Raw genomic sequence first — 144179 nt, 5'->3', positions numbered from 1 at the left:
CCATTCTCTACGTCTCTGTCTTTATTCCTGTCCTGACCCTAGGTTCTTCAGAACCTTTTTTTTTAGATTCCCTATATATGTGTTAGCATACGGTATTTGTTTTTCTCTTTCTGACTTAGCCAATTTCCATTTTACTTACTCTTTCCCCCTTTGCAGGCAACTTTCTACCCTTCTCATTGTCAATCCTGTTCTCTGGAATGTTCTTCTTAAGTTTATTTATAATACAACAAGAATAATGAAGTTTACGTATTAGAACAGTTGTCAGAATGATGGCTAGCATTTTAAGGGAGGAGGAGAAAAATTTCTAGCATGCCTGAAAACCCAAAACATAGAATGTGGCCTAGTAGAGACTAGTCTGGAGAAATGTCATCCAGTTGTGTTAGTTTTAGGACAACACTGACACCATCAAGTTTTCTAAATTCACAGCAGAAATTAAGTCAATAGATGATAGATAGATAGATAGATAATAGACAGAAATCTTGTATAAGACAACAAATTTGATCACTATTTATGTTCTCAAATTTTCTGGCAGATTCTATTATCTTCCTAAAATGAAAGTGTGATTAAATAAACATAACAATTTTAGATGAGCTTTCAAAATAGCCTAATGGTTCTGGTTTATTTATACAGTTTCTGCCTGAGGATATAGGCAGATGCCTGAAGGACTCCATTGCATTCAGACATACTCATTTGTATCTTGTAAAATTCTCTTTTTACTTTGATATCACCTAATTCTGCATCTCTTTTGGCTCCATCAGTGGGTTTCTTAGCTATCCAAAAACATCTTCTTCTTTCCTGCTGCATCATGCACTACCAAAAGGAAAACCCTAAGTAAAGTTTTTTAGTCATTCTTTCAGCACACGTTTTATTTTGACGAGGATGAAGTTTCCCACTCAATGACTGCCTATAATCCTACTCTTGAAACTTACTGCTTTTATTATCAAGCCTTCCATCCCCAGGAAATGGGGGTGGCGGAGAGAAGCCAGTTGCTTCCACATTGCTCCCTGGCTTACTAGTATCTTTCATAGGGAAACCCATAATAAATCTGGATAATTTGAAAGGTGTTAAGAAAACCCAGCAGAGCTGACAACGTGAAGGAAGGTATCTACTCATTTGTTAGAGGCCGAAAAAAAGCAAGAGTCATGCCCTGAATTCTTCCTTTCCCTCCCTAAATCACCTAATCTTATCCAAAGTGTCCAAGTCAATGAATTAATGAAGCACTATCATAAATTCTTTCTGAAAGAGGTAAAATAGAAAAAAAAAAGAAGGGGAAGAAAGAAAGGGAAAGAAAGGAGGAATGAAAATTTTGATCCCCTCTGGCTCCCATTTGGCCAGGACTTAGTTCTAGGTCACCTTCTGGAAGTAACAAAGGGAGTACCTCCAGGCGGGGGAACTTGACCTTCATGAAAGAGCAATCGCTGGAGTAGGGAAAAGAGGAAGTTGCTGGATGAAAGAAATGGTAAAGTGTGGGCAGGCATTTAGGAAGCAGGCAGGCTTTGTGGTCCTTCCCAAGCCATTGCCTCAGGACACTACCAGCCTGACCACTGACTGGGCAGCTGCACCGTCACAAGACTCTGAACTCTTCCAAGATCACTATCTACTTCCTCAAAGCAAACTAAACAATTATGTGAGGTTTATAAGAAGACATAAGATATATTTCATATTCTCCAAGAGTGTAGAGGATAATTTTCCATGGTGGAAAACTCATACTTTGAAACCTACCTGATGTACCAAAAAAAAAAAAAAAAAAAAAAAAACCTTTTTCATCAAACGGCAGATTGAAAATCAATCTGTTACTCTATTGGCTATAGTGTTTTGTTTTCTCCCACTTTTCAAGAAATTAAACACCCAACTGATCCACAGGTAATGGTAAAATGAGCCCTCAATCTTCAGACCAATGTTTGGGAATTTGGCTTGTCCAAACTTTTATAAAAAGTAATGGAAGCAGAACCTCAAATCATACACAAGGCATTTGAGGTCCCCACCCCTGTCTTTAAATCAGCTCTAACTAGTGCTTAAGGAAGTATCTGAACAGCAGAAGTTTCAAAACAATGGGTCACTTAATTTCCAGTGTGTACGTTCTGTGATATGAAACCCTAACATTTAAAAAGTTACCATGTATTATAATATGCAACTCAACTTTTTTATGTTTAAAACATTCCCCACATTCCAGAGTGCTAATCTGAGGCCAAGTGCCTGGAAAATATGTCCTTTAACTCCTTCATTGACATAAGGCCATTTGCTATTTCTGTTGTACCTCAGTGCAATGTTTTGATCAGTACCTCGGAAGTTCTAGGATGTAAATAAGGTCTTTAAAAATTAAAGAAGTGGGATGAGGAAAGACAGGAGAGAATCAGGCAGATTTGAAATCCCTTTCCCAAGTGGACATGGCCCAGTCAGCTGCTGCTGGGCAAGGCTAACTAGAGAAGGGGAAGGGGGAAGTATTGAGAGGCAGATCCAATTCAGTGGAATTTCTGCAAAACCAGCAGAAAGACCCCTGAGAGCTGAAAAGTACAGCAGCAGGCAACAGGGTAAAGATGAAGCCATCAGGTTCTAGGGGGGATCATCACAGTGGAGGAGAACCATTTCAGTAATTCATTTGAAGTTACATGGTTAGATTTCCTGATTTTTCTTTTCAAAGCTTAATGACACTACCCTTCCTTTTTAACCAGCATTTTAAAACTACAACATAGCGGCCCACTGGGAAAAAAATGAGTACAGCCTTTTCCATTTTATGAAGCTCAAGAAGAGAGAAAAAGTAAAATACTCAGGGAAATTTGCTTTTAAAAGTCAATGCACTCATCTATAAGACTGCTCCCTAAGTTAATTTAAGCAACTTCTTATTTGAAAACTACATTATATTTTTGGAGGGATAGTACTGCCTTTTTTAGTCTTCTATTGAGAGAATTTAAGTGTGTAAACATAATTGCCCCTTTTCTTCTCTCATCCCAAAGTAGATGTTTCTTCATACAGTAAAGGAAATCACTAGATACTCAGAACAGTTTGAATAGCTCCTGCAGTCCCCCATATAAACTCCACAGTGTTGGCTTGTGCATCGTCAGCCTAGGGTAAATAATACTTAAATGAGTATCCACTTTGTCAGCCAAGAGGACTATTGCTCTACTAGAATCTCCTTCCGACTTGACTTAATTATGCTCTAAGGAGCTATCGGCAACGTTAAGTGTGCTGTAAAATTGGAATTGTATTGTAGTTTATGTTCATTAGTTTTCCTCTTTTGCTTTCTGCGAAGCTTTAGAAAGATTTCACACTCTTGTGCTTTAAAGAAATACTTCACTACAGCTTCTGGAATAGTCCTGAAGCCAGGAGTGTGTTGGGAATCCCCCTTCCCCAACAATGTCAATGTTCTAACTTGTTTCAAAAGAGCTCGTTAAATCACACTTTCTCTTTACATTAACATCTCCTGCTTTTAAGTCATCCTCATATATTTTACCCAGTAGACTGCTTTAACTGCCCAAGAACGTGATGTCCCCGGAGACAGGCTTTTGAAAAAACAGAAATTAGAAAATCCTGAGTGTATAAATCTTATCACTGGAAAAAAATATATCATGGATTGATGGAGCTGAGGTGACTTTTCTAAGGCAAAGACAGGTTAGAAAGCCCAAAGGAGAATGAGTGTTTATTCATAAATCCAAATGAAATTAATTGAAACAATTTAGTGGCCATTTAAAAACAATGGCATCCATCAGAAGAGTTACAATTGTCTTTCACAGTGGATTCATTAGCCTGCACTAAATTTTGATTACTCTTCTTCAGGGACCAGCTTTAGTCAATTAAGAAAGATTTATGATTCTGGGTCCAAGATGGGGGAAAGTTCATCCATCCACATAGCAACATATCCATCTAACTTTGGACTGAAGTTTTTTACAAAAACTCCATAATCTGATTGGTTGACATCAAGAGGTGAAAGAGATTCAGGAGCTTGATACAATCAACATAAAAGTTCTATTTGATTCTTAAAACCAGGAGTACATTCCTTGAAGTCAGGTCTGCGGAACCACAACCCTTCCGCTCACTCCACACACTTGGGTTTCCCTCTGTGGGTCTGGTACTGCTCTATCAATCTCTCATTTGTTTGATATCAGAGAGTAGTGACAGACCATTCTGAGGTTTAAATTAATCGTGTGCTTTTTAGTTAATGCCTGAGTGCTTGAGATTACAACATGTTCTATATATCCTGCATCTTAAAACTGCCTTTTAAAATGAAATATGGAAGGAAAACATTAAAAATTTTAACCAAAAAAAGTTTTGAAGAAAAAAATTGCTCTGAAAGAAAATGAACTAAATGAATGAACTAAAAAAAAAAAAAAAAAAAAAAAATCAGCAAAACAGCCCTATGACTCTTGACACCTCGTTTTTTTAATTAAAAAAATTTTTTCTTTGCTTAGGTCAGTCTCCCAAGGCAATAGAAATAAAAGCAAAAATAAGCAAATGGGACCTAATCAGACTTATAAGCTTTTGCACAGCAAAGGAAACCATAAAAAAAGAAAAAATATATATTCTTGGGAGAAATATTTACCTTCTCTCCTTTTGTAATTCTTCTCTGTCAACCATTTATCCTTTGCTTAATTCTTCCTTCACATCCACCTCTTGCTCTGTTTCTGTCACCTAGAACAAGCCTTTGTCAAATCAAGCTTGGGCCCCTATAGTGACCCCGTGACTGGTTGTCATCTGCCTACTCTCTCTCTGTCTTCCTATCATCTTGCACATCAGTTCTAAAGAGACCCTATTCTATTCTCTATTCTAGAAAATACCCCATTCAGTGATATACTACTTTATTCAAGAACTCCAGCATTCCCCTTGCACACAGCCATTATTGTCAACCTTGTTCCCAAGAGTGTCACGGATGAGTCTTCCGGGCCACGGCAGAGAGCGCAGCAGAGTAGATGGGACCCAGGTACCTGTCCACTTCAACCAGATCATGTGCACTTGGTCTGTTAGTCAGTGTCCCTGCTTAGTAGATAGGCACTTTCACTTTTATCTGTTTCATATATGGGCAAAATGCCATTTGAAAGAGCATTCCACAACCTTTAAAATGTTTCCAAATCATTTATCTACAATCAGAATAAAGAGTAAATAAATAATAAGTATAATGTTCAAGGTGTCCGTGGTCTGATCTTATGTTACCGATAGAGGCAGCTGAAGTGTGGTAGTTGAGTTCAGTCCCAGGTGAGATTACTTGTGCTCAATTCCAGGGCCCATCCTTGCTAATACTGTGGTCTTAACCTGTTACCTATCCTATCTGGGCCTTTAAAATGCTGACAGGTACCTAACTAATAAGCTTGTCATAAGGATTAAATAAAATTATATAAGCCAAGCACTTAGAACAGTGGCAGACACAAAATCAAGGATCAATGGTAGCCATCAGGATTTCCTTTCAAGACTTCGATCCCATTAATCCCTCATGGGAACTCTCTGTTAGAAATGAACAGCTCTATAACCATTCCACAGACACTGCCTGGGCTTTATACCTCACCTCTCCCAAGCCCATATCCCCAAACTGGAAACGCCACCACTTCTGGAGCCTGTGCTTTACAAGCAAGAGTGGGGAGGAAGGGCAGAGGTTATTGAGGAAACACTCATCAGAGCTCCTTATAAGTACAGTCTTATCTTTGAACGTCCTGCTCTCTCCCAGTCACTGTTCACTGAAGTGTAATATTGAGAAATTAGTGCTTTGCTGCAACAGCGGGATGGGGAGAAAACAAAACTGCAAGATACTCATTTTTACCGATAGAATCCCAGTTGCTTAAGAAACCCTGAGCATGTATTGACAGACAACATCCCGAAGTTAAGTGCTTACAAGTCATTCTGATCTGGAATATAATTTAGATTTTAAAATGAATGCTCCTTTGGCCTGTTTAAACACTATATATCCCCTGGTCCCTTTCACAGAAGGGGAGTCAAGTTTCATCTTCTGAGCCAGCTTTCTTCTCCTGCTTCATTCTACTCTGTGTTGGTTTCCTTCATAAGGTAATGTGTTTTCATATTTTTATATGCTTCCCAGAGCATTTTGAGAAGGAAGGTATCCTATGATCAAAAAAAAAAAAAAAGTAATATTCCAACAAAGACATTCTGCTTGTAATTATACCCATGCAGCTTTCCTTACCCTGTGCAAGAGCATTCTGAATTTTGATCACTAGGAGAGGCATGATGAAGCACATGACATTTGGGGAATTTCCTTATCACTGGGGTTGCATTACGAATGATTCTGGGTGGGGGGAATCTTAATCTTGTCAAGTCACTAGTTCCACACTCAATGCATTTCTGTTTCGATATGTTGATCAGTTTTACGAAAGTCTCAATCCTACTTGCCATGCCAGCTTTCTTATTAGATTTTCAATTTTTGTACCATTTGTGGTTAATCAGATAATTATAACCCTAGATTTAATATTTTTGTAGTTTTCCATTCTTTAGTAACCATAGACATGCCCTATGATGTGTCTGCCAATTCCAAATTTCAGTGCTTAGAGGGAAGGGAGGGATCTTTTGCTTTGGGCCTTGAGCTGTAACAAGAGCACCATGACTTTCCTACAAATACACATCTGGCTTTTTGCCTTTGTTGTCCAGGACAAATCAGTTCCAGGCGACTATCCATCTCCTTGAAATCTTTGGCTGCATACAGAACACCAACTGGGTTGGAGTCTACTTAGCCCATTCTACTCTCTGGCAAAGGATCAGACTAGAACACATTGCTGTATTTGTCTTTACCTCTTTCTTGTGCCTTCATACAACTGAAGGGAGAAAAAGGGTTATGGAACTGGCTGATCACCTGCAACTGTGTACCAGACACTGTGCTACATGCTGGGAAGGCAAAAGCACAAGTGTCTTTTTCCTCAAGAAATCACCATTTACTGAGGGAGACGCCCTCATAAACAAACATAAACTCACCATCCTTGGTCACTAATTGAAGCAGAACAAACTAGAGGAGACATTTACTATGTGGTCAGATATCTTATCAGAAGGAGTTAGAGTACCCCCAAGACCCACAGGAAAGGTCTCCAGACACAGTGTATATTTGATTTCATGGATCCAGGGGAAAAAATAACTCAGCATTCATAATTTACCAGATTATCTGAGCCAGTCTTAGAGATAATTCCAAGCCTATTTTTGAGGATAGAGTCTGAGATGTCCCATCCTTAGAAAACCAAGTCATAAGAAATGTTCCTTGACACCAAGGGGTTACATTCCAAAAGAAAGCACTCTGAGTTCCATTTCGTGAAATGTGACATACGTACTACTGTCATAAAAATCATGTCACAGCTGGTGATAACAGGCCACAACTGAGGAAGACTTACAACATGCATTTAACTTTCCTAAGAGGCATCCAAGATGCTTCATAGATAGGTGATAGATGATAGATAAATAGATAGATGATAGATAGATAGATAGATAGATAGATGATAGATAAACAGTTAAACCTGCCCTTCACCTTCATGAACACTTTCCAATTAGTTGTTGTCTCTTCACACACGGGGTTAGACATAAATAAAGTCAAGAATATTTTAAACTTCAACTGAGAAATTTGTCTACTCCATCTGAATTCTTTAAACTGTCTCCTGATGATAATGAGTTTGTTTGAGGCTGAACAACATCGATCACTAATGGGTATTCCCAAGAGAGGGGAGAACTCCTTAGGGAGCATCCCAAACCCACTCACAGCTCTGATTGCCCATTTTGCACTGGACTCTGTGGATTTGCTTAAAGATGTGTAAAATTTCATATACTTTGACAGTCCCTGAGGGCTCTTGTGTGTGTTGTTTATTCCACTCTGTATGTGACAGAACATTCACTCACAATTTTCTTCCTGGACAGCTTTAGAGGCTTGGAGAAACTGTAAATATTTAGTTCTTAAAGTCAAAACTATCCACTTTTGTTCAAAATACCTCTGTTTGGAAAAGTTTCAAACATCTGTTTAGAAAATCTTATAGCCAGTTTCTAACCTAAAGAAAAACTATAAAGAAAAACATAAAGTGATATCACCTATAAGGGGATAAGACTTGGAAGATATGGGATAGGTACATAGTCTGGAACCCAGATGTATCAATTAAAACGTTTTGAGCTACAAAAAAAGAAACTCAGCTCAAAATGGCTTAATCAGTTAGGTATACTTATTTTCTCCAAATTAAGAAGTTTAGAGGCAAAGAGACTTCAAGATTAATTAATGCAGCAGCTTAACAACAGCTGCCAGAACTCAAGTTCTTTCCGCCATCTTCAAGGGATTGTTTTCTTCAGTCTTACGTCTTCATGGTTGCAAGCTGGCTGCAGCTGCTCCAGGCTTCATAGCCCACTCGTCAATCTTAGGAAGGGAAGACAGAGTGCATCTCTTTCTTATCCAGTTTTCAGAGCAAAGTACACTTTTCCAGATGCCGTCATGTAGAATTATCTTTATGTCTTATTCACAAGAATTCTGCCACAAGACCATTCCTAAATCAATTAAAAGAAATATAATGGATTTACCAGTCTTGGTTAGATTAATTGCTATTTAACTGCCTGAGACTGGGACTGTGCTTGAAGTTCTTGGCTGCCCAACACCTGAACAAAATTGGAGGGAAAGTGGAAATGGCTCTTGGGTAAACAACCAAGTGTTGATCACACCAGAGCATACAAGTACTTTGACTTTCCTTTTGATAGAGTCTCTCTAATGGGGGCTTGATTGGTCAGGAAAGAAGACACTATCAGACCGTAGTTAAGACTATGGCTCTGCCTAGGTTCATTATGCCAAGGTTCAAATCCCGGCTCTGCTCTTTTCTAGCTGCATAACTTTAAACAAGTTACTTAACATTTCTGTGCCTAAATTTCCTCATGTGTATAAGTCAGAACAAATACTACCTACCCCATAAGGTAGCTCTGTGGATTAAATTAAATAACGTTTATACAATGTTTAGCACACTATCTAGCACCTGGTATCAATAAAGATTAGTAACTGTTATTAACATAATCTAACTCCAGAATTTAGATCTCAATGCCTGAAAGGGTTTAAGAATCCTCTTTTTCATACTGCATTTTTTAAAAACTGCATTTATAAAAAACCTCAAAAGTGCAAGGCCACCAAAAATCTCTGGAGGTGGGGAAGGGAAGAGGGCAAAGTTTAATTGTATCAATAAAAGCACACCAGTGTCTAAGCAACCACTCAACTCTTGAGTTCATGTTTGACCCTTGGGCACATAAGCATTTCATTTATTTCAGGAGATGAAAGAAAAGCATATTTAGCAATTCTAAAATATTATGTATGAATTCAAGAACAATTTAGCTATATCTTCAGAAAACATAAGGGAAGATCACATGTTTAAAATCACATGCACTGAGTTCATGGTCCATCTTTCCACCATACTGTTTCCCTGGCTGTAATTCCTCTTCTTTATTCACTGGGTGACTGCACCATACAAAAATGCTTAAAACCAAAATCCTTGTGTCTCCCCCTCTTTCCTTCTCACAAACACATTTGCCAAGAGACTTAAACAAGTGAGCAGGAATTTATAAACTAAGCTTAAAAATCAGTTACAACCTAAGTAAGACATCTGGGTACCCAGACATTGTCTTCAAATCCCAGCTTTGTTAATTCTCAAAAGGAAGTTTCCCCTGAGATACACTGAGGTGGCTTTTGACCATCATCTTCCCAATCTTTGCCATACACTAAATGTAATTATTTATTATGAAGCATGTCTAGTTTACTTGGCTAGATGTTTTTATTCTGATCTTAAATGGATTTGACACCCTTGGAAAGAGAGCTAAAATGATCAGCCAATCAAGACAAAAAGATGAACAGCTTAAATAAGGACTGTTCACTGGTTGCTCTTTGTTCTAAGATTAGTCCTCTGTCGCCTCTGTGCTGTGTGACCAACACAAATTAGAATTTAAAATGACACTTGTACATTTTATTTGTTCCTATATTTGAAATCTGCTTTGAGAAACTTTCAGTCCAACACTAAGCTATTAGAACTTCAGTGTGTTTCTGGTTTGAATATGACAAATGAAATAGCAAATCTCCCCTCATAGTTTTATAAATCCCTGATGCAATTTTTGAAGCTTGAAAAACTGATTTTGCAGTTTTTCATAAGCTCCTTATGAGACTTATTCTACAACTTTCCTTAGTACCAAAAAAGGCTCTTAAGCCAGATGGATAGAAAGAAAATCTAGAAAGAAAGCATACGAAATCTAAAACAAAAGTACAAATCTCCAAATCATATAATACAACATCCAGTTTTCTTTTGAGTTGTGATTTTGCCATATGGAGATAATAAGGGGAAAATTCCAAATACAATCTCCATGGATTCTTTGTCTCTGGGGGCCTAAGATGTTAGTACATCCTTTCAAAAAGAAAAACTCAAAGGGTAACTAACATCATACATAAAGTTAGTTGTTAAACTCAGAAGAAGACAATACACTATTTTGTATATAAGCAGATGCTTAAGAAACCTTAGTTGTTCCATGTAGAGGTAGTGTTCACCCAACACACAGAATTGGGCAAAAATTCAGGGCAATCTGCAAAAAAACAAATCAAGCAATACCAGTTAGGGCAAGAATTAAACATGACACCATCTAGGCCTGTTCTTGTTTAGGAATGTCAAAAGAAAAGATCTATAATAATTTTTTGGCTTTTCTTTAAAAGAAACTTTTTCTTCTTTGTTCTGCAAGAAAAAAAAAACAATAATTAGCAAACCACAGATGAGAGTGACTTCTCTCATTTAACACAAGATATGCCACACAAGACCACAATAGCATGCCCAACTTTTCCCCTTGCTTTTTTTAAACTCCCAATTTCAAGGAAACTGCAGTAGGTAGTCACTTGAAGTGCCTTAGGAAACTAACTAAATGGGATGAAATAAGACTTTGAGGGATATTATCAAGTTACCCCATCCAGAGAGAGACAACAAATACTTACAGAGCAGCAATTCTGTGCAAGACTCCTGGCTATGCTCAAGAGAATGAAAAGTATATGAGCTAAGTGCTTGCTCCTGTGGGAATTTACAAACAAGTAGAGGAAATACTACTACAAATAAAAATAAACCGTGGGCATAAATACTGTCCAAAGTTGTACAGAAGTGCAAAGTTTCAGCAAGGTTTATTTATTTATTTATTTATTTTAAATGAAAACAGTTAATTTCTATTTGGTTTTAACTCACCACTCTCCCAAACATTGACAGCAGACGTGAAGGTAAATGCTTCCCGGGAGATGGTTGAGGGCCTGAAGACCTGGAAAATCCCAGCACTAACAGGAGCCCCTGGAAAAGTGTGGAAGACTTCCCCTTCTGTGTTGGACTCCCCACAGAATACAAGCTCCCTGAAGATAGAGAGCATGTCTGCAGTAGTCATGACTCTTTCCCTAGAGCCTAGTCAAATGCCTAGAACCTAGCAAATGCTCAAGTAAAATTGTTATCATTATTGTTAAGCCATTTTTTGGAGGTGTTTGGGAAAACCACACAGGGAGAGATAGGGTGTTCAAGTTCACTGCTGTACTTTCAATGGTCTAGCCCAGGTTGTGGAGGAGGAGGGACAGACAGGGCTCTGAAGAGCTGAGGCTGGTAGAGGATCATGTCGTACTTGGATCTGGAGGCGCACTGAAACCAAGCGGGTAGACAGAGGTGCGATTGGGATATAGGATCCTAATGGGTTACCTAAATAAAGTAGATCACAGGAGTCAGGATGTGGATAAGGCAGGGAAGCATGAGGAGGAAAGAGTGCAGGGAAACAAGAGGAGACCTGGGAAAATGTCTGCGATGGGGCCACGGCTGTTTGTGTGATGTGTGGGTGTATCACTGTTGTGAGAGAGCTAGGGACCGTAAGGATACTGACAGTTATTTTATAACTCATCTCACATCAGACCTAGATGCATTCCATAAGAATCAAAGGGCTCCAAAAGCATCACCTGAAAAATGTTAAGAAAAATGAAAGTGTGTAGTAAGGTGACTGATTACAATATAAATACACAAAAATCAATAGCATTCATTGGAATAAGCAATTAAAAAGTGTGTTTTAAAAGATCCAATAGCAACAAAAATTATAAAACTAACAAAAATGTTCAATATCTATTTGAAGGTAACTTTATTAAGAGAAAAGACCAGAATAAATGGAGAGAAAGAGTATATTCCTGGTTAAGAAAACTTGTATTTTTAAATTATCAATTACTTCATGGTAGCCTATAATTTTAATATAGTTTTAATCTGTAACCAACCAAATATTTTTCATACCTGACAAACTCTAACATTCATCTGGAAAACAAAATGTAAAAAAGAGCCAAGAGGGCTTCCCTGGTGGCGCAGTAGTTGAGAGTCCGCCTGCCGATGCAGGGGACGTGGGTTCATGCCCCGGACAGGGAGGATCCCACATGCCGCGAAGCGGCTGGGCCCGTGAGCCATGGACGCTGAGTCTGTGCGTCCAGAGCCTGTGCTCCGCAATGGGAGAGGCCACAACAGGGAGAGGCCCGTGTACCGCAAAAAAAAAAAAAAAAAAAAAAAAAAAGAGCCAAGAAATAATTTTAAAAAGAACAGAGTGGGAAATGTAACATACTTTAAAATCAATTAAAATACTTTGCTATTGGTACAATAATAAATAAATGAATAAACAAAATACAGAGTGCAGAAGTTGACCAATTATATATAGAAATTTAACAAATGAAAAATGTGGCATATTAACTCAACAAGGGAATGATGAATTATTCAAAAAATGGTCTTAAAAAAACAGACTGTATATTTAGGAAAAATAGGGAAAAAAAAATATGGTAAGAAAAATTCTTACCATATGTGGAAGTAATATCTAAACAAAAATTTAATATAAAATACTGTTTTAAAAGAATATTTTCAAAATATTATAGTGAAGAAGACCTTCCCAAGCAAAACACAACACCCTAAAATCAGATAGGAAAAGAGTAAGAGATTTGAGTACCTAAATATATACTTCCACACAATTAAAGAAACCATAAAGTTAGAAGGTGAACCACAGACTGTAATGCAATATATACAACACAAGCAACTATAAGAAAAGTATTCAGGAAATAATTTCTGAAAATCAATATGAAAAGTTAAGCAACCAGGAAGAAAAAAATAAACTAAGTGTGTGAAAAAGCAATTCACAGCAGAAATATAAATGCCTAGTAAATATTTGGAAAGCTGATAAATGTCACCAATGATCAGGAAAATTAAATGAAAGTAACAAAAAATAATTTTTCACCCATTTGACTAGCAGAAATTTGATTATTAATAGCCAGTTTTGGTCAGTGTATTGGTATAGGAAAGACTCATACCATTGGTAGAATTTTAAATTAGATCCCTCTTTAAGGATGGTAACTTAGCAGTTTGTATTAAAGTTTAAATGTGAACACCTTAGACCCTTAAGTTCTACTTCTCAGAATCTGTCCTGAAGAAGTATTGAATCTCTATAGGGAAAGCTTTTGCTCTATTATTTGAAATAATAAATTTTGTGAGACTAAGTTATCGGACAAGACTTTGAATTATGACTGGGTTGGATTTATGGAAAGATGAAAATAATCTTCAGCTAGCTGTTTCATACGAAATTTCCAAGAGAAAATTTGACTGTATAAATGTTTGCCTTTCCCGCCGACTTGGGAAGCTACCCAATTCCCACAGAATGCACAATTCCAGCTATATCAAAGGTTAAAATTTAAATACAAGCAAGGATCAAAGTAGAGAATTAACTTGAGTTAAGTAATTCAGGAGTGGTAGCCCTCAGGGAGACAAAGGCTATATTGGAACAGAGTCCCAGCCACCCATGTAATAGAACAAATTGAGAGAGATGAGACCGACGGATGCAGGTGGCGACGGCAGTCAGAGGAAATCTATTCAGGGAGTTTAGCACAGTAGTGAGAATTTGTCATCAAGTTAGGTGGCTGCTGGTAGATGGCCAACTGGTGTGTCCCAAGGACAGGTACATGGTGATGGGGAGTTCAGACCTAGAAAATATGCAGGGATTACAGCAAGCAGCTGACCTCAGGGAGCTGTGATATTAAGAGGGCCCAGGCACAGGACTGACACTCAGGGCTAGGGACCCAACAAGACAGTCACAGTCTGGGCAGGACAAAGTCATCAACAGAGCACCCAGTCAGGGGCGTGGCTATAAGACAGAGATTTCCAACCAAGGGCAATTTTCCCCACTGGGAACACTTAGCAGTGCCTGGAGACACTTTGGTTGTCATGCTAGAGGAGTGCACCAGTGGCATCTAATGGGTAGAGCCCAGGGAAGCCGCCACACACCCTACAGTCTACAGAACAGCCCCAAATACCAAAGAATTCTCTGCCCAAAATAATGCTACCACTGAGAAAGCCCAGTATAGGGAATAAGATAAAGACAGTTATAAGAACTATGACACAGAATCAAGGGCTAGGAGTTAATCACACGAACAAAGCAAAGCTGTGGAACTGAAACAGGACTAATACAGAAAAGCTGAGTTGGAACCAAGTCACCTGACTATCAAACTAGGTTCTTTATTTTCCTCCTAATTAGGGACCAGATAGGTCTTAGGTTCTTAAGTGAAAAGCAATGTAGGAGTTGATCCTTATTCCACCACTTACTAGCTGAGAGACCTTGGACAATTTATTTAATCTTTCACACCTCAATTTCCTTTTCTATAAAATAGGGTTAATTATAGCATCTGCACTCAGAATTACTACAAAACAAAAATAGGATTATACATGATAAGTACTCCTAACACTTTGGCCAGTTCATATTACATGGTTGATAATTAATAGTTGTAGATGGGGGCCAAATAGCTGAACTTGGGAGGAATATTTTTTAAAAAGGAGAAAATAGAAAAAGAAGTGAAGCAGGGCATTAATAGCCCAATCCACCCCAAAATTATTTGGCAGAGGGTTTTCAGGGAAAAAAAAATCAGGAATTAGATTTACTTAAAGCCAGAGTTTTTTCATGGGTTAGTGAAAATCAAAAAATGTGAACACCAGAAAGAACATTCTTTGATATATTTGTTTAAAGTGTTTCAATCTTTAGACTCCTATGAGAAGGCTAAACTCCCTCTTTCCTAATGTGGCTAATTGCAGTATTCTGTTGTCAGCCCTGTATTCTGAAACATTCTGGGCCTGATATTTTTCCTTTACTAAATCAAAGATATTCTGGAATATATTCAATCTCCCTTCTCCTCAAGAAATTAAAATACAATGCTGAATATGTGCTTGAGCATCTACCACAGATGAATTAAGGACTGTGGACCAAAAAGACCCTGCTCGTCCTATTGTAACACATGATTAATTTTCTGGAATTTACATAATGAGAAACAAAAAAGAAAACAAAATGAGAGGAAGAGAAAAGTCATTGTATTGTATATTTGTTCCTAAAAGTAGCTTGGCTGGGCCTTCCAACCCTCTGCTAAATCCTCAGACAGATCAAAAAAAACCACCACCATGTGCAGAAACCTCAGCATCCTAAAGATGCTAACAGATAAAAAGTCACATCAAGGTCTGGCACCTCCGATCCCATCTAGGGTAGGAGACTGAGCAGGATTCTTTTCTACAAAATGTTTTGCTTCTGAAGCTTCCCTTCAGCATGGACCCTAAAGATGACATTTAGAAATGCTCCCAAGTGGTGTCTCCTGAGTTAGAGAAAAGATGGAAACCTTTATATATTTGAGTTGATGTGGGTATTTGGGAAAATGTACCAGTTCACCCAACTGGCATTTATATGTATTCTTAAGCATGATGATTTAAAATTCAGGGAATCAAGGCCGTATCCGAGCATCATGGTCACCTTATGAGCTCAAATGCTTTAGGTGTCCAGTCTGCCTTCCTTGGAATGTTAAGGGTGAGAGAAAGGTAACAAACTCCTTGGCCTACTAATTGTTTTCCAGGAAAAGAGGAAATTAGCATAATGTTAGATGACATCTTTGATAATAACATTTAGCTTTTGTAGTTTTACCACCCGTTTTCATATATATTATCTCAAATGAGCTCAATGTTCCCACTTAACAACCTTCAGAAAACTAAGGCTCAGAGACTTTAAGCAACTCACCCAAGGTCACACAGCTAGAAAGTAGTGAAGAGGAGACTCAACCCCAGATCCAAATGATTTCACATCTCATTCTTGTAATTCCATACATCATGCTACTTCCCAGCATCTTCTCCTCCAGTCAAGAAATTAAGAGGGAGAGGGGAAAGAGGCCTGTCTTCCCTGAGAGGCTGCCCTCCCCCCTTTCTACTGTACCTACAGGAAGAGGACATTTCCCAGCTCCCCACATTGCACCATCACCATGGAAGGACTTTATGATGGAATCCAGGCATCTCTTTCCTAAATATTCTCCCCACTCTCATTCACACAGGGGATGTTGCTTTCTGAGGGTTATCTTATCCGTGAAATTATTTATATCACTGTACCATACCTAGTTAATAATGTTGTACCCCAAAATGAAATGACTTAGGTTTCCTTATTATTATTAGTCTTCATCTCTACACTTAGATCAAATTTGAGGAAAGAAAACTTTGAATTGTGTCCATGTAGTTATTTTATTTTGAAAAATAACTCTTTAATATTGTGTATATATATTGTATACATATATAAAGAATTCAACTTTTGGGAGAAAAGTCTGTGTGGGCACGTGCAAGCTTGTGTGTGTGAGTGTGTGTGTGTGTGTGCTTGTTTACAGAGAGAGTGTCAATTCAAGCTACTTTCACAATAAGAAAAGATTTCAGGGCCTCCCTGGTGGCGCAGTGGTTGAGAGTCCGCCTGCCGATGCAGGGGATACGGGTTCGTGCCCCGGTCTGGGAGGATCCCATATGCCGCGGAGCGGCTGGGCCCGTGAGCCATGGCTGCTGAGCCTGCGCATCCGGAGCCTGTGCTCCGCAACGGGAGAGGCCACAACAGTGAGAGGCCCGCGTACCACAAAAAAAAAAAAAAAAAAAAAAAAAGAAAAGATTTCAGAATATGAATATAAATTCCAAAGTTCAAAGTGAAACATCACTTGTTGTTAATGAGAGTAGTAATGACAAACTTTTGACATGCCAAATATCACAGATAATTGTTTAAGAATTTACCATTACAGTGTTTATTTACTTAGAATAATTTCTCTTTATGGAAGTTATATTTAAATCTTCAAGGAATCTAAGTTTCCTTTGCTGCTAAATTGTGAAATAAATATGTGTGATTATAGGCAATAGTAGAGCTGCAGATTATAATTGTTATGGGTAATGACAGATTCATAATCTATGACATAATAATTTTTGTAACTTATATAGTAACACTCATCTTCAAAGCATTAGCTGATTAATGCTTTAAAATATCCTCACAAATCATATGAACAAGTAGAGCCCTCATGCCTTATTAACACTTTATATACTTTCCATTAGTTGCTTAATTTCTATTTAAATAACTTGAAAAACAACTGAGAAATCATCTAACATGAAAATACAATCTGAAGATTATTTTTTTAGGCTTTGGGAAGGCAACTTCTTTGTTAGTTGTTCTTTGTTTCAATTGCCTCTATTATTTGGAGAGTATTCTATCCAGACCCATCCTTCACTCTCCTCGTTGTCTGGGCTTACATTATGTAAAGACAGAGTTATTAGCCTTCAACAGCAAAAGTGAGAGGTGAATCGCCTTAGCTACACAGGACACAAGCTACTGATCCAACTACTTTAAAACCTACATCCCCACAAAATGTGCCACGTGGGTTAAAAGGAATAAGGAATCTTCGTATCATATCTTGGTAAATTCAAAATGCCTCTGCCATTTCTCCCTTTCTTCTCTATTTGTATGAATATAACAGTAATTATTTATTAAGCACTAATTATCTACCAGAAAATGTCTTAAGGGCTCTATGTACATTAGCTCACTTCATAATTATAAAAACCCTATGATGTGGCTATTATCAGTATCTTTATTATTTCTACAGTATCATCATCATCAGTACATACATACATGTACATGTATGCAAATAAATAACTAAGGTATTGAGTCTCAGGGAAGTTCAATAATCTGCAAAAGAAGAGACAAGAGCCAAGAGAGAAAGTAGACCCACCTGATCACAAAGCCCATTATCCTAACTGGTGTACCAGTGGTTCTCAAACTTCTGCAGGCATTAGAATCACTGATAAAAATGCAGATTCCTGGGCCTCACTCCACAGTTTCTGATTCAGTTGGTCTCAGGGAGGAGGTCCCAAGAATTTGCAGTTTTAATGAGTTCCCAGGTGACAATGACCACATTATAGTCCACTAACTGATGCTAAAATACTGATACTTCCTCCCATAGATGGCCCTGTCAAATAAATAATTTGAGAAAGAAATGTTTAGTGGTGTTGGCTAATGTTCTGAGGTGAAAGAAAAAAAAAACAGGTGCTGGTACTCAAATAGACATGTTTTATCACAAAAAATATACCAGTCCTAGATAAGTTTTTTTTTTCAGAGAGCTCCTGTGCTCATTTATCAAATCCATAGGGCAGAGACTCCCCCAAATCATGTCATTGTTATTCTTTCTCAGAGAAGTCTTTAACCACTTCTTTACTCCCCTGAGGACAAGAGCATCACCTATGTCTTCCATTTTCTGAATCCCACTTTGGACCTCCACAGTCAGGCCTGACGCTGATGTTGCACAGCTTGTGCACAAAACTAGCAACAGCAAGGATGCTGCCGCCCTCTCCCAAACTTGCGGGTGCTTTTCCCTGTCACTTAACATGAGTTTTCTCTCCATCCCATAGGTTCAAGAACTGAGCTGATGATTTATTGCTATGGTAAATTTGCTTATGCGAAAATCTACGCCAAGTCTAAGCTTGGAACAAGATTTTATTTGCCAAGTAGTAAACCCTGTAAAATCAGGGTTTAAAATGGAAAATGTTATTCAGACTAATTATGGGTCATGCAATTGGGAATTGCTATAGCACGCTTTTCTTAAACATTATCCCAAATGAGGCCATCAGAAGAACATATGTGCTGCAGACCCCGCCCAAGTTCTTGGTCAGTAAGTGGAACAAGCCTGCAATGGCAAAGGGGAGTGACTGTCACCACCATCCCCGGGGGGTTCCTCATTAGACAGCCATACAGTGAGCCTTCTCACACTGCAGACAAAGGACAGGGGATAACAGGCTTTACTTTTAAAGTGCGGGAGCAAAGAGAGGGAGAATGGGACAAAACAGAAGAAATGATGCCAAGTCGGGAAAAAGAATGTCTGGTAGGAAATCTTATCAAAACGTTGTGAATGAATAAAAATAAACTTGCTATGAATTAAAGAGCTGAAAAGATTTAATTTCTGGGATGCAAACAAATTAAATGTATGAAAACTGTTTACTATAAATGGTTATAATTGGTATAATTGTAATGATGGGCTTTTTTTTTTTTTCGCAGTACACGGGCCTCTCACTGTTGTGGCCTCTCCCGCTGCGGAGCACAGGCTCCAGATGTGCAGGCTCATGGGCCCAGCCGCTCCGCGGCATGTGGGATCCTCCTGGACCAGGGCACAAACCCGTGTCCCCTGCATCGGCAGGCAGACTCTCAACCACTGCGCCACCGGGGAAGCCCTGATGGGCTTTTTTGTTCAACTTTATTTCAGTTGAAATAATAGCTTCACGAACAAATCCAAAAGTCCAAGAGTGATTACTTTACACTCCAAGAGGTGAAATGAGTTCTAAGTTTGAAATGTTCTTTCCTGTGCTCAAAATGTATGGATGGGGTCCTTGCTGATAATTCTTGGTATTCATAACAAATCAGTCTACATTTCCCAAGTAAACTTATTTCCATTCTATGCTATTATTAAAAGGCTGCATTGAACATGGGGAGAGAAAAAGAAGTTTTGTTTAAAAATGTTCACGGAGAGGATCAAGATGGCAGGGTAGGAGAATGCATCTCACCCCACAAATACATCAAAAATACATCTACATGTGGAACTGGAAACTGTCAGAAAGGTCCTGTACTACCAAGGCTGTAAGATCCACAGAGAATTAGGTAGGAAGGGAGGAAAAGCAGTCAGGTCAGGACCTGTGCCCCTGGGAAGGGACCTAGACTGGGGAGTGAGCAGTAAAGCCACAGATTGGGCACCCCACTCTTGGGGTCCTACACAGGAGAGATGAGCCCCCTTGGCTGGTTGGAGGACCCCTGGAACTAACAGGAGGGCTGTGGGAAGCCTGGACCCCACTCATGGGAAGCACACGTGCTGGCTTGCCCCTGAGGTGGAGATTGGAGGACTGTCCCAGTGGCTGACAGGTTTCCCATGACTGCCTTGGCCGGTGCCCCAGCCTGAGCCTAGCAAACACTCCAGACCCGCTTACTCCACATCACAGGATGACGTTGGATCTAGGGCTGCCATGGCCAGGGAGAAAGCTCAGCTGCAGAAGGCGAAAGTGGCTCGATCCTAGGGCAGCATCTGGGTGGGGTGACTGCAGCCATTGTTGATGCTTTCTCAAGCAGCGCATCAGAAGCAGCCCAGGACTCTGGTGCTGGCCACTCCATCCAGCTCACACCCTGATATATGCTGAGAGTCCACATGGGGCAAACTGGCCCTGCAGTGTGGCTCCAAACAGGGCAGAGGTGGCAGAGGCTGGGGGCAGTGATAGGTTGTGAGGGACAAAAGGGACTTAAACCCACTGTGTCTGAGCAGAGTGATGGAAACAATTGCTGGCGCCTGCACAGCCAGCGCATAGGAAACATCTTGGGCCACTGTCTGAGGCCAACATGAGCAAAGGGGCACCCCTTGCTTCTGCACTATCCCCCTCTGGGGCAAGGGTCCTGGTGCTGGGAGAGAGGAAAGCACACAGTTAAAGGGAACAGAGCTAGCATGGGCTCAATGCTCAGAGCTTCTGCTCCAGCAACTTGGGATGAGAACCCACCCACAATTGGGTGGTGACAGCCACTGAGCAGGGGGAAAAGCCCACCTCACACGCAGCTCCAGCTCTACCCATTCTACCTCCACCCCCACCTCCTACCAAAGTGACAGCTGCCAGCACACTCTGAGGAAAGATGTAACTTGTATCCACGTCAAATCCAGCTCTCCCTCCAAAGGCATTGGAAACAAACAGTCTGTATAGGAACACTCCCACATAAGGACACCCCTTCAAGACCACAAACAGGTAACTGTTTCAAACCTAAACTCCTAGAGGTAGAGAAAGTTAAGCAAAATGAAAAGGCACAGGAACTGGTCTCAACTGAAAGAGCAAGAAAAAACCTTTGAAAAAATAATGAAACAGAAATAAACAATTTGCCAGATAAAGAATTCAAAGCTTTAGGAATAAGATTGCTAGCTGAATTAGAGAAAAGAATAGATGAACTCAGTGAGCATTTCAGCAAGACATATCATAATTAAAATGACAAAAGTTAAAGATAGTTCTAAAGGCAGCTAGAGGAAAAACAAAGAGTCATATACAAGGGAATCCTCATAAGGCTATCAGCTGAATTCTCTGCAGAAACTTTGCAGGCCAGAAGGGAGTGACATGATATATTCAAAGTGCTGAAAAGGAAAAACCTGCAACAAGGATACTCAGCCCAACAAGATTATCATTTAGAATAGGAGAGATAAAGAACTTCTGAGACAAGCAAAAATTAAAAGAATTCAGCAATACCAAACCTACTCTAAAAGAAAGGTTAAAGGATCTTCCCTAAGTGTAAAAGGTAAGGGAAAATCCACTAGGAAAGGCAAATATATAATAAGGCCTGAGGATCAACCACTTAAATAAGCTAGTATAAAGAGTAAAAGACAAAAAATTATAATAGCATCTATGAAGAGTTAAGGAAAAAACATGAAGATGTAAAATATGACATCAAAAACATAAAATGCAGGGAAGGGGAGGAAAAATAGTAGACCTTTTAGAAGGCATTTAAACTTAAAACACTACCAGTTTAAAACAAGTAGATATGGTCAACATATATGAACCACATGGTAACCATAATTCAAAATCCTATAACAAATACACAAAAATTAAAAAGAAAAGAACTCAAACATACTACTAAAGAAAATCATCAAACCACAAGGGAAGAAACAAAAAGAAGAAATGAGTAAAGAATTATGAAAACAAGCAGAAAAAAATTAATAAAATATGTGTATATATCAATAAATACAAATAATAAAATAAGTACACACATATCAATAATCACTTTAAATGGACCCCCAAAATAATAAATAAATAAATAAAGGCAATGGACTAATTGCTCCAATCAAAAGACATAGGGTGGCTGACTGGATTAAAAAAAAAAAAAGACCTATTGATATGCTGCCTGCAAGAGGCTCACTTCAGAACTAAAGACACACACAATCTGAAAGTGAGGGTATGGAAAAAGGTATCTCATGCAAATGGAAACAACAAGAAGATGGGTAGGAATACTCATATCAGGCAAAATAGACTTCAAATAAAGGCTATAACAAAAGACAAAGAAGGTCATTATAAAGGGATCACAGGAGCACCTGAATATATAAAGCAAATATTAACAGACAGAGAGAAATTGACAGTAATACAATAATAGTAGGAGACTTGAACACCCCACTGACATCAATGGACAGATCATCCATGCAGAAAATTAATAAAGCAACAGTGGTTTTAAATGACATCATAGACCAATTGGACAACATCTACAGGACATTCCATCCAAAAACAGCAGAACACACATTCTTTTCAAGTGCACGTGGAATATTCTCCAGGATAGATCACATGCTATGCACAAAACAAGTCCCAATAAATTTAGGAGGATAGAAATTATACCAAGCAGTTTTTCCAACCACCATGGTATGAAACTAGAAATCAATTACAGAAAGACAAAAGGGAAAAGTACAAACACATGAAGACTAAACAACATGCTATTAAAAAAAAATCAATGAGTCAATGAAAAATATCAAAGAGCAAGTCAGAGAAAAAACTCAAAACAAATAAAAATCAAAACACAACTTTCCATAATCTATGGGGTGCAGTGAAACAGTTCTAAAAGGGAAGTTTATAGCAATATAGGCCTTCCTCAAGAAACAAGAAAAATCTCAAATAAATAATCTAATCTAACATTTAAAAGAATTAGAAAAATAAGAACAAGCAAAGCCCAAAGTCAGCAGGAGGAAGGAAGTAATAAATATCACAGAGGAAATAAATAAAATAGAGACCAAAAAAACAATAGTGAAGATCAATGAAACCAAGAGCTGCTTTTTTGAAAAGATAAATAAAACTGATAAACCTTTAGCCAGGCTCACCAAGAAGAAAAGTGAGAGGACCCAAGTAAACAAAATAAGAAATAAAAGAGGAGAAATAACAACTGATACCAGAGAGACACAAAAAATCATAAGAGAACTCTATGAACAATTATATGTTCATATAATTTGTTAAAAGTGAACAACCTAGAAGAAACGGACAAATTTTTACAAACTTACAACCTGCCAAGACTGAATCAAGGAAAAACACTTTGAACAGACTGATCACTAGTAGTGAAATTGAATTTGTAATTTAGAAAGCTCCCAGCAAACAAAAGTCCAGAGCTGGATGACTTCAAAGGAAAATTCTACCAAACATACAAAGCAAAGCTAAAACCGCTCCTTCCCAAACTATTGCAAAAAATTGAAGATGAGGGAACACTCCCAAATTCATGCTACAAGGCCATAATTACCCTGATACCAAAACCAGACACTACAAAAAAATATATATATATAACAGGAAAATATCTTTGATGAATAAAGCTACAAAAACCTTCAACAAAATATTAGCAAACTGAACCCAACAATATATTAAAAGGATCATACCAATGTGATCAAGTCTGATTTATTTCAGGTATGCCAGGATGGTTTAATACTTATAAATCAATCAACGTGACACACTACATTAACAAAAGGAAGGATAAAAATCACATGATTATCTCAATAGACACAGATAAAGCATCTGACAAAATTCAAAATCCATTCATAATAAAAACTCTAATCAAAGTGGGTATACACGGAACATATCTCAATATAATAAAGGCCATTTACGACAACACAGCTAACACCATACTCAGTGGTGTAAAGCTGAAGGTCCCTTTCTAAATTCAGAAACAAAACAAGGATGCTCACTCTCACCACTTCTATTTAACACTGTGTTGTAAGGCCTAGCCACAGCAATCAGACAAGAAAAGGAAATAAAATCATCCATATTGAAAGGGAAGAAGTAAAACTATCACTATTTGCACACGACATTATACCATGTATAGAAAACCCTAAAGTCTCCACTGAAAAACAGTTAGAACTAATAAATGAATTCAACAAAGTTGCAGGACACAAAATTAATATACATAAGTCTGTTGTTTGTCTGTACTCTACTAATGAACTATCAGAAAGACAAAGCAAAAAAATCTCATTTAAAATAGCATCAAAAAGAATAAAATACCTAGGAATAAAGTTAACCAAGGAGGTAAAAATCCTATACTCTGAAAACTATGAAACATTGATGAAGGAAATTGAAGATGATACAAAAAATGGAAAGATATCCCATGCTCTTGATTTGGAAGAATTAATATTGCTAAAATGCCCTTACTACCCAAGGCAATCTATAAGTTTAATGCAATCCCTATCAAAATACCATGACATTTTTCACTGAATTAGAACAAATAATCCTAAAATTTGTATGAAACCACAAAAGACCCCAAACTGCCAAAACAATCTTTAGAAGAAAAGAACAAAGTTGGAGGTATCATGGTCCTTGACTTCAGACTATATTACAAAACTACAGTAATCAAAACAGTATGGTATGTACTGACACAAAAACAGACACATAGATCAATGGAACAGAAGCAAACCCACACACTTATGGTCAATTAATCTATGACAAAGGGAGTGAGAATATACAATGAAGAAAAGACAGTCTCTTAAATAAATGGTGCTGGGAAAACTGGACAGCCACATGTAAAACAATTATATCATTGCAACATTTCTTCACACTACATACAAAAAATAAACTCAAAATGGTTTAAAGACCTAAATGTAAGACCTGAAACCATAAAACTCCTAGAAGAGAACATATGCAGAACATTATTTGACATAAATTGTAGTAATATTCTCTTGATTCTGTCTCCTAAGTCAAAAGAAATAAAAGCAAAAATAAACAAATGGGACCTAATTAAACTTAAAAGGTTTTGCACAGCAAAGGAAACCATCAACAAAATGAAAAGACAACCTACTGAATGACAGAAAATATTTACAAGTGATGCAAGCAACAATGGCTTAATATCCAAAATATATAAACAGCTCATATAACTCAAAACTAAAATAACAAGCAACCTGATTTTTAAATGGTCAGAAGACCTGAATAGACATTCTTCCAAAGAAGATATACAGATAGCTAACAGTGACATGAAAAAATGCTCAACATCACTAACTATTAGAGAAATGTAAATCAAAACAACAGTAAGATAAACCATCATACCTGTAAGAATGGCTACCAACAAAAAGTCTACAAAAAACAAATGTTGGTGAGGATGTGGAGTGTACCCTTGTACACTGTTGGTGGGAATGTAAATTGGTGCAGTTACCATGGAAAACAGTATGGAAGGGCCTCAAAAAACTAAAACTAGAACTACCACATGATCAAGCAATTCCACTCCTGGGTATATATCTGGGAAAAAAATGGAAAACACTAATTCAAAAAGGTATATACAGCCCAATATTCATAGCAGCACTATATGCAATAGCCAAGATATGGAAGCAAACCAAGTGTCCATCAAGAGAAGAAGTGATAGGGCTTCTGGTTCCAACTCAAGGCCTTTCCAGATGGTGTGTGGAGCAGTGAGATTACTTTGTGCCAGGTCACTTTAAGCTACTTGGAACAAAAACGTTAGTCAAGACTCAGTGGCTGACGCCCTCTTGCAAGAGCACCGGAATCACAACTAACTGCTGAACAATCATCGAAAGGAAGACACTGGAACTCACCAGTAAAGATACCCCACATCCAAAGACAAAGGAGAAGTTGCAATGAGATGGTAGGAGGGGTGCAATCACAATAAAAGCAAATCCCATAACCTCTGGGTGGGTGACTCACAAACTGGAGAACACTTATACCACAAAAGTACACCCACTGGAGTGAAGGTTCTGAGCCCTGCATCAGGCTGCCCAACCTGGGGGTCCAGCAGTGGGAGGAGGAATTCCCAGACAATCAGACTTTGAAGGCTAGCAGGATTTGATTGCAGGTCTTCGACAAGACTGGGGGAAACAGAGACTCCACTCTTGGAGGGCACACATAAAGTAGTGTGAGCATCAGGACCCAGGGGAAGGAGAAGTGATCCCATAGGATACTGAACCAGACCTACCTGCTAGTGTTGGAGGGTCTCCTGCAGAGGCAGGGGGGTGGCTGTGGCTCACTGTGAGGACAAGGACACTGGCAGCAGAAGTTCTGGGAAGTATTCCTTGGCGTGAGCCCTCCCAGAGTCCGCCATTAGCCCCATCAAGGAGCCAGGGTAGGCTCGAGGGTTGGATCGCCTCAGGCCAAACAACCAACAGGGAGGGGACCCAGCCCCACCCATCACCAGAAAAGTGGATTAAAGTTTTACTGAGTTCTGCCCACCAGAGGAACAGTCAGCTCTACTGACCACCAGTCACTCCTATCAGGAAACTTGCACAAGTCTCTTAGATACCCTAATCCACCAGAGGGCAGACAACAGAAGCAAGAAGAACTACAATTGTGCAGCCTGTAGAAAAAAAACCACATTCACAGAAGGATAGACAAGATGAAAAGGCAGAGGGCTATGTACCAGATGAAGAAACAAGACAAAACCCCAGAAAAACAACTACATGAAGTGGAGATAGGCAACCTTCCAGAAAAAGAATTCAGAATAATGATAGTGAAGATAATCCAGGACCATGGAAAAACTATGGAGGCAAAGATCAAGAAAATGCAACAAATGTTTAACAAAGACCTAGAAGAATTAAAGAACAAACACACAGAGATGAACAATACAATAACTAAAATGAAAACTACACTAGAAGGAATCAATAGCAGAATAACTGAGGCAGAAGAATGGATAAGTGACCTGGAAGACACAATGGTGGAATTGACTGCTGTGGAACAGAATAAAGAAAAAAGAATGAAAAGAAATGAAGACAGCCTACGAGACCTCTGGGGCAACATTAAACGCACCAACATTCGCATTATAGGGTTCCCAGAAGGAGAAGAGAGAGAGAAGGGACCCAAGAAAATATTTGAAGAGATTATAGTTGAAAATTTTCCTAACATGGGAAAGGCAATAGCAGCCCAAGTCCAGGAAGCACAGACAGTCCCATACAGGATAAACCCAAGGAGAAACACAATGAGACACATAGTAATGAAACTGACAAAAATTAAACACACAAAAAAATTATTGAAAGCAGCAAGGGAAAAATGACAAATAACATACAAGGGAAGTCCCATAAGGTTAATAGCTGATTTCTCAGCAGAAACTCTACAAGCCAGAAGGGAGTGGCATGACATATTTAAAGTGATTAAAGGGAAGAACCTACAACCAAGATTACTCTACCTGGCAAGGATCTCATTCAGATTCAATGGAGAAATCGAAAGCTTTACAGACAAGCAAAAGCTTAGAGAATTCAGTACCACCAAACCAGCTCTACAACAAACACTGAAAGGAACTGCTCTAAGTGGGAAACACAAGAGAAGAAAAGGACCTACAAAAACAAACCCAAAACAATTAAGAAAATGGTAATAGGAGCATACATATCAATAATTACCTTAAATGTGAATGGATTAAATGTTCCACCCAAAAGACACAGGTGCACTGAATGGATACAAAAACAAGACCCATATATATGCTGTCTACAAGAGACCCACTTCAGACCTAGGGACACATACAGACTGAAAGTGAGGGGATGGAAGAAGATATTACAAGCAAATGGAAATCAAAAGAGAGCTGGAGTAGCAATACTCATATCAGATAAAATAGATATTAAAATAAAGAATATTACAAGAGACAAGGAAGGACACTTCATAATGATCAAGGGATCAATTCAAGAAGAAGATATAACAATTATAAATATATATGCATCCAACATAGGTGCACCTCAATACATAAGGCAACTGCTAACAGCTATAAAAGTGGAAATTGACAATAACACAATAATAGTGGGGGACTTTAACACCTCACTTACACCAATGGACAGATCATCCAAACAGAAAATTAATAAGGAAACACAAGCTTTAAATGACACAATAGACCAGATAGATATAATTGATATTTATAGGACATTGAATCCAAAAACAGCAGATTACACTTTCTTCTCAAGTGCTCATGGAACATTCTCCAGAGCTGATCACACCTTGGGTCACAAATCAAGCATCAGTAAGTTTAAGAAAATTGAAATCATATCCAGCATCTTTTCTGACCACAATGCTATGAGATTAGAAATCAATTACTGGAAAAAAACTTAAAAAACACAAACACATGGAGGCTAAACAATACATTACTAAATAACCAAGAGATTACTGAGGAAATCAAAGAGGAAATCAAAAAATACCTAGAGACAAATGACAATGAAAACACGATGATGCAAAACCTATGGGATGCAGCAAAAGCAGTTCTAAGAGGGAAGTTTATAGCTATACAAGCCTACCTCAAGAAACAACAAAAATCTCAAATAAACAATCTAACTTTACACCTGAAAGAACTAGGAAAAGAACAATCAAAACCCATAGTTAGTACAAGGAAAGAAATCATAAATATCATAGCAGAAATAAATGAAATAGAAACAAATAAAACAATAGCAAAGATCAATAAAACTAAAAGCCGCTTCTTTGAGAAGATAAACAAAATTGATAAACCATTAGCCAGACTCATCAAGAAAAAGAGGGAGAGGACTCAAATCAATAAAATTTGAAATGAAAAAGGAGAAGTTACAACAGACACCACAGAAATACAAAGCGTCCTAAGGGACTACTACAAGAAGCTCTATGCCAATAAAATGGACAACCTGGAAGAAATGGACAAATTCTTAGAAAGGTAAAACCTTCCAAGACTGAACCAGGAAGAAATAGAAAATATGAACACACCAATCACAAGTAATGAAATTGAAACTGTGTTTAAAAATCTTCCAACAAATAAAAGTGCAGGACCAGATGGCTTCACAGGTGAATTCGATCAAACACTTATAGAAGAGCTGACACCCATCCTTCTCAAACTCTTCCAAAAAATTGTGGAGGAAGGAACATACAAAAACTCATTCTATGAGACAACCATCACCCTGATACCAAAACCAAACAAGATACTACAAAAAAGGAAAATTACAGACCAATATCACTGATAAATATAGATGCAAAAATCCTCAACAAAATACTACAAATAGAATCCAACAACTCATTAAAAGGATCATACACCATAATCAAGTGGGATTTATCCCAGGGATGCAAGGATTCTTCAATATATGCAAATCAATCAATGTGATACACCATATTAACATATTGAAGAATAAAAACCATATGATCATCTCAATAGAAAAAACTTTTGACAAAATTCAACACCCATTTATGATAAAAACTCTCCAGAAAGTGGGCATAGAGGGAACCTACCTCAACATAATAAAGGCCATATATGACAAACCCACAGCAAACATCATTCTCAATGTTGAAAAACTGAAAGGATTTTGTCTAATATCAGGAAGAAGACAAGGATGTCCACTCTCCCCACTACTATTCAATATAGTTTTGGAAGTCCTAGCCACGGCAATCAGAGAAGAAAAAGAAATAAAAGGAATACAAATTGGAAAAGAAGAAGTAAAACTGTCACTGTTTGAAGATGACATGCTACTATACATAGAGAATCCTAAAGTTGCCACCAGAAAACTACTAGAGCTAATCAATGAATTTGGTAAAGTTGCAGGATACAAAATTAATGCACAGAAATCTCTTGCGTTCCTATACACTAATGATGAAAATCTGAAAGTGAAATTAAGGAAAAACTCCAATTTACTATTGCAAAAAAAAGAATAAAACACCTAGGAATTAACCTACCATGGGATACAAAGGACCTGTATGCAGAAAACTATAAGACACTGATGAAAGAAATTAAAGGTGGTACCAACAGATGGAGAGATATACCATGTTCTTGGATTGGAAGAATCAGTATTGTGAAAATGACTATACTACCGAAAACAATCTACAGACTCAATGCAATCCTTATCAAATTACCAATGGTATTTTTTATGGAACTAGAAGAAAAAATCTTAAAATTTGTATGTAGACACAAAAGACCCTGAATAGCCAAAGCAATACTGAGGGATAAAACCGAGCTGGAGGAATCAGGCTCCCTGACTTCAGACTATACTACAAAGCTACAGTAATCAAGACAATATGGTACTGGCACAAAAACAGAAATATAGATCAATGGAACAGGATAGAGAGCCCAGAGATAAACCCATACACCTATGGTCAACTAATCTATGACAAAGGAGGCAAGGATATACAATGGAGAAAAATCAGTGTCTTCAATAAGTGGTGCTGGGAAAACTGGACAGCTACATGTGAAAGAATGAAATTAGAACACTCCCTAACACCATACACAAAAATAAACTCAAAATGGATCAGAGACCTAAATGTAAGACAGGACACTATAGAACTCATAGAGGAAAACATAGGAAGAACACCCTTTGACATACATCACAGCAAGATCTTTCTTTATCCACCTCCTAGAGTAATGGAAATAAAAACAAAAATAAGCAAATGGAACCTAATGAAAGTTAAAAGTTTTTGCACAGCAAAGGATACTGCAAACGAGAGGAGAAGACAACCCTCAGAATGGGAGAAAATATTTGCAAATGAATCAACAGACAAAAGATTAATCTCCAAAATATATAAACAGCTCATGCAGCTCAACATTAAAAAAACAAACAACCCAATCCAAAAATGGGCGGAAGACCTAAATAGACATTTCTCCAAAGAAGACATACAGATGGCCAAGAAGCACATGAAAAGCTGCTCAACATCACTAATTATTAGAGAAATGCAAATCAAAACTACAATGTGGTATCACCTCACACCAATTAGAATGGGCATCATCAGAAATTCTACAAACAACAAATGCTGGAGAGGGTGTGGAGAAAAGGGAACCCTCTTGCACTGTTGGTGGGAATGTAAACTGATACAGCCACTATGGAGAACAGTATGGAGGTTCCTTAAAAAACTAAAAATAGGGCTTCCCTGGTGGCGCAGTGGTTGCGAGTCCGCCTGCCGATGCAGGGGACGCGGGTTCGTGCCCCGGTCTGGGAAGATCCCACATGCCGCGGAGCGGCTGGGCCCGTGAGCCATGGCCGCTGAGCCTGCGCGTCCGGAGCCTGTGCTCCGCAATGGGAGAGGCCACAACAGTGAGAGGCCCCCGTAATGCAAAAAAAAAAAAAAAAACTAAAAATAAAATTACCATATGATCCAGCAATCCCACTACTGACCATATACCAAGGGAAAGCTATAATTCAAAAAGACACATGCACCCCAATGTTCATTGCAGCACTGTTTACAATAGCCAGGACATAGAAGCAATCTAAATGCCCATCGACAGATGAATGGATAAAGAAGTTGTGGTACGTATATACAGTGGAATATTACTCAGCCATAAAAAGGAACGAAATTGGGTCATTTGTTGAGACGTGGATGGATCTAGAGACTGTCATACAGAGTGAAGTAAGTCAGAAAGAGAAAAAAATTATTGTATATTAAAGCATATATGTGGAACCTAGAAAAATGGTGCAGATGAACCAGTTTGCAGGGCAGACATTGAGACGCAGATGTGGAGAACAAACGTATGGACACCGAGGGAGGAAAGTGGTGGGCAGGGGTGTGTTGTGATGAATTGGGAGATTGGGATTGACATATATACACCAATATTTATCAAATGGATGACCTATAAGAACCTGCTGTATAAAAAAAAAGAGAGAAGAATTGATAAAGAAGATGTGGTATGTATGTATGTGTGTGTGTGTGTGTGTGTGTGTATATATATATATATATATATATACACACACACACATACACATACACACAGTGGAATATCACTCAGCCTTAAAAAAAATGAAATTCTGCCATTTGCAGCAAAGTACATGGAGCTAAAGAGTATTATACCTAATGGAATAAGTCATATGGAGAAAGACAAATACTATATGATATCACTTATTTGTGGAATCTAAAAAATAAAACAAACCAATGTATACAGCAAAACAGAAACAGACTCACGGTAATAGAAAACAAACTAGTGGTTACCAGTGGCAGAGAGAAGGGAGGAGAGGCAAGATAAGAGTGTCAGATTAGGAAATACAAGCTTCTGTGTATAAAATAGATAAGCAACAGTATATATTGTAGCATACAGGGAATTATAGCCATTATTTTGTAATAACTTAATGGAGTATAATCTAAAAATACTAAATCACTATGCTGTACACCTGAAATTAATATAATATTGTAAATCAACGATACTTCAATTAAAAAAAGAAAAATGAATTAAAAAAATTTTAAATAGCTTTAAGGACAAAGGCAATAACATGATGTACAAAGTAAACTGTATAGAAATAAAGTTTTAAGGCATTTTACTCAACAAGCATATATTATCCAACTTTCTTTCTATATCCGTTTTTCAGAAAAAAAATTAATATGGACTTCAATTTTCTTATTCTCATTGCACACCTTAAAAACATAAAAAAATACATACCAAAAATGAAATTAATGTGTACTTGGGAAAAAATGAAGTTATAGTTATCACAACATCTATCTCAGAATATAGTAATATATGCTTAAAAGGAAATCAGAACAGTATCCAGAAAGCATGATCTAGCACCAACATATTCAAGGTTCAAACAAGAACTCAAAATGGAATTGGTAAGACATTTAGCATTTAGCTAGAGTGTTGGTTCCAAACCTCCTCAGGAGCTTCCCGGGTGATATCTGAAACTGGCTGCCACACATGGAGAACAAGGAGAGACCGAAGAAAGAGGCAGACCAAGTTTAATAAGCCAGGGAACTTACATCCAAGGTTTGTCATGAGTGGTCACAAGATAGTGGATCTCCTCACCTGCATACCAGAATCTTAAAAACTTATGTAGAGGCCTTAACTGGATTCAGTCACATATACAGTCTGATGGTCTTAACACCACATCACTCTCTCAAGGTTACATCCTTGAAATAGCTGCTAACATGGTATTAGTAGGTGAAACATTCCATGGACAGGGGAGGAAATAAGAAGGCTCTGATTGCCTGGGTCCAGCTCCAGGGTCAACTGGCAGTCATGTCTTCTCAATGACCTCCTCCAATACTCTACCCTTCATGACCATCTCTTACAATCTTATAAGTCCTCTTCTTCCATAATGTGTCTGAGCAATCAGCAAAGGGTTTTATTAGCAGGGAGGTGGCTCCTTTGGTGATTATCTGGCTGCATTGGAAGCAGATGCCACAGCAACAGAATAAGCACATGCAAGAGAAAACACAGATTAAGATAATGACTCTCAATATATGTAACAATTTTTTCTACTGAGAGCCCCATGATCCAAACCATCAATTTACTAACTCTCCTAAGCTGGGGGTTGCATTACTCATGGTTTTCACTTATGTCCTTATGTGATTTAATACAGATGACACATTAACAGACTCATCAGATATGAACATACAACATTCTGTTTAGATAATGGCACAGGTGCCTCCTCTCAAGGTAGTCATAGTGTCCAAGGCCATCCTATTCTGGAAGACAACTTTTCTCGCTAGAGACATTTCAGTTTTCAGTAAGGACAGGTTTTGCTAGCTATCATTTGTTTGCTGGGTGAATTTGGTAAGGGCTTCTATGCATCCTATAATGTCCCCTGGCCAGTGGAGGGAACAAAGGTGGCAGCCAAATGATTGTACCCATGGAAAATAATGTGCCCAGCTAGCCTTGAGGAGAGGGAAGTTGGCAGCTTTAGGAACTTGACCTTATTGTGCATACCACTTATGTTAGCCAGGGGAGGAAGCATTGTCAGGCATGAGAAAATGGACTAGGGAAGAATATGCCAGACCAGAGTCCCTACCTCCTCCCCCCCTTCAATGGTGCATGTTCCATTCCAGGCATAGTATGTTTCAACAGTTCCATCTTGCAGCAGGACAACAGGATCCTAGTGGAAACTACACCCCTACCCATGCAAAGTGAGTCACCCATCCCAGTGGAAATCGTAACACAAATCCCAGTGGATAACACCTTTCCCAGGTGTGACGGAGCTTGGTGTTCTCAGCAGCATAACATGTTGATCCACCATGCAAGTGGGGGCAATGACTGCCAACCCCCGTGGCTTCCACACCTTTGTATTAAGAGTCAGATGGCTTTTGGCACTTCATCTGTTTCACTGTCTATCACCACAACACCCTCCTCTTTTTTCTTCTCACTTTCCCAGGGATTCCACCTCTTAGTGTCCTAATCAAACTTTGTCACAAGCTCCCAGATCTTAATCCATAGCAATTTGCACCCTCCTAGCTTTGTAAAATGGCACACTAAGTTCTCCAACTTATTGTCACGCTCTCCCACCTTGTCACCAGCTCCAAAGATAGCAGAGTAGCTAACACCCACGTGTCCCTCTCTAACTTCAGCTCTGCTTCCAACTTTCCAGTTGGGGCTTCAATCTCTACTTGGGCATCAGTGGCCACTGACCTGCCCAGAGTAGATGCCAGCCCACCACAGCAGGCATTCATTTCCCTTCTTTGCCACAGTGCCCTCTGCGCAGTTTCTCAGATAAATTCATTAAACCAGCCAGTGTTTTCAGGGTGTCCCTGTATCCACATAGCAGTCCATAAACATCTAACATGTGGGCCACCCCTCCCTACACAGAGATTGGCAGCCAACTTGGGATTTCCTAGTGAATGCCTCTTTCCCAAGACCCATTTCTTCTGTCTCCTGGCTGGCTCACCAATTGTTGGTTCAAAACCTCGAGAGCTCACAGGGTGAAATCTGCAACAGGTCCTTGTACATGGAGGGCAAAGAGAAACCAAAGAAAGAGGCAAACCACTCCAGATTGGTAGGTGGCAGGTTTAATAAGCAAGAGAAATTACATATGAGTCTTGTCTTGGACAATCATAAGATGTGTAGATCTCTGCATCCACCCACCAGAATCTTAAAAGTTTATGTAGAAAGTGGCCTTAACTGGGCTCAGTCACCTATTCAGTCCAGATGTAATAAGAATTCTCATCAATCTTATACCTGAGGTCACTAGGTATGCCACAAGTCTATTCTTTTTTTTTCTTTTCAACAAATATGTGTGATCCCTACTAGGCACTGTACACCATGCAAGATGAATAAGACATGATGCTTGCTCTTCAGTCTAGTAAAGGGATAGAGTGACACACACAAGTAGAAGAAATGAAGTGATATAGTTACTATTATAGACATTTGTGCAGTGAAAATGTAAAGGAGGGTATAGTTAGTTCTTCCAGTTGCTGGATGAGGAAGGTGAGGGAATGTGAGGGAATGTTCAGCTTTACAAAGAAGGTAATCATTGAGCTTAGCAAAGAAAGATGTTCCCAGTTAAGCAGGGGTGTTCTCCAGATAAGGAGGGAGAGGAGGGTTGATGTGGAGCCTAAACAAAGGCAGAAAGCATGAAACAGTATGATTTATTCAAGTAATTATGAATAGTTCAATGCAACTACTTCATGGTATACAAGAAGGAACATAGCAAGAGATGAGACTGCAAAGGTAAACGTGGGCCAGATTATAGTCTATGATAAGGATTTGGGTCTTATCTTAAGAGCACTTGTGGTCATTGAAAGGCTTTATCAAGGCAGAGACATGACCAGATCTGGGTTTTAGAAAAATTCTTCTAGCAGCTTGTTGAGAATGGGTTGGAGGGACCAAACCTAGAGGCAAGGAGGCCAGAGGAGGATTGGAACAATCCACGTTGGAGATAATAAGGGCCAACCCAGGGCAGTAGCTCGAGAATGGGAGCTGGAGGAAGGTAGGAGCAATCGACTTTAGTGCTTGATTGGCTGAAGGAGTGAGGGATAAGGAAAGGCAGGAGTCATCCATGTCTCTCAAATTCCTGGGATGATAGTAGTTCTGTTTTCTAAGATGGATAATTCATCCATAAGTTTTAGAGTAAAATACAATGGATTTAGTTTTGGCCATTCTGAGTTTGAGGAATCTGTGGAGGATACAAGTGACTATGGGGGATGAGGGTGTTGGTCAAGGGCAGGGCCACCAACATGGTAAGAAGCTGAACTGGGCATCAGCACCTCCAGGCCTCACACTACATCAAATGTCAGGTGCAATCATTTCACAACTAAGATGTCAGAACACAGATGGTCAGTCCACCCCTGTTAACACCAAAGCTGCCCCTGTGTTAATATTTAAAGAAGAGGGTTAGCAAAGTTCTTTGAAACTAAAGAGTAAGGTGGTCTTGCTTAAGTGTGGGAGAAGCAGAATGGAAAATATGGCAGAAAAATTCCAAGAACAGACCTGTACTCCCATATTCCTCCTTGCCTGATGTAGCCACTTATTTCAAGTCACTTGAAGGCCAAGGTCATCTTATAGTCACGAGACTAGACCATGCTCTGGACCCTGGTTAAGCCAGACTTTGCCTCAGTATTTGCTTCACACTCTGATACTCTGATCAATGGAGATTTGACTTACCCTTTGTCATCTCTTTCTATTTTAGACCTGGTACCTGGCTTCTCATATGGGCGCATCTCTAGCCCTCTGGATAAACCATCTGAATTCCCTACCCCATGCTCTAGCTGGGAAACCTGACTTTGTTCAATCAGTCATATGCCTAGTAAGCCCCTTTATCTCGCACCACCCACAAACTTAACATAACCAGCACATTTTATGCATATTAAATAGGCATGACAAAAGACAGTTCTCAGTCCATTTGTAAGCGGACACAGGATACACAGACAAGTGAAGCCGTACTGACCACATATATACATTAAATGTGTAACATAAAAATTACTAAAGAGACCACCTATATCCAGAGACCACCTTCTAAAATAGCTAAGGACTCTGAGCATGTAGCTTATTTCCCATCAAAATAATGTGTTTTGAACCTACCTTAAGAGACCACCTGCCTAACATGAACATAGGCCCTTTTCAAAAGAATTTTTTTTTTGAGAAAAAGAGTTAAACAAAATGCATTGCCTAGCCAGCTCCAGCTTCACATATGCCTCTCTGCATAAGCCATGCTTTTCTTAAAACCACCCCACATGAGGTTTTAAGCTTCCCTGCTGAGTTTTCAGACCCTAATGCCAAGCAATGGCCCTACTTAATGGTTAATACGATGAATAAACTGGTTGCAGATTTCCTGGGGTCGATTATGGGGACCCCACTCCACACAAGATCACCCAGAAAATCCTTGGGATAATTTGGGGGATTTTCGGGGCCATCTACATTGACTCTAACATAATAATTGGTTACGAAGCCCTGAAGAATCATTCCATGTGTGTTAGAAGCATAAACTACAGGGAGTATTGTTAAATGGATGACCACCTGCCAGAAAGACCACTTAATTTTAGAACCCAGGGTGGTCTCCATATGCAGATTTCATAGTTTTATATTATAAGCAATAAAAGGTTAAATACATTGTACCAGGTGGTAAGTGAAGAGTGAGCATGTTGGGTATAAGTAAAGTCGGGAAGAAAATTACCACCTTTCAACAAATCATTTAGGAAAGAGATTTCAAGCAATGCACAGCAGCAAATGAGAGCAGTAAATAAGGCTGTCTCCCATCAGAAATCACAGTTGCTGTAGAGGGGCTGAAGTAGGGGGAAAAGGAGGTACAAGTACTAGACCAATAAACATGGCAGGCCTGCGGTATTCAAGGGCTATTGATTGAAAAGCTCAGCTCCACTCAATAAAGATCTCCACCCAGTAACCCTTTTGACAATTCTCTTTGAGGCACTAGTGGCCAATGGATTGCTGCAGAAATACATAGGTAAATGCTTAACAGGCTGTAACCTTCAAAGACAAAGATAAATATAACCACATATACACAAACATAAACTATAATAAGTAAAGTTAAATTAATAACAGACAAATAGGGAGGGGGGTAACTGCTGGTGATCCTCTTGAATTTGAAACGCACACACCTATTTGAAAAAATGAGTAACCTCACCATGTCCTTACCAAGGCTTGTTTTCCTAGTTTCTTTCTCCAGTTATCACAGCTTACATAAAATCTCCACCAAAGGAATTAAGGAAGCCATTCCTGCAAGGCTGCCAACATAAAAAAAGCAGAATTTTCCACTACAGGTTGCTGGACGGTTGATTTATCCTTGCTCCTTTATGCTTACTGCACGCGGGCTCTGTAATGAGCGTATGGTAAAAGAACGTTTCATCAGGGCTGGGATGTCATACTGACTTGGTCCAACACATTAGGTTTTATAGCTGATTCTTTACTCATTGTTAACAAACACCATGAAATCCAGGAACCCTGCTTTTAAACAGCTGTGAGAATTCACCGACTTCTAATATCTCATCCTGAAAGAGGAGAATAGTTGATGGGATCCAATCTGAGCACTTTCTGAAAACTTAATTTTGAAGTTATGGGCCCTAATAAAGATATATTAGCACCTAGTTGATACACTCTCCAAATTTTACTTTCAACAGTTGAAATCATGCATCTTACTTTCAGCCTGGGACCAGGTGGCTTCTGTTGGTACACTGATGTTTTAAAAGAGTTTTAAAACATACCATAGCTTTTTTTGTTTGATTTGGGATGCTGTTTGTTCAGCATTAATTGGCTAATAAAGCTTAACCTTTTGAATTCACCTTTTAAAAAGAGCCCTATTTTCTGAAAGAAATGATGAGCCACTGCTAAATGCTTACAGCACAGTGTTCCACAGACACAAGGCATTCTAACTTTTGTTCTCTCCAAAAACATTCATATAAAAAACAAACAATGAAAAAAAAACAGTCATCACACACACACACACACACCCCCCAAAAACCTGAATTGCCTGTATTAGCAGTTCCTGCTTCTGAAGCATCACACAGTTCTTTCATACAACATCCTAACAGAGGTTTGGCCTTTTAGAAATCCCTGTACATTTTTAATCAAATTTCAGAGTCTATAAAAGTTTAGTCTAATTTAATGTTCTCATATCAGGGATACAAATAACCAAGATCTAGCTAGATTAAAGAACTTGTCTAAAATCAAACTAATACTGTTAAGTAACTAATACTTGCTGTGTTTACTGTGTGTCAGGTGCTATGCTAACTATTTTGCATGGATTATGTCATGTGTACCTCAAAACAACCCTGCGGAAAAGTGTAATTATCATTTAGTATGAATTTTCCATCACTGCATAACAAATCATCACAAGCTTAGCACAAAGTTTACACGGGTCAGGGATCTGGTACATTTTGGCTGAATTCTCTGCTCAAGATTCCACAAGGCTGAAAGCAAAGTATCAGCTGGCTGCGTTCTCATCTAGAGGCTCCAACAGGGAAAAAAATCTTCCAAGCTTGTGTTATTAAAGCCCTGTTTTCTTGCTAGCTGTTTCCACCTTAGGTAGAAATGGAATTTTTGAAAGTCTGGATTTTGTTTTCATTCTTTAGAAATTCAAGGAATTATAGCTCCCACAAACTCTAAGTTAAAGCATTTACCTTTGAATTTGTACATGTGGGTCTGTTTATTAAACATTCACTCTTTATGTGTAAGTTATTTCTATTTCCTACTTGTGCTGCTATTGTTCAGATGCATATACTTTTATACTGTAATAGAAAGTTATCTGCCTCATGATTTAGTAAGCAACCAATTTCATATTTTTCTGAAGAACTAGATAGGCTAGACCCCCAAGAGCTTATGGATGTACAGAACATACATTTAGTAAACAGAAGAATAAAGTTGTAAAATCATTACGTGAATTAATATAATGCATACTTTTAAATATGTAAGGACAAGGATAAAAGCATTTTAAGGATGAAAGGCAAAGAAAGTACCCAAAAGGGTTAGGATATATTCTATTTTCCTTATTCTGGAACACACTTGCCTACTCCTTACCCCCTGACTCCAACCCCTGCAATCAAATTCTATTCATCTTTCAGGTTCCAGTATTACCCCTTCCATGGAGACATCCCTTAGCCTGACTCTAGGTTAAATGCTCCTTCTAAGTAACTGTACTTGTCCTATCATAACACCTATTATACTGTGTCATAATTACCTATTGCCAAATATATTTTTCAAATTTTCCAAATATATAGGCTACAAAAAGTCCTTCTTGAAGCAGGGGGGAGCAGGTGGTCTATCTCTATCTTATTCTCCATTATATCCTCAGAACTTAGTACCATGTCTGGCATCTAGTAGACACAAATTAAATGTGTGTTAAATAATTGAATTAAGTTGAGCCTGGTACCCAAAAGGATCTCATAACCTGACAGAGCTAAAAGAAATAGTTCTCTGATCAATCCAGAAACCCCCTAAGGGTAAAGATGGAGTTCCAGAAATAGGCATTGGCAGTGTTCTATTTAATGAACACATTCAATTCAAATCCTTTTGACCAACATTCACTGAGCACCCTCCACCTAATGGCAGGGCAATGGCCCTCAGCAGATGTGGTCTGGGACCTGTGGTGCTGCTGGTGAGAACACACCTCCACCTGGCCATCCCAGATCCTTGTGCCCCCTTGAGATTCTCTCCCCCAGAAGAGAAGAGTCAGCCAGTGGGCTCACATTTTCTCAATGAATGACTATAACAGTAGTCTGATTGCTTACCTATGTCTAAATGATTTTAAAACTAACCCTATCATGCCTCACAACTCGGTCACCAACAGAATTCCCCATCTCCAAGGTCATCTATTATCACTCATCATTGCCTACTGCTACCCAATTCCACTGCAGCTTTCTACTTCCAAAGTCATATCCTTCATTTTCAATTCTCAAACTATTGAAACTCCTCTGAGATCACAACTTCAATCACCCCACTCACAACTATCTCCTAGCCTCTCATCTCACTTGTGCTATTATTCCCATTCCAGTAATCCTTAAAACATATAGAGATCTCTAATCCATTACTGCATGGTTCCTGTGCATCACCTCTCTTACCTTCCCAGCTGTGGTTTGAGATCTAAAATTAAGATTCAACATGGTGTTGCTTTAACATCTGGGGACAATCAGGAGAACCTCAAATGGCCTAACCACAAGTTCCCATCTCCACTCTACAGCCACAGATAAGGTCCTCTAGCCAAGTAGCCCTCCTGATCATAGGAACAAGGCACAGTTCCTGTTTATCCCTGAGAAGCAGTTTTTACTTCCGTACAAGCCTGCAAAAGTATTTTAAAAAGCTAACAACATCCTCCAGCAGGAACTAAGGAGCACCTTACCCCCTTGATACTACTACAAAGTCTGCTTCCATCAACCACCGGCTGTGTACTCTGTTTTCAAGTACAACCCTTGTGTGACCCTGCACAGCATCAGGTGTCATCTTCCTTCTCCTGGCTATCAGTATATGTGACTAATAAACTGCTGTCAATCTCATCTGTTCACCGTTCAGTGTTGAGTGTCATGTGTCCAGCCATCCTCATCACCCCAGGGCAGGAATCCCTCCCTCACCAATGAGGTGAAGAGGAGACAATCAAAACACCAGTCCTCATAACCTATCCTAGATTCCATGATTCATCATTGCAGTCATCACTTAACAAACACTTTACCACCTTGCCCCTCGTTTCCATCATCCTACCTTTGCAGAAAGCACAATTTGTTAAACTTAGCTATCTATTCCACAAATGCAACAAGAAATCTTTACTGGAGAAAGTCATGACTATGAATTGTTTTAATTTATTTTATTGAAGTGTAGTTGATTTACAATGTTGTGTTAGTTTCTACTGTACAGCAAAGTGATTCAGTTATACACATATATACACTCTTTTTCATATTCTTTTTCATTATGGTTTATCACAGGATATTGACTATAGTTCCCTGTGCTATAAAGTAGGACCTTGTTGCTTATCCATTCTATATATAATAGTTTGCATTTGTTAATCCCAAACTCATAATCCATCCCTCCCCCTCCCTCTTCCCCCTTGGCAAACACAAGTCTGTTCTCTAGGTCTGTGATGACTACGAATTGTAAATGAGTACTCGACACTACCTGCAATCCCTTCATATTCACTTAGTAATTTCTCACTCTCTGAGATTAGTATTTCACACTCATATCCTACAGTCCCTAGCCTCCCCACCCCATTGCCCCATCTCACTACACTCCAGTCATACTAAACTTGTTTCTGTTTCTTGAACTTACTGAAAATGTTTCACCTCTGTGTCTTTGACTTGCTGTTCTTTACGCAGAATGCTCTTGCTCAAAATATTTCCATGACTACTGGCCATAATAGTTTGTCTCAAATGTTATCTCCTCCAGAAGAAGACCTACCCTAACCACACAAGCCATAAGAGTCCCCTACATACCAGCTCACTCTACCACATTATCTTGTTCTATTGTTTTTAGAGCACTATCTGAAATTATTTTTATTTATTTAATTTTTTTATACTGTGTCTCTATCCCACCAAAATAAAAGCTTCTTAAGAGTCAGACAGTTTTCAACATTCCATCGCAAGAGGCTAAAACAATTCCAAGTACGTAATAGGTGCTCAATAAGCATTTGTTGAGTTAATGCTAGGAATTAATTTCCACACTGAAAAAAAGGAATAGGAATTCTAAGTATTTCCCATCACATCATGGCAATACCAGCTCATTATTTTCAATTTTTTTTTTCAGTACGCGGGCCTCTCACTGTTGTGGCCTCTCCCGTTGCGGAGCACAGGCTCTGGACGCGCAGGCTCAGCGGCCATGGCTCACAGGCCCAGACGCTCCGAGGCATGTGGAATCCTCCCGGACCGGGACACGAACCCGTGTCCCCTGCATCGGCAGGCGGCCTCTCAACCACTGTGCCACCAGGGAAGACCCATTTTTAATTTTTAATGTAGACATTCGCTCACAATTTTTTATCATTTACACACGAATAGAACTTCGTTTAACCAAACTATCAGCCTAAACTGCTAATCATTTATGTTTCTTTTACAGACACAAATCCTCCAGAGCCATTATATACATTATCGATGGTGAAAACCTAGTCAAGAATTTGAATCTAGACCTTAATCAATATCAATAAATCCATGTATGTCTTATACCTTCAATCATGTTTATTATACTGATTTGGCTTAGTGATGACTGACATATGTGCAGTAAGAGGAAGTAATTAAAGTTTTCTAATATAAATTAGTTTCCTTTAAGATTTTGGTCTCAAATATTACCTGGAACCAGTATTCTCAGCTCCTTAGATTCCTTATATTACTATGATGTAACATATATACTCCATTATATTTCACTCAAATTCATGACATGTGATTAAATGTAAAGAAGACTTTGTGGCAGGAAGCAGTATTTCAAACCTATTTAATTCCATGACTATTGCATGGTACCAGGCACTGGGCCAGGTGTTACAGGAGATTCAAAGAAGAGTAAAGTGCAGCACCTGCTCTCAACACACAGCCCTCAGAAGACCCCGTTTGAGAGATAAAGGACAACATTGAATGAAGTATTTCTTTGGGGTGATTGGATCAACTAAAAACATCAACAGTTTGATTTAAAAGCTATGAATCTGATGACAGAAACTTGTAACAGCCAAAGGTTAAGTGTGGCTTGACACCCATAATTTACCAACTGAAATTATCTTGTCTTTTTATATTTTCTTTTAAAGAACTTCAAGGGAGTAATAGTTGGCTTGGGTTTAAACTCTGGCTAACTCTGAAAATTGTTCTACAGTATTTATAAATTGTTCTAATGCTATTTTTCCACCTTATGTTCTCCTAGACAGATGACAATATAAATATAATCAAGTAAAATCGATTTATTCAATAAGATTTGGTCCATATTTTAATGAATCCAATAATTCAAGTTACCTCTCGAAGCCAGTTACCAGCAGAGCATAGTGGACAGGTTTGTGTCATGTCAAATTCCTCCCAAAGCTCAGAAGCTATTAGTAGCTAAAAGCATTGTGTAAACATTCTTTAAATATTTTGTTAATATTGTTTGGGAATAATGTGTGAACAGAGAACAGTTTTTTAGAGAGCTAGTTCAGGGAACCTACAACAAGGAGAAATCCAATGTTTTGATTTTGTGGTAGAATATCCTGCATAAATTTAGATACTTGGGTCAGGAATGATTTATCCTATACATCAGCTAGGTCATTGGTCCATGGATTTTGCAAGTCAGTTTGTATTGAACATATGGTCCTGCTTATAAAAAGTGTGGAGAATAGTGGGACCCACTGGCCCACCAACAAGGCAGATTTTAATCTTAAGATGCTTCAGAGAATTAAGATAGAGGGTATGTGTTACTTAGCACAACCTAGGTGTTTATTTAAAGCTAGATGTATTTCTCATTACTTTTCCTTAATGGGAGTAGAAAAACAAAAGGAACTAAGGAGCAGTGGGACAGATCTTTTTCAAAGAGAGAGGAGTTTGCCTATGTTGCCCACATATATAAATCTCTACAGCTGTGGTCTTGGAGGAAGTATCCAAAAAAGTTAACAAATAAATTTCAACTCTGATTTTAAAACATTGGCAGGGGCTACACCAAACAGTGTGCTGAGAAACACATGTGCCATATATTTGCCATTGCAGAACCAGGCATCAGGCATTCCTAAACCCATACAATCCCTGAAACAAGTCAACATTTAATCATGGAAACCACCGTGGCCCCACCAGTCAGGAAGAAACTTCTGGGCCCCAAAGTCTCACTCTTAGTCTTCTCTCCTCTTCTTTCTGCCTATATATTCCCTGTTTATCTTCTAAGGCCCAGATTCTAACTTCCTCAAAAGCCTTCTTCACAATTCCAGCCCTCACACATCATTCTCTCTTCAGAACCTTTATTACATATACAATGCATGTCACGCAAGTTTGCACATTATTAGATACTGTATACATTTCTAGCCAAAGGGTAACTTAGTAAAATGACAAGGGTTTGTATTTCTTTCATTGCACATTACAAAGCCCAGTACCCTGTTGGTCATATAATATGTGCCTTGTAAATGCATGATCTTGTATTGAAACGAAGGTTGTGAATGCCGAGCTGTTGTCAAGCTGCTCTCAGAATTATCCAGATCCAGTTTATCTTAAATGGTCATTCATAAAGGAACCTATGGACAAGTTGCAATAAAAAGAATAACATGGCCTCCCTTCTCAAAGGAGTTGATTTGGTGAAAGAATGATAAAGTAAAGCAATCTCACTTTTAAGTTAGAACCATATTTTCCAAACGACATGAAAGACTTGGGTTGCAGGCTCTTGCTTTCTCTCCTGATACCTCTGGTCTTACAGAGACCCCCCCATAGCCTGCTGATCACATTCTTTGTGACAAGGTTCAGTCCTGAATATCCCCAGCTGTTACTGATGGATATAAACAAGACTTGCCCTAAGGCTCGTGAAATCCAGGTGTTAGGGCTAAGGTTTATCTCCTCAAGTGGGAAGAGGCAAGACTTTCTCAAGACTGGAATTCTATGCACAGCTTGGGGAATACGGTCTATCCCATAGGGCTGCTTTTAGATTCTTAACCATGGTAGTGGAGTTGGGCCTGTTATACCATTGGGTAGGCACTCAATAAATGGAGAAATTGTTGCTGTTGTAATCATCTTGATTTATTTACCACCCTTAGCACTGACATCTTATTAATCCAATTTGTTCAGTTAGTTCTTATCACTTTTTATTACAGAGTTTTTTCTTCTCAGTGCCATTCTCCAACCCTTCTCCAGGTGATTTGGTGTCCATCGTATCAGTCATCCAAGGCTGAGATCATGGAACACAATTACCATGACTGACCTTTTCCCAATAAACCAGTTCACATCTAACAGAGGCCACTCTTAGATAATGTGAAATTTTCACATCCTTATTTTTCCTTCTTTCTGGCAAGCTGCTTTTGTGTCTCTTTGTACCATTTAAAAACCACATCACATCACTTTGAAAAAATAACTAAAAATCAAAGCAATGTTTATGAGCTGTTTGTTGCAATTCTGTGTAAGATCAGATAGAATGAAGGAGATATTAAAATTAATGGATGAAATGAAGAAATGAGGCTTGGAAAGTATCTGTTGATACCAATTATCTATACAATCATCCCTCAGATCCATGGGGTATTGGTTCCAGGACCCCAATGAATACCAAAAATCTGTGGATGTATAGCTCCCTAATATAAAATGGCATAGGATTTGCATATAACCTACACACATCCTCCCATACACTGTAAATCATCTTTAGATTTCTTACATCACCTAATACATTGTAAGTGCTATGTAAATACTTTTAAATACAACATAAATTATATGTAAATCATTGTAAATACAATGTATATGCTATATAATAGTTGCCTGGGCCCAGCATATTCAAGTTTTGCTTTTTGGAACTTCCTTTAAAAATTTTTTCCCAGGTATTTTCAATCCATGGTTGGTTAACTCTGAGGATGTCGAACCGAAGGATACAGAGGGCCGACTATATTCTTTCGTGCTCTCCTCCCCACTAATTTTCCTTTTCCCTTCACCATGAACCACTGAGAAATGAAATATGCAAATTCAGTGTTTTTCGTGTGAAAAAGAAGAGTTGTACTAAGGAGTTACATTATGACAAGCAGGGGAAATGTCCTGAAGGCATTATTTTCTCATTCTAGAATATCCTCATTTCTTATCCAGATATTCTGTCAAGAAAGACAATTTTTTCCTTGTGTCTGACTTCTGTCTCAATCCGTGTGCCACTTAAGGATGAAGGGACATTTACTCAAGGCCCAGTTTATGTCCAGTTTTAATAGTAACTTCTTCTGATACAAAATAAAGAACAGAATTTCAACTTAAAAAAAATAAAAATAAAAATGTTCTATCTTGGAATTAAGTCAAACTGAATTTTAAGTCTCACAGTTTGTTCCACTTCCTAAGATTTGTGTAGTCTGTATAATCCTCACAAAATTTCCCAGATTGTCTATTTTATCTCTTCTCACTCCTTTTATTTACCTAATAATCTAAGGAACACGATATTCTGAACTGCCTTTAAATATAAGATATCCTTCTGAAAAGGTTTTTTATTGTATTGAATTTGGCCTTCTCCAGAGAATCAAACAAATTAACAAACACTGTTGGTAAGCTGGACTTTACTAAACTTCATTTATGCTTGCTTCATGATTTCTCCTTAGGTTTTCTCCCCATTCAATTGCCTTCAAGAATTTGTGAGCTCCTACTCTGCCTCAGCACATGTAAACATAATTTCTAACCATCAGAGCAGATAGTCTGGTTGGAATTTATTTAGTTTCTTTCATGTGCAGAGCACTATATTAAGGTGTGTTCACATAGTAACAGTCCATAACAGTCCATAACAGAATCCAAGGGCTTAAGAGAAATGACTTTGGATTCAGTCCCGTTTATGTTCAATGACAGTCATCAGCCACTTGGTCTGCCAGGCCCACTATCCTCTTCTAATTTTCTAATTTAACTGATTCCATCCATGTCCCATGAAAAGCATAACCTTACTTTACAGTGTGACCCTACTTGCCCCCAACAAGAGCTGCTTAGGTCCATTGTGCATACTTGACCCTTCTCTCTCAATCTCTTTCTCTCTCTCTCTCTCTCTCTCTCTCTGACACACACACACACACACCACACACTTTTGAACTAAGAGATAAAGAGACCATAGCCAAGTTGTAGTGGGCACTGGACACGTGAGGTCACTTACAGACAAGGCAAAGCAAAGCATGAGGAGGAGGTGAAGAGAGAACGAGCTCTGCGGTAGATTGCACAAATGGTCAAGATCCTTCCCATCCCTCTAGGAAAGCACCTTTGCAATGTGATTTTGCAGCTCCTCACATCAAGGTGAAGTTTATATCTTCATACTTTCAATCTAGACTTGGTCATTCAGCTTGCTTTGGCCATGTAACACAAGCGGAAGCTTAAAAATTGCTTCTGCATTAGAGTTTGCCCTCTCTCTTACTGGTCTTTGGAATCCTGAGACTACCATGTGAAGAAGCCTGGGCTAACCTACTGGAGGATGTGAGACCAGAGAGAGCAGTAATGTGTAGCCAGCGGAAACACCCCCTTCCCACCATATAACCAGTCTGCCGATCAACAGGTATGTGAATGAGACCAGCCCAGGCCATCGAGCCCAGCTGAGCCACCAGCTGTTTACAGAATCAGCAGAGCCAGTCCAAACCTAAAAATACTCCCAGCTGGCCCACAAAATCAGGAGAAATAATAAGTGTTTGTTGTTTTAAGCCATTTAGTTTGGAGGTTTTGTTTGTTTGTTTTGCTAAGATTATGTGAAATGGACACTTTGATCACCTCAGCATTTTTTCCATCCAGGAATGACACTACTGCTGTGTGGTGGGCCTATCAATCACATGACTCCTACTTTCCCACCTCAGAGGTGCACATGTGACATAGGCTGGACTAACAAAGAACGCTAAGCCCCTAGAAACAGCAGTGGGCTGGAACCCTGGTAAGGACAATGAGAATCCTTTTTCTGACATTGGTCTGGACACTAACCAAAAAAGGCTCTCTCTCTTTCTGTGGTTCTTTCCTTCTGAGCACCTGAAGCCATATTTATTACCAACAAATAAGAGCCTGCTAAGAATGAAAACAACATAGAGAAAGCAAAACCAAGAGATGGGGGAAAAAAGAGATTCACTTTTCATAATATCATGTGAACCCCTGGATCTAACGACACTGTAAGTTCTCGGACCTCACAATTCCTCTTGTTTAAGCTGTTTTAAATTGGGTTTCCAACTCTCACAACTGAGAGTCCTAATGCACTACATCTTCTCAATCTGTTTAAAGTGCACAACATATGTGATCTCTACTCCCTCCATCTGACGGAGGGGAAAGATGTGGCTTCTTGTGTTTCTCTCTCAAATGACCAAGGCATCAAAGACAACATCATGATGGCACTCAGATAACCATGGAAAGAGGTACTTCATGGGTCTGAAAGATGATAACAATACATGTTATCTCCGAAGAACAGCAATAAGAAAAGAAATATATTGTGATGATTATAAAAGCAGTTATTACATTCTCTGACTCTGCTGACATCTGTCATACTTTCAAAGACAATTTCCAATGTGCTGTCCTTTATACTTCATAAACAATAATCTTCATGAGGTAGAAACTGATTTTCTTCTCTTTCTTACCTCAAAATACGCATTTTCTGTGAAAGATGGCGAGTGAACATTTGTTGCTGTGGCTGTTTCACATTCATTTCATTTCCTTTCGTTACTGAATATTCTTTCCCTCTGAGGAGTTACCTCTGGATACAGTCTGAGGAGCCGGCAAAGGACCCAAGCTAAGCCAGTCATATACTCCTCCTGGGAATTTGAATTGCTGAACAAAAAGATTAAAAAATGTTTGTTTCTTTATTGTGGCAACCTCATCTTGACAAAACCTTCAGGTAGTTTCTACCACTTCACCCCAGAATTGTTCCTCTGGTTCTTTGAGTCACCTAATATCCTCCTAATAAATTCATCTTATTATGAAAGGTCACCAGTTAGCTTCTATTGCTTGCACTAAAGAATGTTGTAGCAGAGCATGCAAACTCTCCATCTGTGTTCTTCTTCCAGAGTACAAAGTTGCTTCTGAGAGATGCTGTCAGCTGGGACTCCATTTCCCAGTGCCCTGCCACTCTTGTGTGTTCTCATAACTAGCTCTCATTTATAGAATATGAATGGCAGCGATCTGTGTCATCTTTAGAACCAAGCGGTTAAGAAGTAGGTGTGCCTTCTCCACCCTCTCTTTTTCCCTGTGTGGGTAAAGTAGGTGTTGACACTGAGGGCCACCTTGGGTACCACATGTTGAAATGGCAGTGTCTCCATCAGCTTGGATCCCTGAATAACTGTGTGGACCAGAGTGTCACCTCCTCCTCTCCTTCCTATGACTCTTACCTCTGAGAAGGTACCTCCTTACCTTCTTGGGCTTTCTGAGAAACTTCCATTGTGTTAAGCCACGAAAATTTCAAATTTTATCTATTGTAGCAGCTGGCAGTACCTTAACTAATACAAGCCCCAGCCAGTACCAATGAAAATGTGAAAGTATTTTTATTAGCATTTTGAAGACGCTGAAACAACTGGGGAAAGCCTGTTTGGCAGGGACGGGAGTCATCTGACACTTCTCACAATGATCCAGCTGTCAGGAAGCCAGACACTGACCCTCTCCCTCTCTCTGCCCCACTCTGTTCTCTCCTTACCAACAGAAAATGACATTTTCTCTCCTCAGTGACAAGCTGTTCAAGGTGAATTAAGTTCTGAGGTCAGTGCTGCCTTATTAATGATATCATGGAGAAATCTTAACACTTCTGCCTTCTGATTACTTTTAGAGCCTGCAAAGGGACTTTGAGCCCGAAAGATGTAGGTTAAGCAGACCCAAACAAAGAAGCAAAAAAATATATATCCTCTAAGAGAAAGAGCCTGGGGAGCTCCGATATCTATTAGTGTGTATGCTTGCACAAGACTAAGAACTTCGGGATATATTTTTCAGAAGTTCGAAATTTTCCACACCTGACTACATTAACTATATTAAGTGAAATGTTTGTCCTCATTTGGGGGGGGGGGTGGCTTATTGTTCTTTCAATAAAATAAATTACCTTATAGTAATTTGTAGCCTTGAGTTGTGTGCATGTACAGAATCCAAATGAGTAAGAAATGTTTATCTAAAGACCTTTTGAGTGTTGTCAGAGCACCTGGTCCATAACCCTCCCTCAGCCTGATCCTTGGACTCTGGCCTCACTGCTTGGCATTCTTTGGAGGTTGTCTGTTTTGAGGGGTTTTGGGTTTTTTTTTTTTTTGAGGCCCAGAAAATGTCTCTATTTATATGATTATGTGTGATAGTTATTGATACACCAAGGCTTGCTCACAGAACATATAGAACACACTCTTTTTCTTAGTTATAGAAAAATAAAACAAAAATACAAAAGCATTTTTAACCTGACCACAGTTGAGAGCGCTTCAGACACAGCTCCTAAAGAACACATTCCTTAAGCAGTCTGAACTAATTTAAGGCCACTCTTCTCATGTTTAGAAGCATAGAAATCAACTACATAAAAAGAAAAAGCAACCAGTAACTGTTAGCTTCGTTCACTAAAGAAATTGTCATTTTTCTTAACCTTTATGATTCATGTTCTTATGAAAATATAGGAGCAGTGCATACAAGTCAATATTGAGGATAATGTGTGATACTGGGATAAATTAGTTCTTTTTTTCAATAATTTTTTATTGAAGTATAGTTAATTTACAATGTTGTGTTAGTTTCATGTGTACAGCAAAGTGATTCAGTTTTATTTTTATATATATATGAATATATATATTCTTTTTCAGGTTCTTTTCCATTATAGGTTATTACAAGATGCTGAATATAGTTCCCAGTGCTATACAGTAGGTCTTTCTTGTTAATCTATTTTATATATAATAGTTTGTATATGTTAATTCCAACCTCCTAATTTTTCCCTCCCCCTCAACCTTTCCCCTTGCAACCATAAGTTTGTTTTCTAAGTCTGTGAGTCTGTTTCTGTTTTGTAAATAAGTTCAGTTATATGATTTTTTTAGATTCCACATATAAGTGATATCATATGATATTTGTCTTTGTCTTATTTACTTCACTTAGTATGATAATCTCTAGGTCCATCCATGTTGCAGCAAATGGCATTATTTCCTGCTTTTTATGGCTGAATAATATTCCATTGTATATATGTACTACATCTTCTCTATCCATTCATCTGTCGATGGACATTTAGTTTGCTTCAATGTCTTGGCTATTGCAAATACTGCTGCTATGAACGTAGCATGCTTGTATCTTTTCAAATTAGAGTTTTCTCTGGATATATGCCCAGGAGTGGAACTGTGGGATCATATGGTACCTCTGTTTTTAGCTTTGTAAGGAACCTCCATACTGTTCTCCATTGTGGTTGTACCAATTTACATTCCCACCAACAGTGTGTGGGGGGGTTCCCTTTTCTTCACACACTCTCCAGCATTTATTATTTGTAGACTTTTTAATGATGGCCATTCTGACTCATGTGAGGTGATACCTCATTGTAGTTTTGATTTGCATTTCTCTAATAATTAGCAATGTTGATCATCTTTTTATGTACCTGTTGGCCATCTGTATGTCTTCTTTGAAGAAATGTCTATTTAGGTCTTCTGCCCATTTTTGGATTAGGTTGTTTGTTTTTTTGATATTAAGCTATACGAGCTGTCTTTCTTTTTTGGAAATTAATCTCTTGTCAGTAGCATCATTTGCAAATATTTTCTCCCAATCCATAGGTTGTTTCTTTGTTTTATTTATGATTTCCTTTGCTGCACAAAAGCTTTTAAGTTTAATTAGGTCTCATTTGTTTATTTTTGTTTTTATTTCCATGACTCTAGGAGACAGAGGTTGTCTGTTTGAGGGAAGGCAGTGGGATCTGTGTTAGCACAATCCCATTTGCCATGTGTAAATCCAAAACCTCCCTGTGACCACATTCCATAGCTGAAAAATGGAGCTGAGATACTTTCCCAGCCTCCCCCAACAGAGATGAAGAAAGAATATACTGAAATGCAGAAGTGAAAGCTCATACTGCCCCAGAAGTCAGGGCTGTGCAGGGCTCAGAGTCAGGGTGCTCCAATTCCCCTCACTTTGTGTGGCCCTGTAGTCATTGCCCTAAAGCTCCTGTCTTCTTACCAACTTTTAGCTGAGGAGGGAGTCAAAAAGTAAGTCTACATCTCTCAGTTTTCTAAACTGTAAAACAAGGAAAATAATACACCCTGGCTGTTTTGTTGTGCTCACTGTATCCAAGGTATTTAGTGCCAAGAAATCTATATAGTGGACCCTCAGTATTGGAGCAATTGCAAATATTATGCTTTGCCTGAGACCAAGCAACTTATTCATGAAGTCTTAATACAGAGAATGTCCATATTTCTGACAAGGTTCTTCACTGTCTTGAGCACTCCAGTTTCATCTATCAACCTTCATACCTCAAGGTTTTGTGAGGTTCTCTTAGAACTCAGTTGAGGAGATTACAAACACAACCCCATTATCTTCTCTCCAGAGAGTACCCTGAAATGTATGAAAAGTACTCTCTTGTAAGTCCAAATTAACCAATTCAATCACCCTTGGATTGCTAGAATGACCACTTCATGATCGCAGTTGTTCTCTCTCGAGTGTGGTTTACTTTAAAAAGGTTTTTTTTGCAAATATCTTTCTCTTTAGAGTTTAGTAGTCTACAGTAGTTTTGTTGTTGTTGGGGTTTTTGTGCACTGATTTTTCCTGTGTTTTCTGTAATTAGACCTGAACTATTTACCTCATTTTATATTCCAATACCAGGGATTTGCAAGTTTCTGGTTTGTCATATATATATACTTTCATTTCTATCAGTATGAAAAATGGTATTTGCAAAATTCTTTCTTGTGAGGTTGGTATTTAGAAATTTAGAGTTAAGACATTTTGGGAAAAGATTGTTAACAACATAAAAATGTAAAGTGACTTACATTAACTATGTGTGATTATGTGTTTGATTTTGTATAGATCTTAAGATACCCGGTTCTTAAAAGAGCTTAAGAAATATTATCTGATGATAACTTTGATGATTTTGAGGCAAATTATACATTCTAAGAACAAGATATAAATTCTTGTCCTCTGGATGCCATAATGTCTCCTTTTAAGCTACCTTGTCAAGACCCATTTATAACCTTCTTAGTGGGTTCATAACTCTTTGTTCTTACTTAGAGATTTCCTACCCATTAGAGACCATAAATTAAAGCACACCAAGATAACCATTTGAGGAACACAGTTGCATTACGAAAGTTTCTTGGATAATACCCAATATCCCTGTTTCCAGTTTTTATAAAGAGTTCTTTTCTTTCTCCAAAACCTCAAAGCCCCAGTTCACCTAATTGGTCAATGCCCCGTACATTTTCCATTTCTAATACAAATCTCCTTTGAAGTGATAAGATTAAAAGTCACATATACATTTTCCCCTTCAATCTAAAGAGTTACAGTTCTGTATGAAGTTTAATATTATATAAGGTTTTAACACAAATCGTCACCAAGCTGTAAAATCAATACCTTGAAAGGGCCAAGGTTTAACCTTAAAGAATTTACTTTGAGTTTAAGTTACAAAGCTCAGAAGGAAACTACTTTGAAAGACTGCTACAATGTATATACCATGTTTAGTCTGATCTTTGTGTCTTATCTCTATCAGTAGTGGGTGGAAAAGTGCTTACAGGAAGGAAAGAAGGAAGGAAGGAAGGAAGGAAGGGAGGGAAGGAGGAAGGGAGGGAAGAAGGAAGAAAAGGGAAGGGGGGAGAAGAGAAAGAAGGAAGAGAAAGAAAGGGAAAAGGGAAGGATGGGCAAGAAGGAAGAGTGAGAGGTAGGGAGAAGAAGGGAGGGAGGAAGATTATTGTCCAGGTTGTCAGAAAGTTGACTTGTTTCAACTTTCCTTAGGCGAGGAGGCAAGCTCCTTGACCCTTCCCTTCATTTTCTAATGCTTCTCAGCACATTGGAACCCATGGAGTAGTATTTCTACAGGAGAAATGTCCCAGCAGTGAAGCAGTCACTTCTGAATCTCCACATTTTGGAGAAGAAAAGAATGAACTCTTTTGTTCTATACGGAAAAAAATACACGATTTGGGCATCCACGAGTCTAGTCTTGCCTCCATGTATATGGAATATGATTCTCCCAGCCCAGAATGGAGATTTTGCCTGCTCTGATTCAACAATGTAAAATGTATGAAACTTGCTATATTATACTCTGGAGTTGAATGGTCAATGTTCCACGTATTGTCAGCCCTCTGTATCTGCGAGTTTTGATCCAAGGTTGGTTGAATCCACAGACGCAGGACCCACGGACACGCACGACCTACTGTACTTCGCCGTTCTATGTAAGGCTTGAGCATTCGCGGTTTGGGGTAGTCCCTGGGGCTCTGGAACCAATCCCCCGTGTATACAGAGAGAGGATTGTACACAATCCAGCTTTAAGTTACACTCACACAGTAGAATTTAGTTAAAATCTTCATTTGTCTGGGCTGCGATAGTATAATAAGCTCAATTTCCATAAACTATACAAGAAAATTCTATTACATGTAGATATCATGGTCGTTCTATTACATGTAGATACCATGTATGTGGTTAGGTTGAATTTTACACCTTCGAACTTGTAACACAGCCCTTGTAGTTTGGACTGGAGCACCTTTGTTCCAACGCATAAACATAGCGAGGACATGTACATTTCTTCACGGCAAAGACTATTTGCTACGCCACTGAGTTCTTCACGTCTCCGGACAAAGGGGAAATGGGAGCCCTGCAAATGGGCTAATATTGGTTATCAGGGTGTGTAGGAAAGGATTTGCTGAGAGGTCACTGACTTTTCCGTTCCTATTTGCCAGACTGACTAAAACAATGAATTCCTCTCCTTCAAACGCATTCCTCCAGTTGCCTGGACTTTGAAAAGTCACTGGATATTAATATGTTTGGCTCTATTTTTCTGGCAGAATAGACTCTCTGAGCTCAACTCTGGAAGAAACCTTTTTTCTTGCATTCTGGCAGTCTGCAAATAGGTTAAATTAACTCATACATTTTTTAAAAGTCAGTGTTCAACTGATATACTGAGATTCTGATTTTCAGAGCCACTGTGGAACATATACTGACTTCTGAATTCAAAAATAGGTAATTTTGTTTTACATTTTAAGAAAATTCTTTTAAAATACAGTTCAAGCATAACTTCAGCTATGCTGCTTTAGCTTTCAGCCATATTACCTTAATGAGAAATAAAATTTAAGAGCCTCAGAGAATTAATTTTTAATGGGAAGAAAAAGAGTACAGTAAGCAGAATATACATAGATTCTGTAAATATCAATCACTGCAAATACTACAAGAAGAAGTATTTTTTAATCACTAAAATAATGTAATCATGCAACATCTTCAAAATTATTAACTTTTTCTTTTTCCCATCTATAACCCAACATCACATCTACTCCTTTCCTCCCAGTGTATATTTTCTATTTGTTCTCTGAGTTATGGATGCCAATCTCTTCCAAAGAGAAGCAACTACATCTTCAACCTGGTTGAGTATTAACAGAGCCTTGCATCCAAGCTTGCAGAGAATGTAGGAAGTGTGAGCCACATCAGGTTAGATCACTATGGGCACCACTGGGGCTGGAATAGAAAATTCATTGATAAAATAAGGTCAGGAACACAATTAATTACTCTCCCATGGGCCTTTCAGTAAAAAACACAGTAGACCTTGGGCCAAAGAGGCCAGATGCTTATTACCACTCTTCATTGAGAAAAAAAAAAAAAAAAAAAAGAGCACATGGGGTGAGGGAGGGGGGCAGGGAAAGAGCAACCCTAGGAAACAGAGATTCAAGACTCATTCTGCCCTTTTTGCCCACATTCTGAAAGTTATCTTTCCATTCTAGGGTGTGGTCTTTTTGTCCTAGATCAGTTGTGCAATTTCACGACCTGGCTTGAAACTTTTTCCCCACCCTCAACACCTAGCCCCATTCACCTAGGTTCTCCTTTGCCTTCCTTAAGTTTCAGTCTTGATGTCTCTTTCTCTAAAAAGCTTTCCTGTTTTTCCAAAACTAGACTAGGTATCCCACTGAGTGCTCCCAAGGCCCTTATCCGTGTCTTTCAATTGCCTGCCTGGAGTATCCTTGAGGACTGAGATACGGGCTGGTATGGGGAGGGGAGATCAGAGGAAGAGTGCTTGATACACAATCACTAAGTGAAAGAATAAACCACAATTTCACCTTCCCTTTTTCTTCCACTCTTCTCTCATCATCCATTCCTTGTCTTTCCCAACTACCTTCATGACTGCAAAGATAAGAGAATTGTAGAGAAAAAATACTAAACTTGGTTTCAGTATCCCCAGAAGTCTTAACTCTAGTATTATACTATTTGTGCTACCTTGGACTCAGTTTCCCCTTCAGCATCTTTCAGATTTCTTGTGCAGGTAAAAACATAATATACTAGAAAACAGCCTGTATACTTTAAAGTGTCATTCAAATGTAAAGTACTGTTAGAAGTATCATTTTCCCATAACCACCAGGAAAATGTAACACCTGCTTTGGTTAGATGAAAGTTATCACTGAAATCTTCTATAGCTGTGACTTATATCCTACTGAATGCATTGGTCAAGAACATAGGAATAGATGGAAGAGAACATGAGTTGGTGCCACACATATCTGGATACCTGACTTTCAATTCAAGAGCCAAGGACGTGGCTCACCTTGGGCCAAGGCCAGGTTCCTCGGTCCCATACCCAAAGCCCTCTGGACTCTAAACTCACCTGTTAGTCAGTCTTATCCCTTTATTGCTCTCTGCATAAACACCTTTCCTTCTCTGGTCCATGCATATCCTTCCCGTGTCCCTCTCCATGGACTGCCCTTCCCTTTATCTAATGTTATTCATCCAAGTACACATTTGAAGCTTCTCCCACTGAGTTACACATGAAGTCCATTCACTGTGGAGAGTATATTCATATATTCATTCGTTCATTCATTTTGTAAGCATTTACTGGCCTCCTACTATGTGCAAAGCCCATTGGACATTGTGGAAGAAACCAAAATGAATGAGACCTGCTCCTTACTCAAAGGAGCTTACATTCAAGGAAGGAAGACACAGACTAAACAAGACTAATAACAAGGAATTATTATTTGATGTTGGGGAAGGCAGGGGGAAAAAGGAGAAAAGTACTCTAAAGAGGTTCAATTAGTGCTCTATAGCAGCATGAGAGGAGTAAATAGTGATAGTTTCTAAGCAGGGCAACTAGGGAAGGCTTCACAGAGCAGGTTAATGTAAGCTAGGCCTTGAAGAAGAGAAACAAAGAGAGATTGTTATTCTAGGCAACGGGAAATTATCAGTAAAGGAATAGGACCCACTTGGAGAACTACAAGTGCTTTAGCATAGGGTGCGTGAGGGGATGCAGTAGGACTTTAACCTGGAAAAGTTAAATTGAAGTCAAACAGAAATTTCTTGTGGTTGTGAGATATACACAATTGTTTTAGACAAGGTAAACATAGCTCTAAAGTAAACTGAAAGGATAGTAAATGAACATTCATCCATCCAATACGTATAGATGGGACAACTTTAGTTGGGACTGTGCCAGAGGCTGAAAACAGAGCAGGAAGCCTGAGAGAGGCTCTACCCTTAAGGAGATTAGCAGCGTGGTGAAGAGACTGGCTGATAAACAGGCAATTACAATCCAGTGAAGCAGTGGAAATACAGAATGCTAGTTCAGGGGAGGTTGGTGGGGGAGAGTGTATTGTTCAGATGTTATATTCCATGAGAGAAAAGCTGGTGTTTCTTGTTCATCCCTTTGTTGCTAGTGATTTAAACAGGACCTGGTTCACAGTAGATATCTGATAAATATGTTGATTGAATAAACTAATTAATTAATTAATATAAAATGGAGTTCCACCTAATCTCAAGTAATGAGAATGAATAGGGACAGCCTGCTGTGGTATTGCAAAAAGGTAACCTATCTAAAACTTTCAGAAATACAGACAAGGGTGACTTTTTCATCCCAAATTCTTTAACTTTCTATTTACGCATGCAAATTTACTCTTGTAATTTTCTAAACTTCCATTGCTGCTAGTGGGTCTAATTCAGTGGGTCTAATTCCCTGTGCTTTTCTTCCATAAGACACAGGTCCTTACACTGACTTAATACAAACCCGGTGTTCAATAAAAATGTATTAGGTGAATGGGTAGGTGGGTGGATGGATGGATGGGTGAATGGATAGATGAAGGACTGAGTGAGTCATTCATCTACAAGAAGCCTAGATATATTGAATTACCTCTACATAATTTTACCTCACTATATGTATTTTTCTGGTCCACTGAGGTGACTGGGGGAAATGTCAACAAAATTTAAACACCATTTTAAACAAAGACGTACAAATGTTAATGATATAGAATTATTGCTCTCATTAAAAGAGCCAAAATGCAAATTCCACAATTAAAATACAACCCTATGTATCATATGATAGTTCCATAAAGGGAGAGTATTAAATAATTCAAGCACCATTAGGAAAGAATATTCCACTAAAAATTAACTATTAAAATTATGTGAGGGAGTTTTTTCTCTTAAACATATGCTTCCTTGCTAAAAACATCCGCATATTCTCAAAGATATTAGTCTTATCCTTATGGTTCAACATTCCAAATGCAAACCTTAGCTGTTATCAGTACAAAGCGTCTGCTTTCCACATATGCCAGTTTTTTCAAAATTTCTTCAGATATCATGTTTTAATTATATCTAAACTTGTTAAATGTTCATGACTTAGAAAGACCAGCAGTCAATGAATTTGCATGACATTCAATTAGACCTCTAAAAAATCTTAGATCTCAATATTAACTATTAATAATAATATATATCATGTAGTGACATCTTTTACTCTAAGCTAACCACACAAAAGATATTATTTCTAACATTCACAATTTTCAATGCAGTCACAGTTTTCACCAAAAATAATTCCTCAGACTTTCCAAGCTAACCTTGGCTTATACATACCAATAATCATGGTGTAAACTGGTAAACCTCTCCAGTGGGCACTATAGAACTGTTTCAAAAGTCTCCAAATCTGCATTCCCTTTATTTTTTTTATTAATTTTTATTGGAGTATAGTTGCTTTACAATGTTGTGTTAGTTTCTGCTGTGCAGGAAAGTGAATCAGTTACACGTGTACATATATCCATTCTTTTTCAGATTTCTACTCACTGAATAGAGTTCCCTGTGCTATACAGTAGGTTCTCATTAGTTATCTATTTTATACATAGTAATGTATGTATGTCAATCCCAATATCCCAATTCATCCCACTCCTCCCTCCCCCCTTGGTAACCATAAGTTTGTTCTCTATATCTGTGACTCTATTTCTGCTTTGCATATAAGTTCATCTGTGCCATTTTTCTAGATTCTACATATATGCGTTAATATATATTTGTCTTTCTCTTTCTGACTTACTTCACTCTCTATGACAATCTCTAGGTCCATCCACGTCTCTGCAAATGGCACTATTTCATTCCTTTTTATGACTGAGTAATATTCCATTGAATATATGTACCACATCTTCTTTATCCATTCCTCTGTCAATGGACATTTAGGTTGGTTCCATGACCTGGCTATTGTAAATAGTGCTGCAATGAATATTGGGATGCATGCATCCTTTCAAATTTGGCTTTCTCCAGATATATGCCTAGGAGTGGAATTGCTGGGTCATATGGTAGCTCTATTTTTAGTTTTTTAAGGACCCTCCATGCTGTTCTCCATAGTGGCTGTACCAATTTATATTTTTAACAACAGTGTAGGAGAGTTCCCTTTTCTCCACAACCTCTCTAGCATTTGTTTGTAGATTTTTTGATGATGATCATTCTGACCAGTATGAGGTGATACCTCATTGTAGTTTTGATTTGCATTTCTCTAACAATTAGTGATGTTGAGCATCTTTTCATGTGTTTGTTGGCCATCTGTATGTCTTCTTTGGAGAAATGTCTTTTTAGGTCTTCCACCCATTTTTTGACTGGGTTGTTTGTTTTTTTTGACATAGAGCTGCATGAGCTGTTTGTATATTTTGGAAATTAGTTTCTTGTCAGTTGCTTTGTTTGCAAATATTTTCTACCATTCTGAGGGTTGCCTCTGCATTCCCTTTAATCCAGAAATTATAAAAATAAGAACTCAACCTAAGAAAATAATTAGAAGCTTCAAAGTTTTCCGAAAAGGGAAAGTTATCCAACAGTTTTTATAGAAGCAAAATATCAAAAACAATCTTAAATGTCCAACTACAGCCATGGAAAATTATATAATATAAAAACACTTATGGATATTAACATCATAATCATGGTTTATAATGAAATGGAAGAAGTTTGTTATAAAATAGTATGTAAAATTATCTAAATGTGTGCTTGTTTGTGTGTGGACACACAGTTATGGAGGACCTGCAAGGACAAACCCCAAGGTATTAACAGTGGCTATTCTAGGTGATAAGACTGTAACTCTTATTTCCTTCTTTTCACTTATCTGTGCTTTCTATTTTATTTTTTCACAATGAACATTGCTTTTACAACTTTTTTTAAGAGTTATTTTAATAGCTTTAAAAATTATAGTTTTAGCTTTTAGGAAATTTGCTCACAATCTCCAAAAGAGTAGCCTACAGTTTAGGTCTGCTGCCAGAGGTGGTGGGATGCTTTAGCCATTTTGTCTTAATAAAGAGGTCCTGAGTCTCCAACTTAACATTTTATATCCTTGCAAGTTAGTTCATAATGTGTACTATTTTAAAAAGCTCAAAATTTCATATCTTGAAGAATTACAGTATGCCCCTCTCATTCTTTTCATTTTCTCTTGGTCCCCTCCATCTTGCATTTGTAGTTGATTTGATGAGAGTTGGCTTAACTGAACTCTGAAGTCTACCAATGCTCCAAAGTCTCACATACACACACACACACACGCACACAAATTTGCTCAATACATTGTTTAATAAAATCATTTCTTACTAAAAGTTTTGACTCAATTTACAATGTCTAACAATTGGTTTCTAAGATGACATTTTGCCACCTAAAACAATAAAAATTCTAAGACTTAAGTTGTATTTTTCTTATTCATCTGTAATTGTTGTCTCCCATTAAAAAGAAATAGACGCTTCTCCAACAAACCTACATTAAGTCCATTTTTTAGAAGAAAAGTTCTCAAGTAACAAAAACTTCCATAGACATCCATTCCATCATATTTTTTAGTTTAATGGGTCGTGTTTTCCAGAAAATGAAGATTATTGGAAGAAATCTAAGAAAGACTGGGGAAGGGTCACCATACATCATGCACTTTCAAATAGAGTTCCACTTTCAAATATTTTGATTTTCAGCCTTTTAGTTTGGAAAAAGTTATTTTCTGAAGACTACAACTAAGATCCCAAACAGCAGCCAATGAGAGGCATTGTTGATCTGTTTGCAGGAAGGACAATCAACCTCACTATTAAAATCTCAATTTTTTTTTAGTCAGAACTTTTGCTTAAGGCTAGAATGAAAATTATAGCCACACACAGTTTTAATCTATAAAAATACTGAAATAACAGAATTGAGAGGAAAATGTCAATAGGAGTGTACAGGAATTTTGTATCACAGAGTCGCCTTCTAGCAGTGTCAATGTGGGCTTGGTACTTACTCCTGAAAATTCTCAGCATCCTCATTGGTAAAAAGGACCCCACAAGGTCATGGTGGGGATCAAATGGGATGATCCATGTGAAACTCTTCATGGAATAGCTGACACATAGCAAGCTCTCCATAAACACAGGTCATCATCTTTTCTGAGGCATCACCCTCTGTTCTATAGACTGGGTATTGGGAATATGTACTGGATGTAGATCATAAGACACCAAAAAGATGGCAACTCCTATGAATTTCATAATGATTTTCAGTGGTAAATGAAGTGCTGTTCTGTCCTCTGTATACCACAGTCTGACCTTGAAATTGTTTTCCAGACTCCGATGAAAGTCACGGGAGCTCAGGTCTGCAATCAGAAAAGGAATGTGGCTCTTAAAAGCTTTCACAGACCACAGATATGGGGTAGCTAACTTATCAAGAGGAAATGGGCTCTGGTTTTCTTTGCAGAACTCAGATCCAGGAGCTGCAACCTTGAGTCACCAGCTTGCTATCTGACCCCAGGCCGGCCACTTAACCTCTCCCTGACCCCATTTCCTTACTTAAAATCAACTCTCTGCTCATGTTCCATTCAAGGAATTATCTCTACCCACAAAAATGGGTAGTTACCAAGGAGTCCCATAGATTTTGAAAATTAATTATTCAGTGTGTTGGGTTTACAAAATAGAACTGTGAAAGGTTCAGAGATGAATAAGTTCCAGCTCTGCTTTTTGGTATTGTGGTATTATTTTAAGAGCTCTCTTCCTGGAATAAAATCACCAACCCAGACAATAAGCTTTGTCTGACACTGACCCTTGTTGATGATGAAGCTTTCTTGTGCTGGTATTTCTGGGAGTGACAGAAAGGAAGAGAACAGGAGTCCCTTTGTCAGAATGTAGTCAAGAAGGAAATAAATTGTAGTTATTTAAAGAGAGTTTAGGACAAGCCAGGCAGTGTCATTTGTTAGAGAACCAAACTAGGAGCTTGGACTATTGGGTTTCACATTCAACCACCGTCTCCCCACTTGACCTAGGACAACTTACACAGCTATGGGTAGCCAGAGGAGCATTCTCTGAAATAATAAGCTGTCCTGACTACCCACTTCCACAAAATAAATGTACATCCACACCCCTGAATACTCACTCAGACAATGTCTCACCCTCCCAGGATGTATGGTGAACAGCTTGAATGCAGAGTTATAGTGTGTTTGTTTTCTGTCCCCATTCACACAATGGCTAACTCCATCAATGTTGTTGACAAAAAGGGTGATAAGGGGAATTAAGTGTCTAAAGTGTCAAATCTAAAAGTAACTGAAGTTTACCCTATCTGTCAGAGTTTTTTAAACATCAACCATCTTCAGTAAAAAAAACTTTATGAAATATTCCACACCTTTTCCTGCCTTCTTGCTGTATTGACGTCAGCCACATCACCATTAACTGGTTTCCTGGCTTATAATAATTTTCTGTTTCCTCACTTGCTACCAGAAGCAGTCCTTCCTCCTTCTAATTTGGTCCTTTTAAGCTACTGAGAAATCAAATTAACAAGGTGTATCAGTTAAAGTTAGGTTCAGCTGTGAGTAACAGAAACCCAACAGCAGTAGCTTAAATGCAAAGGTGTATTCACTTGTATAAAGGTAGTGTAGAGGTAAGCAATCCACGTAGGAGGACTCCACATGCTATTAGAGGCCTCTGTCTTTTCTCTGCCCTTTGTGACTTGTCATACTCTAAAAAGGCTCTGGGGGCTTCCCGGGGCTTCCCTGGTGGCGCAGTGGTTGAGAGTCCGCCTGCCTATGCAGGGGACACGGGTTCGTGCCCCGGTCTGGGAAGATCCCACGTGCCGCGGAGCAGCTGGGCCCGTGAGCCATGGCCGCTGAGCCTGAGCGTCCGGAGCCTGTGCTTTGCAACGGGAGAGGCCACAACAGTGAGAGGCCCGCGTACCGCAAAAAAAAATAAAATAAAAAAATAAGGCTCTGGAGTTCTAACCATTACAGTCCCACTCCAAGCAGCAGAGAGAAGGAACGGGGATAGGACTTTCTTCTTACTGTCCTAAAAGTTCTAACAACATTTCTGTTACAGTTTGTGGACCAAAACAGCCATTTAACTATACGTAACTAAAATAGAGGCATGATTTTCCTACCAGCATATTACATATATACACAAAGTCTCTGAAGGTTCCGTTTATTTAATTATTTCCTTGTTCTTAAGATGTAGAGATTGCTGGAAATCTGACCTTCTGATAAGCCACAATTACCCTGAATTCTCAGGAATGGAGCTTTAAAAGTAAAGTGTTGGGCTTCCCTGGTGGCGCAGTGGTTGCGAGTCCGCCTGCCGAGGCAGGGGACACGGGTTCGTGCCCTGGTCCGGGAAGATCCCACATGCCGCGGAGCGGCTGGGCCCGTGAGCCATGGCCACTGGGCCTGCGCGTCCGGAGGCTGTGCTCTGCAACGGGAGAGGCCACAACAGTGAGAGGCCCGCGTACCGCAAAAAAAAAAAAAAAAAAAAAAAAAAAAAGTAAAGTGTTATCACTGTGTGTGGTACTGGGTGAAATCTGGAAGGCAGACAAGATCTCATCCTCTCTGTAAATTCTAAGGCCATCTCTTACAACCTCTTTAAACCCATGCCTTCTTTTAAAAACATAAAATTACCCACCTTCCTTTATTGTTACTTGAAAAACATTAAATTAAGTATTAAGATTTGAAATAACTCAGGTCATGATAATTTTAGAATATACTTCAAAATATACAAATACACATACCAGCGGAGGTCCTAAATTCACACCTGCCGCTCTACCACCACCTGCTCTGAGAAGCACTATTCAAAGGCAGAGTCAGGCAAATGATAGACACAAGATGTTGGTAGATGAATTTACAAGAGGCTTGGGAAGACTGAGAAGATAAATGGGCTCATGTCTCTGGGCCCAAATCTGGTTATTTGGCCTGCTGGTTTAACTGGCCACCAAATTGGAAAGGTAATCTAGAGATCTGGTCCAAATTGGCTATCGAGCTTATTGATTCAATCTGACTAAAGCAGACATTAAGGCTAACGAACCCACATTAAATAGATAATGCATTGAAACCAAAGGCAAGGAGATGTCATATTTAATAGAAAAGAGAGTTGTGGAAAAGCATATTTAGAGCTTCCAATCACATGTGGATGATTCCTTGCATTTGAGGGACCCAGCAACGTTGTTGAATGAATGAGTGGACTTGATACACTGGTAAGCAGAGAACAGGAGATGATGAGAATGAGATGATCAGATGAAAGGAACTTCAACTATTTTGTGGTTTACAACCTGTAGACAGAAAATCCCAGAGAGAGCATAGTAACTATTGCAAATGTCTTCAACTCCTTATGTGTAATAAGCACTTTGCTATAAACTGAACAAAGAAAAATACAATCACTGTCATAATGGGGTGATAGGGAGTACCAGAATATACCCAAGAGTCCACAAACTACCACAAGGAAATCTCACAAAAGAAACTTCTCAATCTCCCAGGCAAATGCTCAAAATCTAGTAGGGAGAGAACAGCTTCAGGTTTCTAGCTCTTTGGAACATTTCCCAGGTGAAATGCTTTCCAAAGGTTTCCACCAAAGTAGCCCTTGAAGACAGAAAAGGTAGATTGTCAAAGCCTGGAAGGTTCCCTAGCACATCTCAAGGCAGTGCCCAGCCTCAAGCCTGGAATTTCTTTGAAGTTTTCACTTAAATATGCATACAAATTGTATTCTATCCAATACATACCATTTGTTTTCATTTTCTAATTTTCACTGACATTAAAGCGTGATTGCCATATATCCTCCATGACTCCTCGCATCCTGAGAGTACAAATGGCCCATTTTAAAAACTGAAAATCCAACCTGCAAATAACCCAGATGGTTACTGTGCTTAACATTGCTTGAATATTTTTATGTTCCATTTAGATAATTGTTAATGGGGTTTAAAAACTCTCAGCACTTGGAATATTTCTAAATTATATTCTGCCATCACATGTAGCCAGGCATCCCCTTACTTCAGGAGCTTAGGGTACAAATAGGGACTGACTAGGTATTGTAAGCTCTCAGATGATAGTTATCATCCACTTAAGGGTAATGAAAAAAAGGGATTTTATGGAATAGCATCCCTGAATAATCACTAACATACAACCAGAACTAAGTTTTTTGAACAGAAACAATGTACAAACTCCTTTCAAAGGAAAATTACCCTATAATTTTAAGTGCAGACCCATGCATTTTGACTTATATGGAATCTATCAGAATGCTACTAAATGTTAATAATAAAAGCATATCAATAAAACTAAAAGCTGGTTCTTTGAGAAGATAAACAAAATTGATAAACTATTAGCCAGACTCATCAAGAAAAAAAGGGAGAAGACTCAAATCAATAGAATTAGAAATGAAAAAGGAGAAGTAACAACTGACACTGCAGAAAAACAAAAGATCATGAGAGATTACTACAAGCAACTCTATGCCAATAAAATGGACAACCTGGAAGAAATGGACAAATTCTTAGAAATGCACAACCTGCCAAGACTGACTCAGGAAGAAATAGAAAATATGAACAGACCAATCCCAAGCACTGAAATTGAAACTGTGATTAAAAATCTTCCAACAAACAAAAGCCCAGGACCAGATGGCTTCACAGGGGAATTCTATCAAACATTTAGAGAAGAGCTAACACCTATCCTTTTCAAACTCTTCCAAAATATAGCAGAGGGAGGAACACTCCCAAACTCATTCTACGAGACCACCATCACCCTGATACCAAAACCACACAAGGACATCACAAAGAAAGAAAACTACAGGCCAATAACACTGATGAACATACATGCAAAAATCCTCAACAAAATGCTAGCAAACAGAATCCATTGGCACATTAAAAGGATCATACACCATGATCAAGTAGGGTTTATTCCAGGAATGCAAGAATTCTTCAATATATGCAAATCAATCAATGTGATACACCATATTAACCAACTGAAGGAGAAAAACCATATGATCATCTCAGTAGATGCAGAAAAAGCTTTCGACAAAATTCAACACCCATTTATAAGAACCCTGCAGAAAGTAGGCATAGAGGGAACTTTCCTCAACATAATAAAGGCCATATATGACAAACCCACAGCCAGCATCGTCCTCAATGGTGAAAAACTAAAACCATTTCCACTGAGATCAGGAACAAGAAAAGGTTGCCCACTCTCACCACTCTTGTTCAACATAGGTTTGGAAGTTTTAGCCACAGCAATCAGAGAAGAAAAGGAAATAAAAGGAATCCAAATTGGAAAAGAAGAAGTAAAGCTGTCACTGTTTGCTGATGACATGATACTATACATAGAGAATCCTAAAGATGCTACCAGAAAACTACTAGAGCTAATCAATGAATTTGGTAAAGTAGCAGGATACAAAATTAATGCACAGAAATCTCTGGCATTCCTGTACACTAATAATGAAAAATCTGAAAGTGAAATCAAGAAAACACTCCCATTTACCATTGCAACAAAAAGAATAAAATATCTAGGAATAAACCTACCTAAGGAGACAAAAGACCTGTATGCAGAAAATTATAAGACACTGATGAAAGAAATTAAAGATGATAAAAATAGATGGAGAGATGTACCATGTTCTTGGATTGGAAGAATCAACATTGTGAAAATGACTCTACTACCCAAAGCAATCTACAGATTCAATGCAATCCCTATCAAACTACCACTGGCAGTTTTCACAGAACTAGAACAAAAAATTTCACAATTTGTATGGAAACACAAAAGACCCCGAATAGCCAAAACAATCTTGAGAATGAAAAACGGAGCTGGAGGAATCAGGCTCCCTGACCTCATACTATACTACAAAGCTACAGTAATCAAGACAGTATGGTACTGGCACAAAAACAGAAAGATAGATCAATGGAACAATATAGAAAGCCCAGAGATAATCCCACGCACATATGGTCACCTTATCTTTGATAAAGGAGGCAGGAATGTACAGTGGAGAAAGGACAGCCTCTTCAATAAGTGGTGCTGGGAAAACTGGACAGGTACATGTAAAAGTATGAGATTAGAACACTCCCTAACACCATACACAGAAATAAGCTCAAAATGGATTAAAGACCTAAATGTAAAGCCAGAAACTATCAAACTCTTAGAGGAAAACATAGGCAGAACACTCTATGACATATATCACAGCAAGATCCTTTTAGACCCACCTCCTAGAGAAATGGAAATAAAAACAAAAATAAACAAATGGGACCTAATGAAACTGAAAAGCTTTTGCAAAGCAAAGGAAACCATAAACAAGACCAAAAGACAATCCTCAGAATGGGAGAAAATATTTGCAAATGAAGCAACTGACAAAGGATTAATGTCCAAAATTTACAAGCAGCTCATGCAGCTCAATAACAAATACACAAACAACCCGAGCCAAAAATGGGCAGAAGACATAAACAAACTTTTCTCCAAAGAAGATATACAGGGCTTCCCTAGTGGCGCAGTGGTTGAGAGTCCACCTGCCGATGCAGGGGACATGGGTTCATGCCCTGGTCCAGGAAGATCCCACATGCTGCGGAGCAGCTGGGCCTGTGAGCCATGGCCGCTGAGCCTGCGCGTCCGGACCCTGTGCTCCGCAATGGGAGAGGCCACAACAGTGAGAGGCCCACGTACCGCAAAAAAAAAAAAAAAAAAAAAAAAGATATACAGATTGCCAACAAACACATGAAAGAATACTCAACATCATTAATCATTAGAGAAATGCAACTCAAAACTACAATGAGATAAAATCTCACACTGGTCAGTCAGAGTAGCCATCATCAAAAAATATAGAAACAGGGCTTCACTGGTGGCGCAGTGGTTGAGAGTCCGCCTGCTGATGCAGGGGACATGGGTTCATGCCCCAGTCCAGGAAGATCCCACATGCCGCGAAGGGGCTGGGCCCGTGAGCCACGTTCGCTGAGCCTGCGCGTCCGGAGCCTGTGTTCCACAGTGGGAGAGGCCACAACAGTGAGAGGCCCGTGTACCACACACACACATACTATATATATATATATATATATAAATATATATAAAAACAATAAATGCTGGAGAGGGTGTGGAGAAAAGGGAACCCTCTTGCACTGCCGGTGGGAATGTGAATTGGTATAGCCACTATGGAGAATAGTATGAAGGTTCCTTAAAAAACTACAAATAGAACTACCATATGACCCAGCAATACCACTACTGGGCATATACCCTGAGAAAACCATAATTCAAAAAGAGTCATGTATCAAAATGTTCATTGCAGCTCTATTTACAATAGCCAGGACATGGAAGCAACCTAAGTGTCCATTGACAGATGAATGGATAAAGAAGATGTGGCACATAAATACAATGGAATATTACTCAGCCATAAAAAGAAACAAAACTGAGTTATTTGTAGTGAGGTGGATGGACCTAGAGTCTGTCATACAGAGTGAAGTAAGTCAGAAAGAGAAAGACAAATACCATATACTAACACATATATATGGAATCTAAGAAAAGAAAAATGTCATGAAGAACCTAGCGGCAAGATGGGAATAAAGACACAGACCTACTAGAGAATGGACTTGAGGATATGGGGAGGGGGATGGGTAATCTGTGACAAAGTAAGAGAGTGGCATGGACATATATACACTACCAAGTGTAAAATAGATAGCTAGTGGGAAGCAGCCGCATAGCACAGGGAGATCAGCTCAGTGCTTTGTGACCACCTAGAGGGGTCGGATAGGGAGGGTGGGAGGGAGGGTGACACAATAGGGAAGAGATATGGGAACATATGTATGTGTATAGCTGATTCACTTTGTTATAGAGCAGATACCAGCACACCATTGTAAAGCAATTATATTCCAATAAAGATGTAAAAATAAATAAATAAATAAATAAAAGCATAAACCTTGGTATTAACTATTTCTGCTTATGTCCTTATACAACTACAAAATTAAATATTTTATATATTAAGTGAAAACAAGACCAACAAATTATGATTAACAGCTTTAATTTTATATAACAAATGATGTAAATAAAATAAATCTTTCAATGTGAATACAATTCTGTTTATTATAACTGATATTTTTTGAATCACGGTATTTACACTTGAGCACAAAGATTGCAGAATATCACTGTTACAAATTCCTCATCCAGATAACCAAGAATACTCTTTAAAAATTTTTAGTTCACATCAAAGTGAATTTAAAATTTTTTAATTATCATAAAACATACCTAGACTTCTAAGATGTTCATAGACTACTACCTCCCCACCACAGGTTTAGATGCTTTGATCCAGTAAGAGGAATAAAGAAATATAAATATGATGAGAGTGTTACCAGGCTTTTACCCCAGAATCAGACCTCTGTCCCTCCCTCAAATGGAAATCAACTGCTTTTATGAGTTTCAGCCTCAACCACAAAAGGAGGAAACTGCAGAGAGGAAAACAAGAACTACTTAGAACCAGCCAGGCCCAAGATGGGGGAAGACCTGATTTCCAGTAGACCTTGAGCCACTTTATATACTCATTTTAGTACATTAGCATGCTAAATGACACACCCACCAGCATCATGACAATTGACAACTGCCATGACAACAATAGGAAGAGCCCATACAAGGACTGAAAAGGAGTGTTGCGTCAGTTCCTAGTCCAAACCACAGCCCTGTTCTCATATAAGTCATGAACATTCCTCTCTCTCTTTACTCAGTTCCCTCCCTTTTATCTCGACCCTCCTATATATATGGTGTTTCAGCCCAAATGGGGCTGAGAAGTTGATTTGCAAACTAAATTACAGCTTCTCCATTCTCTGGCCATTGAATAAAGCTTGTGCTATTTCAGTCTCAACATCAGTTTCACTACTGGCTGTGCAAATCCAAGTGGGAAAAGAACCTCCCCAGCTGAGACAAGGGGTCTTAGCCCTGCCTAGGACCTCAGGGCAGGTCCAGGTGATCAATTCAGTAACAAGAATTCTTATCATGATGTATTGTTCTATTTACCTGTCTCCAGCACTAAGGAGAATGTTCCATAAGAAATTCAGTCTGGTCAATCATTGTATTCCTAGGTTCTAGTGTAGTGTCCGGCACATAGAAGGCCCTAAAAATATATTTGGTGAATGAATGAATGAATTTCATAGAATTCTATGAAAGGGTTTCAATCTAGGTGCTGATCAACAGAGTAAGGAAAAGCTACCCTAAAAGTCAAGAGAAGATGTGCAATGATTAAAACCTTGGATATCATCAAGAAAGACTTAATCTCCCATCTAGAAGGATGACCTGTCACTAGATGATCACAGCAGTAGTTGGGATGTAGGAAAGGTCTGGGAAATGACTGGAGTTTATTGTGTTGCCAGAAGTTTTGGAGGAAATTGTGGTCCTGAAATCTGAGGCTATCAGTCACTTGGATTGGCTTATATTTTACCTTCTTAAAAGGCTCTTTCTGGAACTCAAGGGGATACATAGTTATGTTTGCTAAATAGTTTTCAAACTATATGAATACTAAACTTAAAAGGGAGATGGAACTAGTCATTTAAATCTATCTTAAATATTAACAGTAATATAATTTTGAAATATGTTGATCACATAGGATTTTTATATTAATTTCATTTTCCTACCAATTGAAGAGAAGCTGGAAAAGGCATTAATTAACCAGGAAAGCCAAATGTCTTTTCTTTTCTTTTTGGCCAAAATTCCTTGAACATAAAAATAATCTTATATTTTACTAGGCGAAAATTATACACATAGACTTCCGGGGAAGATGGCGGAAGAGTAAGACGCGGAGATCACTTTCCTCCCCACAGATACACCAGAAATACAGCTACACGTGGAACAACTCCTACAGAACACCTACTGAACGCTGGCAGAAGACCTCAGACCTCCCAAAAGGCAAGAAACTCCTCACGTACCAGGGTAGGGCAAAGCGGAGAGATTCCCGCACAGAGGATCGGTGCCGACCGGCACTCACCAGCCCGAGAGGCTTGTCTGCTCGCCCACCGGAGCGGGCGGCACTGGAAGCTGAGGCTCGGGCTTCGGTCAGAGAGCAGGGAGAGGACTGGGGCTGGCGGCGAGAACTCAGCCTGAAGGGGGCTGATGCGCCACGGCTGGCCGGGAGGGAGTCCGGGAAAACTCTGGAGCTGCCGAAGAGGCAAGAGACTTTTTCTTCCCTCTTGGTTTCCTGCTGCGCGAGGAGAGGGGATTAAGAGCGCTGCTTAAAGGAGCTCCACAGACGGGCGCGAGCCACGGCTGAAAGCGCGGAGCCAAGAGACGGGCATGGGACGCTGGGGCTGCTGCTGCCGCCGCCAAGAGGCCTATGTGCGAGCACAGGTCACTGTCCACGGCACCCTTCCGGGAGCCTGTGCAGTCCGCCACTGCCGGGGTCCCGGGATCCAGAGATGGCTTCCCTGGGAGAACGCACGGCGCGCCTCAGGCTGGTGCAACGTCACGCTGGCCACTGCCGCTGCAGGCTCGTCCCGCACTCCGTGCCCCTCCCTCCCCCCCGGACTGACTGAGCCAGAGTCCCCGAAGTGGCTGCTCCTTTAAACCTGTCCTGTCTGAGCGAAGAACAGACGCCCTCCGGCGACCTACACGCAGAGGCGGGGCCAAATCCAAAGCTGAGACACAGGAGCTGTGAGAACAAAGAAGAGAAAGGGAAATCGCTCCCAGCAGCCTCAGAAGCAGCGGATTAAAGCTCCACAATCAACTTGATGTACCCTGCATCTGTGGAATACATGAATAGACAACAAATCATCCCAAATTGAGGAGCCAGGAGTCAGTGCTGTGCCTCTGAGGTGGGAGAGCCAACTTCAGGACACTGGTCCACAAGAGACCTCCCAGCTCCACATAATATCGAACGGCGAAAATCTTCCAGAGATCTCCATCTCAACACCAGCACCCAGCTTCACTCAACGACCAGCAAGCTACAGTGCTGGACACCCTATGCCAAACAACTAGCAAGACAGGAACACAACCCCACCCATTAGCAGAGAGGCTGCCTAAAAAGATAAAAAGTCCACAGACACCCCAAAACACACCACCAGATGTGGACCTGCCCACCAGAAAGACAAGATCCAGCCTCATCCACCAGAACACAGGCACTAGTCCCTACCACCAGGAAGCCTACACAACCCACTAAACCAACCTTAGCCACTGGGGACAGACACCAAAAACAACAGGAACTACGAACCTGCAGCCTGCAAAAAGGAGACCCCAAACACAGTAACATAAGCAAAATGAGAAGACAGAAAAACACACAGCAGGAGAAGGAGCAAGATAAAAACCCACCAGACCTAAGAAATGAAGAGGTAATAGGCAGTCTATCTGAAAAAGAATTCAGAATAATGATAGTAAAGATGATCCAAGATTCTATTTCCAAGATACAAAATCTTGGAAATAGAATAGACAAAATGCAAGAAACACTTAACAGGGACCTAGAAGAACTAAAGATGAATCAAGCATCGATTAAAAACACAATAAATGAAATGAAAAATACTCTAGATGGGATCAATAGCAGAATAACTGAGGCAGAAGAATGGATAAGTGAGGTGGAAGTTAAATAGTGGAAATAACTGATGCAGAGCAAAATAAAGAAAAAAGAATGAAAAGAACAGAGGACAGTCTCAGAGACCTCCGGGACAACATTAAATGCACCAACATTCGAATTATAGGGGTTCCAGAAGAAGAAGGGAAAAAGAAAGGGACTGAGAAAATATTTGAAGAGATTATAGTTGAAAACTTCCCTAATATGGGAAAGGAAATAGTTAATCAAGTCCAGGAGGCACAGAGAGTCCCATACAGAATAAATCCAAGGAGAAATACGCCAAGACACATATTAATCAAACTGTCAAAAATTAAACACAAAGAAATCATATTAAAAGCAGCAAGGCAAAAACAACAAATAACACACAACGGAATCCCCATCAGGATAACAGCTGATCTCTCAGCAGAAACTCTACAAGCCAGAAGGGAGTGGCAGGACATAATTAAATTGATGAAGGAGAAAAATCTGCAACCAAGATTACTCTACACAGCAAGGATCTCATTCAGATTTGATGGAGAAATTAAAACGTTTACAGACAAGCAAAAGCTGAGAGAGTTCAGCACCACCAAACCAGCTTTACAACAAATGCTAAAGGAACTTCTCTATGCAAAAAACACAACAGAAGGAAAAGACCTACAATAACGAACCCAAAACAATTAAGAAAATGGGAATAGTAACATACATATCGATAATTACCTTAAATGTAAATGGACTAAATGTTCCTACCAAACGACACAGATTGGCTGAATGGATACAAAAACAAGACCCATATATATGCTGTCTACAAGAGAGCCACTTCAGACCTAGAGACACATACAGACTGAAAGTAAGGGGATGGAAAAAGATATTCCATGCAAATGGAAACCAAAAGAAAGCTGGAGTAGCAATTCTCATATCAGACAAAATAGACTTTAAAATAAAGACTAATAGAAGAGACAAAGAAGGACACTACATAATGATCAAGGGATCACTCCAAGAAGAAGATATAACAATTGTAAATATTTATGCACCCAACATAGGAGCACCTCAATACATAAGGCAAATACTAACAGCCATAAAAGGAGAAATCGACAGTAACACAATCATAGTAGGGGATTTTAACACCCCACTTTCACCAATGGACAGATCATCCAAAATGAAAATAAATAAGGAAACACAAGCTTTAAATGATACACTAAACAAGATGGACTTAATTGATATTTATAGGACATTCCATCCAAAAACAACAGAATACACATTTTTCTCAAGTGCTCATGGAACATTCTCCAGGATAGATCATATCTTGGGTCACAAATCAAGCCTTGGTAAATTTAAGAAAATTGAAATTGTATCAAGTATCTTTTCCGACCACAATGCTATGAGACTAGATATCAATTACAGGAAAAGAGCTGTAAAAAATACAAACACATGGAGGCTAAACAATACATTACTTAATAACAAAGTGATCACTTAAGAAATCAAAAAGGAAATTAAAAAATACCTAGAAACAAATGACAATGGAGACACGACGACCCAAAACCTATGGGATGCAGCAAAAGCAGTTCTAAGAGGGATGTTTATAGCAATACAATCCTACCTTAAGAAACAGGAAACATCTCGAATAAACAACCTAACCTTACACCTAAACCAATTAGAGAAAGAAGAACAAAAACATCCCAAAGTTAGCAGAAGGAAATAAATCATAAACATCAGATCAGAAATAAATGAAAAAGAAATGAAGGAAATGATAGCAAAGATCAATAAAATTAAAAGCTGGTTCTTTGAGAAGATAAACAAAATTGATAAACTATTAGCCAGACTCATCAAGAAAAAAAGGGAGAAGACTCAAATCAATAGAATTAGAAATGAAAAAGGAGAAGTAACAACTGACACTGCAGAAAAACAAAAGATCTTGAGAGATTACTACAAACAACTCTATGCCAATAAAATGGACAACCTGGAAGAAATGGACAAGTTCTTAGAAATGCACAACCTGCCAAGACTGAATCAGGAAGAAATAGAAAATATGAACAGACCAATCCCAAGCACTGAAATTGAAACTGTGATAAAAAATCTTCCAACAAACAAAAGCCCAGGACCAGATGGCTTCACAGGCAAATTCCATGAAGCATTTAGAGAAGACTTAACACCTATCCTTCTCAAACTCTTCCAAAATATAGCAGAGGGAGGAACACTCCCAAACTCATTCTACGAGGCCACCATCACCTTGATACCAAAACCAGACAAGGATGTCACAAAGAAAGAAAACTACAGGCCAATATCACTGATGAACAGAGATGCAAAAATCCTCAACAAAATACTAGTAAACAGAATCCAGCAGCACATTAAAAGGATCATACACCATGATCAAGTGGGGTTTATTCCAGGAATGCAAGGATTCTTCAACATACGAAAATCAATCAACGTGATACACCATATTAACAAATGGAAGGAGAAAAACCATATGATCATCTCAATAGATGCAGAGAAAGCTTTCGACAAAATTCAACACCCATTTATGATAAAAACCCTGCAGAAAGTAGGCATAGAGGGAACGTTCCTCAACATAATAAAGGCCATATATGACAAACCCACAGCCAGCATCATTTTCAGTTGTGAAAACTGAAACCATTTCCACTAAGATCAGGATCAATACAAGGTTGCCCACTCTCACCACTCTTATTCAACATAGTTTTGGAAGTTTTAGCCACAGCAATCAGAGAAGAAAAGGAAATAAAAGGAATCCAAATTGGAAAAGAAGAAGTAAAGCTGTCACTGTTTGCTGATGACATGATACTATACATAGAGAATCCTAAAGATGCTACCAGAAAACTACTAGAGCTAATCAATGAATTAGGTAAAGTAGCAGGATACAAAATTAATGCACAGAAATCTCTGGCATTCCTATATACTAATGATGAAAAATGTGAAAGTGAAATCAAGGAAACACTCCCATTTACCATTGCAACAAAAAGAATAAAATATCTAGGAATAAACCTACCTAAGGAGACAAAAGACCTGTATGCAGAAAACTATAAGACACTGATGAAAGAAATTAAAGATGATACAAATAGATGGAGAGATGTACCATGTTCTTGGATTGGCAGAATCAACATTGTGAAAATGACTCTACTACCCAAAGCAATCTACAGATTCAATGCAATCCCTATCAAGCTACCACTGGCATTTTTCACAGAACTAGAACAAAAAATTTCACAATTTGTATGGAAACACAAAAGACCCCGAATAGTCAAAGCAATCTTGAGAACGAAAAATGGAGCTGGAGGAATCAGGCTCTCTGACTTCAGACTATACTACAAAGCTACAGTAATCAAGACAGTATGGTACTGGCACAAAAACAGAAAGATAGATCAATGGAACAGGATAGAAAGACCAGAGATAAACCCACGCACATATGGTCACCTTATCTTTGATAAAGGAGGCAGGAATGTACAGTGGAGAAAGGACAGTCTCTTCAATAAGTGGTGCTGGGAAAACTGGACAGGAACATGTAAAAGTATGAGATTAGATCACTCCCTAACACCATACACAAAAATAAGTTCAAAATGGATTAAAGACCTAAATGTAAGGCCAGACACTATCAACCTCTTAGAGGAAAACATAGGCAGAACACTCTATGACATATATCACAGCAAGATCCTTTTAGACCCACCTCCTAGAGAAATGGAAATAAAAACAAAAATAAACAAATGGGACCTAATGAAACTGAAAAGCTTTTGCAAAGCAAAGGAAACCATAAACAAGACCAAAAGACAATCCTCAGAATGGGAGAAAATATTTGCAAATGAAGCAACTGACAAAGGATTAATGTCCAAAATTTACAAGCAGCTCATGCAGCTCAATAACAAAAAAACAAACAACCCAATCCAAAAATGGGCAGAAGACCTAAATAGACATTTCTCCACAAAAGATATACAGACTGCCAACAAACACATGAAAGGATGCTCAACATCTTTACTCATTAGAGAAATGCAAATCAAAACTACAATGAGATATCATCTCACACCAGTCAGAATGGCCATCATCAAAAAATCTAGAAACAATAAATGCTGGAGAAGTTGTGGAAAAAAGGGAACACTCTTGCACTGCTGGTGGGAATGTGAATTGGTACAGCCACTATGGAGAATGGTATGGAGTTTCCTTAAAAAACTACAAATAGAACTACCATAGGACCCAGCAATCCCACTACTGGGCATATACCCTGAGAAAACCAGAATTCAAAAAGAGTCATGTACCAAAATGTTCATAGCAGCCCTATTTACAATAGCTAGGAGATGGAAACAACCTAAGTCTCCATCATCGGATGAATGGATAAAGAAGATGTGGCACATATATACAATGGAATATTACTCAGCGATGAAAAGAAACGAAATTGAGCTATTTGTAATGAGGTGGATGGACCTAGAGTCTGTCATACAGAGTGAAGTAAGTCAGAAAGAGAAAGACAAATACTGTATGCTGACACATATATATGGAATTTAAGGGAAAAAAATGTCATGAAGAACATAAGGGTAAGACAGGAATAAAGACACAGACCTACTAGAGAATGGACTTGAGGATATGGGGAGGGGGCAGGGGAAGCTGTGACAAAGCGAAAGAGAGGCATGGACATATATACACTACCAAACCTAAGGTAGATAGCTAGTGGGAAGCAACCGCATAGCACAGGGAGATCAGCTCGGTGCTTTGTGACCGCCTGGAGGGGTGGGATAGGGAGGGTGGGAGGGAGACGCAAAAGGGAGGGGATATGGGAACATATGTATATGTATAACTGATTAAATTTGTTATAAAGCAGTAAAATAAATAAATAAATAAATAAATAGAATGGATAAACATTCAAAAAAAAAAAAAGAATTATGGATGGAGAACTGGGGTCACCTTGAAATGCTTCTCATTGACTCAGATGCCCTATCACCCTTGCACATATGTCTTTAGTCATTTCAGAAGGCTCTTATTTCAATTTTAATCACAGAATTTATTGTATTAATTCAGCTAATACTTTGTCAGTAGTAATAAGCAAGTATATTATTCAGCTTCAGGGGCATCAGTCCCTAAGTAATGACTACCCTGTTATTTATTTATTCTGTTTATTTGTTTATTTATTTATTTATCTTAAAAAAATTATAAACATAAGTAAGTGAAATGAAAAACCGATCTTCTTTTTTTTTTTTCCCCATTGCACGGGCCTCTCACTGCTGTGGCCTCTCCCGTTGCGGGGCACAGGCTCCGGACACGCAGGCTCAGTGGCCATGGCTCACGGGCACAGCTGCTCCGTGGCACGTGTGATCCTCCCGGACCGGGGCACGAACCCACTTCCCCTGCACTGGCAGGCGGACTCTCAACCACTGCGCCACCAGGGAAGCCCGATAATTTTTTTGTACATGAAAAAATCAGAATTCAGTGTGTATTTTGCAGTCTTTTCTCCATCTCTGAAGAAGATAAATAGTAATATATTCTCTATTCTCTAAGGTCTAACAACTGACAACCTTACTTGTTTTATCCGACCTAAGGAACAGGTATGACAAGAGAAACAGATCATATGGTCTGGTAAGAATGGAAGAAATTATATAAAAATAACTTCTTTCTCTGTGTAATTTAAGACACAAAGGAGAATTTGTTTTAAAAAGGCTTTCCATAGTGAGCATTTATGATTTAAATATTACTTTCTTTTCATGCTAACTTACTCAAATTCCCTTTTATATCTTAAAATATAACCTAATTGCAATGGTAGATTTCTAAACGGTAAATCCAGAGCTCTAGAATGGGGTCTAAGAGCATAATTTTCTTGCTGGGTTGCTAGTCAATCACTCAGTCAAAAAATTGTTTGGGGCATTCACCATGTGCCTACATATGTTCTTATCTATATTTTTCTTGATTCTGATATTTTTATTTTTTATTTTTATTTAAAAAAATTATTAACATCTTTATTGGAGCATAATTGCTTTACACTGCTGTGTTAGCTTCTGCTGTATAACAAAGTGAATCAGCTATATATATACATATATCTCCACATCCCCTCCCTCTTGCATCTCCCTCCCACCCTCCCTATCCCACCCCTCTAGGTGGTCACAAAGCACTGAGCTGTTCTCCCTATGTTATGTTGTTACTTCCCACTAGCTATCTGTTTTACATTTGGTAGTGTACATATGTCAATGCCACTCTCTCACTTAATCCCAGCTTACCCTTCCCCCTCCCCGTGTCCTCAAATCCATTCTCTACACCTGCATCTTTATTCCTGTCTGCCCCTAGGTTCTTCAGAAACATTTTATTTTTTTTAGATTCCATATATATGTGTTAGCATACGGTATGTGTTTTTCTCTTGCTGACTTACTTCACTCTGTATGACAGACTCTAGGTCCATCCACCTCACTACAAATAACTCAATTCTGTTTTTTTTATGGCTGAGTAATATTCCATTGTATATATGTGCCACATCTTCTTTATTCATTCTTCTGTCAATAGACACTTAGGTTGCTTCCATGTCCTGGCTATTGTAACTAGTGCTGCAATGAACATTGTGGTACATGACTCTTTTTGAATTATGGTTTTCTCAGGATATATGTCCAGTAGTGGGATTGCTGGGTCATATGGTAGTTCTATTTTTAGTGTTTTAAGGAACCTCCATACTGTTCTCCATAGTGGCTGTATCAATTTACATTCCCACCAACAGTGCAAGGGGTTCCCTTTTCTCCACACCCTCTCCAGCATTTATTGTTTGTAGATTTTTTGATGACGGCCATTCTGAACGGTGTGAGGTGATACCTCATTGTAGTTCTGATTTGCATTTCTCTAATGATTAGTGATGTTGAGCATCCTTTCATATGTTGTTGGCAATCTGTATATCTTCTTTGGAGAAATGTCTATTTAGGTCTTCTGCCCATTTTTGGCTTGGGTTGTTTGTTTTTTTGATATTGAGCTGCACGAGCTACTTGTGTATTTTGGAGATTAATGCTTTGTCAGTTGCTTCATTTGCAAATATTTTCTCCCATTCTGAGGGTTGTCTTTTCGTCTTGTTTATGGCTTCCTTTGCTGTGCAAAAACTTTGAAGCTTCATTAGGTCCCATTTGTTTATTTTTGTTTTTATTTCCATTTCTCTAGGAGGTGGGTCAGAAAGGATCTTGCTGTGATATATGTCATAGAGTGTTCTGCCTATGTTTTCCTCTAAGAGTTTGATAGTGTCTGGCCTTACATTTAGGTCTTTAATCCATTTTGAGTTTATTTTTGTGTATGGTGTTAGGGAGTGTTCTAATTTCATTCTTTTACATGTGGCTGTCCAGTTTTCCCAGCACCACTTGTTGAAGAGGCTGTCTTTTCTCCACTGTATATTCTTGCCTTCTTTATCAAAGATAAGGTGACCATATGTACATGAGTTTCTCTCTGAGCTTCTGTCCTGTCCCATTGATCTATATTTCTGTTTTTGTACCAGTACCATATTGTCTTGATTACTGTAGCTTTGTAGTATAGTATGAAGTCAGGGAGCCTGATTCCTCCAGCTCCATTTTTCTTTCTCAAGATTGCTTTGGCTATTCGGGGTCTTTTGTGTTTCCATACAAATTGTAAAATATTTTTGTTCTAGTTCTGTGAAAAATGCCATTGGTAGTTTGATAGACATTGCCTTGAATCTGTAGATTGCTTTGGGTAGTATAGTCATTTTCACAATGTTGATTCTTCCAAACCAAGAACATGGTCTATCTCTCCATCTATTTGTATCATCTTTAATTTTTTCATCAGTGTCTTATAGTTTTCTGCATACAGGTCTTTTGTCTCCTTAGGTAGGTTTATTCCTAGGTATTTTATTCTTCTTGTTGCAATGGTAAATAGGAGTGTTTCTTTAATTTCTCTTTCAGATTTTTCATCATTAGTGTATAGGAATGCAAGAGATTTCTGTGCATTGATATTTTTATTTTTAATTTAATATTTCAATATAATATTGTCTGTTAGTTCCCTGACAGCCTTGAAGGAATAATGTGGAGGAGGAATGGATGGATGATGGATGCATGCATGCACAGATGGATGGAGGGATAGATGCAAAAATGTGTGGATGGATATACAGAGAGAGAGATAAAAGCATACAAAAGTAAAGAATATAAGACAACCTCTATGTTCATCAGTGATATTGGCCTGTAATTTTCTTTGTTTGTGATATTTTGTCTAGTTTTGGTATCAGGGTAATGCTGACCTCATAGAATGAATTTGAAAATTTTCCTCCCTCTGCAATTTTTTGGATTCATTTGAGAAGGATAGGTGTTAACTCTTCTCTAAATGTTTGGTAGAATCCATCTGTGAGGCCATCTGCTCCTGGACTTTTGTTTGTTGGGAGTTTTTAAGTTACTGATTCAATTCCATTACTGGTAATTTGTCTGTTCATATTTTCTATTTCTTCCTGGTTCAGTCTTGAAAGATTGTACCTTTCTAAGAATTTAGAAATCTTCTAAGTTGTCCATTTCATTAGTTTTGCATAGTAATCTCTTATGATCCTTTGTATTTCTGTGATGTCAGTTTCTCCTTTTTCATTTCTGATTTTGTTGATTTGGGCGCTCTTCCTTTTCTTCTTGATGAGTCTGGTTAAAGGTTTATCAATTTTGTTTATCTCTTCAAAGAACTAGCTTTTGGCTTCATTGATCTTTTCTATTTCTAGTTCATTCATTTATGCTCTCATCTTTATGATTTCTTTCCTTCCGCTAACTCTGGGTTTTATTTGTTCTTCTTTCTCTAGTTCCTTTAGGTGGAAGATAAGCTGTTTCTTTGAGATTTTTCTTGTTTCTTGAGGTAGGCTTGTATCACTATAAAATTCCCTCTTAGAACTGCTTTTGCTGCATCCCATAGGTTTTGAATTGTTGTGTTTTCATTTTCATTTGTCTCTAGGTGCTTTTTGATATTCTCTTTGATTTCTTCAGTGATGCATTGGTTGTTTAATAGCATATTATTTAGCCTCCATGTGTTTGTGTTTTTTGCAGCTTTTTCTTGTAGTTGACTAGAGTCTTACAGCTTTGTGGTTGGAAAAGATGCTTGATATGATTTTAATTTTTTAAAAATGTACCAAGGCGTCAATAAAAAAAAAGAAAAAGAAAATTTACCAAGGTATGTTTTGTGGCCTAGCATGTGATCTTTCCTGGAGAATATTCCATGTGTGCTTAAAAAGAATGTTTATTCTGCTGCTTTCAGATGGAGTGCTCTATGTATATCAATTAAGTCCATCTGGTCTAATGTGTCATTTAAGGCCAGTGCTTCATTATTGATTTTCTGTCTGAATGATCTGTCCATTGATGTAAGTGGGGTGTTACAGTCCCCTTCTATTATTGATTTCTCCTTTATGTCCATTAATATTTGCTGTATGCTCTTAGGTGCTGCTATGTTGAGTGCATATATATTTACAATTGTTATATCCTTTTCTTGGTTTGATCCCTTAATCATTATGTAGTGTCCTTCTTTGTCTCTTGTAACAGTCTTTATTTTAAAGCCTATTTCATCTGATATGAGTATCACTGCTCCAGCTTTCTTTTGATTTCCATTTGGATAGAATGCCTTTTTCCATCCCCTCATTTTCAGCCTGTGTGAGTTTTTAGCTCTGAAATGAGTATTTGTAGGCAGCATACATATGTGTCTTGTTTCTGTATCCATTCAGCCACTCTATGCCTTTTAATTGGAACATTTAGTCCATGTACATTCAAGGTTATTATTAATATGTTTGTTCTTATTACCATATCGTAAACTGTTTGGGGATTGTTTTTGTAGGTCTTTTTTTTTCCTTTCTTCTTCTTTAGTTCTCTTGTGATTTGATGACTATCTTTAGTGCTATGTTTGGTTTCCTTTTTCTTTTTGTGTGTGTGTATATCTATTATAGGTTTTGGGTCTGTGGTTACCACGAGGTGTGTGTATATATATATATATGTATGTGTGTGTATGTGTGTGTGTGTGTGTGTTTGAAGTTGCTGATCTCTTAATTTCAAATGCATTTCTAAAACCCTGCATTTGTACTCTCCTCCCCTCATTATTACTGTTTTTGATATCATATTTTATATCTAACTGTTTTGTATATCCCTTGTTTGTTTATTGTGGATATAGATGACTTTACTTCTTTTGTTTTTAACTTTCCTACTAGCTTTGTATGTGGATGATTTCCTAACTTTATTGTGTGTTTGTCTTTACTGATGAGCTTTTTCATTTCATAATTTTCTTGTTTCTAGCTGTGGACTTTTCTTTTTCACCTAGAGACATTCCTTTAACATTTGTTGTAAAGCTAATTTGGTGGTGCTGAACTCTTTTAGCTTTTGCTTGTCTGTAAACTTTTGATCTCTCCATAAAATCTGAGTGAGAGCCTTGCTGGATAGAATATTCTTGTTTGTAGGTTTTTCCCTTTCCTCCCTTTAATATCTTTAATATCATCACACTTTCATATCTGCAGATGAACTGTAGTTTGATATAACTAGGGTGGTCTCAGCTTCAGACAGTGCATACATAAGTTGGACTTGAGCCCAGGTTGCAAGTTGTGTTCAGGTCCTCTCTGCCTCTTTTTATTCAGGGCCCAGCCTGAAGGGACAGTGGCAACTGGAGACAATTGGTTTCTCTCATAGCAGATGACCAGAACATAAAAGAGGAAGCCCAAGTGCACAAGCACATTTCAAGCATCTTCTCATATCATATACCTCAGCCAAAGGAAGTAATAGAGTCCAGCCCAATGTCAAGGTATGGCTGTATCATTCACCCACCATGAAACTACTGCAAGGGTGTGGATATAAAATTCAATTATCAGGAAGTAAATGATTCAGAACAACCATTCAATTTTGTTTTCCAAGGTTCTTTTCTCAGCCCTTGCTCCTTCTCGTCTCTTCCTGTGTTCTTATCTATACCTGTTATATGTTAATGATCTCCACATCTATAGCTTCAATCCAGATTTTTCTACAGATCTCCAGATATATATAACCAGTTACCAAATCTCTAGCTGGAAGTACCATAGGTATCTGAAATGCAAGATAAAATAAAAACTTAAGGAACTACGTGTCTTGTCTCTCTATAGATAAAGAGCCCAAACTTGTGATTCTCATCCAATTAATATTTAGTGAGGGGTTATTATGTGTCAAGCACTATGCTAGGGACAGGAGATAGAGCAGTGAAAAAAGAAACTTTAAAGGATTGCTACCTTCATGGAACTTGCATTCCACATGCTTCTTTAAAAAATCTAAATTTTTATTTATCAGTCAGGGTTGCATCACTGTATCATTCCAAATAATACAAAAAAGAGGTTTATTGTAGGGGTTAGAGCATATGAAGTTGTGGGACTAGTCTATGTGGGGCTGATGGAGAAGTCTATGCAGGTTGTTGCCTTTGTGACTAGTTAGCTATAGTTAACTCATTATAGATCAGCCAGACTGACAGCTGGGAAGAAACACTGAATGTAGGTGAGAAGAAAGACAGCAGGAAACCATTAGGATGACCTGGGAATCAAGTATGTCTCTCACCATCTCAACCTTGATGCCCTAGGTGATCTGCTGGTGCTGCACATTCAGTTGTCTTAGCACTTGGGGAAGCTGATGGGGGGCATCTGATGAGAGTTGGTGGGGCCACAGGACTGGGAACTTCCCTGTACCAACCAGGCAAGCCAGCAGACCTGCACCAACATACATGAGTCGCCACAGTGCCGATGCCCAGGACCAACCTTCAGAACTCAATGTGACCTCCACTTCACCTGAACTTTCCAAATCTTGGGTAAAACATCTCCTGTGGTGACAATAACCAAAAACCATACAGGGAAGGGAGTTCTGGGAAATGTAGTTCCAGAGTAGCTAACTGGACACATCACAAAGCCATCACAAACCCATCACAGTTTGTGTGTATGTATCTATGTGTATATATATATAAAATATGACATGACTTAAATGTGACCTGGAGGTGTGTAAAATTTATATAGTCCTAGAGGTGAGAGAATTCACCCAAAAGACAAAAATAAGTATAATAATTTATTATGGTAAGCTATTTGGCCTAGCTTCAGGGGCTTACCTTTTAGAAAAATTTGATGAATAATACAGTTGCCTGCTTAAGGACCTTACAAAGATTTTAAGGAAACTGATTAAAAGATGCTGGTAAATCAACATGCAAATCCCAAGTATTAAGCATTTTTAATTATTTAGAGAAAAGATATTACATAGAGGCAAGAGTCCCCATTCTTTACATGTACAAGGACTTCAGGCCACACTGGGTCCATTAACTACTCTACAGGAGTAATTTATTGGTGACCTAAAAAAGTGAATGCATCAACCCCATGACTAACTTACAGGCAGGGAGTAATTTACTCTCCTCGAAGCATCTGGCTCCTCACTTTTACTATAGTTTCTGCACATATTCTGAAGACGGTGTCAATCACTTGACTATATAGGTACAATTGACATAATTTAAAACAGATGTCACATCTCAAGAATGGAAAGAAGGTTCTGTTTGGAGAACTGCTGAAGGGCACAGGAAGTGCTTGCAGCTGTCAGGCCCTGCGGTGGCGCCCACAGGCATGACCACTCCTCAGCAAAGTTTTCAGGTAGAAGTTGACCTACAGTACACCCAAGCATCTGCTTTCCTACCCTTTTTCCCTTTGACCTCTCTCCTCATCATCCACTCATCATTCTCTCTGGATCTAAGGAAAGAAGCCAATAAACTAATTCACACTAAGGTGTAAAAACCTGATAAGGCAGCTATGGGATATTAACAAGGTCACAAGCCAAAGAAAAACACCTAGCAATGAGATTTGAGGGAATCTTGAGCCAGTGAGGAAATAACCTAGTCCAGATTCCCTCAAATTAATCCGTCTACTCATTTCGAGCCTGCCTTATCCCCTATGTATCACAGAGGATGCACAGATGGTAAGAATGAGGACTGTTTTTCCTCAGCCTAGTGTGTCCCCACGGACTCCAGATGTATGGGAAACTGCAGCCCACCATTTGTGCTTGTTTCTTATGAGCAATTTAAGTGTTCTAACTAATAACAGGCCGGCACTATCCTTTCCTGTGTGCTGCTTTTACCACTGACTGAAACTCATAAGCAGTACGCTCAAAATACCTTTCTCAACATCTTTCTCTCACTACTGAATTCTCTCTCCAAAACTAATTGAGAGGATGGATGGATGGATGGATAGATATATTAGATAGATGATAGATAGATAGATGTAGATAGATAGATTAAAAAACCTATCATAAAGGGGAAATACAAATTTTCAAACAAGAGAACAAAAGGAAATGAAACACAAAGTAACCTGAAAAGATCTCTTTTTCTGAGAGTATTGGAAAGGCTTTCAAACCAATGCTCGCATTCACACACTACAGAACTGTCCTTGTAGCCCTGTAGATTCCTAAAGAAGCATCCTTTATGCTCTATCCTTGAATGGTCCTACCCTGTTGTCTGCCTTCCCCACTGTGCCATCCCTCCATATCCCAGCCCTTAAGCAGCTCAGATTTATTTTAATGCCAACAGCGCACTGCATGGGGTCCCCAATTTGCTAGAGCCAGGGCAAAAATAAAGCTATGAGATTGTTTGCGAGAGCTTAAAATAACTAGTCTGGCGATGCTCAGCTACACTTTGAGCGACAGCAGAGCAGCAGAAGATAGAATTCTAACCATCCCGCTGCCCAAAAATGACCTCCCTGCTCTGCCCAGCAGTGCACTTCCTCCATAAGAGACCATCTTCCCCAAGGCAGTGACCATCATTCAGCTTTTTATCTTTCACCCACATATCATCTTTCTAAATGTCTACTGAATACTAAAAGACCAGTGGCAATGAGAGAAAGGCTCAATGTAATTTAATATGACTTCAGAAACCACAGCCAGGAGACAAATACATCGGTAGGTGTATTTTTCTTATAGAATGACCAAAATCCACTCATCATGAAATCCTCTGTTGTAAGCCTGTCCCAAAGGATTGCAAAACAAAAGCTAGATTCACCAGTGGCTTCTTCCTTGCTTAACAAGACTCACCCTGTCCCTTGGGGCAACCAGCAACCAAAAAGAATTTGCACACACCCCCCCCCACCAGGGCAAATGTCTGAGAGCAAGAAGAAGCCTAACAAGAGGAAGCGTGGGCAGAGGGGGTCCTGGCCCCACCTGCACTGTCCAGGGCACTGAACCACGTCACTTGGATGGAGGTCCAACAGTTGCATGCATGTTAATCAACAGCAACCTCAGAATTTCTCTGCAGCAGGCAGAGCCAACACGATGCACCAGCAGGCACACAGACACTTGCCTTCTTGCCAAGCCCCTCAGGCAAGCTGGATCCAGTCTCCATTATCCAATTTGATTCTGGGCCCCTGGCTACAATGGTGGATGAGGTCCAAGCCCTAGTAAATCTTCATGCCCTGAATGGTTCCCAGGAACTCAGGTCAGCCCTGGCGTCTCCTCAAGGGTGATACTGACACTACATACCCTCACTCTCTCCTCTACTAGCAAACAAGCAGCTTCCCTGGAGACTCGCAGACTGGAGGGAGCCAGAAATTAGACAGGATACTCTTAAGCAAATAGGAGCAGAAGCTGGCATCAGCACCCAGCCAGGATTTCTGAGGGGCAAGGAACCCCAGCACGTTCCTGAATACGCTGACTCCCAGACTGATGACCGAAGCTTCAAAGTTTTATATGTCCCTCAAATACCATATTCGAGACTAAACTTGTTCTAAATACATAAATTTCATCTGTATCTATCACCCATTACAAGACATTTTTTATTGAAACTCTGGCTATCTGATAAATTGAGGGGGTGGTGCTTAGAATCAATTTTCCATTCACTTTGGTATCCCTAGAACCCAGCATTGAGTCTGGCACACAATGTGTAAGCAGCAAACCTTCACTGAACTTAATTATCCTGGCTGGTAGTGTGGTACATACCACAGATTACATACTCCCTTGTATTCAACTTACTTGTATATTACATTGAATTTACTTGTATATCCTAGTATAAGCTTGTAATGGAGTGGAGGCATCATAGCTGACCAATAAATACATGTTCATCAAATAAAGTCAGAGAAATCGTGAATTTCTCAAAACAATGATATTTTTAAAAAACTAATTTGGGCTTATTATTTCAAAACTATCTACCACCAATTTTTTTAACCACCACTAAGATGTTTCAGAATGATATATATTGGCTCTAACCACCTCTTCTAATCAATATTCTAATGGGCACAGAGGGGGAAGGAGAGATATCCCTTAAAACTCAAAGGTTTAGCAAAAGAGCAGAAAAATTATTGCCTGGTAAATTGAGTATTTTCTGTACTAGCAGAGCTACTTAGTAAGCTTGCTGCAATGGGAAAGGTTTTGACGGTTTTGGAGGTCTCTGCGTGTCAGCACCTGGTCTCTGGGCTTGCTGCCCAGCAGTCTGGAGCTGGGGGCAGATACATCTCAAAGCAACTTTTTCTCTCTCAAACACATTAGACATTTAGCTAGCTGGGCCAAATTCTTCCCATGGATACTCCTCATATCAAGAATTGTATAAGATCTGTATGTTATTTGATTAATGCATTTTCAGTGTTAATAAATTCAAATTGGTAAAGCTTACTAGAAAACAGGAAATTCCTAAGGTGAAAATCTAATGTAAATCAACTTCCTATGTGTTACAGATTATGATGCAACTTATTAAATGTAACAGTATATTCCAGGGTGTCTCGAAAAATAGAACCTGGATGACATCTTAAATATATACCATTCTAATTTTACCCAAGCTAAATAATTGTATGTTATTATAATAATACACACCATTACTAGGTAATAATAGGGTTGCATTCATATACTAAGCATTTTGCAAGTGGTTACCATCAAGTTTGCAAAAAGCTTGCTGCCTCCATTTTCACATGTTCATGTGTACAACTGAATTGTCCAAAATCCTTAGAAAAGTCACAAAGGGATGTGATAACTGAGAAGAAGAGAAAGGTGAGGGAGTTTTGCTGTTTGCAAAAGGATGGTGGTTTATGAAAAACAGTGTGGATTTAGGAGTCAGACTAATCTGGATTTGAATCCTAGCTCTTATTTAGGAGCTGTGTGACCTTGGGCAAGCGATTGATTGAGCTACTCTTTCTTAATCACTAAGAATGGTGATAATAATACCCTTCAGAAAACTGATGCAAAGATTAAGCCAGAATAATGTATGTGAAAATACCTCACATCACGCTGGGAAAATAGTACTTGCTTATAAATACTTAGCTTTCTTCTTTGTGTAGAGTGAATTCTTTGTTAAAATTCACAGCTGATGCTGGGGAGCTTGGAGCACTTTGCACCCCTCTCCCATTTTCCCCACATTCTCCAGGTAGCCAGGTCTCATCCTCACATTTCTGCCCTCCATTCTTCCCTTATTCTTCAGGTCAAATAAAAATTTGATCTCAGATAACTGAGATTTCAAGGAGTTAAAAGGGTACCTTCCTACAGACAAGCAACATGTTTTTAGGATAGTCTAGATTTTTGGTTCACCTTGGTATTCTAAAGCAAAATGAGGTAGAGGAAGTGGTCTGTGAGGTCTTTAATCCAGAAAAAATAAAACACAAGCTGAAAAATCTGAGTTTCTTCGCTTTGCAGACAGGTGTGGTAATGGGCTCAGGGCAGACTCAAGGAAAATGCTGTCTGTTAATCTAACTAGATAATTACAAAGGTGCCTTCCTTGCAGGGAACTCACAGCTCTTTAATATCAGAAGTTCCAGTTGTACTAAGAATATATTTGCCCTACTTTAGAAGCTCTGGAACTCTCTCAGGCCACTAAAGGGAACAAAAACTTTAAAACTGAAAACTCTTCATATATTTCCCTTTAGGATACATTTAGTTCAATAAATGAAATGTAATTTACCTGGAAGATTTATTATGCATTTCCAAAACGTAGACATTTACTCTCTCCTCATCACCAGGATTAGGCACAATTATGTCATTAACCTTCCAAACATTCCTTTTGGACTGTGGTGAATTTCCTAATAACCATTATGGTCAAGCTGAGGTCAGAGGTAAAAAAAAGGTTAAATATCACAGAGTCTAGGGTCATATAACTTCAGAGGCAAAAACCACGATTGGAATCTAGGTTCTCCAGCTAATTACCTCACTGCCTTCCCAGCTGGTGTGTCTCTTCTGATACCTACAGAGACCTTTAGTTCCTGATGTACACAGATCAAGAGGAGAGCTAAAAAGAGATGAAAATAGGGCTTCCTTGGTGGCGCAGTGGTTGGGGGCCCACCTGCCGATGCAGGGGACATGGGTTCGTGCCCTGATCCGGGAAAATCCCACATGCCGCGGAGTGGCTGGGCCCGTGAGCCATGGCCGCTGAGCCTGCGCGTCCGGAGCCTGTGCCCCGCAACGGAAGAGGCCACAACAGTGAGAGGCACGCATACCGCAAAAAAAAAAAAAAAAAAAAAAAAAGAGATGGAAATATGGTCAAGAGACCATGGACAGAAGGAAAGTCTCCTTAGCCTGCTTCATCATGGTTATGGCCTGCCTATTAGGAACACAGCATACACAGCCAGAGCTTTATAAAGAAAAATCTAGATCAAATGAGTGGGTATATTCAACATGGCAACCAACGTGAAGCCGAGCAGCATCAACCAGTGCAGAGAAAAAAGGAGGTTCTTGTGACTGAACTTTTTCCTGCTCTCTACCTAGGAAATAAGCAGAAAATCCCTTTCCTCTTAATATGTGAATTATCCAGTTTGCAGCTCAGATCCTAAGTTTACAAAGTTAAAATAACTGAAATTTTCTGAGATTCTACTGCAGGTGATATACTGTACTGTGCTGGATGTTTTATATCTGTTTTTAATTTAATCTTTGTATTAAATAAAATGATCAGACCATCGCCCCCACCCACCCACCCAACCCCCCACAACTTAGACCATTCACCTAGAACTTCTGACAGCCACCTTTAGCTGGGATTGATTTTTTTTGAAGTGAAATCATTTCAACCTTGGGAATTAGTTTGCCTCTTCCTATGCATGCACATAGGAAGTATACACATTGTCATTTGAATATTCTTAACACAGAATAAGTTATGGGAATGAGAAAAACTCAATTTCCCATTTCTACCCATAAGGGCTACTTTTTTGGTGCAAATAAATCAGACAGTAAAACTTGAAGATATTTAGATGGCTTCCCATCTCAAATATACTTAGTACCAATATGTAAGAAACAATTTTCTGAAAAAGTGTGAAGGAAATATCTATTGGTAAATTCTGTTTGAGTCTTGCAGAACTGTTTTAATTCTGCAAAGTTTTTGGCTTTAATAAAATTATAAAATGAAGAAATAGCTGCACAATATAGCAATATTGATTTAGGTATGTTTGATCTTATTTTTCACCTTTGTCTTTTTAAATTTTTTTTAATCTAGCTTGAGTCAGTTACACAGGGATTAATCAATGAAGCCTTTGTCTGGATGTTAGACTTATTTGTAACTAAACATGATGTTATAGGTGAAGTACAAGCAAATATCTTCAAGCATTTTAATTCAGAGCCAGAGACGGGAGAGTTGGATTGGGAGGGACTGGAAGTAGAATTATTTAAGGTAATAGGACACATGAAATATCTAATCAACAAAGGAGTCATTCCATACTGTTAAAATGGAGACAGAATGTTCTAAACTCTTGCAGAGGGTTCAGAGGAAAGCAATGTATACAGATATAAATATACGCATACATTTAATTCTCATAGCAATCCTGAGGTAGATACTGTGATTATCCATAATTTTCTGATGAGAAACTGAGGCACAAAAAGATTAAGTGACTAGTTCAAAGTCAGTTAGTACGAGTGAGAGCTGGGATTTGAACCCTGCTAGTTTGACTTCCAAACTCAACACTCACCTATTGCACAGAGTGTCCTTTAAGAGATTAAAAGCAAGAATCTAGGAAGGAAATAGGATCATTTGTCCCAAAGAAGTGATAGATCAATTTAAATCTTGTCACACTGAAGGAAGACCTGGCAATTACTCTGTTAATTTTATCTGTATAGAGAGAAATTCCTTTGGAGTTGAGGAGAAAGGAGCCTGAAACCTCCTCTTCTACTAACTATACTCATCAAATTAACCATGTAATTGTCAAATGCTAAACCCATCTTGGTAGATATAGCCATAAAGTTATTCTCTAAAGAAAAACAGTTTTGTAAGCAAGCATCTTCCCATTCCCACTTCCACTGAGGACTAGAAAGCACCCCTGTGTGGCAGGCTGAGTAATTACCTCAGATCTGAAGTGAGGGACTCCAAACCCATGAGGAGACTCATCATGGCTACGTCAGAAATACCGCTGGGAATTAGAAAAGCCTTGCACCCACCTGCTGCTACCATTTCTTCTTCCTCTAGTCTTAGAAGTGCCCTTGCTTTCCTCACTTTCTCCTCAGTCTCCCCTGCCTCCACCTGCCCTTTCCACATGGACATTTCCAAGGTTCTGGTCCTCAACCACCATCATGGATCCAGCCATCTATCATAAAGCAATTCCAATTGTAATTCTCCAGCCTGACCCCTCCCCTGACTTCCAGACCCCCATTTCTAACTTTCTACTGGACAGTTCATTCATTTGTCCAGAAAAGGACTCATATGCTTCTCCCTCAAAGAAACAAAAATTCCCATGTCAGTGATTGTAGCTAACAGCCATCTCTGTCATCCAGCACTCCCACCACTTCCTAGCACATCCCAACATTCACCTAATGCTGATTTCAAGATCTTCACTTTTTTTTCCCTTCTCCCTTCATATTACAGCCCGCCTAGATTTCCAGCTCCCAGCATGTCACCCAGCCTCTGGAACTGTGCTGCCCAGTACTGCAGCCATGAGCCACATGTGGTGATGAGGTCCTTGAAATGTGCCTCATCTGAAATGAGACATGCTGTGAGTATAGAGACATACTGCAGGGCTTCCCTGGTGGCGCAGTGGTTGAGAGTCCGCCTGCCGATGCAGGGGACACGGGTTCGTGCCCTGGTCCGGGAAGATCCCACATGCCGCGGACGGCTGGGCCCGTGAGCCATGGCTGCTGAGCCTGTGCGTCCAGAGCCTGCACATCCGGAGCCTGTGCTCCGCGACAGGAGAGGCCACAACAGTGAGAGGCCCGCCTACCACAAAAAAAAAAAAAAAGACACACTGCATTCCAAGACTCGGTAGGGAAAAAAGAATATAAAAGATCTCATTAATAACTTGTATATTGATTGCATGTTGAAATTATTATATGTTTAATTTATTGGGTTAAAATACTAAATTATCTCACCAGTTTCATTTTATATATTTTAATGTGGCTGCATAATGACATCCCAATGATATCAACATCCAGATCCCTAGAACCTGTGAGTATTTACCTAACAGGGCAAAAGGGACTTTGGAGATGTGATTAAGTTAAAGATCTTGAGGTGGGGAGATTGTCCTGGATCATCCAGTTAAGCCTAATGTAATCACAAGGTCCTTATTGAAGGGAGATGGAGGGAGAGTTGACTACAGAAGATGCTATTACTACTGACTCTGAAGGTAGAGGAAGGGGTCGTGACCCAAAAAATATAGGTGGTCCCTAAATGCCAGAGTTGTCAGGGAAACAGATTCTCATCTAAAGACTCCAGAAGGAAAACAGTCCAGCCAACACCTTGATTTTAGACTTCTATCTCCAGAACTGTAAGGGAATAAATTTGTGTTTTTTAGGCCCCTAAGTTTATGGTAACTTGTTACAGTAGCAACAGAAAACTAATACATGTGGCTACAAGGAAATTTAAAATTACACCTGGCCACACTTTGTTGCTCACATTATATTTCCATAGATAGCACTGCTCTAGAATCTTCTCCCTGTCAGTCCATTGCCCTGCTAGAGTGATCTTGTGCTGTCACTCTACTCAAATGCTGTCAGTGGCAACACAGGTGAATAAAATGAAGCCCAAATTCTTATTTGACTTTCAAATATCTCTCCTTCACTTGACATTTTCCAGACTTTGCAGTTTCATCAACACTACACCCCCTAAAAACCTGATCTTTCAACCAACCTGGCCTACTTCTGTTGCCACAAATTTTCCTTGTTTTCATGTTTTTGCCCCCTTTTCCTAGATGTTCCCTCTACTCTAAATGCATTTTATTTTCATTTACGCCCATCAAAATCCTGTCCATCCTTCAAATTTTGGCTTAAATCCCAATTCTTCTATGTAGCAAGCCTTCCACAGCTCCCAGCAGGAGGTAATTTAGCTCCACCATTTGTCTCCTTGTGTTATCCCTTGTATCAGAGCTTTATTGAAATCTGACTTAGAGATGGTCCTGCACTTGGGTTTTTCCCAAGGCAGGGGCCCACCTTACCCATCTCGGCTCTGTGTTCACCAATGGCGTCCTTCCTGTGCCAGCGACATCAGTGCAGAAGTTTCAGGATTGGGGCTCCACTGCTAGCTTGGGTGCTAAGGATTGATTTGCGGGCACCATGGAACTATTTGAAGAGGGACTCCCAGGAAAAAAATGGGACTTTCTTTGCAAACTGGTGGAGACTCAAAGCTGGTGAGATTTGAAATGAATGCCTCATTAGTATCCAAAGGCCAGTGAAAGCTGGGACATACTGCAGATGAGAGATAGCCAAAAGAATCTGTGATACCACATAAAACATTAAACAGAAAAGATACACCTCCTGAGGGCTTAGATATCATTTATGCCACCTCCACATTGGTAACAGAACCCCAACCAGAGCACAGGTCTTAAGGCTCCTTATCCATCATCCATTCCAATAGCCTATCTTGCACAGTCATTTTCTGTCATGAGGCCTTTGAAAAGGTTTTTTTTTAATTTCCATGAAAAAATGTTTTAATAAGCATTCATTTTGAACTTCATTCACTTAAAAATATATACTGGGACAAAGGGCCAGAGGAAAACTCTTCTTTAACTCCAACATTATAGAGCCCTGAATTGTATTTGTAGGTGATGACAAATCTCTATTCCTAGTTCCCTGAGTGACACCACCTGTGCACCATGAGAATTCTGAAACATTTCCCCAAAGAACAATGTGTTAAAGTATGCCACTTTCACCACCTTGTGAGAATCATAGCCCAGTGCTCCAGACCTAGAACGTCTGCCTTCAGATGGATCAGGTTGAAATTGTACATGAACTTAAGAAAATATCTTACATTTATAGGGTCATATACAGGCTGTATTATTTTGTTTGATCCACAGGGTAACTTTGGAATGTGGGTAAAACATATATTTTCATCCCTATTTTACAGCAGAGGAAGTTTAAAGCTAGGATGTGGTAGAGGGGAAATTCAGACTCATGTTCTCACACATGATTAGAAAACATACCTTAAAATGTAAACAACTCAGGGACTGTTAGATGGAAAAAGAAGTCAAGGAATCCTCTTGTTCAATACCCTGGTTTTACTGGTAGAGGTAAGACTAGGAAATGCTTGCTTCCCCTCATCACTGAGCTTTTGGTCTTGCTGGTCCCACTTAATAAAAACACTCTGCGGGCTTCCCTGGTGGCGCAGTGGTTGAGAGTCCGCCTGCCGATGCAGGGGACACGGGTTTGTGCCCCGGTCTGGGAAGATCCCACATGCCGCGGAGCGGCTAGGCCCGTGAGCCATGGCCGCTGAGCCTGCGCGTCCGGAGCCTGTGCTCCGCAACAGGAGAGGCCACAACAGTGAGAGGCCCGCGTACCGCAAAAAAAAAAAAAAAAAAAAAAAAAACACTCTGCCAGATGTCCCCACCCCCAACCCAAATCCTTACGTAGAGGCTTATTCTCATTCAGGAAGCCTTGCTTGACTTCCCTGACTAAGCCACATTCCCCTATTCAAGGCTCTGCCCAAACCATTAACTTCACAGCACTTCCCACTCCAATAATTTTACATGTATTCATGTAGTTCTTTAATTACACAAGATTGTACAATCAGTTTTAATGTGTATCTTCCCCGCTAGTTGATCAGCTTCATGAAGACACCATTGCATCCCCAGCACCCCCTAGAATGCTAAATTTGAGTAACAATTTACTAGATAGGTTTATTTATCTCTTACTCATGTCTCCTGACTCCAGTCCAATTCTTTTTATCTATTTCACTATGGAAACCTGAGTTAACCCTTCTCTACTTATATTAACAAATTGGTCAGAATCTTAAGGGAGTATTCTCTTCAAAATAGAGTTTCTTAATTAAGAGAAAGTGAAAATTCCACACACAAACTAAAAGATAATGTATCCCCTCTCCTACAGCCCTGGTCCCTTATGCCTAATAGAACCTGCCTGTCAAGAGAATCTGGTTCATTAATCTTGTTATCCCAGATGTAGCCCAAGTATCTCAGGCTTCATTAAACGGTGAATAGAGATAGATCCACGTCACTGTTAATAGCACTTGTCTTTGACTCCAAAAGGTGTGGAAACTTAATCTCCCTTCAGTCACAAATATGTGAAGGAATCTTCAGGACAAATATACCTGGCCATAGTTCTCCATCACTATCAGGTCACCCAGGACCACACAAAATCTCATGGAAGACAACTCTGGGTCAGAGATTCTGCTTCTGTGACACTGCTCCCTGAAAATTCTGTCAGTAAAACTGGTGTATCACATGACAGCTGAGTGAGAGACTATTCTTTCTGTATCAGCTTCAGTTTGGGTCCAAGTCATCTGGCTTGACCATGGTCTTCCTCTCGACAGGCTGACTCTTTCCCAGGGTGCTTGAGTTGGAATGGGTTCCATGACTGTCAACTGCCATACTTCTCCCCTCTGACCTCTGGGCCAGCGCTGGGTCTAACTCTGTAAGCCAGCCTTCTCTTCCACTTTGGTGAGCTCTCTCTAGAGTTCTTCTGGGTCTCTAAATGGTGCAACAGCAAACTCCATCTTGGTTACCCTAGTCAAACAGATTTTGATCAGCCTGGCCAAGTTCACATTTCTCCCCTGTGGGTTCACTGAGGCAAGAAAATGTAACCATGAGGAGAACTGCACCCCAACTCCAGTCACCCCAACTTCTACCCTGTTTGGATTAGAGCAGACAACTAATCCTCTAGGTGTTAGAGACACTTGAAAAGCTAACTAGAATAAGGGGAAATATCACAAAATCTGCAATAAGAGAGATCTTTACTTAAACTCCAACTCTATCATTTTCTATCTAAATTACCTCAGGCAAATTCTTAACCTCTCTGGGCCTCAATTTCCTTATCCATTAAATGGAGATCAAAATACCTATCTCAAAAAGTTGGAGAGAATATTAAAAATGAAACACTATACATAAAATGGTGTGGCACAGAGAAAGGGAAAGAGACATTACTGCCCTACAACTTTCTTTTCAAAGGCATTAAGCCGAGAATGAAGAGAGAGAAAGGACAGCATAAAAGAACGGGAGGAAGAGTTTAGGACCCAATACTAGTGTTCATAGGTTTACATAGAACAAGAATTATTTCCCAAAATATATTCACATCTCACCATCAGTTTGGCATTCATGCTTCCCTAGGGATTGGCTGATGCAACTACTGATATCTATCAACCCATTCTTGGGAAAATTGAGGCACTAAGGAAGTGACCTTCCAGGTTTGTCCAGGAAGTCATTAGAAGGGCGAAGTAAAATTAACCATTAAAGTAAAAGAGAAAACTATCCACAGGAGCTAAATTTTCAGGCTTCTTGAGAAGACCAGTCTAATAGCTGCTCTTTACTTAGAGCCTACTGCATATCAGCCACTCTGCGAGGTGCTTTATGAAATCTTTTTATTCAACAAATATTTGTGGAGCATTACCCATAAGCCAGGCACTTTACTAGACACTGGAAATATAAATGATAAGCAAAAGAAACAAGGTCTCTATTCTCATGGAGTCCTGCATAAGAGCCAAACACCAATCAAATAGACACACAAGTAAGTGAATAATTACACACTGTGCTAAGCACTATGAAGGAAAGTTATACAGTGTGACTAGAGTGTACAACGATGTGTAAGGGACAGCTTCCCAGCAGAAGTGGCATTTGAGCCAAAATCTAAAGGATGAATAATAGTGAACTAGGGGACCAAGAGAAAGAGAAGTTTTCAGCTAAAGGAAACAGCAAGTGCAAAGACTCTGGGGCAGGACAGAGCATACAACAGTCAAGAAACTAAGGACAGAGCATGCAACAGTCAAGAAACTAAGTCTATCATAGCTCGTACACAGACAGAGAGGGAAGAATAAGGTCAAATGAGTCTAGAGAGACCCAGCAGGGACTAGTATATTAACTTGGAAACTATAGGCTTTATCCTAAAAGCTACAAGAAGTCATTGACTCAAGCAATTAATTAATCTACTGAGTGTTTCTAGATTTTTCTGGGATATCATCCACCATAAACATCTACATAATATACAGTATAGAATTCAAATCCACTAGACCACTAAATAAATACATTCTGCATCTGATTCACAATCCAATAGCCTTTGTAATTTAACAGCTGCCAGATAGGCCTAAACCTTTTATCCACAAACTCTAGTGCAGAATTTTAGAATCAAACAGGCATGATGTTACACATGGTATGCCGCTCAACACATGGGTTCAGCAGTGATGGAAAACTTATTCATGATGCTAAGACAGATCACCGCTTCTCACATGTTATTGTAAAAGTAAGACGTTTTGAGATAAAAGCTGAATTTTGGCTTCAAGGTTCTCAAGACAGCCACATCTGCACCACTCAACATAAGCAATCTGGAAGTTCGCATGGTGAGAATTAGGCATTTCTCACTCAGTATAAACTGTGAAATGCACTTGAAAATAGAGTTTTCTATTAAAATTAGCATGTTTTTTCCTACTTGGCCAGCAACCGCCATCTTGTTACAAAGTCACATTATTTACAGCATGAAGATTATTGAAATGGGCTGATGCTCTGATCTCCATGAACTGTCACAGGCTTAGGAAGACACATCGAGTTCTTCTCGGCTCTCTGTACAATGATGAGATGGTATAAGATCAGAACACAGTTCACCAGAAGACTGCTTTAAGGCAAAGTTGGGGAAAGTAGAAATTTAGGTTAAGTAAAGTTTCCAGACACTAGAAATGTCACAATGAGTCCATAATTTCTTAAAACTTTTCATCTCCCACCCCATATGCCAGGGATTGAAAACATTTTCAGTGTTTTCAAGCCCAGTTATCATTTGCTGCATTTACTAATATTTTTCTTTTTCTCTTAAATTCACTTAATTTCTCCTATGTTCATTTCATGAGGGGCATGCCACTTTTAAAATTAAAAATGAGTTTAATTTAAAATTTTTCCATTTCAAGAAACTGAGATACCTTTAAGGTAAGCAAAAATACCCTAGGATTTTTGCCAAAGTAGAGTCAAGTAATCACTGTTTTTGATCTTGGTCAGACTAAGGACTCTGGACAAAATACACAAAACTTACAAAGGATGGAGGAAGAAAAAAAATTCTATGTCAAATATTTAGGGTCAACTGTTTCAGGATCATGAATATATGAGTTCTTATGAAAAATACATGTCATTGTTTAGTTAATTCCTAATTTTTGAACTGGCAACACATACATGTCTTTATATTTTTCCTGTTCACTTTTTTACCATTATGATGATTATTACTGTTTCTTTCAGAATATTGATAATGGAAAGGAAAGCAATAAAATGGAAATAAGTCTCTTTAGTATCTTAACAATCCTTGCGACAATTTAGTCAGAGAGGATACAAACTCTCCAGTTCAAGGAGATTTCTGCTTATTCTGAACATGGTCTCTTTTCATGCTCTCCCCGTTCATCGTTAACACATCTAATGAAGACCCTGAGCTGAATCTCCTTGGGGTTTGGAGCAGACACAACAGCACAAGAAATGTTAACAGCTGAGCTGCCAGCACACTTATAATCTATAATATATATAATCTATACAACACAACTCAACCTAAAAACTTGTGTGATGTGGAAAGAGCACTGACTCTAAGTCAGGAAAGCTGGGTCTGCAGCTCTGCCTCTGCTAGGAAACTGACTCATGATCTTTGATAAGTGAAGATTCAGGGCAAATTCCCTCCAGCTTTCACAACTATCCCAAGTAGAATGAGACCTTCTCGGTACTTCTCAAGCACTGTTCCCATCTCTATCATTGGGTCTATAGTAATTTGTTAACCTACTGATGTCTCCCAATTCACCTCTAACCCTCACCCCCCATACCACTGTTAGTTTCCTTGGGAACAGAAATAAATCATTCATTTTTATCTTCTTAGTGACTTGAATGGTGCTTGACATACTGAAGGCCTTCAACAAGTGTTCACCACAAACATGTATCATCATGAGTGTCACCTCTGCTTTATCCAATTATGACTCATTTTTCCTCTCTAAATATCCCTGGCACCCCTTCAGGACTTATTTTCCTATAGAAGGTATTTTGATTGTTACTGGATAATAAGTTGCCTTATTATGGTTATCTTAAACAAGTAGAAAATTTAGCACTAACTTTGAGATATCAAATTCCTTTTGATCATTTAACAAAGATGGATTCTTAAATGAACTTGGCTAAATGAATTCTCACTCCCCAGCAAAATAAGTGTAGCAAGCAGCCACAATGATACTTCGTACCCCACAGGCTCTTCCAGAACCTTGAGGCCCCCTATCAAAAAGTAGAATCTATGTTTCCCCCCTTGAAGCTGGGCAGGCCTTTGTGACTACTTTGAATAACAGAGTACAGGTGAAGTGATGCTCTGTGATTTCCAAGTTAGTGTATAAAAGGCAATACAGCTTACCGGCTCTCTCTTAGGATACATGTTGTTAGAACCCAGCCACCATTCTTTGAGGAAGCCCAAACCACGTGGAGAAAGCCATGTGGGGAGGAAGCAAAGCCCCCCACCCTCAGTCCCAGCCAAGCTCCCAGCCGACAACCAATGCCTATTTGCTAGGAATGTGAGTCATCTTGGAAGCAGCCCTTTCTGCCCTCAGTCAAGCTGACACTGCATGGAGCAGAGACAAGCCTTCCTCACCACGCTCTACCCAAATCACAAATTCATGGGCAAAATAAATGATTGTTGTTTTAAGCCACTAGGTTTTAGGGTGGTTTGTTATATGACAAAAGGTAACGGGAACAGCAGTGCTATGGTAGGAGTTAACCAGGATGGCTCATCTTGCTCTCTCATTGATTCAAAGAGAGACTCAATTTCCATGCATTCAAACACTCCCCATCTTAAAAATGTTTGTGATGATTTAAAAGAATGTAATAAAAATAAATAAACCCACCAGAGTACAGATTCACTTTTGAATAGAGTCTTTGGCATGGAAAAGCTTTTCCTGCTTTATTTCCTACTATTTGGGGTCCTAACGTAGTAAACTTTTCCAGTTTTACAAATCTTTATATTTTTTACCCCTATTTTTATTTCTATTTATAAACAAGTCCATGCCTGAGTTCACCTCATGTTTTAATACTTTTTAGTCACAGCCAGTAATAAACAGTACACATTACCTACCATTCTGTTTTCCAGCCACTTCTCCAAGAGGTAGAGGCTGCATAGGCACTTAGTCTGCCTTCTGAGTTATTACAGATAATGGTTTTACCAAATATTTTGCCACTATGTAAAATGAGTCACTGCTTTTCCAGTTTCTGATATCCATTTCCTTGATGCCCAGCTCTTGCCAACCTCCACCCAACCATCAAGCCGATTTCACATCTTTTAGGCTTTGTTAAAGAAAAACATCACTTCGAGTCACAGTATGTATATTAATTATGGTAATGCTACCTGTATACAAATAAAATCTCAGTGGCTTAACCAGTGATGTGCTAGTAAAATGACTCCCCAAAATAAAAGCTCTGGTTTGTGGCATTTGCCAATTTCTGTGCTGTAAATGCTCCAATCATGATGATTTGAAGCCATCAACTTGATGTCAATGAGCCACAAAATTCCTTAAAATTTAACAGTCAGCTCTTGCCAACCAGTACAAGCCAGAGACAACACCCCAATGGACTTAACCCAATGCATAAAATCCAGTCAACAGTGGGAAAGGCTGAGAAGAGAAGTTTGCTTCACAGGGACCCAAGGTGATGAAGGCTCCACCACGTTCAACACATGGTTCCCAGGGTCATCTTGATGCCAACATCCAGGCAGCAGACAGGGAAAGTGGAGAGTAGGATCCCAAGGAGGATTTTATGGGTCAGGCCTAGGAGTGATATGTACACTTCCAGTCACATTCCATTGGCCAAAATTCAGTTCACAGTTACACCTCACTGCTAGAGAGGATGGGGGCCGCTGTCTAGCTGCATGTACTGGTGGAGAAGAAAACAGTTTTGGCAAACACCTAGCCAGTCTCTGGCACATTTCCGTAGACCCAACTTCCAGCCCATCAGTAGTATCATTAATACCTTATCAACAGTCACTTGACAACTGTGTTTTATTAGCCGCAGAGAAGAAAATTATGGTGACCTCAGTGTGAAGTATGGCCTAATGCTGCCAGAAATAATTATGCAATAATTATGCAATAATCGTCACAACAGGCACTGAGCAAATGTATCTCTGACTGGCACTGGAGAGAGAGGTATACATTATACCTTGTGTGGCTAATATTCTACCAAGTTCGTGGAAGAGGTTACTTGTCCAAGTTACAGTAACAGAACCACTAGCTTTCTTATCTGCTCATGCAACCTTGGACGCACAGGATGACAAGAAAAACATTGAACTTGGAATGCAGGGAGCGCTTCATCATAAGTCCACATCTTTAAAAAGAGAAAGCGTTCACAAGGCCTGGGATTCCCATCCTGCCTTTGTCACTGTCAGCTCTCTCTGATTCAATTTCTTTATGTGCAGATAGAATAATTACACCTAATTCACAAAATAATGATGATTAATTTAAATAATTATTACAAAATACTGGCACATAATAGGTACTCAATAAATGTTATTTCTTCCTCACCTCCCTACACAACAGGGGGCACACTTGGCCACATTCTCATAGGCAAATTGTTTGCCTGTGCTCTTTTTAGTGTCTCTACCTCTTGACATGATCTATCACTTGCTCTGAAGTTTCCCTCTCCTTTCTTTCCCCAAGAAAATGTCTGTGGCCTTTCAGCCTGGGTCATGCATGGCTCTCTACTGACTCAGTTAATGTGTTTAGTAATTCTTGAACATTTTGGAGACATTGTTATTGCCAAAATAACTGGGAGGAGAGCGTCAGAGACACTAAACATCCTGCAATACTCAGGAAATTCCACATAAGAAGAATGACCCTGCCATCATGTCAATTGGGCTTCTCATTGTAAGGAGCTCTTTAAGAGCGGAAATTTCAAAATGCCTTATGGTGGGGACACAGAAAGGACTTTTCTGAGATGGCATATGATGGCCACTCTTCCTCCCCTATGTAGTCTTTGACTGGTCCATCTCCCTGGAGTGTTTCTGAAAGGGAGAAAGCCTTGTACCTCCATCTTCCCCCCCCCCGGTAACTGGCTCACATCCCACCCCATCCCTACCCCCAGAGTACTCTGCCCACTCCAGCTATACATCTGACCCCATGGTCTAACTACATATAATAAACTCTGTGGGAATCATCCCATGGGTAAAGGCCGTTTCTTTCCACTTAAAATGGTGATGATTGACCTGTGAAACAATAATTAAGTCTGGGTACAGATAAACAGTAGGTAAACTTGCACAACCAAATTCCTCATTACAACCCAGTCAAAGTTAAAACTAATGACAAGTTGTGTCAAAAATAATGACACACAAAACCCCCTCGCTCCAGTGTATTTAGTTAAAAGACAGTCACTCCTAAGTACAAAACAGGCCTCCTATTCATTTGGATGTCAGGAAATCATAAAGTTTTGCTGCCTAATTTGGAAAACTGTTAGCTGATCATATTTATACTTCTGTTTAAAAACGAGAGTGTTAAATCTTTTCCCCTAAAGAGACGTTGAGTTGATCAAAGATACAGGATTGTCCTAATTCTTTTCAAATGTAGAACATCTTTAAAAAGTTATAGCCGGAACCATGTCTATGATTAAATAAAATTAAAACTTATGATGCTGGCAACTTAAGATTTTTATCTTTTTGCTGGGACTAAATCTCAAAGCATTTTATTACTGGTCAAGTCCCTTTTCTCATAGCATGGGTTCTGTGTCCAGGACCAAGCAGGTCACAGGTTTGCCTTTCAAAATATACAATTTATGGGATAAAACTCCTCCAAGGCTGAGCTAAAAAGCACAGAAGGTTCTCGAGCGCAGCAGTCTGCCTTAAATCCTGTATATTCACAGGCACTGGGCAACTGGCCCTCTGGCTCAAAACCAAGGAAGTTGCTTCAGGATGAGCTGGTGCATTCCTGGAGTCATTTAACCTTCACTTCTCAGCCAGAGCTTGTTTAAGTGTTTGGCTCTTCAGATCCAGTTTTTGGCCCCCTTGTTCTTGAGGGGCTCTCTAAACCTCTTGTTTCTTGTCTTATGACCCACAGAGGACCTCTCTGATTAGAACGGAAGAAGCAGTCTAAGCTGCACCTAAGCCCTTTTCCATGAGCCTGAAGTGTCAACTGACATCACCTCTGCCTTTCAGCCAGGACATCTTGAATCAACCAGAACTGATTTGATTTCCCCATTTGATAGGATTATACCTGAACATAGTATATCAGGAGGCCTAGACAAGATGCACTGGGTGGTTGTGAACTAAAACTCCTTATTTTTTAAGATTAAGAGACATATGCTAATTCTGCTTCCCAAGGCCCAAGGCATCAGATTTCTCTCAAAGCAGACTTGCCTCAAATTGGAAGGGAACTGTCAAAAACCTTATTAAAGATATTCTATTTCTAAGTGGGGCCCAACAACCCATAAGTCAGACACAATTGTTTTCCTGCTACCTAGAGATCCATTTACTGGAGTCTAGACAGTATCTCAAGGGAGAGGAACATCCCTGGTCATATTCTCACAGGGTCCTCTCCCAGCACAAATCCCCACTGTGATGTGCTGCCCAGTAAATGGCTGGCAAACATCAGTCTTCTCAGTACCAATGACTTGATTGTGGGGAGATAGTCTCAAACTTTATCTCCTGTGTACATCACAACCATCTATGAGGTCCAGGTCACTTCCTCCACTTTACACATGGAAAACCTGTGGTCTGGGTTCTGGAGGTGACCAAGGGTCCAAGGGAAAGGAGAGCAAGTTCTTGTTTGTTGACTGAGTGGGGCTGGTGAGTTGACTGCAAGAAGCCAGCAAGCGTTAACTTGCAACTAAAGTGAGTCTCATCAGCTTTGTATGTGAGTTTTGTAATCAGACAAATCTAAATAAGACACTAGTGTGGGTTTTTATTTTAATTCAGCCTCCAGACCACTACTGGAGAGCATGTTGCTGCTGGTTCTTAGCAGGTCAATTATTGGGAGAATGCTGGCATCCTCCAGGAACCATATGCTACTTGATGATACTTAGCCTACACATAAGCCTTGAAATTATAGGAACTGAAATATAACATATTACATACCCAGGTCCACACAATCAAAGGGAACTACCCAAATGATGGTCCGTCATAAATGGCTCAACTAGGTCCTGAATTGTTTAGGTAATTAAGGGCAAACCAAAACTGCTTGTCAGAAAAACCCAGTCACATGTAATTTTCTGTGCTCTGTACACAAGCCCCATAAACCTAAGTCATTCTTTTGTGCACTTGATATACTTTCATATAAGTTTATTTATACAGTCTTCTGTGCATTTTCCTATTTTACAGGCTCAGTCATTTCCGTGGCTATTTCTAGTCTTGAATAAAGTGGTTATTTCCACAAACCACAATTTCAACAGTTAGAAGATACATCCCTAAAGACAGGAGGGGGCCTCCTTGAAAACAAGTTGACAATTCACTTTTCTGCTTGGATATTAACAACAGACACAGCTGGCAGGCCATGCAGTCAGAGTAAGAGCAGCAGAGAGAGGAGACCCTAACTGTCATTTCAGTGGCCTCTGTCGTTCATCTCACATTATTATTCTTGCCACCAAGTTCAATTTCTTCCTTTCCCTGCAACTAAGTCATTCTAAAGAAGCCATATTATTCTTATACCATTTACCTCCATTGGAGGGGAGAACTATAATAAGCTAAAAGTGAGTGGATCTGTTCTTCCCCTCTATATGAAAGTAACAATGGGCTATGTTTAATATTATTCTCTGACTCTTTTTATGGTAATGTTTTCTTGTGTCTAATCACTTTTCCTTCTGCTGTCCACAGCTAAAGAGACAGCTGGAAGTCAGCTGCGCACCGTCTAATTTAGTAGGTTTTTAAATGTTTCGCTGCCCATTAATTGTGTGACATTGTCCCTCATTCTGTTTTGTAAATGGACTATGCTGTATGCCAGAGCTAGGCAGACAGCTCAGCAATTTGCCACCGTTGCTTTTCTAGACCAGTGAACTTTCCCTGTTATTCCTGCAGTCAAGGTTAGAAAACCAGGAGGTAGAGAGCTGGGAAAATCCTAACTTTGAGGATGTCCCAAAGCTGAAGTTCTGACTGGGGCACCACCATCCCAAAACCAATGTCCACTCTTATCCTCATTAATAGTTTTGGTCACCCACATGAAGTCTTTTTATTGCTGGGGGCGGGGAGGGGCTCCATTTTTATGATTTTATAACCCTGTCATTAGAAATGTTTGAAACAGCATTCCGCCCTCAGGTTGCATTGTGTGGTTATGAACTTCATTTGATCACTGCTCCATCAATTTCACGTTAACTGCTGCAGTTTACAACAGCTCCAGCTTTCTAGCTACAATTGTACCTTCTGCCTGTGGAAAAAAAGGAGGGCAGGGTGGTGCTGAGGGGGAGACCTTTGCCGCCCAGGGGAAGTTTAAAAGAATGTGATGTCTTGTTAAAACCTGAAGGGGCAATGAAAGGGGGAAGGGGGATCTCTGAAGACAGCAAACCCAAGCCTGGTAATGAATAACGCCTCGCTCGCGCTGTGAGCATCGGTGACCCTGCATGGCCGGGAGTGAATAATTCACTGCGCGAGTCATAGGCTTCCTGGTCGGCCGCAGCCTTGCTTTGTCTTACAAATATGTTCGCCCACAGAATCAGCCTTGACAGGCGAGTTCGCTGCTTGGGAAATGTTTTAAACAAAAGCCTTGTGTGACGGAAGGAGCACCTTGTGATTTTGGCACCAGGTTCCCAGCGCTGAGGTTCCCGGGGAGCGCTTGGCTGGTTAATAAATCCTCAAGCATCAAAGCAAAGGTAATCAAAAAGGGAACAGGGCAGAACACGCAAGGCCGTGTTCGTGTCTGATACGAGAGTGATGGAGTCAAACAAGAATCCATTTTCACCACACATGCATATTGAAGGCACAGTCATTGTTCCACTTGGAGCCACAAAGTGAGGAAAGTGGAGTGCAGCCGGGAATCCCAGGTGACTTGTTGACCCTGACTTTTGCAATTTAATTTAAATTAGAAAAAGATATATATTTCTCCTTGAATGAAGAACCAGAAAGTGATAGAGATTTGGGGTGAATTTGCTCTTTTTGATGGCTTGAAAGTAGACACAGAGGGTTATTTGGAGGCTGGGGCAATTAGTTGGTTCTCTTGGATTTTGGAAGGAGGTCTCAGTGTTGGGCCAAAGAATAAGATAGTCTGAGATCTCAGCTCCTCTTTTCCTGTAAGGGACCACGCAGCAGCCCTGAATAGATGAATGAAACAAGTTAGAGCTGGCCTCCAGGAAGAAGATTTCACAGACTGACCTCATTCATTGTGTACCCTGGGGAAGTGAGGTCATAGAGACCTGGAAAAATACAGGGAGGCTCTGTCCCCAGCAGGCATCTGATACCCGCTTCCTATCCATCAAGATTTCTGTAACTTAGCTGATTTGGAAGTTCAGGACTGGGGACATACCCCATTTGAACAAAGTTTTACTCCGTTCTGAATTAATGCTTAACCATAACTAAATTGCTTATTGGTATGTATCATAAACAGCCAACTAAGTTACACCAGCTTTGAAACAGACTCCCTAAGCAAAGCTCCCGTAACTTTAAGCAAAGACTCAGGCCCACCTCGTGAGAAAGGGTTCTAAAATTCCAAAAGTAGTCACTCCTCTCCACCTCCCCAAATAGGTTCCAGTATGAGAGCATCGTGAATGAGCCATGGGGCTCTGTCTGCTGTTCACAGTTGAGGTTAGTATCCTCTCCCATCCTTGCCAACCTTTGGCATTGCCAGTCTTTTCAATTCTGGTACGTGGTGGTGTTTCACTGGGATTTTAGTTTGTAGGTCCCTGGTATAAGTAGGGCAACCACAAAATGTATCATCCAAACCAAAAGTGAAAGGGGGTGTTTTTAAAATTTTAGTGAGTTAAGCAGAGTAAACTGGGACTATTACCAGGATATATGGTCCTCCGGCATACTAGCGAGGTTAAACACTTTTTCATATGTTTACTGGCCATTTGGATATCCTCTGAGAATTTTTCTATTGGGTTCTTCTTTTTCACAGATAATAGGAGTGCTTAATCTAGTCTCCTTGCATTTTGATGAATATATATTCATTTTTGTATATTCATATATATGTATTTCATAAGAATACATATTCTTATGAAATAAATTACCTCAGTAAACTACCACTACTCTATTTTATATATTGGAGTTTGGCTTAATACATTTCTAAATGCTTGAAAATCAGTGATCTAGAATGATGCAGTTAAAAGGCACTGTACTTTGCTTTTATCCAGATCATGTGGTAAACCGATCCATCCATTGTGACATATTAAGACTTTCACTCAGTCCATTTTTCTCATTGAGAGACTTTCTTCTAAATAAGTGTTGTTCTTTGTTTTTAACTATGAAATATTTCAATTGAAATTGAAAATTTTTCTATTGACATTATAGAATATAACAATAAACATTCTTGAACATTTTGCCATATTTGCCTGTTTTATTATGCTTTGTTTTGTTTGGAAATAAAACATTACGGATACAGTTGAAAATTCTAGCTTGTCATTTCCCAATCCCATTCCATTCTTTCTACTACAGAGCAAACCTCTTTAATATATTCTGTTTTTCATTTCATACAGCTTTAATAATATTACAACTCATATATATAGTTATATATAGTAAAGTTTTAATATATATACAGTTTTATATTTATGATAACCATGCTGTACCTTTTTTTTTTTGCCAAGCCATCTTTTTTGAGATTTGTCCTTATTGATACACCTAGTTGTAATTAATTCATTTTAAACTGGTAGGTTAGTTGTCACCGTTGCATGACTATATCGCTATTTATTCGTTCTCCTGTTAATAGACACTGAGGCCATGAACTTCCTCGGTTAATAACAATGCAACAATAAATGAGAAGTCTTGTTCACAAGTGTAAGGTTTCTCTAAGGGTTATACCTATATGTAGAATAGCTGCTTCACAGAGAATACTCAGATACAAAATTATAAGATATTGTCAAAGAGTACTCTCCAAAGTGTTCACTTTAGCATTATATGTTCTCTATGTTGTATGAGGATTACAACAGCTCCACGATCTCTACAGCACTTGGTATTGTTCATTTTTGCCTCTCTGATAGGCATGATATTATAGCTCACTTTCCTTTTAATTTATATTTCCCAAATTACTTGTTAGTTTGAACATCTTTTCTTATGTTTAATTGTCCATTTTTAACTCCCTCTTCTTAGAATTACCTGTTTCTTTTGCCCATTTTCTCTTGGGTTTTCCTTTTCTTCTTAATTTGTAAGATTACTTCATGTAAAGCTTTATATAAAGAGTCTCTTTAATATTTTTTGTCAGTTACATGCCTGACAAATATCTCCTTCTCTTCTGTGACTTCTCTTTTAACTTTCTGATAGTGCCTTCTATTGAACATTTATTTTAAGTGTTAACATAGTCAAATATATCAGTCTTCATGCTTTGTGTTTTTTGTGGTATCTCTACCAATTTCTTTCCTACTCTAAGGTTATACAGATATTTTCCTATATTTTCATCTAAAATCTTACTTTGTTTTTCATTTCATATTTAGGCCTTGAATATACCTGGAATGGTTTTTGTATAGTTTGAAGTAAGGATTTACTTTTTTATATGTGGCTAACCAATTGTCCCAGAAAAAAAAATATTGAATATTCTCTCCTTTCTTCTACTTATGTGAAATGCACACACATTGTCTGTTTCCAGGCTCTCAATTTTTCTGACTGGTTGCTATAGTATATAATAGGCCTTGAGATATGATAGCACAAGTCCCCCCCGTGTTGTTAAAGTTTTCCTGTTTTTCACAGTTTGCTGTTTAATGTTAATTTTCAGATTGAGTGCCACAAAATATCCTTATAACATCTGATTAGAATTACGTTAAATGTATGGATTAATTTGAGGAGAACTGCCATCTTTACAATACTGAGTTGTCGTAGTCACATACATTATATATCTCTCCATTTATTCAGTTTTCTTTTTTGTCCTTCAGTCTTTGGTAATTTTCTCCATGAAGATTCTGCACATTCTTTGTTAGATTTATTTCTATCTACCTTCTATTTTTGGTCCTTATTGTAAAAGGGATCTTTCAATCTATTTCACTTTCTATCTGTACAGAAAGTTATTGATATTTTTATGTTGATCTTATAGTCAACAATCAATGTTGCTAAATGCTTATTATTTCTAAGAATTTACTTGTAAATTCTTTTTAATTTTCTAGGAGTGAATCCTATCACCTGCAGATAAGGATAGTTTGATCTCTCCCTTTTTACCATTTTTCTTTGACTTGTCTCATTCATTGGCTAGAATCTCAAGTACCAAGTTCAAAAGAAATGTTGACTAAGGGCATCCTTGTGTTCTTCCTGACTTTAATGAACATGATTCTAAGGTCTCACTGTTATATGACATTACTGTGGAAGTTTAGTAGACACACATTATTAGGGAAAGGAAATCTCCTTCTATCCATATTGTATAATCATTATAATTGAGAATTTTTATTAAATTTCATCAAATGCTTTTTCTGCATCTTTTGGGATAATTTTTAAATTTAATCTATTAATGTATGTACCTTTTTTTTTTTTTTTTTTTTTTTTTTTGCGGTACGCGGGCCTCTCACTGTTGTGGCCTCTCCCATTGCGGAGCACAGGCTCCGGATGCGCAGGCTCAGTGGCCATGGCTCACGGGGCCCAGCCACTCCGCGGCACGTGGGATCCTCCCGGACCGGGGCACGAACCCGTGTCCCCTGCATCGGCAGGCAAACTCTCAACCACTGTGCCACCAGGGAAGCCCTATTAATGTATGTACCTTTTAATAGATTTTTGGATGATAAATTATCCCTATATTTCTGGCCATGGCCCTGGTTTAATTTTGAAGTGCTGGAATCAGCTTATTTAAGCTTTTCTTTTTTTTTAAATTTGTGTAAAAATGAAAATGACCCAAACCTTTTTTTCTTATGCTGCTCTTGTCTGGCTTAAGTGTCAAAATTCTCCTAGTGTTATAACACAAGCTAAGTGGGTTTCCTGGTTTGTTTGTTTTTTTAATTCTTTGATACTATTTATATAACATAAAAATTATCTGTTTTGAACATGTCATTTAAAATTGTCTGTAAAATCATCTGGGCCTGTATACTTTGGAGAAGAGAAGATTTTTGACTTAGCATTAAATATCTGTAGTAATTGAAATTTAATCAGGTTTTCTATTTCCTTTGTGTCAATGTTAATAATTTATATTTTTCTAAAAAGTACAGATTTCACTTAAGTTTTCAATTTATTAACACCATCTTGTTGGTGATATTTCCTTGTTATTTTTTAAAATCATAACTGTAGTTATTACCCTTTTTGTTCCTAACAGCATAATGATTAAAAGTATAGGCTCTGGGGTCAGATTCCTAAAATCAAAGCATAACCCTATCACTTATTAGTTTTGCAGCCTCAACAAAAATACCTAACTTACCTGTGCTTTGTTTTTAACAATATTCTAGCTTCATTTTAAACTCTACAGACAGCTACTATCCCTTCTCAGTAAATGGAAACTCATGCTCCCTTGTCCTCTGACATCTATTGTGACCAAGGTAAAGTCTGATGGCCACTCCTTTGTGACAGTCTTTCTGATTGGTAGTCTGAAGAATTTGTTCCTTATTCTTGTATTACAGGCTTAGTTGTACGCTCCTCAAAATTCATATTGTTGAAGCTCAACATTTCAGAATGTGACTGTATTTGGAGATAGAGCCAATAATGCGATGATTAAGTTAAAAATAGGCCATTAGGGTGGACCTAATCCAACCTTGATATCCTTATAAGAAGGAGATTGAGACACAGATAAGCACTGAGCAAAGACCTGTGCAGATACAGTGAGAAGGCGGCCACTTGCAAGCCAAGGAGAGAGACCTCAGAAGAAACCAACTCTGCTGGCACCTTGGTCTTGGATTTCTAGCCTCCAGATTGGTATGAAAATAAATTTCTCTTGTTAAGCCACCTAGCCAGTGATACTTTGTTATGGCAGCCCTAGCAAACTAATACACCTTGATACTCTGCAGTTTCACCATCATGTGTCTACTTATTAACTTATTTTTATTCATTCTGGGATTAGTACTCAGAGTACTCAAAGACCTATGTCTTTCTTCAATTCTGGTACATTTTTTGATTATCACCTTTCAAAATATTGATTCTCCACCATTACCTCTATTTTATTCTTCTTGAATTTCCTATTAAAGATATTTTGGAGCATTGCAATTGATTCTCCATTTTCTTAACTGCTCTTTTTTTCCTTAAACTTTTTTTCATTTTTACCAGATCTTGTTTCATAATTTCTTGCCCTTTTCAATGAAAATCATTCTTTCATTTATCTCTGAGCATTCTCTGTTAATGTCTTAGACTACTTCATGGAGAAAACTCATGTTCAGCCTGGTTTTTTATAAGTGTATTACTGAACTTTTGATTTCTTCATTTCTTTTGGAAATTTGGTTTGCAGCCTCCTTTTCAGTGAGCAAATATCTCCCCGCCAACCTTTACATTTTATGTATCCAGCAAAGAGAGTATGCAGCAAAGCTTCACTACATTTGAGTTCATAAAATAAATGTATACAAATAGAATACATTTTTAATAGTTTACATATTAGAGTTCTATATAAGTTTTATGCCTGAAAGAAGTATCTCTTTGCAAAAAAGAAAGTTTGAAAATGACTGTAGTCTACTAAGATTGCCAGCCCCAGGGAATACAACTTTCCTTAGAGAACTCCCTCTAAGAATGCTGTAATGAGTGTTTTAGGCACATTTCAGCTATTGGGAGAAGCTCAAGTTTTCTCCCACCTAATTTCACTATTTCCTGAGGAGGGAGCATGCCAGCACCGTGCTTGAGATGGTTCTACACAAAATGAAGTCAAGTCCAGCATGGAAACTGGAAATGCCTGTAAGGTCAGTCTCATGCTCTATCTCATTCATGAGCATAAAATTCTCTCCCTTTCACATCTGACTTTAGGATTATGCTTTATTGGCTCTTATTCGTATTTAGACTTATTTTACCTTGAACTTATCTTTCAGCTTTTCATCTTCCACCTGAACCTAGACAGGCAAATGGTAGGCTCACCGCTGACACATGCTCCAACCTAGCTCATCCCAACCACTGTGATTCGAGACCAAAGCCCCATAACAACAAACAGGCTGAATTTTCCCAGATGGTTTCCTCTGTTCTCTTCTCTTTAGAACCTACAGTAGCAATTGTGAAAGAGTTGAACATTAGGGTTTAGGGGTAAGTGTTCTATTTTCCTCTCCAGCTCTCTAACAGAAGTCTTAATACTTAGCAAATGCACGTTCCTTGGAAATGGAGCCAAAAGTCACCCCACGATTCCCTGCCCTGTCACTTTCTCCATAAGAGACATAGCAGAATACCTGAAGAACACCTGGTCCAGACCTTGCCCCAGTCCTGGAGAATCCACCATGCAGGTTCTGGCAGGGTCACTGCCGAGAATTGATGATGGGCAGGTCCCAGGGCTCCCTGACACTCAGTTCCTCATTTTCAGATTAAGGAGTTACTAAGAGCGTCCAGTCCTTTTCAAATACCCTCAATGATTCATCGCAGGAACAGAAGCAAGCAAATTATTTTCACAAAATTATTCTATTTTTTATTAACATTCTCTCACGATGCTCACCACTCCCTAATCTCTCTCTGGACTCTAGAGATCTTTTTTCCAGAAAGTATCCAGGAGGTATATACAATTCTGTAACCACACTGCCAAGAATGCCCTACACTCCTCCAAAACACTGAAAGCCTCCTACGGCGTCCCCAAAGACTGTCCCTGCTCCAGCTCACTGATCTCTTCTCACATGGAAGTCCACAAGACAACCTACAGAAGCCCACTGGCACATCAAGCAAGCACAAAGGTGGCGTAGGACATGTTCAGAGACATGGTTTCTGGGAAGCAAGGGAGGAAAAATACTTCCTGAACCCCAAACTAGTCATTAACCCAAACCTGTAATGATGTGATGGTGTCGGTCTCTTGGGGGATTGTTGGAAGGACTAAGTGAAATAATATAAGTGCTTAGCAGAGAAGGTCCTCTGAAAATGGGATTATTTTCATTCTACCCACAACTGGAGCCCTTTGCCCATATAGCAGAATGGGAAACAGGACAATTCTTAAAGCAGAGCTACCTGTCTGTAATGGAGAGAACACTTAACCAGCCTGTATTTAACATTTCCTACATGCCAGCCACTCTTTTAAGCACTTTGCATAAGTGGTTCTTATCTGCCACCTTAAAGACCACAGCTCAGAGGCAGAGGGTGATTTATCCAAGTCACCCAAAGCCAGCCAGCTAGAAACCGCAGTGACAGGTCAAGGTTAAAAGAATAGGATGCAAATGCCAGAGTAAGTAAAACTATGTGAAGAAGCTTAGAAAAGTATAAATATATAAGGGAATGAGGTTCGTTTGAGGACAGAGAAGATTTAGGTGTGGGGAATGGCCTAAATGGAAAGGGACTGACATAGATGACTTAGATATTTTGGTCAAAGGTCAAATGTAGGAATATATGAAGATGCAGAAAGGCAGTTGGGAACAAGGGCACAGAAGCACTGCACACCTAAGTACAATTTGATTGGAGCATCAATAGTGAACCAAGAGTTCAGTTTTAAGTCATCCTGGACTAAATTATATGTTTATGAGTGGACATCAGAAGTTCACTTTAAATGTATATTTAATTGATTCTGTGCCCACATGAAAGGCTGCAATTAGCTTAAAGTAAAAAGTTTTGAGGAGTTCCAAGGACAGAACATTTCTCTCAGAAGAGCCTGTGTCTTTAACAGAGTGAATTTGCAAACAGCCCCAGGCAAATGCCAAGTACGCCAGCATCACAAGACTTTCCTTATGAAGTATCAGCCTGGTTGTGTCAAGTCCTCAAGACAGACATAATTATCTCTAGCATGATGCTGTTTCATACCAATACCACACATAGCTTTGGATTTAGCTTAGGAGAGAGCACACAACTGGTTTGGGGCTCAACAATAGTGTATGATTACAAAGACCACTCCCTTACACCTTTTAATTTTTTTACGATTCCCCAGAACAAATGTATAGTGGTTTTTCTGGCTGTCTAGCAAGAAACCTGGTGCCCCCTAAGCCACCCTGGCACAGCCTCTGAAAGTTTTTAAGATGAGCTGAAGTCAAGGAAAAACCGATCTGAGTAATTAAAAGACACATAAACAAAAGATCACGTACCAAGATGACTTGAAAACCTTTAGTAAAACCATTGTAAATTGTGCTTTGGGGAGAACAAAACCATAAAATAGTATAACAAGTAAACACATTATTGTATTATACTTAATCTCAGAGCCATGGACTTTCCCAATTCTGCTTCTCTAATTTTCTATAATCTTTGTTATTTTTTGCTTGACAAAAGCCCTGAGAAGACAGTCTTTGAAACAATGACCTTTGTTATAATGTGGGGCAGTGACATAACACAACAAGCTTGAATGTGACCCACTACAAAATCCAAGGAGGAACCCCTCTTTGTTGTATACCATGTACACACACACACACACACACACAAAAAAAAAAAAACCTCCCCACCTTTCTCCACTGAGCTGAGTGTATTTGTTGGGCTAATAGGGGTAAGTTCTTGAGCAGGAAGGACGGGTGTGCTCTTTGTGGAACAGAGGAGGAAGCTATCATGAGGCGAGAGAGGGCAGCAAGGAGGTTGCACCAGGAATAAGAGGGCACAGCCACATACCCTGTCAGCAAAGGGAGGGACACACAAAAGCCTCTCACTCCCACCCACTGGGAGGGCCCCTCACAGTCCACAGGCCTGGAAAAAACCAGCTTTGGATCCAGCATTGCCCAGGGTCACCAATGGCTTTCAGCCCACCATTGGGTAGACTAAAGCCAACCCAAAATTTAGAAGAGCGAGGCCATGGTGGATCTCACTTATGACTAATATGAAGAGAAGTTTTCCCAAATCATACGTAAAGACCCTAGGTGAAGTCAGACAGGAAAAGCATCAATACCAGAAATACTGAACTGAGTTTGGGAGGTTTACAAGGGGACAGTAAAACCAGTACTTGCTGAGATTCACTGAGCCATAAACTATGCTGGTCCCTCTATGACTATACTATTTAATGGCTACATTATTCAATGGTAATATTATTTAACTCTGAAGGAGAGAACAGATCCCTGGCTTCTACTAGAAAAGTACAAAAAAGTCCAGATTTCCTCAAGGGTAGGCCAACCCCAAAGCCCTGCTCAGGACATGCCAACCCAATAACATATTGACGGTCAAGTCACATACCAAAATTCCCTACACATGGATCATAAGTGTTCTCCATCTTCCTTTTTGTGGGGTCAGAACTAAATGCTGGAAGTCAGAGCATCAAGGTCAAGGAATACTTACTACCATCAATTTAAAAAACCAGAGTTCCTAGATGGAATTATAATAGGTCCTTCCCATTTCCAGACACCCTCTAGCACCAGATGTCATTGTCAATTTTATAGATGAGAAAACTGGGAATTAGAAAGGCTAAGTGCCTTGCCCAAGTCAAACATATATATTCAGAAGGTGACCCTTAATCACATGACACTGTATAGTATCTAGGCATGAAATTTTTTATCCCTAAAGCAATAATTTATTGAACAGAACGTAGATTTACTGGAACAGTCTGATGCAGCTTTCATAGGTCCCTAACTTAATCTCAGGGACTAGTTTTAGAACTGGAGGAATCTGATTCAATATTTGTAAGTCTTTATTTTAGTCTTACCTTTTAACCCCACAAAATCACGAGCCTGGTTCAGATTCCCTTGGGAGAAATCACTGGAGACTACCTCCTTATCTGAAGATCTTTTCTATTAACACAAACCACAGTTGACACTTAGCGTTCACAAAGACTAACATCATGAGAAATTATGAAGTCATATTTGCAAATACCTCTGTAACATATAATTTTCTCTATAAAATGTAGTCTTTCATTCACTCCTTCATTTAAGAAACATCTTATTGAAATCTTGCTACAGGCAGGCAATAAAATAAAACCAAACAATTTAAGTGACCCTTTTAGAGCAGAAAACAGCACAGCTGGGTTGAGATTGGATACCAAGCAGTCAGGTAAGCTCATTTAGCAGTGAAGTGACTCATCTCAATGTACCAGCATCACTATGCATGCGTTCAAATCCCTGCTTCAGCAAAATTATAAATACTACATGCCATGGGTTTTAGGTCATTGGTATGTAATTGAAACTACAAGTATTAAATCTATAAATGTCATAGCTTCCTATACCTGGTGCTGGAGACTTAAATTCTAGTACTGTTTGGCTGTGTGGCACTGGGTCAATCACTTGACTTCTCTGTGTCTTCATTTACTCATCCTAGAGTTGAGGTAGATCATCTGTAAGATTGTTCCTGGCTCTAAATACTGATTCTATTAAGTATTTTATTAAGGGCAGCTTAGGAGAGGCAAATTTTAATTTTAAGGGTTGTCATAGTCTCTTCAGGTTTTTATAGTAAAATACCATAGACTAGTTGGCATATAAACAACAGAAATTTATTTCTCACAGTTCTGGAGGCTGGGAAGTACATGTATGAGGCACAAATTTGGTGTCTGGTGAGGCCCTTCTTCCTGGTTCACAGATGGTCATCTTTTCATTGTGTCCTCACATAGTGGAAGGAGTAAGGGAGCCCTTTGGGGCCTCTTGTATAAGGCCACTAATCCCACTCATGAGGGTTGCATTCTCAGGTAGTGGCACGATATATTTAAAGTGATGAAAGGGAAAAATCAACCACCAAGATTACTCTACCCAGCAAGGATCTCATTCAGACTCAATGGAGAAATCAAAAGCTCTACAGACAAGCAAAAGCTAAGAGAATTCAGCACCACCAAACCAGTTTTACAACAAATGCTAAAGGAACTTCTCTAGGTGGGAAACACAAGAGAAGAAAAAGACTTACAAAAAAACCAAAAGCAATTGAGAAAATGGCAACAGGAACATACATATTGATAATTACCTTAAATGTAAATGTATTAAATGTTCCAACCAAAAGATACAGACTGGCTGAATGGATACAAAAACAAGACCCATATATATGCTGTCTACAAGAGACCCACTTCAGACCTAGGAACACATACAGACTGAAAGTGAGGAGATGGAAAAAGATATTCCATGCAGATGGAAATCAAAAGAAAACTGTAGTAGCAATTCTCATATCAGACAAAATAGACTTTAAAATAAAGACTATTACAAGAGATAAGGAAGGACACTACATTATGATCAAGGGATCAATCCAAGAAGAAGATATAACAATTGTAAATATATATGCACCCAACATAGAAGCACCTCAATATACAAGGCAAATGCTAACAGCCATAAAAGGGGAAATCTACAGTAACACAATGATAGTGTGGGACTTTTAACACCCCACTTACACCAATGGATAGATCATCCAGACAGAAAATTAATAAGGAAACACAAGCCTTAAATGACACATTAGACCAGATGAGGGTTGCATTCTCATGACCTAGTCACCTCCCAGAGGGCCATCATATGAATGGACCAGATACCATCCAAATACCATCAAATACCATCCACCTCCAAACACCATCATATGAATTTTAGAACACAAACTTTCAGTCTATATCAAGGACATTTATTTGTTAGGAGTGATGTACATATTGTCCCCTCAATTCATTTTCATAAAAAACATATTTTTTATTCTCTTTAGGGACTAATCTCTTAAACTTTGTCTCTACAATTGTAAAATCTGGAAAGATAGTGCTTTTGATTGTGTATAATAGAGAAGCAGCAGCTGTAGCAGCCATACCAATCAAGCAAGTAAGCATTTCATGGTTTCCATGAAACCAAGTAGCCAAAATATATATTTTTATAATCACCTGTACTAAGTTTTCATGGAAGGCAAGGTATGCAGTTCTTCAATCCATAAAAAATTACTTTAAAATATCTCAGCCTTTGGACCATACTGTTATCATATTTCTCTCTCATGGCTTATAATTGCTTTTAAGTGTGTGAGTGAGATCTATTTCTGGATCATCATTTTCCAAAGCAATCCCACAATTACTGTTGCAGGTTTGCTACTAACTGCTCTACAATGCCTTTCTCATGCTTGCATAATGATGGTGATAAAACTGCTGCCAATAATTAATATTCGTTGGCTGCCCACAATATGTTCACAAAACCATATGTGAAGCACAAGCTTTCTAGCATCATGGACTCAGACAATATGTTTCCTGTAGCAGGACAGGCAACTACAAATGAGGGAGTCACCTTCAAATGTGAGTTTAAAATATTAGTCACAAACTAAGCTTTCTGGGAATGAGAAAACAGCTTACTGACATGGGCTTTTAAAGTTTTTTTTACTTAGTTGCCAATATTTAAAAACTGGGATACACAACATTTAAAAAATCTGGATTTCTTGCTTCACATGATTTAGATGATCTGGCAACAACAAAGCCTACCCAACGATGGGCTGGAATTGACTCACCCCTTGGATGGGCTTCACCACTTCCCTACTCCATTCATTTACAATTTGTTCTGATAGACATTAAGTTTTCAATCCCATTTAAACCTATTTTTAAATAATCTATTAGGAAGAAATATGAACATCCTGGCCTAAGGTAACGCAGAGTCCTTCACATGTGGTTCATGGCCTGTGCCTGGCGCAGAGCAGGCACGCAGAAATGTTTGCCGGACCAAATTGAATGGAATGCAGTACACAGGAGGGAAAGTGGATACTGAGTTTAGCATTTTGTGACTACTGGAAAACTTAGAAACAACAAATTTCGATCAGATTATAACCATGGACAAAGGCTTCTTTGCCACACTGGCATTGGGTGGCAATGTCCTGTTGCCTCTCCCAAACATGCTGTGCACTCAAGGGTCTGGGTACCACATGCAGGACAAAACACTCTCATTAAATTAATGGCTTCTCCCAAACATCCAAAGGTCTTCAATCAACACAAGTATTAAAGCCATGTTGGTGGCAATAGGGGCCAAGAGATTTGGGATTGTATTTTTCATCTGATTCCTGCTGCAAGTAGCACCTGCCTTATCATGGAAAAATTAGGAAGTGTTCCTAGCACTGTCCCCTGAGCTACTGAGGGGACCAAACTGACCCCTAAGTTCTACAGGCTTGTTGCATCAGTGGCTCCCACAGCTTAATGCAAGCAGCACATATGTGTCCACACCCTCCCACACACACACATTCTCATGTGCTGAGGTTGTGTATTTCAGGACTGGAACAATGGCACAGAAATGGGCCATATAGATGTTCTGTTCATGGCTTTCTGGCCAGGAAGTTTCCCCTGAAGTGATACATTTATTACATACTAGCTATGCAAGAATTTCCAGCCTAGATAAAATCTCTGTATTTGCAAGGGACATTGAAATGAGACACAACATCACTCTGGTTTTCTATTTCCTTACCTGTAAAAAGACAGCTCAGAGGTTCTCAAATATTTTAGTGGAAAAAATGGCAAAACATTTCTTCCCTAAATAAATCCTACTCAGAACAACAATATATAAAACAAAAGCTGACCTGTTCTTGTAGAAAGGGACCAAGCCTTCCTTTCTGCCCCCTTCCCCAACACTCATACCCTGGGAAACTCTGAAACCCACTGCACTAAATGATGTCAAAGGTTCCTTACAGCCCTGAACTTCTATAACTCTATAAGTCCTGTATATGGTTAGGTACACCTGTAACCCATGTAATATGGGATACAATAGGACTGTAATAGGGAAGAACAAATCTGACTCCATATTAGATCTGCTTCTTTTACTTTAACCTTTGTATTCTATTGCTTTTGCATCCAGTTAAGAATGTTGCCTATAGCCTTAAATATACAGGAAAGTCCATTCTCAAGGCTCTGACTTTTAAGGGTATAACATTTTTCCATTCATATAAAGATAAAAGTGGCAGAACAGAGAATATCATTTGTCTCATTGGAGGTTTACAGGAACATCATGACCTGACCTATGGAACAGCTTCAAGAACAAAGGATTACTACATCAAGAAGTCTGCAACAACCAATCTCACCCCTCCCTCACCTGGCCTTTAAAAATGCCTTGCTCATCATCAGAAAATCTACAAACAACAAATGCTGGAGAGGGTGTGGAGAAAAGGGAACACTCTTGCACTGTTGGTGGGAATGTAAATTGATACAGCCACTATGGAGAACAGTATGGAGGTTCCTTAAAAAACTAAAAATAGATTTACCATATGATCCAGCAATCCCACTACTGGGCATATACCCGGAGAAAACCATGATTCAGAGAGACACATGCACCCCAGTGTTCATTGCAGCACTATTTACAGTAGCCGGGTCATGGGGGTGGCCTAAATGCCCATTGACAGCCAAATGGATGGAGAAGTTGTGGTGCATATAGATGGTGGAGTATTACTCAGCCATAAAAAGGAACGAAATTGAGTCATTTGTTGAGACGTGGATGGATCTAGAGACTGTCATGCAGAGTGGAGTGAGTCAGAAAGAGAAAAACAAATATCATATATTAACGTATGTATGTGGAACCTAGAAAAATGGTACAGATGAGACGGTTTGCAGGGAAGAAGTTGAGACACAGATGTAGAGAACAGACGTATGGACACCAAGGGGGGCAAACTGCAGTGGGGTGGGGATGGTGGTGTGCTGAATTGTACGATTGGGATTGACATGTATACACTCATGTGTATAAAATTGATGACTAATAAGAAGCTGCAGTATAAAAAAGCAAACAAACAAACAAAACACTAAACTTTCATTGGGTTATTTGTATGGAAATATGTTAATATAAATGTTTCAAACATTACATGAAATTTCTAAAAATCTTATATGTTCTGGTATAATGTTATAAGTCATAATTCTAGTTATTACTTTAAAATGTATATCTCAGAAATAACTAAATTTCCTTGTCAATTGCATTATTATGAACTTTCATCAAATCTTTAACCATGGTCATTTTTAAGTCTTTTGTCATTTACAGACAGTTCTGGGTGTACTCTGATGCCTTTTGCAAATATGTTCCTATAAAAGGGTTTCATCTTCAAGGAATTCATGGAAAAGACTCTGACAAGTACAGGTTTCTGGTAACTGACTGTACTGCTGAACTGAATGAATAAGCATTTTCAGAACTCTAATGGAAAACTGATGAACTCATAAAAGTGCTAACAAAAGATCGAGATAAAAAGAAAATTAATTACATGGGAGTGAGTGAACTGATGAGGATGATTATAATTTTTGTGACTTTCTGTTTGAATAAAAAAAAAACAATCCCACAAGGACTCAGAGGCAAAAAATATACAAATCAATTTTCACTGCAAAGTAAAGGAGCTATTACAGTGGAGGATTACTGGACTGAATGTCAATATTATGACATAGTATGAGTGTGTTTAGTGTTTGGTAATTGCAATCGTTGTTTTTGCTGTGGTCATCCATTTACAATGCTTGGTGTCAGTCTATTTATCTCTTGTAAAAATAAAATACAGTGCGTGTGTGTAAGAAAAACAAAAACAAAATATATATATATATTATCCTATCATCTCCCTTTTTTATGTAGAATCATTATGTTCTTTTTAATTTATTTTATTGAAGTACAGTTGATTTACAATATTGTGTTAATTCCTGCTGTACAGCAAAGTGGTTCAGTTTCATATTTTTCATATTCTTTTCCTTATGGTTCATTACAGATTATTGAATATATTCAATAGTTCCCTGTGTTATACAGTAGGACTTTATTGTTTATCCATTCTCTATATGATAGCTTGCATCTGTTAATCCGCAACTCCCAATCCATCCCTCCCCCACGCCCCACTTCCCCTCGGCAACCACAAGTCTGCAAGTCTGTTCTCTATGTCTGTGAGTCTGCTTCTGTTTCCCAGATAAGTTCATTTGTGTCATATTTTAGATTCCACATATAAATGATATCATATGGTATTTGTCTTTCTCTTTCTGACTGACTTCGCTTAGTATGATGGTCTCTAGGTCCATTAATGTTGTTGCAAATGGCATTGTTTCATTCCTTTTTATGGCTGAGGAGTATTCCATTGTGTGTATGTGCCACATCTTCTTTGTCCATTTGTCTGTGGATGGACATTTGGGTTGCTTCCATGTCTTGGCTATTGTGAATGGTGCTGCTATGATCATTGGGATGCATGTGTCTTTTTGAATTATGGTTTTGTCCGGATATATGCCCAGGAGTGGGATTGCTGAATGGAATCATTATATTATTTATGCCTTCAAACTTCCATATTAGAAGCACATTAATTGCATAATACATACCCATAAAAATGGCCACAGTGAAAATTGCTGACGATACTAAAGGCTGTTTAAGCCGTGGAGCAACTGGATCGCTCATCCATTGCTGGTGGGAATGCAAAATAGTACAATCACTTGAGATATCAGTGCAGTATTTTCTTTTATACTATTATATCATACAAACAATTGATGCAACTTTCCCACTCAAGATAATTGCTTTTCAGGAATAAAAACTTACATTCATGAAACCTGCAGGTAGAAATGCTTCTTAGAAGCTCAATTTATAATTGCCAAAACCTGGATGGTACTCCAACATCCTTCACTGCATGAATGGATACTCAACAGGACCCGTTACTACAGTGGGATACCCCTCAAAAATAAATGGAACGTGGTTTTCTTTCAATCTAATTTCAATTTTAACAAGCGTAAATTTACTGTATGTATTGGAAAAGTTATAACATGTAAACAATAATAATATTGGATTGGCCAAAATGTTCATTCTGTTTTTTCCATAAGATGGCTCTAGTAGCACTTGGTTGTCTTTAACTTCATTCAAAACAATTTTGTTAGATTGTATTGTGACAGCTGTTATATCAGTGTGCATTCAAAAAAACTTATCAAAATTGGTGAATTTTTGTGTAGCCATCTTAATATTGAAGATGGAAGAAAAAAGGAACATTTTCGGCATATTATGCTTTAATATTTCAAGAAAGGTAAAAAAAACTGAAATGCAAAAAAAAAAGAAAAAAGATTTGTGCAGTGTATGGAGAACGTTCTGTGACTGATCAAACATGTGAAAAGTGGTTTGCGAAGTTTCGTGCTGGAGATTTCTCGCTGGATGATGCTCCAAGGCCGGGAAGACAAGTTGAAGTTGATAGTGATCAAATCAAGACATTAATTGAGAACAATCAATGTTATACCATGCAGGAGATAGCCGACATATTCAAAATATCCAAATCAAGCATTGAAAATCATTTGCACCAGCATGGTTATGTTCATCACTTTGATGTTTAGGTTCCACATAAGTTAATCGAAAAAAACCTTCTTGACCATATTTCCACATGCGATTCTCTACTTAAACATAATGAAAACGTTCCGTTTTTAAAACAAATTGTGACAGGGTGATGAAAAGTGGATACTGTACAATAACATGGAATGGAAGAGATCATGGAGCAAGTGAAATGAACCAACCACACCAAAAGCCAGTCTTCATCCAAAGAAGGTGATGTTGTGCATATGGTGGGATTGTAAGGGAGTCCGCTATTATGAGCTCCTTCTGGAAAACCAAACGATTAATTCCAACAAGTACTGCTCCCAAGTAGACCAACTTCAAGCAGCACTCGTCGAAAATCGTCCAGAATTAGTCAACAGAAAACACATAATCTTCCATCAGGATAACATAAGACCGCATGTTTCTTCGATGACCAGGCAAAAACTGTTACAGCTTGGCTGGGAAGTTCTGATTCATTCACCATATTCACCAGACATTGCACCTTTGGATTTCCATTTATTTCGATCTTTACAAAATTCTCTTAATGGAAAAAATTTCAATTCCCTGAAAGACTGTAAAAGACACCTGGAACAGTTCTTTGCTCAAAAAGATAAAGTTTTGGGAAGATGGAATTATGAACTTGCCTGAAAATGGCAGAGGGAGGGTAGTGGAACAAAAAGGTGAATACATTGTTCAATAAAGTCCTTGGTGAAAATGAAAAAAAAAATGCCTTGCTGAAACTCTTTGAGGAGTTCAGGGTTTGGGGGGACATGAGCCACCCATTATCCTTGCATGGCCCTGCAATAAACCTTTCTCTGCTCAAAACTCCCACGTTTTGATATTGTTTGGCCTCTCTGTGCATCAGGCACGTGAACTTGTGTTCAGTAACAGGGCTACACAGTAGTATCTTTTAGCTGATTTAGTCAGGTATTGGCAGGAAACATGGCTTTTCACAGAAAGTGGTAGAGCTTTCAAGCTTTGGCTCAATGGAGGATATGTTTCAGCTCAGTTACCCTTGTGCCAAAAGCAGCAGCTCACAAACCTTCCCACCACTAGAGCCTGGAGGGAAGGGAGAGCTCAGAGAGCAGGAGCTCCAGCCCAACCAAGCACAGAGATGGAATTAGAGAACAGAGGGCAGAACAAACCACACAGAGATAATACGCCATGCCAAACACTACTTTATCAAGACATTTCTGCCTTTATCCACACCATTCACACATTTACCTATTTTCCGTGAAAACTAAGATACTATGAGGGGAGTCCATAGCATATACTGTACTTGATGTTCAATAAATAGTATTACAATCTGAATTTTCCACCTTTGGAGACTGGATAGAGGTGTGATGCTTTCATTTTCATAGGAAAACCTATAAAATATGCCATCTATTTACTCAACCATATGAAGAATTAAAGGTCAGCTGAGCATACCACATTAGCATAAAGATCTAATTTATCTTTTTTACAAATGGAAAAATTACTCTTGGAATACCACCACATACTCCCTTCTTCGGACAGTACTTTGGACATGAGAACAATGGGTGGCTGAATATATTCTTTTTGAGAATACATTTGGGTAGAGACTTAAATATAAAACCTTCTTCAAGTCAAAAGTAGATTCTGCATAAAATATTCATTCCACATTTTGAAATGTATTATAAATGCAAAATGGAATATTTTTAAGTAATTGTACTCCAGATATTTCTTTTTATACTCAGATATACTGTTTTTTGAGATCCCATTTAATCAGAAGAAAACTAAAATAAGAATTCTAAAGGTGGAAATGTTGGAGTGTAATTTTTGCTATCATTTAAAATATGCTTTGTTTAAACTCTAAAAATGTAAATTGTACTGTATTTTGCAGTGGGCCAGTAATCAAAACAATTTAACTGCAAATATTGTAATTAAAGTAACAACAGATTATCCCATCTAGAAATTGCACTGTCTTCTTTGCAGTGCTGCCTTGCTTATCTCCTTAATAAGAATTCCTATTCATTCACTCTGAAAATGCTGCACTTTAAAACAGTAACAAATAGAGACTACCATTAATGGTTAAAAGAAAATAGGGAAGTTTTGAAGATGCTGCCTGGCTTTGAAGTATAATTGCAAAAGACCTTACAAAGAAATAACGTTAGTTTTATGAAGACTACCAGGAAGTTAATTCTTACTCTCCTTTCCCCTAATTTAATTCCATCACTGTTACTTCCTCTAAAACTTATTTGATATAACTTTCAAAAAGTTGCCCTAAGGTAGGTTCAAGCACTGAGATTTTCAAGATTATGGATTTGATGACCACCCCAGGAACATGGCATAGAGCTTGGAGAATACTGGCACAGTCAGCAGACCGGAGGCACCGTACTGCCTGCTGGTCTGCCCTTCCAGCCTCAACTGCTTGTGACAGTATGAAACTTCTCTGCTAATGGGACCTGCATTAAATGAAGTTTTCAAACTCTCAAAAATAATATTATGGAACATATTTTCCAGAAACAATTGTTCCATCTTCTCCAGTTCACCTGGATCAGAAGTAGCACATGTGTCTGGCATAAATGGCGAGCTGCCTAGAGCAATTCCAGGGAATGGTGGGTTAATGGCACTTGGTTGAAGTTAATGCTGTGAATTCCTTCCAGCAGGTAGTTTATCCTCAGGAAATGTCCTGATCCTCTGTCATTTTTTCCCTAAATCTTGCAACAGAAGGTCTCTCTTAAAATCTTTGAGCTGTCAATACCTGGATGTCTTCATGTAGTTGCCTGGGAGACATTGACAGATATTTCTCAGATATAGAAAAATCTCTGGTTTCTCCTCCAGCTGGCACCACCAAAGATTCACAGAAAATCTCATCAGTCATATTTGATAACTCCAAAAAATATATATATGACCAGTCTAATAGTGATTTGTTTCTGGTTGTTGTTGTTCTTGGTTTTTCTTTTGGGGGCATTTTGTTTTGTTTTGTTTTGTTTTATTTGCCAAGGTGATTGATCACATAGACATTCCTGTCAACAGTTTCTATAGCTTTTCTGACTCAGGACACATGGAGCCCTGGGGTGAGACATGCCTTCCCACAGGATAATGTTAGAGAGATTTATGAATTTGTATGACTTCTTTTCTTTATTTTTCCTCTTTTATTTTTTTCTTGAATTTTATTTATTTATTTTTATACAGCAGGTTCTTATTTGTTACCCATTTTATACATATTACTGTATATATGTCAATCGCAATCTCCAATTCATCCCACCACCATCCTCCGCTACTTTCCCCACTTGGTGTTCATACGTTTGTTCTCTACATATGTGTCTCTATTTCTGCCCTAAACCAGTTCATCTGTACCATTTTTCTAAGTTCCACATATATGCATTAATATACGATATTTGTTTTTCTCTTTCTGACTTACTCTATATGACAGACTCTAGATCCACCCACGTCTCTACAAATGACCCAATTTCATTCCTTTTTACGGCTGAGTAATGTTCCACTGTATATATGTACCACATCTTCTTTATCCACTCATCTGTCGATGGACATTTAGGTTGGTTCCATGACCTGGCTATTGTAAATAGTGCTGCAATAAATACTGGGGTGCATGTGTCTTTTTGAATTATGGTTTTCTCTGGGTATATGCCCAGTAGTGGGATTGCTGGGTCATATGGTAATTCTATTTTTAGTTTTTTAAGGAACCTCCATACTGTTCTCCATAGTGACTGCATCAATTTACATTCCCACCAACAGTGCAAGAGGGTTTCCTTTTCTCCACACCCTCTCCAGCATTTGTTGTTTGTAGATTTTCTGATGATGCCCATTCTAACTGGTATGAGGTGATACTCATTGTAGTTTTGATATGCGTTTCTCTAATATTTAGTGATGTTGACCAGCTTTTCATGTGCTTCTTTGCCATCTGTATGTCTTCTTTGGAGAGATGTGTATTTAGGTCTTCTGCCCATTTTTGGATTGGGTTGTTTTTTTAATATTGAGCTGCATGAGCTGTTTATATATTTTGGAGACTAATCCTTTGTCCGTTGATTTGTTTGCAAATATTTTCTCCCATTCTGAAGGTTGTCTTTTTGTCTTGTTTGTAGCTTCCTTTGCTATGCAAAAGCTTTTAAGTTTCATTAGGTCCCATTTGTTTATTTTTGCTTTTATTTCCATTTCTCTAGGAGGTCAGTCAAAAAGGATCTTGCTGCGACTTATGTCATAGAGTGTTCTGCCTATGTTTTCCTCTAAGAGTTTGACAGTGTCTGGTCTTACATTTAGGTATTTAACCCATTTTGAGTTTATTTTTGTGTATGGTGTTAGGAAGTGTTCTAATTTCATTCTTTCACATATAGCTGTCCAGTTTTCCCAGCACCACTTATTGAAGAGACTGTCTTTTCTCCTCTGTATATTTTGCCCCCTTTATCAAATATAAGGAGACCATATATGCGTGGGTTTATCTCTGGGCTTTCTATTCTGTTCCATTGATCTATATTTCTGTTTTTGTGCCACTATCATACTGTCTTGATTACTGTAGCTTTGTACTATAGTCTGAAGTCAGGGAGCCTGATTCCTCCAGCTCTGTTTTTCTTTCTCAAGACTGCTTTGGCTATTCGGGGTCTTTTGTGTCTCTGTACAAATTGTGAAATTTTTTGTTCTAGTTCTGTGAAAAATGCCAGTGGTAGTTTGATAGGGATGGCATTGAATCTGTAGATTGCTTTGGGTAGTACAGTCATTTTCACATTGTTGATTCTTCCAATCCAAGAACATGGTATATCTCTCCATCTATTAGTATCATCTTTAATTTCTTTCATCAGTGTCTTATAATTTTCTATATACTGGTCTTTTGTCTCCTTATGTAGGTTTATTCCCAGATATGTTATTCTTTTTGTTGAAATGGTAAATGGGAGTGTTTTCTAATTTCACTTTCAGATTTTTCATCATTAGTTTATAGGAATGCAAGAGTTTTCTGTGCATTAATTTTGTTACCTGCTACAAATTCATTGATTAGCTCTAGTAGTTTTCTGGTAGCATCCTTAGGATTCTCTATGTATAGTGTCATGTCATCTCCAACAGTGACAGTTTTACTTCTTCTTTTCCAATTTGTATTCTTTTATTTCTTTTTCTTCTCTGATTGCCTAGCTTAGGACTTCCAAAACTATGTTGAATAATAGTGGTGAGAGTGGGCAACCTTGTCTTGTTCCTGATCTTAGAGGAAATGTTTTCAGTTTTTCACCATTGAGGATGATGTTGGCTGGGGGTTTGTCATGTATGGCCTTTATTATGCTGAGGAAAGTTCCCTCTATGCCCACTTTCTGGAGACTTTTTATCATAAATCGCTTTTGAATTTTGTCAAAAGCTTTTTCTGCATCTATTGAGATGATCATATGGTTTTTATTCTTCAATTTGTTAATATGGTGTATTACATTGACTGATTTGCATATATTGAAGAATCCTTGCATTCCTGGGATGAATCCCACTTGGTCATGGTGTATGATCCTTTTAATGTGTTGTTGGATTCTGTTTGCTAATATTTTGTTGAGGATTTTTGCATCTATATTCGTCAGTGATATTGGTCTGTAATTTTCTTTTTTTATAGTATCTTTGTCTGGTTTTTGTATCAGGGTGACGGTGGCCTCGTAGAATGAGTTTGGGAGTGTTCCTTCCTCTGCAATTTTTTGGAAGCGTTTGAGAAGGATGGGTGTTAACTCTTCTCTAAATGTTTGATAGAATTCACCTGTGAAGCCATCTGGTCCTGGACTTTTGTTTGTTGGAAGATTTTTAATCACAGTTTCAATTTCATTACTTGTGATGGGTCTGTTCATATTTTCTATTTCTTCCTGGTTCAGTCTTGGAAGGTTATACCTTTCTAAGAATTTGTCCATTTCTTCCATGTTGTTCATTTTATTGGCATAGAGTTGCTTGTAGTAGTCTGTTAGGATGCTTTGTATTTCTGCGGTGTCTGTTGTAACTTCTTTTTCATTTCTAATTTTATTGATTTGAGTCCTCTCCCTGTTTTTCTTGAGGAGTCTGACTAAAGGTTTATCAATTTTGTTTATCTTCTCAAAGAACCAGCTTTTGGTTTTATTAATCTTTGCTATTGTTTTCATTGTTTCTATTTCAGTTATTTTTGCACTGATCTTTATGATTTCTTTCCTTCTGTCAACTTTGGGTTTTGTTTGTTCTTGTTTCTCTAGTTGCTTTAGGTGTAAGGTTAGATTGTTTATTTGAGATTTTGCTTGTTTCTTGAGGTAGGCTTGTATAGCTACAAACATCCCTCTTAGAACTGCCTTTGATGCATCCCATAGGTTTTACATTGTCATGTTTTCATTGTCATTTGTCTCTAGGTATTTTTTGATTTCCTCTTTGATTTCTTCAGTGATCTCTCAGTTATTTAGTAACGTAGTGTTTAGCCTCCATGTGTTTGTGTTTTTTATGTTTTTTCCCCTGTAATTCATTTCTAATCTCAAAGTGTTGTGGTCAGAAAAGATGCTTGATATGATTTCAATTTTCTTAAATATACTGAGGCTTAATTTGTGATCCAAGTGTGATCAGCCCTGGAGAATATTCTGTGCTCACTTGAGAAGAAAGTGTAATCTGCTATTTTTGGATGGAAGTCCTATAAATATCAATTAAATCTATCTGGTCTATTGTGTCATTTAAAGCTTCTGTTTCTTTATTTATTTTCATTTTGGATGATCTGTCCATTGGTGTAAGTGAAGTGTTAATGTCCCCCACTATCACTGTGTTACTGTCGATTTCCTCTTTTACAGCTGTTAGCAGTTTCCTTATGTATTGAGGTGCTCCTATATTGGGTGCATATATATGTATAATTGTTATATCTTCTTCTTGAATTGATCCATTGATCATTATGTAGTCTCCTTCCTTGTCTCTTGTAACATTCTTTATTTTAAAGTCTATTTTATCTGATATGAGTATAGCTAGTCCAGCTTTCTTTTGATTTCCATTTGCATGGAATATCTTTTCCCATTCCCTCACTTTCAGTCTGTATGTGTGTCTAGGTCTGAAGTGGGTCTCTTGTAGACAGCATATATATGGGTCTTGTTTTTGTATCCATTCAGCAAGCCTGTGTCTTTTGGTTGGAGCATTTAATCCATTCACGTTTAAGGTAATTATCGATATGTATGTTGCTATGTCCATTTTCTTAATTGTTTTAGGGTTGTTTTTGTACGTCCTTTTCTTCTCTTCTGTTTCCCACTTAGAGAAGTTCCTTTAGCATTTGTTGTAGAGCTGGTTTGGTAGTGCTGAATTCTCTTCACTTTTGCTTGTCTGTAAAGCTTTTGATTTCTCCATCGAATCTGAATGAGATCCTTTCTGGGTACAGTAATCTTGATTGTAGGTTCTTCCCTTTCATCACTTTAAGTATATCATGCCACTCCCTTCTGGTTTGTAGAGTTTCTGCTGAGAAATCAGCTGTTAACCTTATGGAAGTTCCCTTGTATTTATTTGTCATTTTTCCCTTGCTGCTTTCAATAATTTTTCTTTGTCTTTAATTTTTGCCAATTTGATTACTATGTGTCTTGACTTGTTTCTCCTTGGGTTTATCCTGTATGGGACTCACTGCACTTCCTGGATTTGGGTGACTATTTCCTTTCCCATGTTAAGGAAGTTTTTGACTATCATTTCTTCAAATATTTTCTCGGGTACTTTCTCTCTCTCTTCTCCTTCTGGGACCCCTATAATGTGAATGTTGTTGCATTTAATTTTGTCCCAGAGGTCTCCTAGGCTGTCTTCATTTCTTTTCATTCTTTTTTCTTTATTCTGTTCTGCAGCCTTGAATTCCACCATTCTGTCTTCCAGGTCACTTATCCATTTTTCTGTTCAGTTATTCTGCTATTGATTCCTTCTAGTGTAGTTTTCATTTCAGTCATTGTATTGTTCATCTCTGTTTGTTTGTTCTTTAATTCTTCTAGGTCTTTTTTAAACATTTCATGCATCTTCTCAATCTTTGCCTCCATTGTTTTTCTGAGGTCCTGGATCATCTTCACTATCATTGTTCTGAATTCTTTTTCTGGAATGTTGCCTATCTCCACTTCATTTGGTTGTTTTTCTGGGGTTTTATATTGTTCCTTCATCTGGTACATAGCCCTCTGCCTTTTCATCTTGTCTGTCTTTCTGCGAATGTGGTTTTTGTTCCACAAGTTGCAGGATTGTAGTTCTTCTTGCTTCTGCTGTCTTCCCTCTCTGCTCTGTACCACTTCTAATGACTGACTTACAGGAAACTATTTGGGGGGAATTCATGATCCTTAAAAAAAAAAAAGATGAAGGAAAATATCAGAAAGAGCCAGTTAAGACTTTCCTAAGATGCCTGAAAACAAATAAAACGTTCCTTTACATCAGAAAACTTGACAGCTGCTACTCTGTAATTTTAAAAATATTTACTACAAAAAGCAGTAGACTTCTTTTTCCTTTAAGGCACTTTGTTTTTGGTAAAAGTCACTAGCACTCAACAGCAGATTCTCTTACTAATGTGGCTTAGATGCTGGTGGGTTAGGGTTTGAGAATGTGAAGAAGATGGACTTCCAGGAAACCAAGAAATAGTTTAGAAAAATATGACCATAACACCATCCCTGGGGTTCATTCCATTAAGAAACCCGTTTGAAACACTCCCTCACTACTATTTCCTATGTAAACTTCACTAATTTGTTCTCATTGGATTAGATTTGTCTTGTCTGATACAATTCCATTTTGCCCAGATCTAGAAAATAAACCATGGCCTTGTTTCATATACATCTCTTAATTTTTATCTCTATGCACATTTATTTGCATGTCAAATAGACCTGTGCTATTTCCCTTGTTTTCTAAATGCTTCCTCATCCTGATCCTCACCTTTGCCACAGAGGGAAGAAACAGATAGCCTCCCTAACACCCTTCTTAACCCATGCAAGGAAGCACAGCTTTCCCTGAGGAGCAAGGCAGCCCACAGGATTACCAGGAAAAAGGTTTTTCTTCTAAAGTGTCCTCAGAAGAGCCTGAACGTGAAGCCCAGCAACATACTCATTTTCATGGAATGCACCCTGGTGAGAATTCCCAAGCACATTGTCCAGCCCTTCTGTGTAACAGGACTGGCTACCAGGAGAGGAAGCCTGGGCAGAGCTGTCAGTGAATGGCCAGGAATCTTCCTTGAGTCCCAGAATAAATCCAGTGCTGATGAACTACTTTGGTCTTGGGCCAGCTTCCTGTGCCACTGCACATGTTGGGGCTGATGGTCACATGGGAGAGAGGGCTGTTCTATTCACTGAGTGCATTTTTGGAGACCCTGTAGCCCAGAGGTGACATGTCAAAACACCTTCCTAAAATAAATGGTGCTCCTGCCAAGGATAAATGCATACAAAACTGAGGCTGCAGCGTTGGGGCTCTAGATAGCTGGTGGAAGCATCTGCTTGCATCTCAAAGAGGAATAGCAATCCTGCAGGGTGTGAATGTTCTGGTGAGTCAACCTATATCAGGCACATACAAGTTAATTATAGTTATCAGAGATTATTCCATATTAACACGGCAGCAAACCTGTTAGCCTGGTCTTTAGCTCTCCTATTAGTTGGGAAATTAGTCCCCTTGTGTATTAGGGTGAGATGAGCACAGTGCAACTTGCCAAAACTTTTTAAAGAAAAAAAGTCAGTGCATAAAGCTGGTTGATTTTTTATATCTGCTGCCTAAGACTTCAACAAAGCCTGGGCTAAGAAGGAAAGATTATGTTCAGAGTTGCAATTTGGAAACCCAAAGAGGAGACATGTCCTACAATTTAAAAGAATCAGTGGAAACATTTTCACCCAAATAACACACCAAAGCAATCAGAGACTGAGAGGCAAGGCTGGAATCTTAATTTATTGCAAATATTGCCATCATTATTTTAAAATAAGGATAGAAACCATACGTAAGTGTGCTAAAATATAAGTGCATTCAAGTCAAGTCACTGCCTCTGACAGGGACACAGTTTGTAGAGGTCAAAAGTCACTTTCATGAAAAAATAATCATGGTTGGAAGGATGCGTAGGGGTCAGCTAGTGCAGCCTCTCATCTTCCACCCTTCACCTCTGACCTTTCTTTGCAAATGTGGAAGCTGAGGCATAAAAAACAAGGGGGCAGGGGGGAAATTCCCTGGTGACGTAGTGGTTAAGAATCCATCCGCCAATGCTAAGCCCTTGCGCCACAACTACTGAGCCTGTGCTCTAGAGCCCGTGAGCCACAACTACTAAGCCCATGGTCTGCAACTGCTGAAGCCCATGCACCTAGAGCCCGTGCTCCACAAGACAAACCACCACAATGAGAAGCCTTCACACCACAATGAATAGTAGCCCCTGCTCGCCACAACTAGAGAAAGCCGGCCTGCAGCAATGAAGACCCAATGCAGCCAAAATTAAATAAATAAATAAATAACTTTATGGGGGAAAAAAAAAGACAAGGGTATTTGCCCACTGTCAAACAGCTAGTTGGTGCCAAAGCAAGAACCAGAGCCCAGGTCAATGACCCCTGGTTTACTACTCTTTCCAACCTCCACACATTAGAGATACCACCTATATATTCTTAGCTTTCTCAAAAAGTCCTGCTAATGAAACTATGCTGTAAAATAGTACACAAACCTAGTTTTAACCCTTTTTTGACAATGAGTAGTTTTAAATGCTTGTCATATGAATAGCTACTTACATACAATTAGCCCAGATAGAAAAGAAAACGGAACACTGATGATAAAATATTTTTTCGTGCCAAAGTCCAAGATTAAGGTAAAGCTAAAAACCACTCTTGGAATCCATAAGATCCAATCATCTTACCAGATTTAAGTTTGAAAATGTAATAGGAACTTCAAAATGTGTGACCAGTTAGCAGATGTTGAAATCACACTGGTAGGGACCTGAAAATTTAGGGTTGGTGGATAGGGAATGAGCTCTAGTTTTCTCCCAAACCCAATCCAACTCAACCCCAAATCACAGGGAATGAAGCCATATCCCACTAATCCCAACCCAAATCAACACAGAGGGTGAAGGGAATGGGGCCAGGTCATCCCCCCCATGTAATCCCATCCAAACCACAGAACAGCCCAAGCAGGACAGGTCAAAAACTCTAAAAGTACTAGATTTGCCAGGTCTCAGATTTTAATTAATATTGAAAAGCAAATAAACAACATGGAACCATAAACTGGGTATTCACTGCCATCTGATGCCATCATTGCTGTTATATAGAGATGTATAATAAGACTGAGGCTATTGTTGTGGTGCCGTTGTTGATTCAATATGAATGAGCAGAAAGGACCACACTAGGAAAAACATTGACGTTTACTTTGGTTCTCCATCCACCTTCCATTCCAAGGAGGCTCGTGCCTTCCTGGGGAAATCACAACCCTGGGAGTCTCCACCTTCCTCTCGGGCCCAGTTTTTCAGAGTCCTTGTTACAACTTCACTCCCTGAGCCTGCCACAGCCTCTGTACCAGGCAGGAGGCATCCTCCCACCACAACTAGCTCCTCTGTGCCCTTCTTTCAGCAATCCCTTCCCTGTGGAAAGATGGTGACAGACAAAACCATACTGGCTTGTTAATGACTGAAGGTGATTTAACAGTGGATTGACAGCATTCATTCTAAAGATAGAAAAAAGTGGCCAAATCTCCTGTGACATGCCCAGGTACTTGCCAATAACAGTCACCTCTCAGAAGTCAGCATAGGAGAGGAAAAGCTTGAGGGTTCTGTAGCAAATGCCCCAAAAAGTGAGAGGAGGAGGTCATAGGCATCAGAAGCCAGGCCAGATGAAAACGAGCTATGGTGGGCTCAGGGGCAGGTTGATTATTTTGAGCTTTCCTGTGTGTAAGTGTGTCCAAGGTTCTTGCACAGACCTTAGCTCCTTTCATCAGGGAAGCAGAGAGGAGAGAATCAAGATTCAGGATCAGACCTTGTAAATGTGAATCTGGTTCTACCGCTTACCAGTTGAGTGACCCTGGCCAAGTTGCTTAACCTCTCTAAACCCCAACTTCATCACCTGTATCTCAAAGGATTGTCCCAAGGATCACGAGTTAATAAGAATAAGGTGTTTTCATGAAAGAATTCTCAACATCATTAAGCATTAGAGAAATGCAAATCAAAACTACAATGAGATATCATCTCACACTGGTCAGAATGACCATCATCAAAAAAATCTAGAAACAATAAATGCTGGAGAGGGTGTGGAGAAAAGGGAACACTCTTGCACCGTTGGTGGGAATGTGAATTGGTACAGCCACTATGGAGAACAGTATGGAGGTTCCTTAAAAAACTACAAATAGAACTACCATAGGACCCAGCAATCCCACTACTGGGCATATACCCTGAGAAAACCAGAATTCAAAGAGTCATGTACCAAAATGTTCATTGCAGCTCTACTTACAATAGCCAGGACATGGAAGCAACCTAAGTGTCCATCAACAGATGAATGGATAAAGAAGATGTGGCACATATATACAATGGAATATTACTCAGTTATTTGTAGTGAGGTGGATGGACCTAGAGTCTGTCATACAGAGTGAAGTAAGTCAGAAAGAGAAAAAGAAATACTGTATGCTAACACATATATATGGAATCTAAGAAAACAAACAAAAAAAGGTCATGAAGAACCTAGGGGTAAGACGGGAATAAAGACACAGACCTACTAGAGAACGGACTTAAGGATATGGGGAGGGGGAAGGGTAAGCTCTGACAAAGTGAGAGAGTGACATGGACATATATACACTACCAAACGTAAAATAGATAGCTAGTGGGAAGCAGCCACATAGCACAGGGAGATCAGCTCAGTGCTTTGTGACCACCTAGAGGGGTTGGATAGGGAGGGTGGGAGGCAGACGCAAGAGGGAGGAGATATGGGGATATATGTATATGTATAACTGATTCACTTTGTTATAAAGCAGAAACTAACACACCATTGTGAAGCAATTATACTCCAATAAAGATGTTAAAAAAAAAAGAATAAGGTGTTTTGCACACTGCCTTGCACAGACTTGATGCTCAACAGTGTTAAATAATTACTATTATGTTTTTTTTTAATTAATTAATTTATTTTTTGGCTGCGTTGGGTCTTCGTTTCTGTGCGAGGGCTTTCTCTAGTTGCGGCGAGTGGGGCCACTCTTCATCGCGGTGCGGGGGTCGCAGCCTCTCTTTTTGCGGAGCACAAGCTCCAGACGCACAGGTTCAGTAGTTGTTGCTCATGGGCCCAGTTGCGCCGCGGCATGTGGGATCCTCCCAGACCAGGGCTCGAACTCGTGTCCCCTGCACTGGCAGGCAGATCCTCAACCACTGCGCCACCAGGTAAGCCCTATATGTTTTTAATATTAACCACCCTCATAGTCATAACAAGCCTGTGCACTTTTTATTTCATCATGCTTCTTCTGCAGTCAGCAGCAGCAGTCTCGCGTCGCTAAAAAGGGAAACAGTGTCGTGCCAAACAGTGAAGCCTTTGCCATCACACAGAGCTACATTTAATTGTTCAGTCTGCCACTTATTAGCTGTGTGACCTGAACAAGACATCTAAAATGTCTGGTCTTCCTCAGTTTCTTCATCTGAAAGTGGGAGTAATAACATCTATCTCCTAGGCTTCCTGCCAAGATTAAATACAATAGAGCCCATAAAATTTTTAACACACAGTCTGATGCACAGGCAATGCTCACTAAGTAATAGCTGTCATTATCATCATCATCATCATTCCATCTTAGGCCTGTGTGCTTCAAATGCCTCATCAATCTGCCCCGTTGCAGTCATGACCCAAAGACCTTCATCCATCAATTCTTAGCTCTAATGCCACCTCACCCTTTAAAGTCAATCTCTCCACACATTACTTTGTTTATTTACTTCCTTGCAATTGCCACAATCTGTAATTAACTTGGTGGTTTGGGTTTACTTATTTATTTTCCTTTTCTCCTTACTGAAATGTAAACTCTAGAAGAGGGGAGGGCTCTTTATCTGTCTTGTTCATAATAGAACACAGTCTGGCTAATAGAAGATACTCATAAAATATATGAGGAATCAAAAATGGAAATGAAGAAAAATGCTGGTGAAGGGACTATTTCCAGGTTCCTTCAGTTATACGATCCACAGGGGCAGAGACTTTCTAACTCCCCATCGTATACCCATACCCATCAGAGTAAGTTCATGACTGTTTGTTAAATGAATGCATGTATAAATTCTACTCTTAGGCCCAGCCTACTGGTCCTTGTGGCCCTCAAAGACTTATCCTGAGGGTATCTGAAGGGATTCAGTGGGAAGCAGTCCAGGCCAGTCATCAGATATCTGCCTCGTGCCTATGAGGCTGTGGTTCTCAAAGTTTGGTATGCATAGGCATCACCTGGGGAGATTGTTAAAATCCAGATTCTTGGTCCTCACGACAGCCAGTAATGGATTAGTAAAATGGGTAGGGCCTTAGAATCTGCATTTTTAGCTAGACTTTCTAGATGTTCCTGACATAGGATATTGAGGACCACACTTTGAGAAATTCTCATTAAAGTACCCACCTCGAGAGAAATGGTTAAGAGTTAGTCTCTTCCATAAACTTGTGGTTGCCAAGGTTGTGGGGGAGGGAAGGATTGGGAGTTTGGGACTAGCAGATGTAAACTATCATATACAGAGTGGATAAACAACAAGGTCCTGCTATATAGCACAGGGAGCTATATTCAATATCCTGTAACAAACCATCATGGAAAAGAATATGAAAAAGAATATATATACACACATATCTGAGTCATTTCGCTGTACATCAGAAATTCAAAGAGCACTGTAAATAAACTATACTTCAATAAAATTTTTTTAAAAAGAGTTAGTGTTTTCCCACAAGGTGAGATATGACAATCTGGTTGAGGAGATAGGACAGTAAATCCTGAGGGGTCCAGATCAAGATGGAAAAGGAGGAGGATCCTGAGCTCACCGCCTTCCATGGACACAGCAAAACTACAATTAAATATAGGACGACTATCTCTGAGGAAGACTAGCAGAACAGATTTTCTACAACTAAGGATATAAAGAAAAGGTCACATCAATATAGGTAGGAGGGTCAAAGATACAACCTTATCAGAACAAATACCCCCGGTGCAGTAACCCACAAGTGGGAGGGATATCATAACTATGCAGACCCCAACCCTGCTCAGAAGTGAGGGGTCTGAGCCCCACATCAAAATCCCCAGTCTGGGGGACCTGCACCAGGAAGACAAGCTCCCATGATGTCTGGCTTTGAAAGCCAGTGAGACTTACATCCAGGAGAGCCAGAGGGCTGTGGGAAACTGAGACTCTGCTCTTGAAGGGCTTGTGCACAAACTCACTCATTCCAAGTCCCAGCACAGAGGCAGCAGGTTGAAAAGTGCCTGGATCATACAAGAAGGAAATTTATTAACTAATTTTAGGGCATATGCCAGAGGGCAGGGATCTGGTGGAACTTTCTCTGGGAACAAAAGCACTGGAGGGTGCCATTTATTTTACTCTCCTTTCACCTAGCTGGCCCATCAGTCTCCATCATTTCTGTCACTCTCCATCAATCTAGCTAATGCTGTGTGCCTTAACCTGGCATTTCCTGGGGACCACCCCCCCACAACCCACTTGCCCTTGCTGGCCCCAGCAAAGTGGTTCTTGCCCCACCCCACCTGGGCAGGCTGTGTCAACCTGCACTGGGGCCCCTCTAAAGAGGCTCCCATTCCAGGGAATCAGCCCTATACTCCAGCCTTCCTACAATAGTTGCAGCCAGGACTCACAGCCAGGCATACTGAAGACAAGCCCCACACATCAGTTTGCCTGCAGCAGTCACAGCCAGACCTCTCAGCCAGCTGGCCTGGGGCAAACCATGCCCTGAAGTGCACCTGCAACAAACAAACCCAACCATAACAGAGGGTGCACAGAGCCCACATAGAGAATACCCCTTGGAACACCTGGCTCTGGTGACCTGGAAGATTGCTCCACCAGGCCCCACAGAACACCTTCTACATAAGGCCACTCTTTCAAGACTGGGAGATATAGCTCATGTACCTAATACATAGAAACAAACATAGAGAGTTAGACAAAATGAGGAGGAAAAGAAATACTTTCCAAATGAACAAACAAGACAAAACCTCAGAAAAAGAAAAAAAAAAGATAAATAGTTCAAAGGAATAGTCATAAAGATGCTAACCAAACTAGGGAGAAGAATGGATGAATTCAGTAAGACCTTCAACAATGAGATAGAAAATATAAAAAAATAACCAATCATAACTGAAGAATACAAAAACTGAAATGAAAAGTATATTAAAGGGAATCAACAGCAGATTAAAGGATGCAGAAGAACAGATCAGAAATCTGGAAGACACGGTAGTAGAAATCACCCAATCAGAAAAAAAAAAAATTTTAAAGAGGATAGTTTAAAGGACCTCTGAAACAACATCAGAATTCTAACACTTGTGTTATAGAGGACCCAGAAGGAGAATAGAGATAGAAAGGGGCAGAGAATTTATTTGAAGAAATAATAGCTGAAAACATCTTTAACCTAGCAAAGGAAACAGACATTTCGTCCAGGAAGCACAGAGACTCCCAAAAAAGATGAACCCAAAGAAACTCACACCAAGACACATTATAACTAAAACATCAAAATTTAAAATAATCTTAAAAGCAGCAAGAAAAAACAACTAGTTACATACAAAGGAACCACCCTAAGACTATCAACTGTTTTTTCAGCAGAAACTTTACAGGCTAGAAGGGACTGGCATGGTATACTCAAAATACTAAAAGTACAACCAAGAATACCCACCCAACAAGGTTATCATTCAGAATTGAAGGAGAGATAAAAAGTTTCCCAGACAAACAAAAGCTAAAGGAGTCATCACCACTAAACCACCTTTAGAAGAAACTTAAAGGATTTCTTTAAATGGAAAAGAAAAGGTCACTACTAGAAATAAGAAAATTATAAAAGGAAAAAATCTCACTGGTAAAGGCAAACATATGATAAAGGTAGTGGATCAACTACTTATAAAGTTAGTATAAAAAACAAAAGTAGTGGTCTTCTGGGTAAGATGGCGGAAGAGTAAGACGCGGAGATCACCTTCCTCCCCATGGATACACCAGAAATACAGCTACACGTGGAACAACTCCTACAGAACACATACTGAACGCTGGCAGAAGACCCCAGACCTCCCAAAAGGCAAGAAACTCCCCACATACCTGGGTAGGGCAAAGTGGAGAGATTCCCGCACAGAGGAACGGTGCCGAGCGGCACTCACTAGCCCGAGAGGCTTGTCTGCTCGCCCGCCGAGGCGGGCGGCGCTGGAAGCTGAGGCTCGGGCTTCGGTCAGAGCGCAGGGAGAGGACTGGGGCTGGCGGCGAGAACTCAGCCTGAAGGGGGCTAATGTGCCACAGCTAGCCGGGAGGGAGTCCGGGAAAACTCTGGAGCTGCCGAAGAGGCAAGAGACTTTTTCTTCCCTCTTGGTTTCCTGGTGCGCGAGGAGAGGGGATTAAGAGCGCTGCTTAAAGGGTCTCCACAGACGGGCGCGAGTCGCGGCTGAAAGCGCGGAGCCCAGAGACGGGCATGGGACGCTGGGGCTGCTGCTGCCGCCGCCAAGAAGCCTGTGTGCGAGCGCAAGTCACTGTCCACACCGCCCTTCCGGGAGCCTGTTCAGCCCGCCACTGCCGGGGTCCCGGGATCCAGGGGCGGCTTCCCTGGGAGAACGCACGGCGTGCCTCGGGCTAGTGCAACGTCACGCCGACCTCTGCCACTGCAGGCTCGCCCCGCACTCCGTGCCCCTCCCTCCCGCCCGGCCTGAGTGAGCCAGAGTCCCCGAAGAGGCTGCTCCTTTAACCCTGTCCTGTCTGAGCGAAGAACAGACGCCCTCCGGCGACCTACACGCAGAGGCGGGACCAAATCCAAAGCTGAGACCCAGGAGCTGTGAGAACAAAGAAGAGAAAGGGAAACCTCTCCCAGCAGCCTCAGAAGCAGCGGATTAAAGCTCCACAATCAACTTGATGTACCCTGCATCTGTGGAATACATGAATAGACAACAAATCATCCCAAATTGAGGAGCCAGGAGTCAGTGCTGTGCCTCTGAGATGGGAGAGCCAACTTCAGGACACTGGTCCACAAGAGACCTCCCAGCTCCACATAATATCGAACGGCGAAAATCTTCCAGAGATCTCCATCTCAACACCAGCACCCAGCTTCACTCAACGACCAGCAAGCTACAGTGCTGGACACCCTATGCCAAACAACTAGCAAGACAGGAACACAACGCCACCCATTAGCAGAGAGGTGGCCTAAAATCATAAAAAGTCCGCAGACACCCCAAAACACACCACCAGACGTGGACCTGCCCACCAGAAAGACAAGATCCAGCCTCATACACCAGAACACAGGCACTAGTCCCTACCACCAGGAAGCCTACACAACCCACTAAACCAACCTTAGCCACTGGGGACAGACACCAAAAACAACGGGAACTACGAACCTGCAGCCTGCGAAAAGGAGACCCCAAACACAGTAACATAAGCAAAATGAGAAGACAAAAAAACACACAGCAGGAGAAGGAGCAAGATAAAAACCCACCAGACCTAACAAATGAAGAGGTAATAGGCAGTCTATCTGAAAAAGAATTCAGAATAATGATAGTAAAGATGATCCAAGATTCTATTTCCAAGATCCAAAATCTTGGAAATAGAATAGACAAAATGCAAAAAACAGTTAACAAGGACCTAGAAGAACTAAAGATGAATCAAGCATCGATTAAAAACACAATAAATGAAATAAAAAATACTCTAGATGGGATCAATAGCAGAATAACTGAGGCAGAAGAACGGATAAGTGAGGTGGAAGATGAAATAGTGGAAATAACCACTGCAGAGCAAATAAAGAAAAAAGAATGAAAAGAACAGAGGACAGTCTCAGAGACCTCTGGGACAACATTAAATGCACCAACATTCGAATTATAGGGGTTCCAGAAGAAGAAGAGAAAAAGAAAGGGACTGAGAAAATATTTGAAGAGATTATAGTTGAAAACTTCCCTAATATGGGAAAGGAAATAGTTAATCAAGTCCAGGAGGCACAGAGAGTCCCATACAGAATAAATCCAAGGAGAAATACGCCAAGACACATATTAATCAAACTGTCAAAAATTAAACACAAAGAAATCATATTAAAAGCAGCAAGGCAAAAACAACAAATAACACACAAGGGAATCCCCATCAGGATAACAGCTGGTCTCTCAGCAGAAACTCTACAAGCCAGGAGGGAGTGGCAGGACATAATTAAAGTGATGAAGGAGAAAAACATGCAACCAAGACTACTCTACCCAGCAAGG

This window comes from Hyperoodon ampullatus (genome assembly GCF_949752795.1).
Source record: "Hyperoodon ampullatus genome assembly, chromosome: 11".
In the NCBI taxonomy this organism is placed as follows: Eukaryota; Metazoa; Chordata; class Mammalia; order Artiodactyla; family Ziphiidae; genus Hyperoodon; species Hyperoodon ampullatus.
The sequence above is the reverse complement of the archived record's forward strand: the minus strand, read 5'-3'. Positions refer to the sequence as shown.